Source organism: Eucyclogobius newberryi, unplaced genomic scaffold, assembly GCF_026437365.1.
Source record: "Eucyclogobius newberryi isolate DKJ021-1_F unplaced genomic scaffold, fEucNew1.0.hap1 SCAF_5, whole genome shotgun sequence".
NCBI classification, from domain to species: domain Eukaryota; kingdom Metazoa; phylum Chordata; class Actinopteri; order Gobiiformes; family Gobiidae; genus Eucyclogobius; species Eucyclogobius newberryi.
The window spans coordinates 35548490-35662834 of record NW_027316167.1 but is presented as its reverse complement, the minus strand read 5'-3'; the positions used below and the strand labels follow the sequence as shown (position 1 = coordinate 35662834).

The 114345-nt window shown below is 41.7% G+C and overlaps 4 protein-coding genes and 1 long non-coding RNA gene across 8 annotated transcripts; 4 read left to right on the top strand and 1 right to left on the bottom strand.

Moving 5' to 3' along the window:
• The first annotated feature begins 2867 nt into the window (after window positions 1-2867).
• On the top strand, window positions 2868-19333 carry jph3a (junctophilin 3a). The gene is made up of 9 exons (XM_072465305.1): window positions 2868-3879; window positions 9393-9596; window positions 9975-10201; window positions 11360-11691; window positions 13501-13625; window positions 14326-14528; window positions 15261-15857; window positions 17328-17612; window positions 18813-19333. The coding sequence occupies exons 1-9, from the start codon at window positions 3498-3500 to the stop codon at window positions 18891-18893; spliced, it is 2436 nt and encodes an 811-aa protein (XP_072321406.1). The 5' UTR covers window positions 2868-3497; the 3' UTR covers window positions 18894-19333.
• Window positions 19334-27282: 7949 nt separating this feature from the next.
• Window positions 27283-35200, top strand: LOC140381275 (uncharacterized). The gene is made up of 2 exons (XM_072465310.1): window positions 27283-27600; window positions 29669-35200. Exon 2 carries the CDS (start codon window positions 29740-29742, stop codon window positions 31450-31452), a length of 1713 nt encoding a protein of 570 aa, XP_072321411.1. The 5' UTR covers window positions 27283-27600; window positions 29669-29739; the 3' UTR covers window positions 31453-35200.
• A 1048-nt stretch (window positions 35201-36248) lies between these two features.
• Window positions 36249-52884, top strand: LOC140381282 (casein kinase II subunit alpha'-like). Of its 2 annotated transcripts, none has more exons than XM_072465318.1 (13): window positions 36249-36449; window positions 41189-41448; window positions 42346-42457; window positions 42685-42786; window positions 43193-43243; window positions 43352-43411; window positions 46760-46843; window positions 46929-47039; window positions 47223-47324; window positions 47746-47846; window positions 47914-48062; window positions 48696-48780; window positions 50154-52884. In XM_072465318.1, the coding sequence occupies exons 2-12, from the start codon at window positions 41342-41344 to the stop codon at window positions 48764-48766; spliced, it is 1050 nt and encodes a 349-aa protein (XP_072321419.1). In that variant the 5' UTR covers window positions 36249-36449; window positions 41189-41341; the 3' UTR covers window positions 48767-48780; window positions 50154-52884. The 2 variants fall into 2 exon arrangements, with proteins under 2 accessions (XP_072321419.1, XP_072321418.1); XM_072465317.1 differs by having other exon boundaries at window positions 36249-36513.
• Window positions 52885-71807: 18923 nt separating this feature from the next.
• LOC140381270 (uncharacterized) lies at window positions 71808-93864 on the bottom strand. Of its 3 annotated transcripts, XM_072465304.1 has the most exons (8): window positions 93715-93864; window positions 88283-90432; window positions 87024-87167; window positions 86898-86921; window positions 86412-86520; window positions 85338-85643; window positions 82031-82128; window positions 71808-75478 (listed from the first exon to the last, which is right to left on the bottom strand). In XM_072465304.1, the coding sequence occupies exons 2-8, from the start codon at window positions 90344-90346 to the stop codon at window positions 75317-75319; spliced, it is 2907 nt and encodes a 968-aa protein (XP_072321405.1). In that variant the 5' UTR covers window positions 90347-90432; window positions 93715-93864; the 3' UTR covers window positions 71808-75316. The 3 variants fall into 3 exon arrangements, with proteins under 3 accessions (XP_072321405.1, XP_072321403.1, XP_072321404.1); XM_072465302.1 differs by lacking the exon at window positions 86898-86921 and having other exon boundaries at window positions 86412-86544; XM_072465303.1 differs by lacking the exons at window positions 86898-86921; window positions 93715-93864 and adding an exon at window positions 90563-90612 and having other exon boundaries at window positions 86412-86544.
• Window positions 93865-99125: 5261 nt separating this feature from the next.
• On the top strand, window positions 99126-100510 carry LOC140381287 (uncharacterized). The gene is made up of 3 exons (XR_011931238.1): window positions 99126-99176; window positions 99888-100027; window positions 100337-100510. It is a non-coding gene; the product is annotated as an uncharacterized lncRNA (long non-coding RNA).
• The last annotated feature ends 13835 nt before the right edge of the window (window positions 100511-114345 follow it).

Sequence of the window (114345 nt, the reverse complement as noted above, 5' to 3'; positions counted from 1 at the left end):
TTTCTTAACTATTATGTTAAGGGTGTTGCACAACCCTTATTATCAATTATATAGTTAAGATAGACTACGAAACGTGAAAAAAGCATGTTATGGCACCTTTAAAAAGGTGTCGTTTTCATCACTCCTGGTGGTGTGGATTTGGCGCCCTCTGGTGGTAGACTCCGTGAATGACCCGAGTGGAGTTTGGCCCTGAGCTTGATTGTTCTGCATCATTCCACGTTTTGTGTCTGTGCCTCTTCAGAACAGTTAAAAAACATCGGGGGCGTTTGAGAACGATACAAAAACATGTTTACAACACAAAATACTCAATACTGTACAGTTTTATGGACAGGTGTTGAAAATTTGCATATTTTGCTATAACACTTAAAACATTGCATCTATTTCATCCAATACTATGTCCATATTAAATTAAAAAAGGTTTCTACACACTTTAATTAGACTAAAACTAATAATTACACAGCCATTAATGTATGAACTGGTACTTACTGGATGATATTTTTATTCAGATTAATTACGTTTTTAAATAAATTAAATCAGTTTAATTATTGAAAACGTGTTCGACTGGATTTCAGAATACAGAAACATACAATGCCAGCAGAGGGCACTGATGCTGCACTGAGCAGTTGATACAATGATGATACTAAAAAACGATAGCTGCAGACGTTTATGGAGTAGCCCTGGACAATGATCAGAAAAGTACATACTGTTGCTTTAAACGAATGACTCAGAAACACGTGCGTAAATCATCTCTGAATTTGTTTTGATAGAATTTTGTGTATTACTGACGTCGTACACCATACTGTTTCTCAAACTGTGTTATGCGGATTCCTCTACGGTGCAAATGTTTTTTCTCGTTTGGGTTTGTTAAAATGATTGTGTCATTCCGTTTTAAAGCTCTTCAAGCCAACTACGTGTTTATAAAAGTAAGTGTTTTACCTTAACTTAAATATAAAACACACACACTTGATAAAAGTACAGAGAATGATTTAGTAAACAGGTAACTTCAGTTTGTGCTGTTATTTGAACATTATTTATTACAGTTATTGTATGTTAGCATTAGATTATAGACAAACACATTTATTTTTATAAAAATAGATGTCTCCAGGTGAAATATTTACATGGTACATACATGCTGCTGTCATTATCGTCTGGAACTCACTCTCCGCTTTGTCTTCATTCATCATTGATTTATTTGAGCAAGACTTGGCCAATTCACCATTAAAAACAGATCAGGAAGTGAAGCTCTGCATTTTTAAAGCAATTTGAACCAGCTGGTTTCGTGTTTAGTGTCTTCCGTTTTAGAACAGCATGGAGTTACTTGCTGTATTTTCAAAAAATGTTTTCAAGAAAATCTCCACTATGATAATTATTTACCACGTGCTTATCTCGCCAAACACAGTCATGATTATAAAAACGTGAGGAGTCATAAGTCGTTATATGCACGTTAAGACCCCGTTTTAGTCTCCTTTATTACTCTGTTTTAAATATATTTTATTGTGTAAGTTTGTCACCTCCGGAGGCCGCGGTCCCTTTAAGAGCGCAGCGGGAGGGAGGCTGCTCTCGGACCGCTCCTCGCAGCCACATCCTCGGCCTCTTCTCCCCCTGAGCTCAGCCTCGGAGACGCGACCACCGGGCCGAAAAACGACACCCAAACCACGGCCGCGTACCTCGGCTTCACCTCCGCGTCTCTGGCCCCGCGTTTTCGTCCGTTTTCAACGCGGATATTTTGCACCTTAACGAGGACTGGGACCTTTCTCACCCAAGAAGCTCGGGTTCTTGGTTCTTTTTCCGGGTTTTTCCTCACAAAAACGGGATGTTTTTCAAGTAGTTCTGGCTTTATTATTGCACGTCGTTGAGTGTTTGTGTGTCGAAAGTGCTCTGAAAATACGCAGTTGTTTATTTTAATGTTGTTTCCAGTCACAGGCCCGAGTTAGCATTTAGCATTTAGCATTTAGCATCGGGACAAAATTCATGCCCAAGGCCTTGCTCCCTAAGTTACCAAACAGCACGAAAACGAAGGAAAATCAACTCGAAACGCACTTTAACTGCACTTTAAACGGCTATTTGCGTGCCACATTTTGATATTCAACGTTAGTTGAGGTAAATAAAAGCAAGTGCATTTTTTTTTAGTGATCACATAATCTATATTAGTTCATTTACTCAAGAATTACATCTCATTCGGAGCGTTTGAAGCACTTATTGTATAGGACAGTGTAATAAAAAAAATATTTATTTTTTGGCAGAAGATTGAATTGAAATGTGATTTATTGTGATAAATTTGGCGAATTGTGCTTGGGGGGGCAAAAATGGGATTCTGTTCAGAGTTCATATTGTAAACGACTCCAGAAGCTTTAATAGTTGAGCAAAGTCAAATGTATAAATTTATGTACTTTGTGGAGGTTTAAACTACATTTGCATTAGATATTTCAATTTTCAATGTGATTGGCCATCACATAATTGTTTCCTTTCAACTGTGTAATTTTAAGTTATATTTAATTTTCCTTTTGAGTCTCAACACATTCTATATTTAGATTTCTGATCATGTCACGGCATTTACAGCAACTTTAGCACACGATTAAACTTGTATTATACATTTATTTAAACATTTAAAGAAATATTTTATCAAGTTGTCCCTGCTATAGTGAATTTATTGAATATTTAGGTCATTACTAGATGGACCGCTCAACTTTAGCCACATACTAAAGCACTTTTTCCCATTGCTATAGATTTTAGAAATATTTATCAATTCATCAGTTGAGTTTTGATTATTTTCTATTAACTGATTTTTGCCAAATTAAGTCAGGATACAAAATTATGTACTTTTTTTGTTCATGACTATTTCATTTTACTCTTAGTTTGGTTCTTTATTCAAATTTCACTCAAAGTAGAATTTAAATTTATTTTCCATAAAAGGCTCCGCAACATTAAAAAAAAACATATTTTGGGGTATAAAAGGGTGAGATCCAAGAGTTTTTACGTTGATTGAGGGTATCTTGTCTTTTCTAAATCTTTCTCTAGAGGTCTGATTGGATATTTGTTTTGAGTTTTTAAACTTTTAGCCAAAGTCTCTTCCACGTCACAATCTCAAACCCAAACTCTTCCTCACTACATTTTTGTTCTTTTTCCGGCAAAAAGTGAATGTCCTTAAACTTTATTTTGACTACAGCAAACTTCTCCACTCAGATTGCTTTCTTTTAAAGGTTTTCACAAACATTCTTGGAAAAAAATTTGAAGGTTTAAATTGAAATTTGATTTTTTTTTTTAAGTTTTCTTCCACATTTCATTTTAAAACTTGTATCACTATATGAACTTTCCGTTCCATGTTCTTCTTTTTTTGAGGAAAACGTTGCTCTTGAACTCTCGCTTCCCCAAAGGACTTCTGTTTTGTCTGAAATTTTAACACTTCTATTGGACTTTTAACAACTGTGCTATTTCTCCACGTCGCCCGGAGACTTGCGCACTTCCCCAGCCCCTCGTGCGCGCTCTCGTGTTTATGCATGTCCAGTGGAGGCAGGTTTGACTTCGACGATGGGGGGTGGTACTGCGGGGGGTGGGACCAGGGTAAGGCCCACGGCAGGGGCGTGTGCACGGGACCGCAGACCCAGGGCGAGTACGCCGGGGCCTGGAGCCACGGGTTCGAGCTGCTTGGTGTCTACAGCTGGCCGTCCGGAGGCTCTTACAAGGGCACGTGGGCGCAAGGCAAAAGGCATGGCGTTGGGGTGGAGACCAAAGCCTGCTGGGAGTACCGTGGGGAGTGGACCCAGGGGCTGAAGGGCCGCTACGGGCAGCTGGAGAGCACCACAAGCGGGGCCAGGTACGAGGGCACGTGGAGCAACGGGCTACAGGACGGATACGGCACCGAGACCTACTCCGACGGAGGTAATCTTAGACCGCATCATAGACCAGGGTTGAGTGTAAACGTTAAATCAGGCGGTGTTGAAAACGTCTTTAAGCCTTATAGACGTATGTTTTTAAAAATGTTTAATTACCAGACAAATTTGAAAAGTCTACAACATAACTTTTTTAATTTTTCTGAACGTCTTCATAGCATTTTTTACTATAAACAAACTTGCTGTTTAAAATGTTGCATATTTCGTCTACATAACTTTCACAATATCTAAATTTCTGTATAAAACACACCAACGCTGTCCATCGGTTTCGGAATGATGAAAACATTGGGCCGTTGCAATAGAGATTGACAATTGAGAAACATTGTATTTTGGGTTGGGGCTAACCCTGAAACCCATGACTAGGGTGAACTAAACCCCTTTGAGGATTTGCAGTTGTGGTGATGGTGTGAGTCAGTGCTTTCTGTTTAATTCTGCTTAGCAAAACGGTTTCCTATTTATCGACGCATGGCACTCGCCTTGTCAAGACCCAAAATATGATATTTGCAGGTCATAATGCATCTAACATTATCCAAAGCCAATACATTACATACAGAGAGGTTAAAACGCAGCGTAGAGGCTTTGCAGAGAAGTCAAATGAGGCTGAACTGTTCTGTTTACTCTAGCTTTAGCCACGTCTCACATACACATACTTCATCATTCAGGGTTAGATTTAAAAGTTTAACAATATGTTTAAAAGTAGCAAAAACTTTTACAAGCAAAATTGGTTTTAATTCAATTGATGGTTAAAAATATAAGGTATTTTTTATTGGGCAGTTTTTATCACATTGACTTTATTTTATCATTCTGAAAGTTAGATTTTGCACAGTCTCTAATTATGAATAATTGCTAAATCGTGATGTTTTTGTCACAATAATCAAAATAATAACTAACACTAAAGATTGACATTGTGATGTCCCTAAATACAAAATGAATGTCATAATAAACCCCATGTTCTATGTTTCAGATCATATTTGTTTTATTTAAATATGTCTGAATTAAAGTATTTTGACTGTTTGTTATCATTATTTACTTTTTTATTTACCGGTATGTTTGAAAAACTGCCCAAAATTACAGTTGTCTTTGTTCATGTTCACATTTTTAAATTTGCCTTTTATTTATTAAATATTATTTCTGTTCCATTTTATAATGTGTTTTTATAATTTTGTCAATGTTTTTCTGCATGTCTATGATTTTAAATTGTCTGTTTTTTAAATAAAGTTTATTTTTAAGTTCAATTCTTTTTTGTCATCATTTAAATGTTTTATGTTTTACTACAATAAGTCACGTTATCCCGTCGCAATACTGACCTAACCTAATACTGATGTGCAATTCTGTCGTATGGGCAATTGCTGTTGGAATTCATGTGCAATTCATGTGCAATTACTGTGAAATTCATGTGCAATCTATGTGCTGTCGTGACACATTCATGTGCAATTACTGTCGTGATCACATGCAATGGTATTTATTTATTTGTCTATGGGAGTTTTTATTTATTTATAGAAGATCTTCTACTGAAAGTGTTTTTCATACTTCCTATAAGTGATCTGTTCTTCTGTATCTACCTCTGTATCTACCTGCGTTGCACCAATGAAATTTCCCCATGTGGGACAATAAAGGAATATCTTATCTTATCTTATCTTATCTTAATAAATTAGACTTGTTGGAGACTAGATGCATTCATCTGTGCATTTTATGAGATTGAAATCAGATAAAAGTTAATAATTATGTTGTTTTTTTTAAATGATGAATTTGCTAATTTGTTGCGTTGAAGAAATGCCAAACTGTGACACCAAATTGGGCCAAACTGTTAACCAACTTTTACTTTGCTGATATCTGATTTTTAATTTTTTCTTTTACATTTAGCCCTCTAAATAACAAAGTACTTGACAGATTGTTTTTTTTTTACATTTTACTTGTTTCTTAAAGTCGTCAAGGTTTTCTGGTCCCTCTGAAATGAAATGAAATTTGTCTTTGCTCTTGAAGTTTTAAAATGCTTTTGCAAATATTCAAAAATCAAAACTTAACGTCTCTTGATTAAATACGAAAAAATACGTCCGTCCTAAATGTCACGTAACACAATTTTTGTCAAATGACTGGGTTTGGACCTGTTATAGACCTGGTTATGTCCTGTTCTAGTCCTGGTCAGGTCTTGTTATAGATCTGGTTTAGACCTGATTTAGATCTAGTTTGGACCTGTTATAGTCCTGGTTTGGTCCTGTTATAGTCCTGGTCTGGTCCTGTTATAGATCTGGTTTAGACCGGGTTTGGACCTGTTATAGACCTGGTTTGGACCTGTTTTGGACCTGTTATAGTCCTGGTTAGGTCCTTTTATAGTCCAGGTCTGGTCCTGTTATAGATCTGGTTTAGACCGGGTTTGGACCTGTTATAGACCTGGTTCGGACCTGGTTTGGTCCTGTTATTGTCCTGGTCAGGTCCTGTTATAGACCTGGTTTAGACTTGGTCTGGACCTGTTATAGTCCTGGTTATGTCCTGTTATAGACCTGGTCTGGCCCTGTTATAGACCTGGTTTAGTCCTGTTACTGACCTGGTCACGTCCTGTTATAGATCTGGTGAAGACCTGATTTAGACCTGGTTTGGACCTGTTATAGACCTGGTTTGGTTCTGGTTTGATCCTGTTATAGTCCTGGTTTGGTCCTGTTATAGACCTGGTTTGGACCTGTTTTAGACCTGGTTTGGTTCTGTTATAGACCTGGATTGGAGCTGGTTTGGTCCTGTTATAGACCTGGTTTGGACCTGTTTTAGACCTGGTTTGGTTCTGTTATAGACCTGGATTGGAGCTGGTTTGGTCCTGTTATAGACCTGGTTTGGACTTGGTTTGGACCTGGTTTGGTCCTGTTATAGATCTGTTATAGTCCTGGTTTGGACCTGGTTTGGTCCTGTTATAAATCTGTTATAGTCCTGGTTAAGTCCTGTTCTAGTCCTGGTCAGGTCCTATTATAGATCTGGTTTAGACCGTATTTAGACCAGGTTTGGACCTGTTATAGACCTGGTTTGGACCTGGTATAGCCCTGGTTTGGACCTGTTATAGTCCTGGTTAGGACCTGTTCTAGTCCAGGTCAGGTCCTGTTAAAGACCTGGTTTTGATTTGGTTAGGACCTGGTTTGGACCTGTTCTAGTCCTGGTTATTTCCTGTTATAGACCTGGTTTGGTCTTGTTATAGTCCTGGTTAGGTCCATTTATAGCCTGGGTTTGGTTCTGTTATAGATCTGGTTAAGACCTGGTTCGGACCTGGTTTGGAACTGTTATAGTCCTGGTTTGGTCTTGTTGTAGACCTGGTTTAGACCTGGTTTGGTCCTGTATAGACCTGGATTGGACCTTGTTTGGACATGGTTTGGTCCTGTTATAGTCCTGGTCTAGGCCTGTTATAGACCTGGTTTGGACCTGTTTTAGACCTGATGTGGACCTGTTATAGACCTAGTTTGGTTCTGGTTTGGTCCTGATATATTCCTGGTTTGGTCCTGTTATATTCCCTGGTTTGGACCTGTTTTAGACCTGGTTTGGACCTGGTTTGGTCCTGTTATAGACCTGGATTGGACCTGGTTTGGACCTGGTTTGGACCTGGTTTGGTCCTGTTATAGACCTGGATTGGACCTGGTTTGGTCCTGTTATAGACCTGGTTTGGACCTGGTTTGGACTTGGTTTGGACCTGGGTTGGTCCTGTTATAGACCTGTTATAGTCCTGGTTAAGTCCTGTTCTAGTCCTGGTCAGGTCCTGTTATAGACCTGGTTCAGACCTGGTTAAGATTTGGTAAGGACCTGGTTTGGACCTGTTATAGACCTGGTTAGGTCCTGTTATACACCTGTTAAAGTCCTGGTTAGGTCCTTTTATTGTCCAGGTTTGGTTCTGTTATAGATCTGGTTAAGACCTGGTTCGGACCTGGTTTGGAACTGTTATAGTCCTGGTTTGGTCTTGTTATAGACCTGGTTTAGACCTGGTTTGGTCCTGGTTAGGTCCTGTTATATTCCTGGTTTGGAACTGTTTTAGACCTGGTTTGGTCCTGTTATAGATCTTGATTGGACCTGGTTTGGACCTGGTTTGTTCCTGTTTTTGTACCGTCCATTAGAACATTAGTTGCCTCGAGGGGCGATAGAAAAACATATTAAGCAATGTTCATAGGGACTTGGCAATGTTCCAGCATCCCGTGTCCTTAGATTTAATGTCCCATGGTCCCCTGTCCTTAGACCCTCCTTCTTGGCCAGGAAAAACTACAAAACCTCCTTGGGAAAAAGTACAAACCTGGAGGAGTTCCACAGTGAAGGAGAGATTAGACTCTCTCAGACAGACAGGCGGACAGTGGAGCTTGACCCACTCAGGAGGAGAACCAGTTCTTTGAGGCAGATGAAGAACCGTCAAAATGGAGTAGAGACCATTTCTCCAGGGAGTTGAGAAGCATCTAGTTCCACAAGTCATCGGTGTGCCTGTCCCTCTCCCGGCGGGGAGTGGGAGAAGAAGAAAAGGCAATGAACAGATTGCAAGTGAAATTAAATATTAAATATTATTTGATAGAATAAGTAGTCAGAAGCAGAGGACAGTGCTCAAGCTGCCATACTTCCCTCAGCATACTTGCTCCTAGGGCAGCGTAGCTGGGAAACTAGGTTTTTATTTCTGTTCCTAACTGGCCTGACCATAAGCGATTTCAAAGAGGAACGTTTTAAGCCTGGTCTTAAATGAAGAGACTGTGTCGGCCTCTTTAACACAAACAGGAGCTAATTCCATAATACAGTAGTTTGGTAGCTAAACGCTCAACCTCTTACTGTACTTTTAGAGACACTTGGGACCACCAGAAGGCCAGCATTTTGAGAGCTGTCTGAATTATATGGTACTATGGCATCTTTGAGGTCGGATGGCGCCATGTAATTTATGACTTTGTCAGGAGTAGGATTTTAAATTTGATTCCAAACTCGACAGGAGCCAGTGAAGAGACTCAAGCACCGGCTTAATGTGCTCTGTCTTTTAGTTCCTTTTAGTAATCTTGCTGCTGCATTTTGAACTAGTTGAAAGCTTTTTTTGGAGCTTTTAGGACACTCTCGCAGCGTAGACCTGTTATAGTCCTGGTTAAGTCCTGTCTAGTCCTGGGCTGGTCCTGTTATAGACCTAGTTTGGACATGGTTTAGACCTGGTCTGGACCTGGTTTAGATCTGTTATTGTCCTGGTTAGGTCTTGTTATAGACCTGGTTTGGCCCTGTTGTAGACCTGGTTGGTCCTGTTATAGTCCAGGTTTGTTCTTGTTATATTCCTGGTTTGGACCTGTTATAGACCTGGCTGGTTTGGACCTGGTTAGGTGCTGTTATTGACCTGGTTTGGACCTGATTTAGACCTATTTGGTACTGTTATAGACCTGGTTTTGACATAGTTTGGACCTGGTTTGGTCTTGGTTTGTACATGGTTTTGTCCTGGTTTGATCCTGTTATAGACCTGGTGTAGATCTGGAGGTACTCATCAGGTCTTCAATTGTGTGATCCCTCATGTTCCTCCCACAGGCACGTACCAGGGCCAGTGGCTGGGCGGGATGCGCCACGGGTATGGCGTGCGTCAGAGCGTGCCGTACGGGATGGCAGCGCTGATCCTGTTCCCGCTCAGGACTTCCATAAACTCCCTGAGGTCGGACCACAGCGGCCCAGGGCCCCTGCAGCCGGAGGAAGGGCCCGTTGTTCCCGGAGACGCCTCATCTGCAGCAGTGTCAGGTTTGTCACGACTAAAAGTGAACAAAGTGAACATCAGAATCAGAAAAGATTTACTGCCATTGCTAATGCTAATGAACAGAATAACAAACATAGGAACATGCTTTGGTGATTCGGTGCAACATAAAACAATGAACAATGTTAAAACACTCTACTGGTATATAAAGTCAAAGATACATAAGATAAGATAACCTTTATTTGTCCCACAATGGGGAAAATCCAGAGTTGCAACACAGAGGTACAGAAGTATAAAAAAAACTCTTAATAAAAATAATAATAACACTCTTTTTTACAGCTGTTATACATCAGAGCTGCTTTACACACATAATAAAGAAACTCAGCAGACTCAAATTAAAGTTGTTTGTTCCATTCCTGTCCCAGGCCTGAGTCCGGTGGGCCGCGGCGGCTTCGCACTGACCGCTCCGAGCGAAGCCGAGCGGCGCAAGCGTAAAGGGCGCCTGCGTCAGTCGATCCTGAGTGGGCTGAAGCTGCGGCGCTCTGAGTCCAAGTCGTCGTTGGCGTCCCAGCTCAGCAAACAGAGCTCGTACTGCAGTGAGACGGGGATGAGCACCGTGAGCTCTGACCTGCAATCCAACCACAGCCAGCAGGTGAGCATAAGCCCCGCCCCCCTGAGAGCACAAGCCCAGTCCGCTGCAGGTGAGACACGCCCACAGTCACAGGTGTGTAGCAGAGGTTCTTACATTCACTCCTTACACGTTTAGCACGCTTACTTCAGAGTAACATTTGAACTCTTACACTTTACTTTCAGAGAGGATTTGTGTTTGTGTTTATTCTTTGGAAGCACCATAATCTGTGCATTATTTAATGTTTCATATTGACTGAAATGATAAATCCTTACTTTTTACCTCAGAATTGTTGGTCATTACAGGTAAATACTATTCACTCTTCACTACTTTTTACCCTAGTTTTGTTATTTTAAAGTCTTTTCTTGCTTGAAGTCCCTGTGACACATTAAACGGCACTTTTCAGTAAAACAAAGGGAACATGATTATATTTAAGATTTTACCAAATGTTTTGCTTGTTTTTAATAATAATAATAATAATAATAATAATAATAACTTTTATTTATATAGCGCTTTTCAGTGACCCAAAGACGCTGACCATAATAAAAAAGGGGGGGGTATTTACAGACAGGGGGGACAACACGTACAGAACACATTAATATACAGATAAAATGAACAAGACAGAAGAAGTAGAGAGAAAAAGATGGGGATGTAACAGGGGGTAGAAGTGTAGGCAATGGGGTAGAGGAGGCTAGGGGTAGCCATTTTCACTATTTTGGTGATGTTTACAGTACAAATATGACACAGAAGTAACTCTACTACTGTTACTTAACAAGCAGATTGTAAACAAGAGCCAAAGTCCATTTAAATCACACAAAAGTTATGATTTGACAAATAATCACACCTGACGACACCTTTATTTGTCGTTTAGTGCTTACTTTGACAAAGATCTAAAAGTCAGTGTGAAGCCGTTCAAACCCCTGATATTCTGTGAGACCATTTTTTGGACCAATTTTGTGTATAATAATAAGGCAAAGTACAAAACCTAAATCACTTCTTGTGGAAACACTTTGTCTCCGATCTGCTTTTCTTGCTTTGTGACATACGTTGGCTTGAACCGATGATGAGCACTTTCTTTGACACAGTGTTATGAAAAAAGGTGATGATATTTGTGTTTTCTATGTCCTGATATGTTAAAAAAGCGACTTGTCAAACATGCCCCTGTCCTCCTACCCCTCTCAGGGCGCTCCGATTGACGCCACGGTCACAGAGATGTACGCGGGCGAGTGGCGGACGGACCAGAGGACAGGCCTGGGCATCGGCAGGCGCTCGGACGGACTCACCTATTCCGGAGAGTGGCTTGGCAACAAGCGCCATGGCTACGGCTGCACCACGTTCCCCGACGGCACCAAAGAGGAGGGCAAGTACAAGCAGAACATCCTGGTCAGCGGCAAACGCAAGAACCTGATCCCACTGAGGGCCAGCAAGATCCGGGAGAAGGTGGACCGGTCGGTGGAGGCGGCGGAGAAGGCCTCGGACGTGGCCAAGCAGAAGGCCGAAATCGCACTGTCCAGGTGAGAAACAAGGGGACAAGTTATTCATCGCCATGGTAACCTATAGTCAGGCTTGGAAGGTAACAAATTACAAATACTGTACTCACATTACTGTAATAGGCCCTTTTCACGTTAGGTCTATTTCACAATAGGTCTATTTCATGATAGTCCCTTTTCACGATAGTCCCTTTTCACGATAGTCCCTTTTCATGATAGTCCCTTTTCACGATAGTCCCTTTTCATGATAGTCCCTTTTCACGATAGTCCCTTTTCACGATAGTCCCTTTTCACAATAGTCCCTTTTCACGATAGTCCCTTTTCACGATAGTCCCTTTTCACGATAGTCCCTTTTCATGATAGTCCCTTTTCACGATAGTCCCTTTTCACGATAGTCCCTTTTCATGATAGTCCCTTTTCACAATAGTCCCTTTTCACGATAGTCCCTTTTCATGATAGTCCCTTTTCATGATAGTCCCTTTTTACGATAGTCCCTTTACACGATAGGCCCTTTTCACGATAGTCCCTTTTCATGATAGTCCCTTTTCACGATAGTCCCTTTTCATGATAGTCCCTTTTCACGATAGTCCCTTTTCATGATAGTCCCTTTTCATGATAGTCCCTTTTCACAATAGTCCCTTTTCACGATAGTCCCTTTTCACGATAATCCCTTTTCACGATAGTCCCTTTTCATGATAGTCCCTTTTCACGATAGTCCCTTTTCACAATAGTCCCTTTTCACAATAGTCCCTTTTCACGATAGTCCCTTTTCACGATAGTCCCTTTTCATGATAGTCCCTTTTCATGATAGTCCCTTTTTACGATAGTCCCTTTACACGATAGGCCCTTTTCACGATAGTCCCTTTTCATGATAGTCCCTTTTCACGATAGTCCCTTTTCATGATAGTCCCTTTTCACAATAGTCCCTTTTCACGATAGTCCCTTTTCACGATAATCCCTTTTCACGATAGTCCCTTTTCATGATAGTCCCTTTTCACAATAGTCCCTTTTCACGATAGTCCCTTTTCATGATAGTCCCTTTTCACAATAGTCCCTTTTCATGATAGTCCCTTTTCATGATAGTCCCTTTTTACGATAGTCCCTTTTTACGATAGTCCCTTTTCACGATAGTCCCTTTTCATGATAGTCCCTTTTCACGATAGTCCCTTTTCACGATAGGCCCTTTTCATGATAGTCCCTTTTCACAATAGTCCCTTTTCATGATAGTCCCTTTACACGATAGGCCCTTTTCAAGATAGGCCCTTTTCATGATAGTCCTTTTTTACGATAGTCCCTTTACACGATAGTCCCGTTACACGATAGGCCCTTTTCAAGATAGGCCCTTTTCATGATAGTCCTTTTTTACGATAGTCCCTTTACACGATAGGCCCTTTACACGATAGGCCCTTTTCAAGATAGGCCCTTTTCATGATAGTCCCTTTTCACGATAGGCCCTTTTCAAGATAGGTCTTCCTCAGAACAGGCCTTTTTCACAGGACACTACACAAGATTAACTCAAACTTTTAGGAATCAATCCAAATACAACTTTTACTAAACTGAGGAAACACTGTTGTGATGAGGCTAAAAGCTCAAAAAAGTTGATTTAGCACAAAATGTCTCCTTTAATAATTTGAAAACATGTTGAAATAGTTTTAAGGAAAGTAATGTGTTATTGATAACAGGGATTGGAACTGAAAAGAATGGGTCGGTGCATCGCAAGACTTTAACAAGGATCCATCTGTCCTTGGTCAGGGGTCGGGGCCACCTTTGCTGGGGCGTTTTGTCTGTTGAACATTCAGGTTTATTTGGCTTTTTGGTGGCTGTTGTGTCCAGGATGAGCCATGCACGCGGTAAAGCTGAATCTGCCGAGACCGTGGCACAGAAGGCGCTGGAGGAAAGTCGTTTGGCGCGAATCACCGCCAAAGAGCTGTCGCCGTCTTTCCACATCTACGAGAACGGTCAGTGTTCGGCAGGAACTCAAATCATTAAGTTGTGTTGTTTCACGCTCTTCAAATCCACTCCATCACTGCTACATGCTGCCTCGATCTAATATTTTGTTTATTGCAACTTGTAAGAAAGAGTCAGGAGAGTTCAAGGGTTTCAGAAGTAAAGATGTGACAAGACGGTCCTTCGTCAAATCTAAATGTTTTAACTTTTGACTGGAGAAAGGTCTTCAAAATCCTTCAAATCATGTGCCTGAAACCCATGAATATGACTCTTCGGGTGAGGTCTAATGTAAAATGATAGGCCACATTTTGCTCTGAAAAAGCTCTTCGAAAATGGTGTTGATTGGGCAGAAAAGTCCTGCTTGTGACTTATGAGCGATTTAGATTTAAGGCACAGCAGGTGGATAGGAAATCATGTTTTCATATAAAAACACAGAATTTCATGTGTAAAAAGGGCCAAAATGACATACATTTTGGGCGTTACAAAAATAAATTGATCTGAATTGATTTTGGGACAAATAAATCTGAAAAATGATTGATGATGGATGATGTGAGGGTAGGAGCTACTTTAAGGCTTGATCTTTATGTCTTTGTGAGAGAAAAATGTCCCAGAGAAATTAATGGATGAAGTAGATTCAATGGAAAAATAAAGCATGTTTAGGAGCAGACAGGACTCGTACTGTGAGCTGTAACAGCGTCTATGATTCTCCAGGTCTTGAGAGCGAGCGGCCCAAACACACGGACGGACCCGAGCCATCGTCGGGCAGCGAGAGCCCCCTGTGCACGCCCGACACCACGCCCTCCGCTCTCACGCCAGACTTCAGCCCCATCGCGCCCGCCTCGCCCCCCAAACAGCGCTCACGAAAGACCTGCTTCCACCGCCAGAGCGCCCTGGACGACCAGGCCGAGATCCAGGTACGCCGGCCCAGCGGGAGGGCCCACAGCTCTGGATTTCTGCAACAACCTGCATTTTGCATTGTGTTTTGTTTTATCCATAAACTAGGCCTCTTTTTAAAGACATTAGGTTGTGCCAAAACATGTGAACTAGGCAAATACATCTCAAAACCTACTATGTTAAAAAAGAACCCTGGTTAATGGATATACAATACAGTGTTTCTGTGTACATTTGCATGTCGTCCTTTCCTTTTGTCTGTATAGGTTTCCTTTGGGTGCTCTGGTTTCCTCTACCTGTTTCATGCTCTTCTCCTATTGGTCAGTCGCTGTCATGTTGGCAGGTAATGACTGACTGGACAGAGGGAGGAGCCAGTGAGAGACATTAGATCTTATTGAGAGCGTGCGTTTGTTTTATGTAATTATTATTGCCAAACCTGTGTCTGGGGTGACACTGGGAGAAGTGGGTGCTCTGTGCTTCATAAGACTCCACTCACGCATTTGAGCCATACAAGCTCGAAAGCGGCGAAAGAGAGGATGAATGAGCAGATCCTGCATCTCATGTAGGTCTTAAGAGATGCATTTGGATTCAGTGGTGAAATTGCAGGTGCTTCTGAAGAGAACAGGGATTGTGATAAATTATGTTTTACAAAAAGTATTTCTTATGAATTCATTGCCATATCGCCTCCCTCTTACTTGTGTTTAAAGACAAATAAAACGCTGCACAATTCCTTACGTGTGACCTTTGACCTTCAGGTGCTGGTGGAGGGGCGAGGCCTGGAACTGCAGAGGGGTGGGGCTAACCACACCTGGGCTGAGGACAGGTACAGCAGCCGCTCGACCACACCCTCTCTGCTGGAGGAGACGGAGGGCCAGATAAATGGCCATGAACCCGTGGTGGTGGTGGCCAATCACAAACCGCGAGACAAAACCCCATTGACCAATCACAAGCCTCGAGACACAAACTCCCACTTTAAAACCTGGGAGCACTCATTGTCCAATCAGAAGCCCTCAAAGCACGGCTCTTCCAATCACAAGACGCGGGAGTACTCGTCATCAAATCACAAAACATGGGATCACTCGTCGGCCAATCACAGCTACAAGCCCCAGCTGCACGTCCTGGCCAATCACAAAGGCCCGGACCACACGCCGTCCAATCACAAAGCGGCAGAGCATGTTTCGTCCAACCACCACAAGCCCCAGGACTATGCCTCGACCAATCACAGCGTAAAGGAGCACGCGACTGGCTACGGGAACCACAAACAGCACAACCACAGGCCGAGTGCAGGCCACGCCCACCACTGGAGCCCCGCCCACTCGCAGCAGACGGACGAACGCTCCGGCGACTACAAGGTGATTAACGCGCAGAAATACATCGTGTTGTGGTTTGGTTCATTGTCTCGTTTATTAGCAAGTTTATCATTTTGTATCAACGTATACTATCTTTAGTAAAGCTCGTTCATTTGAGTCGATACTAAAACAAATGACAAACAGGAAAAAATGTGACTTCTCCTGAACAGTTTTTCGAATGATCTTGAGCTTCGCCAGATCTAGTTTAAGACGACGTGGAAACAAAAAGAAAGTATTTGTGTTGAAAAATTTGTAGCGATCAAGCGTATTCTTAGTACCGGAATCAAATTTGACAATGTTAGTATCATGGCGGCATTAGTGCGTTCTGATAATCTCAAAATTACTCGAAAACAGTTCAGGAAAGGTCCAGTTTTGCTCTGTTAACATGATTTTTCTTTTATAATCGACACTTGAGATGAGTATCCAGTTTTGTAACTAGTGTAAGTATCAATTTGTATCTGCTTTTCTAAATTGTATAGCTACAATGCCAAGACAACAAGGATCGTTTTCTTTATTTTAGTGTTTAACATGTTTCAGGAATGTCACTGGTGTTTCTCACTCCTTCAAACCACAATGTTTATTCATATTTAAAGAAAACATATTATATGAAACCAATTTCTTTGAGTTTTTATCTGTGTTTCCTCATCATCATCTTACAAAAAGCTGTATTTTGATTGATTTGTGTCAGTTATCCTGCATCGTCCTGCATTCGAGGCTTGAGCGCTCCGACTGTGCCTGTTTTCACCTACCTCCTATCCCCATCCACGGCTCTGTGCTTATCTGCGATTGTCGAAAGAATTAAGGTTTCCTGTTGAAGGACGAGCTTCTAAAAAGTTTTAAACCAATTTTTGCAGTTTACAATGAACAATAAGGCTGTGGAAATCAGTGTATAATATTCCATATTCAGCCTCTTGATTTTCATTTGGACAGTTTGAAGAATGCATTAAGGCATGAATACATTTTTCAAAATGTAACAAAACAAACAGGACACGACCAGAGAGAACAAAATAAGTAATATGAAAAATAAATAGAGAAGGAATCCAAAGAAAGGAAAATGAAGGCACACCAAGCAGTCCAATGTCGGTCAAATTTGTTTTAATACAATTGAAAAAGGATATTCAAAGTTGCAATAATATTGAAATTGCTGTACTTAGCAACAATATGGTAATTATTTTCTTTTAAAATTTTCTTTTCTTTTCAAAATGTTTTTAAAGATTAAACATAACACAAAATAATACAACAGAACTAGACCTGAGAGGAGAACATTAAATAAATAAACCTCAACCAAACAGCAAAGGAACAAAATCAAGGCATATTGAATAAAAACAATGGTCCCAATTTGCCCAAGTCCGAAAGTCATTTCATGGTGATCTTTTTCGATACAACTATTTGCATGTTTCAGTTTATAAGCAAATACTGAAATCTCATAAAGTGTGTTTTTAAGTGTTAATGTGTAAACCTGCCGCTCCTCAGGACCATTACACGGTGGACATGCGTCTCTCCGACTCGCACTCGCCCTGCCCCAGCCGCCCGAGGCCGAGGCTGCGCCCGGTCCGAGAGGGCTCTGTGGACTCTGTGCAGAGACTGGACCGCCTGGCTCTGGAGGCGGAACCTGAGGACAGAGGGGCATGGGCGGCGGAGGGGGAGGGGACAGAGCCGTGGCCAATGAACAGAGACCTGACTCTGTCAACGCCGCTACGGTCGCCGCCCATAATTGACCTGGAGCCGGAGCCGGAGAGCAGCCTCAAGACGCACTCAGTCAGTGTCTGTTTTACTTATATGTTTCAAGGAAGTTCAGATCTACACATGAAGGAGCTGTTGAAGTTTCACCACTTTGTCAACTTTATTTGTAACACTTTATAATACATACACATGAGTCTGCCTTAACCAAGCATGAACAAAGACCTAATTCATAATGAACATTTAGTTTACTAAGCACAATTCAGGCTTTGTAACTTCTAAGGGTTAGGAATTAGGGTTTTAGAGGATTAGTTAAGTGATTATTAATAAAGAATTTGTTCACTGTGAATTAAGTCTTTGTTCATACTTTATTAAGGCGGGGTCAAGCTTAGTTATTATGAAGTATTACTGAACTAATCTACGTATGGGTACAAATAAAGTTATCCTTGTACTTTGAACGTTGAACCAGGCTCGGCTCGTGGCATAACAATCTAAGCAAAATGTTTAGGGCCATAACCGTTACGGGTCAACATGTTCCTGTTCAAACCCCCCTTTACTCCTAATTCTAATTGTATAAAGAAAAAATGTAAATTCTGATGAATGGGGTGTACTCCATACCAAAGCACTTTTTCTCCTCAGTCCACTGCTGATTTCTTGTCTTTATCTAATTATACTCCTTGGTTATGTCCTTTTGGTTAAACAGTGTTCCTCCATTGAGATTTGTGTCCAGTCGTGTAATTTGACAGTTCTGCCTGTATCGAGTTATTCCAGCCTGCGTTTAACTACAAAACATATTGGCTTATTTTCTTGTATAAATCAATCTTGACAGCGTCACTTGGGCTTATACAATACCACAAATTTATAAACAAAGTGCATGTTTTGACAGGCTAAGTGTTTATGTCGAGTTTTGGGGTTAGACAATCATTAATAAAAGAGCAAATGTGGACAAAAACAAAAGTAGTTGTCAAAATCTGCTACCACTGATTACTGCACCCTATTAGGTTTTTTTTTTTTTTTAAAGGTGGGAGATTTCCCAGTCAGAATGAACGTAACATAAATAAACTCAATGAGCATTTACAAAGTTTCTAAATATCAATAAGAGCTCAAATCAACCGGGGATTTAGGGCCCAAAACAGAACCTTGCGGAACACCCCAATGAATTATCTGCAAACAGGAATCAACTCCATTAAAATTAACATATTAGATCCTGTCCTGTTAAATAATGTTCTGAACAACAATGACATTTTATCCAACCTAACTTGTCCCTCTTTTCCGCAGGGCTCCAGCTCCTTCCTGGTCGTCATGGTGATTTTACTCAATATTGGAGTAGCCATTCTTTTCATTCACTTCTTTATTTAGACCTCTACAGGTAACACCTATAGACTTTTACAGTAAAAATGCGGTAACAACTCCTCCTCGTCCTGGTGCAAAAGGGACAGAGTTTCTGCCCAGACATAGACCAGGACCAGGACAAGGGCCGAGACCCGGACTCTTGAGAGGAGCGGTCTGCAGAGGGGCGCGAGCATGAAGTATCCAAAAAAACTGAGATGGTTCGACCGTTTGTTTGTACACCTTTAAAGAAGACACACGTCGCACCAGCTTCGCACCTGAAACGGGTCTGAGGTCTGGACTCGCCACAGAGAACGTCCATCTTCAACCAAGGCAGTCGTTAATTATTAAGGCTTTCAAACTGTTAATCAACCAAGAAGGTCTCGGCCTCGCATCTCAGACCGCTGTCCTTGTTTCTGGGTAGATTTCCTTTAGTTTCCCAACTCAAAACGCCTAAAACGTGAACTATAATTATCGAGCCAAAAGAAATCCATAATGTGAAACTGGGAATAAAATTTTTAATAATGAACTTGTGAAAAATAATGAATTTCCAAAAGTTGACATTCAAAATCTGTCTTTTTCTGATTTTTCTTGTTTCAAGTCATATTCAACAACCTTTTAGCCTGTTGTTAGGGAAGGCGTTGGACTTGGTCTGGACTGGAAAAAAATATCTGAAAGTGGAAACAAATAATAATTTGAAAGTAAAATAAAACCAAGAGCTTCAGGGTTTCAGCATGAAAAAATTAGGACCATTGCCTAATTAATAAGGAAAAGAGTTGCAATAAACAGGAAGCTGAAGCCCGTGAATAAACACATTGGGCGTTTCCCAGTTCCCGGGATCCTCTGCTTCTGAAGTGACGTTCCAAGAGCCAGGATTCAATTTCTTATGTTTTTTGTTGACATATTAGTTTAGGACAGTTTTAGTTTAGGACTTTTAACACCACCAAAGATTATATTACCACCAGGTCTAAACCGAGACTAAACACGGTCGAAAACGAGGTGGACGTGGGGGATGAGGGGACAAAAATATGAGTAGATCTGTCTCTAAATTATAAAAAAAATCCACATAAGGTCCTCCGCAAAGTTTATCCTTTACTACAGCAAGCCTATAGTTGTATAAGCTTTTATTATAATTCAGATAGGAGGAGCTGAATCTGGGAATTGAGAAACACCCGTTGTTTCCTAGTAGCCTATTTTGCTGTGTAAATAGTGCGGTTTCGGTCCAGTTTGGGTCAGATTGATGGTGAGAACATGGTAATCCAAGCGCCTTTCTTAAAGTCTATACGACAGGTTAAACTTCACTAAAATGTGGTGAACTCAATGATATTTCAGATTCTAAAACTAAACATTTTGCCCATTTGTCCACAGTTTGACATTTTTTGTAAAGTTTATAATTGTACTTTCTGGTTGGACATGAGCACAAATATGACATATGTTGAGAGCAACCTAGACCTAGCAACCAGACTGTAAACAAGAGCCAAAATCCATATAAATGACACAACAGTTATGTTTTGGCACACAATAATACCATAAAACACCTTTATTTTGTCAAACAATGGTTTAAACTGTCAGAAAAGTCTGTCAGTTAAGTGTAAACTGCCAAGGACATGTTGCACACTGATGACATCACAGAGGGATTCAGCTCTACTTCCTGTCATTTTAAACGTTTCAAATATTCTTCCACACACTGCAACTTTAACGGAAGTAAAATTGTGATAAAAACAGACGAATCTGTCATTGGACTTTAACCTTATTTCTTTCAAAAACCACACAGCTTTAACATTACTATAAGAAACAGTAAACATCGCAGGCTAATTTAAAAAGGTGTATTTTCGGGTGGGACTTGAAAAGGTAATACGTTTGGTATTTTTCATTCGACTACAGCTCCAAAAATATTATACAAAACGCAAACTGCTCTAACAAACCACACAATCGTACAAAGTCTCGCACTGCCTTTGTTTAGGATGGACTGAAAGATTGTAGTTTTGCAGAGAGCTGGTGCCGTTTGATGTAAACATGCCGACCTGAGCATGGCACACTGTATTTCTGCCTTTTTTGCGTTTGGGGCCCGATCTTGTCTTTCCGATTATATTGATTATTATTAACTATGCGCTATATTCAGAACTATGCTGCAAGAGTAGATCCATTTAAAGGGCTCTTTCCTCTCTCTCTCTCTCTCTCTCTTTCTCGCTGTCTCGCTCTCTCTCTGTCTGTTTCGTCATTGGGTTTTCGCAGCGGCCATTTTGCATGAGGCTGTTTCAAAACCTGAATCCCTTTAACATTTTCACACTTATTGACGCAATTATCCGTTTGGAACTTTGCTGTGAAAGTTACTCCAGGGTTTGACACACCTTAATCCAAAATTGTAATATTCAAGTAAAATTTATGATTCCACCAGACGAATCCTTCAGTATTAGCTCAAGGACATAGTTTAAAGTTAAGATTTGGATTTATTGAAATTCAGGCGAGTCACTGAAGGTGAAAAGGGAAAAAAATTAAAATCCTATATTTGGAATGATCAATTTGAAACGTTTCTTGTAGTTTACTGACATAGGTATTTTTTTAATTATTTAATTATTATTATTAGAGCCAGGGGGGGGGGTGCGGTGGGCGTCGCCGTCGCCAACGCAGCTGATGCAGAAAAGTTGGAAAAGCTTTTTTGCGGCGCAGCAAATGATCAAGAGATTTGGCCCTAGTAACGTGCTACGCACTACCCGGCAGAAGGAAACAAAACAAACCCGCATGAGGTTTTGGCCAATCACAGAAGACGTGATTCTCACTGAGACAAAAGCGCGTGTTCTGCTTCTGTCATTCTGACATGTCTAATGTCTAAATGCAGGCAATTGACAATTACAGGTTTTGACAAGAAACATTAGTTTCTCACTCTCTCATCCTCTTGAGACTATCTCAATGTGGTCATCGCACAGTTTGGGTTGAATGGGATGTGCCGTAGGGCCCCTAGGGCCCGTGACCATGTGGATTGAGTAAACAAACATGTGCGACAGGTGACATTATTTGGAGAGTTCTTAACTTCTAAATATAAACTTACCAAAGGATGTTCAGGGATGTTCACTAGAGGTGAGCAGGTCTATCAAGCTACTATCGTTTTATCAACGCCTTTAATATTTATGTGAAGCCAGACTTAAGTCTTTTGAGGGGGGGAGGGGGTCTAGAGAGAGATGAAAAAAATTAAGTCTTTTCAGCTTCAACCCATTCTGAGATGATCCCTAAGATGATGTTTGGTTTCCGAGTCCCACCAGATCAGATCTAAAACCGTACCAAGTCTAATTTAGGGCTAAACACAGTCGAAAACAAGGCTAAACCAGGTCTAAAATGAGGCTTAACCATGGAAACGGTCATTCTTAACAATGATTAACCAAAAAGGGGACAAACGCATGAATGAATTTGTCTCTAAATAAAACAAAGGGCCCCTCCACCAGCAGTACACGCACCACAGTTTGAGAAACACTGGTTCACGATTAAAGAATTTAAAGAGGAAATTTGTATTTAGTATTTGAGTGAAAATTCATATTTTATGTGTCAGATCAGATAAAAATGTCGCCTAATTATTTTTCAAATTTTTTGTACTTGGACATGAAACACTGAGCCTAAAACTGCCCCGAAGAAACACCAGGTAATCTTATAATACAGTCTAAATTGATTACAAAATAAATTTGGTTAGGATCAGTGCAAATCCATTTAAAAACACAAAAAGTTAATTATAAAACTCTGTCAAAAAAGTCAAACTCTGGAGGAACCGCAGCGTCACCATGTCACTATAATTCACTGTCTTTGTTTGGCATGAACACGAACAGACTGTGATAGAAATAATGGACCGACGGGCAGAACTCACATTTATTCAATTACATGTGTTTACAGCTGCTAAACAAAGAAATACATAGAAAAACTTGGCATTGAACCCCCAACCTTCTGGTAAAAATATGAATTCCATCACTGTAACCTCTAATTGATAGATTTATTATAATAGATTCAATAGACCCTTTAAAAGTTTATGAATTCAGAAAGGGAGCTAAAATGAAGTGGGAAATAATATATACTGAAATGTTGAGCCCACCATATTTTTTATATTTATATACAGATATATTACATACTTGATCACAAATTAAACTTTTGCGAAGCTCAAAGGCAATTGTCAGGCTAGAAAATTTGTGGGGAAAAAAACTGAACAAATCAACATTTCTACCCTGGAAAATCAAAACCGTTACTATTTAGATTTGATGTTAGTTCAAAATAACAATTGTGATATGTTTGAACATTCTGGTGATGACTTTTAAAGACACATTTTAAAGTGTTTATTAACCACTTTCAATTTGTTGCTTTTCAAAAATTGGATGGCCGTTTTGGCTTTGTTTAAACTGAAAACATTGTGCCTGTGGTTCCGTGTCAGTCCTGTCCTTTGGTCCATTATTACTACAGTCAATCGGTTTTTGGCAGTTTTTTGTTTTGTTTTTGTCACAATTAATTTGCGTTTCTTTCCTCTCGTTTTCCCTCTCTCTTCTCTCCTCGGCCCGGTGTACAGCCTGAGACTGTTAAACTCTATACTCCAACGTGTTTCTGTTCGAACGAATGCTGTGAGTGCCTCGTACCATATTTTTTTTTTATCTCAGTTTAAAAAAAAAACCTTTTAAGAATATAAACGGCCCACTGAGGGTTCAACGAAAGCCTGTTGCAAAACTGTAAAGAACATTTTAACAGTGTGACCGCCAGTAATTGCACTTAAAGATGTTGTTATGTGTCTCGTTATATTTTCAGTTTGAAGAAACAATGCATATTTACTTTGTCAACCACTTAAAGGTGCCCTATGTAATTTTTTTTGAGGGGTGTCCACCACAGTATGACATTAAACTGATCTTTCTAGCATTTATTCAATTACAATTAAAAATATACCTAAAAAAAACGAAAAACATGCATTCATACTACAACTTTAAGATAAAAAAACGACAAACCCCCCCAGTTTCAGTTATTTACAAAATCTGCATCAACCTTGCTAGTCGTTAGCCTAATAGTTTTTCATTATTTAAATCGCCAGGAACGGTTAAATTTATTTGGCAGTTGTATCTTAATCAAGTTTGCCAAAAAAAAGTTTCATAACCTTTATTTTTTCATGGAAACGCATTAAATATAATCCGTACCTGTGCAGCCATCTTGATTCTGATTCTAACGGGACCAAACGTAAACTGCTCAATTATCAGATCAGTTCTAAACTTTACTGTCAGCTGAGGTTCTAACTGTTATACAATAACAAATGACATTGTACAAAAGTACAGCTGCATTTTAAAACACAAATGTTGCTTTGTTGTAGCGAGTTATGCAGAAAATGCTAATACATGATTAGCATTGGTTATTTGCACAGGCCAAACATAATGACATCTTCTAACAACAAACATATGGCCTGTAAGTGACTGAAACTTTCCGTGTGAATTGAAATAGTGCCACACGGAATGGTAATTTAGTTTTTAAGAGATTTAAAGCTTTTAGTCCTTACATTGAACATGGTCTTTGCCAGTTAAAAGTCTGTATATAGTTTTAAAAAAGCTGTTTTTTGCAAACTTTTTTGTAATAAAGTAAAATCTGTTATGTCCCAGTACAGATAAACTGTAAAAGCATCTATTCAGGTGAAATTGAGACCACAGTGTTTTCCCTACATCTAATGATAAAGCGTTATATTAAACAAGAAGCAGGACAGTGCTAATGTTTGTTAACCCGGGATGGCAAATCTCACTCTGAGCTCAGACACCCGTGAAAAGAGCTTTTATACTCATCACAGTGAATATTTTGATGTTCAAAATGCATTAGTGAGCGACACATGGGGAGCTGCGAAGAGTTTAACATGGACTAGTTTTGGTTTTCACGTTTCAAAACAGTAAAAGGTACAGCGCCTTTAAATATGGCAGTTCATGGATGGTTCTCTGCACTGATCTCTTTGGTCAAGTTCAATTTTCACCAAAGCTGGGCTCATATTTAACTTAAAATGCAATTTGTCTGTAGTAAAAGACCAATCCTGAGATTTTTATAAGAGATGATTATCTTATCTTATCTTATCTTATCTTTGTGTAGAACCGCCTGGGCATATGCAGATTGAGTTTTGACACAAATTCAGCACTGACTCTAAATGGGACTTCATTTTGCACATTATAAGACTGTGAAAGTTCATCCACTTTCAGCTAATCGACTTTGATAACAGCAGTATATTTCTAACCTGATAAGAACGGCTTCACTTCTTCACACCTGCAGCTGGAGTCTATGCACCCCCTGCTGGTGTTTTTAATACTCAATAAAAGGTCTTGTTTTCCGTTATGTATACTGTATGTCAGCAATGGAAGATACTTCCAAAAGTGTATAACACCACATGATTTTGGAGAGATGCTAAATTAGTATTTGATTATATTATAATAAAACATATTTTATAGTTATAAACTTCCACTATCAAGCGATAGATCAGAATCAGGATCCTGTGCAATTAATTAACAATTCATTTAATGAATTGACGGTTACAATTACAATTAATTTGCCAATCCATAACAAAAACAGTGTCATAAAAAAAGGGTATAAATTGATATTTTTGCACCTTTGTCTTAAATTTTACTATTCATTCATGTTTTCGGCAATTTAAAAAACATTTACATGCACGTTTTAGATTTTTTTTATATTATCAGACTTATCTAACAAATATTTAGATTGTTTTATTGTGTGAATGTGTTATTTAAGGTGATACATCAGGAAATCAGGAAATACCAAAATGTAGGCGTCTGGAATGTACAAAAAAACGAAAACAAGTGACCAAATTAACATTGAATATTTTTTAGTGTTTTGGTAACTGTTACACTTAGAAGAAAGAACGTTTCGACTGATGCCTTTTCTAAATGAATATGTGGTTTTCTTGAAATGACTCTGAGGTCACACTGTTAATCTGCGCCTCTGGTTTTGTGCTCCGTTGTTCTGGACAAGAGCCCTGTGCAACTGTCCGCGGTGAAATGGCATGCACTGTTTGTCTCTAACAGGTTTCCACTAAAATACGTCACGTCTCTGGGGTTTCTGCGCATGTTCGTTTGGCCTCTTCAGTCTAAGACCCCACTTTAATGAATCCATGTGTGGCCACAATCACAACATCTCCTGAACCAGAGCACGGCATCGGTGGAGCTGTTTACTCAATGATCAAATGTATGAACTTGGACCAAACAAGGACACAAGAGTTAACAGAACTAAAGATTAAAGACATATTTAGGACTAAAGATGTTGAGCACAAGAAGAATGACTTTAAATCTAGGACTAAATATATAAACCAGAACTATGTAATGACTTCTAAAATAATCTAAATCTAAGCTCTAACATTAAGCCTCTCGATCCTGATGCCCTGCTCTGGACAGGCTGCCCCAGTGCACTCTGGGAGAGTGAGATCTTGTGGCTATGGTTCTGTGGCTCGAGGCTGATTGATACGAGTCTGTTTTGTACGGCACTGACGCTCCATGTTGTGACCATTGCATGCACAGCATGCTCTTTTTACTCTTTGGTTTATGAGGTTGTTTCCAACTTAATGTGGAGAAAATATCTACAGTTTCAAACTAAACTGTCTCTGTGTCATCTTTTTGTTTCTAAGTTTCAAATGAAAAAGGGTTGTTTAATAGCAACATATTACAATGTAAGCCAACACAACAGGGTGACTGCCGGGCTCGCTTTGGTGCACCGACCCCTGGGCTTTGTCAAACATCTTTAGAGAACGTCACTCTCTACTGATGTAAAATGAGATTTACATAGGAAACAGGAGTCATTTGGTCCAAATCAATCATTAAAAGTATCCAAATAATTTGGATACTGTTAATCAAGACGTTTCAACTTCCATCCAAAAGTAATTTGTGATCTGATGGAAATGGTTCAAGCAGCAGCATTTCCATCAGATTCAAACTGACGGGTGGAAGTTGAAACGTCTTCTTTAAAATACAGCGTCCAGATGACTCTTTTATATCATGAAGCTCTCTAAATGATTAAATAGAAAACCAGAACACAAATATTCTGAAAAAAATCATAATTTTAGGACATTCTGACATAATATATTGAGTTATACATCTCTTTCAATATTTTCAAAGTTTTGAAAAATGATAATTATTGGTGTATCCCACCTTGTTGCACAAACTGAACCACTATAACTACTACTGGCCCCTAAAGCTCCTCTGCCCTGGCCCCTATAGCTCCTCTGCCCTGGCTCCTATGCCCTGCCTCGTATAGTTATTCTGCCCTGGCCCCTATAGCTCCTCTGCCCTGGCCCCTATAGCTCCTCTGCCCTGGCCCCTATAGCTCCTCTGCCCTAGATCCGATACTTTGGCTACTGTCTCTTTTGGCCCCTCTCTGTCTCTAGTCACGCCCCTGACACAGATCCATCCGCAGGCCTATTCACACAGCGCCCCCTGTTGGCAGAAATGGGCCCTGTCGCTCCCCGCGTCCTGTTCTCAGACTCTTTGTGCTGATTTATTTCCTTCTGAACGACTGTCTTTGCCTTTGGTCCGGTTTTCCCTGCGGTGTCCCCGTGTTTCAGCCCGGGCCCGGAGCCTCCCCTCCCCCTGCAGCGGCTCTGCTGCGGTTTCCGGTGTCCGTGCTCCGGAGGATGGCGTCCGGCTCCAGCCGCATCCCCTGCACCACCACCGGCCCCGCCACAACCGAGCCCCGGAGAGACACCGAGAGCAGGCTGCTCACTGCGCGTTCAAGCGCCGATAAATCACCGGTAAGTCTCCCCGACCTTCGTGTTTCGCTCCCGGCTACGCGGCTCAGCGTTGCGGGGTTCAGGCGTCCCTCCTCCCGCTTAAGGTTTCACGACACCCCGCTCCCAGGCCGCGGCCGCCGCTTTTACACCGACAAACCTCTGCCGTCTGCGCAGGATAAATGCACGTTACATTTTGTTCACCGCGTTACTATCCCTGCATTCAGAGCGTTTCTGATTATTATGTTGTCCTTTTTTTTTACATTTACGACCTTCTGTTTGTTTAAAGTTAGCATCGGTAGCATTAGCCACAGAGCTAACGTCATTTTTGACGCTAAAATACATTTCTGCGCAAAAGGTGACTTTGTTGCATGTTTAAAGCAGTATTTAGCTTCTTGATGTTAGATACGATAGTGTCATTCGTGTACATTTACAAACGTTGTTAAAATGCGCATATGAAGTGATAAAAAGCATCAAAATGAACCGCTATTTAATTTGTCACCAGGAAATAGACCAACCCCCCTCGCCTCTTTTCCTATGGACACTCCGCTGCGTTTCACTGCGTAGCTCTAATAATCTTTTATAGTAATGACACAAACGTGGATAAATAATACATGTGTTTGTTTCGGCCTCCTGCTCATCAAGGCTTTAAACGGTTTAAACACTTATGTGATGCTGATGCTCCGCATCCCTACCAAATGAACAAACCAGATCACGGTTTCTGCCCCCTTTCCGCGTCTAAAAGGAACATTATTATTTAAGATAATTTATCTATTATCTGTTAACGATCGCTGTTGTTTTGTAAACGGATTTTGACGGATTTGGTGCTAAATGTCGCACATACATCCATTGTTTCACTAATCACCCTGTGTTTGCTTCATTATTCATGGGGCAGAGGGTCTGTTCGTGTCCGTTAATCGTTAACTGTTCTTGAGAATAAAAATGCGTGGCTCAAATCTACACACACATGAACTATATTTAGTCTGTTACACATATACAATGCTTAAAATCTATTGCATGAGTTAAAGTATTCATTTGTAACGAAAATATAAATACTAAAAATGTGATGTTAATTTAAGAATGATTATTGATTGAAATCTGTAGCATTAATGATCTTTCATATTCTCTATATGTTCCTCATTGTGGCATCAAAATAATCTGTCTCCATGGAAACAAACAAGTGAAACCAGCCAAGTTACAAGTGAGATCTGTGGATAGGTGACAATGCTCATTGTAAGAATCATGTTTATCAGGTTATTTTCAAAACGCCTGTACTTGAATAAATGCAAGTATGCTATACTGTGGAACATTTAAGGCAGAGCAATAACTGTTCGCAGAAACAAGCAGGTGATGAACCCCATAAACATTCATGGACACGAAATTCCCTATCTCTGTCCGTTGATACGACTCAAATCGGAGGTTCTTTCACATTCAAGTAAAATGGTGCCAATCCCCTGTTAAAGTATAAAACACATTTGTTTCATGATATGATGTCATTTATCTGCTCTTCTCACCAGTAACATGTAAAAGAGGATGTTTCTTGTTCTCACCAGACGTACACAACCGCAGAAACCTCAGTCAATTAGCCTTTAACTCAAATGTCAGTTTAAAATACCAAACTAAACACCACAAGACCAGGACTAAACTAGTGCTAACCCACAATTAAACCAGTAAACAAGATTTTTAAAAATATGTATATTGGGAAGATTGGTTGTGGGCCGGATTATATTGGAGGGTCTAATTTGGTCATCGGGCCTTATGTTGAATAGCCCTTCTTTACAACCTCAATAGTGACTTTCAACGTGGCATTGACCTCACCTAAATGTGGTTGATGGTCGGTACGAGCCCAAAACCTCTTGATTATTCATAATTTGGGATTTTTGTGGGCTAATGCTAACGGTTATAGGGAAAAAACTCAAGGGGGTGCTCCAGAGTCCCTCAAATCTTCCTGGTCAGATCAGTAGCATAAGCATTGAACTCTGCGTCTACTAATTTATATATCAGTGATGGGCCCCGACTAGAAAAGTTACTAAGTACACATTTTAGATTTGTATTTATTAAATTAAATTCATTTTATTTTTTGTTTTTGCAGCTCCCTCAGTGATTTCCCGCCTCTCCATCTGTCCCGATCTCTCTCTGTGTTGAACCCTTCAGAAGGTCAAAATGACGGAGGCATGGCAGCAGGGAGCCCCAACCGTGGTGCACACTCTTCCCCAGGGAGCGGAGAACGCTTTGGGCTGCACAGTCTACGGAGTGGTCCTTCAACCCGACAACTCCACCCTCCAACAGGTTCAGGCGCAGCAACCGCAAATGCAGGTCACCAAATGCAATGCGTGCGGCCAGGACATCTCCCACCTGGCGAACCCGCACGAGCATCAGTGTATGGTCACCCAGGATCGGTCGTTCCAGTGTACGCAGTGTATGAAGATATTCAGCCAAGCCACGGACCTCCTGGAGCATCAGTGCGTCCAGGTGGAACAGAAACCCTTCGTTTGCGGCGTGTGCAAAATGGGATTCTCCTTGTTGACGTCATTGGCGCAGCATCATAACTCGCACGGCAACGGGAACAATCCGATGAAGTGCTCCATCTGCGAGAAAACCTACCGCCCCGGATCCGGCAACGTGACGCCGACTTCCTCCGCCGCAAATCCGCAACAGCCATCCAGTGGCGAGGCTTCCGGCGGCGTGGCCTCTATCGACGAATCCTCTCCCCCCGCGTTTGAAGCCAACTCGCCGGATCGACCGTACAAGTGCTCCGTGTGCCACAAAGGTTTCCGGCACCTGTCCGAGTTGACGCGTCATGAGAGGGTGCACACCGGGGAGAAACCGTACAAGTGCGACCAGTGCGACAAAAGCTTCAGCCAGTCCTCGCATTTGGCGCATCACCAGAGAACGCACAGCTCGGAACGGCCGTACAAATGCGCTGTGTGCGAGAAGAGCTTCAAGCATCGCTCCCATCTCGTCCGCCACATGTACGCGCACTCCGGAGAGCACCTGTTCAAGTGCAACCTGTGCGAGATGCATTTCAAAGAGTCGTCTGAGCTCCTGCACCACCAGTGTCAGCCGGAAGGAGAGCGCCCGTTCAGCTGCGGGTCGTGCGGGAAAAGCTTTAAACGCCCGTCGGATTTGCGGCAACACGAGCGCACGCATTCGGAGGAGCGGCCGTTTCAGTGCGAGGAGTGCCAGATGAGCTTCAAGCAGCAGTACGCGCTGGTCCGCCATCGCCGCACGCACAAAAACCCGGCGGATCGACCGTTCAAATGCAACCTGTGCGACAAAGGGTTCCTCCAACCTTCCCATCTCCTCTACCACCAACAAGTCCACGGCATGGAGAGTCTGTTCAAGTGTGCGTCGTGTCAGAAATCCTTCAGCCAGTCGGGGGAGCTGTTGAGGCACAAATGCGGCGGCGAAGTTGAGAAACCGTACAAGTGCGACGTTTGCGGCAAAGGCTACAAGAAGAATTCAACTCTACAGCGCCACCAGAACTCGCACTGCACCGAGAAGCCGCTGAAGTGCTCTCTCTGCGACAAGCGCTTCGTCTCCTCCTCTGAGTTCGTCCAACACCGATGCGACCCGACGCGCGAAAAGCCCCTGAAATGCCCCGACTGTGAGAAGCGCTTCCGGTATTCGTCTGAGCTGCAGCGCCACCGCCGGGTCCACACCGGAGAAAAGCCGTTCAAGTGCGCCAGCTGCGATAAAAGTTTCAAACAGCGCGAGCATTTGGCCAAGCACCAGAGCGTCCACTCGAGGGAGACGCAGTTCAAGTGCGTGTGGTGCGGGGAAAGGTTTGTGGATCTGGCCGCGCTGCAGGAACACACGGTCCAGCACACCGGGGAGGGAGAGAACTTCCCTGGTGAAGAACAGTGCATCTCGTAATCACAAAATACGTAAAAAATAGCCTCTGCATTTAATGTTAGGGTTTAAGCAAGGACTGTAACTGTAATAGAGAAACATATTGTGCTCTTATCGTCCTTTGGGTTATGGTGAACAGAAATGGGCTACTTTATTAAGGAGTTTCCAAAATGAATTGAAATAAAATGGTTAGTAATACTATTACTACGTGCTCTGTGTCCTGGACTTGACAAGTAGAATTTAAAGTAAACCTTTAAATGTTAAAGTGAGGAACAAAACTTGAACAACTAAAAATTCACTATTATTTGAAATTAAGCATGACTTTCTGCTTATATCAATATCAATAATATTAAATAATGAATGAATGAATGAATTAATATAATATTAATTGTGACATAACATTTTAGGTTGTTGAAAACTTATTTTGAGCGTTTAGTTTAGGATTACTAAACATAAGTAACATTTGAACTGACCTGAAGGCATAAAAGGATAAATTAAAATGTTTATCTCCTTACAAAGGTGTAATGTTTTTGTCCTAAATGTGAATTATGATAAACCTTTGGCTCCTGTATTTGACTGAATATGTTTTAGTGCATCTCATGTCAGCCCTACAGTGAGCCGGTCAGTATGTTCTCTACCTAACGCCTAAAGCAGCTTTGTGTTTGCACAAACTACTCTAAAATGTAGTAGAAATATAATCATGGATACTGATGATTTTTCCATTGTAGCATCACAGTGAATATTTTTGTGTGAATTATTGACATTCCTTCCTAGTATGGACGGACAAAATCAAAATGTTCAACGTCTGTCTCGATTTCATGACAAAACTAGGAGCATCTGTCGTCAATTCTCCAAACTTTCAGCGCCTCTCTAAAACACCCAACTTAAACATCGGGTAATTTAACGGAACAAACCCCCATTTCTGTTCACCGTAGCAACCCTGAAAATGTGCTTAAGCTAAAATTGTGCCAGCCTCTTGCTCCTTTCTCTCCTCCCATGATGGTTAATTATTTGTGTTTTACACCATTTAAAGAAACCCAAATTTGGAAAAGACTTTAATAACAAATATTGACTTTAGTAACTGGGACCCATTCTAAAACATAAATGTACCCTACCATTTCTTTTTTGTGGATTTTTTGCATGTGAGAAAATATATTTTGTTCCCACGAAATGGCCAGAACTTTCCGGAAAACCTGAACTCTGGAGTTTATGTGCCTTTTTCAATGTCGTGTTTTGTTGTTTTTAAGTTCGTCTGCTCTTTATATATAATTCTTCGACCCTCCCGTTTTTTGCGAAGCGTTAAAAATGGCTGGCTTTTTCCAAATAGTATTCCTAGTTAGCGTCATACGTTTGTGCATGAATATTTATCACTCTTTAATCACTGTTGTAATATAGTTTTGTTATTTTAGAAAACCCTCCTGCGAAAAAGTAAAAATACCGTGTGGATTCGTGAACATTGTATAGCCTGTGTCCTATTAAAAAAAAAAAGTGTTGTTGCATCTTTGTATTGGCCGATTCTGTTGCCGCTAAATAACGGTTAATTTTCAAGGACGCAGGGGATTTTATCGCGCATAGATGCGTTTCGTATTTGCATTTGTGGAATTTCCAGTGGCACAAAATAATATCTGCAACGGATCGGTCTTTGGGGGAAAAAGTGGCTAAACTTTAATCTACGACGCAATTTAGATTACAGTTTTACACAGAATTAAGGCTTCTTCCGCTTATCTGGGGGGATCCTGAGGCGTTCCCAGGCCAGCCGAGAAACATAGTCCCTCCAGCGTGCCCTGGGGCTTCTTCCCGGTGGGACAGGGGTCAAAGAGTCATCCGGAACGGATGCCCGAGCCACCTTAGCTGGCTCCTTTCGATGTGGAGGAGCAGCGGCTCTACTCCGAGCTCCTTCCATGTGACTGAGCTCCTCACCCTATCTCTAAGGGAGCGCTCATTTCGACCCCTTGTATCCGCGATCTTGTCCTTTCGGTCATTACCCAAAGCTCATGACCATAGGTGAGGGTATGAACGTAGATTGACTGGTAAATCGAGAGCTTTGTCTTTCGACTCGGCTCACCACAAGAGTCCGATGCAGCAACCGCATCACTGCAGAAGGAACTCATGCACTTGGTGCAAGGATTCGGCACAGCCCAAACGAGCAACATGGGGCCGTCTTCCCGTGGACCCACCACCCGCAGGAGGATCCGTAAGGGGCCGGTGCAGATAGATCTGGGCGGCAGTCGACGGCAGGGGCCTCGATCTCCGGCGTAATCCCTTAAGTGTGATCCTGTTTTTAATTTTACAATAGCATACATTTTCCTCTGATTTGGTACATGCGCTCGATCCAATTCTGCAATTGCCCATTTGTTCGAAATTTTGACAGAATTAAACGCAAAATCTTAATTCGTTTCAGTCAATCCCGCCATAATTTCGTAGAAACTTGCTTCTTTTTAAACGTTCCTAATGTAAATATGACACGTTATGGCGTTATTCCACGTTTCTGTTGTATTTAAAGAAAAAAACTTTTAACTTCAGGGCGATTTTGTTGATTTCAAGTCGAGGTTTTGAGACTATGCGACTGGACGTGTGCAATAGAAGGTGCACCGTGTTTTATTGGACTACCGAACCTAGTCTGTTCTGTTTTATAGAGTTGTGCGGCAAATGCTTTCTGGTTATGTTCTCCAGTTTGTTTTTAAGAGTCTATCTTTCTTGTGCTTTTTAACCAGGCTATTTCCCCCCCATCAAAAACATATACCTGGAGATGCGTTTCGTTTCGGTCGCGCTCGAGTTTGCGTAATCCAGTATTTTCAGTCCATTTCCCTCCATAGCTCAAAAGACGAATCCAGAAGTGCTTCTCCGTGTTTTTAAAGTCTATGTACTTATAGCCTCGGACTTGAATGCGATCAAACTCGCTAAAACGGCATCCAATGTTTTGACTTTGAAGTTAGCCGCTGTCGTTTTTGCCTGATTTCAACATCTCGCTTTACTTCCTTGGCGAAACCAGCAGAGGGCAGCTTTTTCGTATCACGTACTTGTTTTACCTACATTTACAGTGTTTTCAAGCTGTAAAGTGTGAAATGCCAAGGCTTGCAGTTTCAGAAAACTGCTCAAAATGCCTGTACGATGCGTAATGTAGGACTATCACGTGTTTGTTTTTGTATTTTTTGAACAAATCGCTATGGAAACATCACCAGGTTTAGACCCTTCACAGATTCACGGTTAGCTGCGGTCACAATACGACTAGTTTGGGACAAAGTGGAAGTTAGGCAATTATCTTTTGTGTGTTGACTTTAAAAATTGCAAATGAACAAAACAAAAAGATAACCAAAGTTGATGTTAAAAAGGTAATTAATTGGAGAGCGAATTGAGAGGCTTTTTAGATTTTTATACCAAAACTAAAGTAATTCTTCAAAATAAAGAGCGAATATTAGCTTTTTTCCAACAAATGATTGCTTCGTTGTATTCGAAAACTGCTCAACTCGGTTCTGGTCTGTTGTCAGTTTCTTTTTACCCAAATTTGTACTAATTTCTCGCATTTGTCCCGAGCTTTGTCACGTTGAAACGGCTTTAGATTTAGCACCATTTATTTGACAAGCGGCTCTAAAGTTACTGCCCGATAAACATTCTGTGTATATGAACTTATCTACTCCCCGACACCTCTGCAGTATGTATTGAAATAAATGTTTTTGGAGTTTGAAAAAGGGACGGGAGAAGAACTGAAGGAAATTACTCTTGTTGATACTGTAAACATAAAATAAAACACCTTTAACTCCAGTGGATTATAGTTTTCTTTCCATTGTCGTGATGCTGGGGTTTCACAGTTTTATTGGGTTATTTTTTTATTCAAACTTTAATTTGCATTTAAAGTCTGTGGTGAAGCTTGTGGACCCAATCTGATGATTTTTTTAAGTCCAGCAGACATGATATTGAACATTGTGCCACTAACTGCCATTGGAAGTAGCTTTAAAAATTACATATTGTATTTAGACTCTGTGTTTTCAATTAAGAAAAATAGAGCCAGTAATTTCCATATGACAATCTACTACTATTTCAGATTTCAATGTTCAAAACGGCTAAAATTTGTCATTTTAGTTCTTAAATCATGAAGTGTATTAAAAAGGCATGGATTGACATATCTAAATTAATTTATCTTAAGTTAATTTGAAAGCCAAAAAATTTGAATTTATAATAATCACCAGAATGTAGTTTTAGATAGACGAAGATGGTATCAAAAAAGGAGTGTCTAAAAAAAAGTATTTCAATTCGGGGGTTTTGCTTGATTCAAATACCTCAAAAAAACAAAGTGGGAATCATTCAAACATTTTCTGTGCTTTTAAATGTAGAGTTTGTTTTCTTTGTTTAAAGGTCTCTTTAATGTGTGAATGTTTTAAAATGTGTGTGCTGTTATATTTTCACTTTGCCCAAAGTCACACTTTGAAAAAGAGGTCTCGAGCTCAGTGGGTTCTTATCTGGTAAATAAACGTTAATGAATAATAAATAAAATTTAAAATGTCAGTAATGACAACGACAATTTACGTTTAGTTTAAATGCACAAATGTGCAAGAAACAAGTTGCAATTTTGCGAGAACATTTTTTACATTTTTCATCTTAAATTTACAATTTGTTTTCTTAATTTTGTAGTTATTTGGTTGGGTCTGGTCTTTAAGGAATATACATGAAACGCATGGTGTAAACACGCCGGACACAGACAAGTAGCAAATGTATTAGATTGTCTGGCTCTCTGTTTTAATAATTAGAAGTAATGCAACAAAACCTTAAAATCTTAAATCACCTTAAATAAACTTTACGTCTTAAAGCGACGCATTTCCACTTCCGGGTGAAGTTTTCTGCAGAGACGAGCCCCCTCTGCCCACCCTTTAAAAAACACCACTAAATCACAACAAATATTGAAACTACACATTCAAAACTCTGATATTGTCCTGTGGAATTTAAGAATCGTTAATTATTCCATCCACACAACTGAACCGCTGCTTTTTTACCGCTTTTTTACCGCAGCTCGCCGTTTGTACGAGGTTAGCATTAGCTTGTTAGCATCGCCTCCGTCTCTGTTGCCTTCACCTCTGCGCTTCTTCACCGGTAATTAACGCTTTTCTTCCACCTATAAACGTTCATTTAACCTTAAAATTATGCCCGTGAAGCTAAACCATATGTTGCATGCACGTGTGTTTGTAAAATGGTCCCAGACGGTCACGATTCGGGGTAAAAGGAATGTTAGCTCGATGCTAACGCTGTCAAAATAGATGTTACATTTTGTTTGCAGCAGAAATGCACGGCTTAATTGCACTTATAACATACTACATTAACAGAATAGGACTCAGCTATGTCATTTTTATATTAAAATGCTTCTTTAATGTTTCGTTTTAACATTAAACAACACGTATTTGGTGCATAGTGAGAGAGGAAATGGCCCGATTAATGCAAAATTGTATTAGTGTGCCTTTTTTATTATACCTTTTGTGGAAAAGTACACATTTGATTTGGCTCATAACATGTCTAACACTTCTTAAGATCCAGGTTTGAAAGATGTTTCCTGCAATAACCCCAACAACAACTAACAAGGTGTCGTGAAGAGTCTTTGAATGGGCCAAATCAATACAATTAATTGGGACGAAATCTTGGTAAATCGGTGTCATGGTTGTGATTTATGGTGTTGATCTCCAGCCATATGATCCTGCTGTAATTGTGTGTTAACGCAGTGTAAACAGGATTGGAAAGGGTGACCGTGCCGCTTAATCTCAGTTTCTCTGTGGTTTGAGGGCTACACCCAACGTGAAGAATGCAGTGTTTACTTTCACACAGGCATTGATCTGGAGGTGTGCGAAAACCAGACTCAGATCACACAAACTCTGACACGGAATCACATCGTTAAAGTGGCAACACCACAACTTCTGCCATGCAAACGAGGCTGCGACTAACCATTGTTTTGCTGGTCGATTAGTCTAGCGATTATTCTATTGATTAGTTATTTAGAACGTGAAAGTTGTGGATCCTGGTGTAGCACTTTTATGGACAAGAGAGTGTTTTCATCAAATACACATCGTAATAATGTAATTCTCGTGGAATTGCAGCTCAAGTTGAGTCTTAAAACTACTTTTCTAAGCTCAAGTAGTGTTTTGGAACCTATGAAGACCAGTTAACAATAATTTGATACTAAATCAGTTGCTATTAATTGATTGACTTGATGCAATGAAGAAAGTCCTGCTTTTTACTCTCAGTAAATTAAAGCTGCAACGATTATTTTACTGATTGTGACACGTTGACTATAAAAACTAAATGTATCATATTTTGAGCATCATAATCTGGACTAAACAGACTCTAAACCACACACTTTTGTAACAAAGACAGTGGCATTATCAAATCAAAATGTCCAAAAAGAATAAACGATTTCTGATTTTCATGAATAATTAACTTTAATTGTAAATATTCTCAATTTTTAAGCCTTCAGTTGCCATAGTTGCCCCCTTTTTTGGTTAAAATTGTACTCAAAAGTCTAAATGTGCAATAGAAATAATCGTTTCTTCTGAAATAATAGTTATTACCATAAGTCGCACCAGCCAAAAAATAATAGAGCCAAGCCAAAAATAATAGAGAATAATAGAGAAGAAAAAAAGAAATATAAGTCGCACTGGTATAAGTCGTTGAGACCAAGAACATTTCATCTTGAAATGCAATTTAAAATAATAATTAGATTAGAGAACATGGTGAACATGTATATCAACGTATGCTAACATACCACCTTCAGCTACATGACGCACAGACAATGAACTGTCGTAAGTGTCTGGTATGTTAAAGTAACGTATTAACAGTTATTCAGATAACTATAGCATAAAGAACATGCTGACAAGTTTACCAGAGCATCAGTATTACTAATATTACTAATTCTTCTTCCTCTGTGTCACTTCTAAACAACTCTACAAACTCCGGAGGTAGAGGACGTGCCGATTCTTCTTCTGTATCACTTAGAGCCTAGAGCGCCCTCTTGTGGTTGTCTGTGAAAAATGATCAACATGTGAAATGCGGTTGCCAGTGTGAAAATAATGAACAAAATCATATAATGTGTTAATATCACCTATAAGTCGCTCCGGAGTATAAGTCACACCAGGCCAAAATATGAAAAGTGCGACTGATAGTCCGGAAAATACGGTAGTTGCATGTTGTGTCCGTCCAGTCCTTTCTTTGCACTGCCTCCATCGACATCTTACTATTCTTCTTTTTAATTACTGTAATGATTATTTTGTTTTTAGGGGCGGGCGATATTGACAAAAAATAATATTTTTTCATTATCCTAATAAGTCGGTGTAATCCCTCATTCATCCAGGCGTGTTCCATAGTAGGAAAAGCTTCAGTTGTAGTCATCTGGACTCAGTTTGAAAAATAGACGTTTCGACTCTCATCCAAGAGTCATTGTCAATTTGACAATGACTCTTGGATGAGAGTCGAAACGTCTATTTTTCAAACTGAGTCCAGATGACTACAACTGAAGCTTTTTCTATTATCCTAATAACAATATTCAGATTATGTTCCAACAACGCATGAGGAATGTTCCTATAATTTAAATGTGTTTTATTCATCAGTGCAAACGTCAACCTATATCCTGTTTTATTCTGCGTAAAACTGCTAACTGTTGTTTAGCTCTGTGCAAACGCATGTGAGTAGTTGGTTGTGTTTTTGTCAATTTGCATTTAAACGTGAACTTTTAACCAAATCCTTTTAGTAAAACACAAATGCAATTACAATTCTGGTCTGAAACATGGCAGTTATATATTTTTCCCAAACTGTGCTGACCTTATCACAATTATTGTTTTTGGAAATTACCTCAAAGATGAATGATCACGTATCTGAACCTCAACCAAGATATTAACACATTTTGGCACGATCCTGATCCAATGTAAAAATAGTATCTGATCGAGAATATGCTAAAAAAATTTAATTTGGGCTGCACTTAGGCATGTCGTGTTTATTCGGTTAATCGATAATCGTGATTATTCAGGTCACAATATAATTGTAAGAATCAAAAATATAATAATCTGTGCAATGTTTGAAGCAAGTTTGTTTTTGTTTTTTTGTTAAATCTATCGTTTAAAACATAACTTTAAAAAATGAAAGATCTGGTTGTTTATTTTTTCTTTCAGAAAGTTCAGTTTGAATGAAAGAAAATTAAAGATTTCACTGTTCTCAATAATCATTAAATAATTTTTTTATATCACAATCGCAACACATTTTATATAGTGACGTCCCTAGCTGAAACTAACAAGCATTTCGCTAATCAATTATTCTGGCAATTATTTTCTTATTTGCGAAACATTTGTAGATTTGAGGTTTTTTTTCTAAATTACACTTAAAGGCGTAATGGATGATTTTTTTGGCCCAAATCTGAGTCTCATTTCCTCGTGGCGTGGACTGCCGATTAGTCCTGCCACGTATCAATCATAAAACTCACCTACCGCTCACCTGCAGCCTCGTGTGGCTCGTCCCCATGAGAGCAGCACGTTTCCGTGTGTCTAAGCGCTTGGGTCTATCATAATATAGTTCCCTCAGTGTATGGGACAAAATTAGGACGGAGAAAGACTGTGCGAGCTGTCTCTGAAGAGACGGAAATCTACGGGAGACAGAGATGCGATGCGATCCGTCGGGCTAATATACAAACGCACGTCTGTGTTGTATCAGTCCGCACGGGGGAGTGCGCATGCGCACTTCCGCCTGAGTTCTCAAATCGCCGAAAAATCGTCCATAACGCCTTTAAAGCCAAAGTGATGCCGCTTGTCCTTTTTATACTGCAATTCCTGCTCTGTCTGAGTTATAAACCTCTTCAGAACCTGGCTTTGATATAGGTTTTGAAGTCTGTGCAAAGTCCAAAAATCGATCATTTGATTACTAAATAATTTCACTATTATCTCAATAATTGATTTAGTTATTTCAGCCCTAATTGAAAGATACGTTTTTGTCAGTATCGCCCTCTCCTGCTTCACACACTTCAGAGTCTCAAAGAGCTCCTGAGAAATGTTTGGGATTTGGGTTTATCAATTATCAGGAATATTCAGATCACAATGTAATCGCAAGGACTAAAAATCAATAATTGTGAGAATCGTGAGTTCTTTCTGTTTAATCCGCACACTGAAGAAGTCAAACTAGATGTAAATTGAGGATTTCACAGTGGGAATAGTCGTGAATAATCACAAAATCGGCAGGTTTCTTCTCACAATGACACTAAATGTGACATTGTGACAGCCGTACATGTGCTGCAGCTGGACCAGGGGTGTCCAAATGTGTACAGTCGAGGGCAGTTTTTAAACAAATTTCACTACAAAAAGAAAGTCAAGTTTAAATGACTTGAATTCTGGATATTAAGCTTAGTTTAAATACATGTGATTAGTTAAGATGTATTTACTTGATGTACATAGTTTATTTTATTTCTTTATAATATTCTGAAGCGAGTAAAAATCACATTTAGTCTTATTTAATTACAGTATTTGCCAATGGAGTAAGAATTTTGTATAATTAATTTTCGTATTTCTAGCTACATTTATCTTATTGACAGAAATGGTTACAATGTTTGCAGTGTTGGGCAGTTAGTAGGGCCAAGAAAATTGTGTCTGAGGGCTGCATTTGGCTCCTGGGCAATAGTTTAGACACCCTTGAGCTAGAAAAGTGAGCCCACAGAGGCCTTACTGTGTCGTACGGTATTATAAAGTCTTTATTTAAACTGGCAGGTGGTTCTACAGATGATCATTTGCAGTCGTGTGTCTCTCAGCTGGCGGCTCTGCTCTTGTCCCGGCCTGGACTCGTTCTGCTCTGGTCTGTGTCTCGTTTGGGGCTGCAGTGCTTCTCCTCCAGACCGCGCTGTGTCCCGGCACTGTACGAACCCCATGAGACCAGCGGGGGGCGCCACGCTCTAGAGCCAGCGATGCCCGGTCCCACTCCTGCCTCCAGCAAAGCACGGGTCTACACCGACGTCAATACCCACAAGAATCGCGAGTACTGGGACTACGACGCCTACACGCCCAACTGGAGGTAAGACCGGGACTAGACCGGGACTACGACACCTACATGCCCATCTGGAGGCAAGACTGAACCTAGACTGAACCTAGACTGAACCTAGACTGAACCTAGACCGGGACTAGCCCGGAACTAGCCCGGGACTAGCCCGGGACTAGGACACCTACATGCCCAACTGGAGGCAAGACCGAAACTAGACCGGGACTAGACCAGGACTACGACGCCTACTCTCCCAACAGTAGGTTAGACCGGGACTAAACCAGGACTCGACCAGGACTACGACGCCTACACACCCAACTGGAGGTTAGACCGGGACTAAACCAGGACTACGACGCCTACACACCCAACTGGAGGTTAGACCGGGACTAAACCAGGACTACGACGCCTACACACCCAACTGGAGGTTAGACCGGGACTAAACCAGGACTACGACGCCTACACACCCAACTGAAGGTTAGACCAGGGCTAGACCAGACCAGGGCTAGACCAGACCAGGGCTAGACCAGACCAGGGCTAGACCAGACCAGGGCTAGACCAGACCAGGGCTAGACCAGACCAGGGCTAGACCAGACCAGGGCTAGACCAGACCAGAGCTATACCAGAGCTATACCAGAGCTATACCAGAGCTATACCAGAGCTATACCAGAGCTATACCAGTGCCAGACCAGTGCCAGACCAGTGCCAGACCAGTGCCAGACCAGTGCCAGACCAGGGCCAGACCAGGGCCAGACCAGGGCCAGACCAGGGCCAGACCAGGGCCAGACCAGGGCCAGACCAGGGCCAGACCAGGGCCACAAATAATACTATGACTTCTCTGAGAATCCAAAGCTAAACCAGGACTTCCAAAACAAGAACGATGTATTTTTGTTGTGCAGCTGGTGGGTAAAAAGCCCTTTCTCTTTTCTCTTGCAGTAATCAGGACAACTACCAGCTGGTGCGGAAACTGGGCCGAGGGAAATATAGCGAAGTGTTCGAAGCCATAAATGTCACCAACAACGACAAAGTGGTCGTCAAAATACTCAAAGTGAGACCAACTGGCGACACGTCACTCTGAGCAGGGACAGGCCTCATTACACATTTAAAACATGCATCTTTAGTCATGTTATTTCCTCTTGAAAAGCACGCCACAGATGTTTTGTTTCTGAAATTCTTGCAGCGTTTAAACTCGTACCAAACACACACACACTCATTGTTTTTAGACCATTGCTCAAGTGTCGTTGGACATTTACGTTTTTTTCTTTTTTTCTTCAGCCGGTAAAAAAGAAGAAAATCAAAAGAGAAATCAAAATTTTGGAAAATCTAAAAGGAGGAACCAACATCATTCGCCTGGTGGACACGGTCAAAGATCCAGTGGTGAGTCAACGAGCCTGCGCTGCTTCGAACAGCCACCAGGGGCAGTCCTAACATCACAGTAACTGGTTATAGAAAGTGTCGAGGTGAAATCAAGCAGTCATACCAGACAGATTAGTTTAAATTCTATCATTGATAGTGGATTTATGGTACAGTGAAGGTAAAGAGTGCTGAAGTAGCCAGGAAATGAGAAGCGAAGAGATTCATGGATGCAGAGAAAATTACCTGGATGTAAATGTGCCATAGTTAGCAGATTAGAGCTAATTAGAGCATAGATAGTCCCTTTGTCAGTTGTAAAAGAGTTGTTCACAAACTCATTCTGTGAAGCTAGCTTGTTGTGAGAGCAGGGAAAGGCTCAGACGGAGCAGAGGAATTCATAATTTCGCTCTTAACCTTGTGTCTGTTTCAGTCCCGAACTCCAGCGCTTGTTTTTGAATTCATCAATAACACAGACTTTAAGGTACATCCGCCACTAAACGCATCGCCGTTATTCACCAGTCTTCCTGTCATTTTTCCTTTGTAAATCTGCCCGTGCGCCGCTGTAACGCTGCCCCCTTGTGGTCTGCAGGAGCTGTACCAGAAGCTGACAGACTATGACATTCGTTTCTACATGTATGAGCTGCTTAAGGTCAGTTCACCCTGTTATATTGTTGTGTCAGTTGTTTGTTCTTTCATTCCCAATTCTTGGAGTAATCCTGTGTTCAAAATACCGTGCTCTACTTGATGACGGGCTTAACTTGTAATCAAAAGTGCTCCTCCATAATTTTAAATGCACTTTCTCTAGACACATTCTGGTAATTTCAGCCAGTCTTTAGTTAGGTTGACGTGTCTCTTCAAGAGTTCACAGAGGCGGGACTCGAGATCTTCTCTTAAAGGACACTTTAACCCTGTTCTCAATTGTTCCCAATCACAAACACAGCTGGAGTCACATTTAGCTTCATTGACACTAGATTGATGAATCCTGGTTTGTCCTCTCCCTCCGAACCTCAAAAACAGTCTGTTCAGAATCCCCTCGATAACTGACGTTTTCTCCATCTGTAACGTAGCTCTGAGAATCTTCTGCTGTTTTTAACTCAAGAAATCATCTCCAGACTCGTTCTATGCCAGGGGTGTCCAAACTTTTTGCAAAGAGGGCCAGATTTGGCGAGGTGAAAGTGTGTGAGGGCCGACCATTCAGCCTGACATTCCTCACATGGAACACAAATAAATTTAAACAAATTTTACCAAGTCACTCATTTCATATTTGCCTTTTTTATTTATATTTTAAGAAGCTTAAACATTCTTAGGTTCATTTGAAACATGACATATTATTGGAACTTTTAAATTCAAAAACAGAAATAGCTTCTCTTATTCAGATGTGCAAACATTGACCAAGTCTCAGTGTATATATATTTGTAACTGTAGTTTTGACACAAAACAAAATGTATTCACTGAGATTTTAGAATGTAGTCGTCTCAGATGACAGAAGACTTTCCTGCACTAATGTGAAGGGTGATACTGAGATCTGGACTGCAGTACATAGGTCAGGTCAGGCTCAAAGGCAGTGGTTTTGATGCGCAAGATGTCACGCAGGTGAGAGTCAGTTAGTCGTGTCCTCACGCGGCTCTTGTTAAAGTTCATAACCGAAAAGGTCTGCTCACACAAATATGTCGAGCCGAACAAGCTCAGCATTTTCTTAGCAAATGTTCGAATCTCTTGGAACCTGCCTTCATCCAGCTGGCGGTAAAAGTCCGCAAGAGAGAGCTGTTGGTGTCGACTGCGGCACTCGGCGTCACACTGCAGCTCAATGAGCTCCAGTTGCAGGTGGTCAGGAGCAGTATCAGGGTCCACGGAGAAAGGAGAGGAAAACATCGTGATCTTCTTCTCAATAGCTGAAAAATCCCGAAAGCGATGTTGGAACTCCTCAGCCAGAGATGAGATGTCTGCTGCATACCTCCTTGTTTGTGCGTTGATATTGCTCTGTGGAAAGCTGGTCATGATTCCCTGCAGCGCCGGGAAGTGTGTGGCATTGGGCTGTGGTTGAGACAGGTGCCTTTGGAAAAGTTTCAGCTTGGTTCCAAAGGTTTGGATGTGTGAATACAGTTGGCTTATCACTGCATTTGGCCCCTGAAGGCTCGTGTTCAGCACGTTCAGGTGCTTTGTTGTGTCAACTAAAAAACCCAAATCAGCCAGCCAAACTGGGTCACTTAGTTCTGTGATTGATTGTCCCTTTTTTGCCATGAACTCTCCGATTTCCTGCCTAAGAGAGTAGAAGCGCTGCAGTGCAGAGCCCCGGCTGAGCCATCTCACGTCGTTGTGATAGACAACATCGCCATATTCAGCCTGGATGTCTATTAGAAACTGTTGAAACTGACGGTGGCACAGGGCTTTGGAGCGAATATAATTAATAGCCTTTATTACCGGTTTCATAACATGATCATATTTGAGATGTTTGGCACACAGAACTTCCTGGTGAATAATGCAATGAAGTTTTATAGCTTTACCTCCGTGTTCAACGACTTTTTCGCAGATACGGATTGATAATCCACTTCGTTCGCCAGCCATGGCAGGTGCGCTGTCCGTAATAACCCCAGAAACTTTATTCCACGGGAGTTTCATGTCATCTACGGCCGAGCAAACAGAAACGAATAAATCTGTTCCTCTTGTTTGGTTTTTAAGGCTCTGCTTTCGTCGCAAGCTAAGGAAAAAAAGTCAAACTCCTTTCCTCTGGCCCCCAACTGTCTCTTAATATCTGATGACACATCTTCAATTCTCCGTGCCACAGTGTTACGAGCCAGGCAAACATTGGCAAACTCTTGCTTCTTCTCAGGACAGAGTTTTTCTTCATCACGCAGTCTTTGATAAATTCACCCTCGGTAAAGGGTTTGCTGTGCTTAGCGATCAGCGTTGCCACCTCGTAGCTCGCCTTTGTGGCATTTTCATTTGACTCTCGGGCTCTTGTGAAAAATCGCTGCTGTAACGTTAAACCAGCTTCCAGTTGCTTAAATTTTTCGCTGCGTTCGTTCCCCGTTAGCTTGTCATACATGTCTGCATATTTCGTCTGATAGTGTCTCTTGACATTGTATTCCTTAAACACAGACAGTCTCTTGGCAGATTAGGCAGACACAGTTGTTTCGTATTTCAGTGAAAAAATAGTCCAATTTCCACTTGTCCTGGAAGAGCCGACGCTCAGTGTCAACTTTCCTTTTTTTATTTGCAGTCGCCATCTCTGAAATTGTCCGGAAGGATCACACAGGTGTCACGCAGCCAGAGTTCAACCGAGTGCTGCTGCCCCCTAGTGGATACAAATAAAATAGCTTTTGTAGGTGTGCATTTTATGCGCTGGTCAACAGTGGTGGCGGGGCGGGCCACATATTATAGATTTTATGACAGAGGCTGCGGGCCTGATGAAAATTGACCACGGTCCGCAATTGGCCCGCGGGCCGGACTTTGGACATGCCTGTTCTATGTGTTTCTCCATCTAATCACAATCAGGACAACTCTGCGCTTTGACCAGGAAGTGAGCGGCCTGAAATGCCTAAAATTATGGATCTGTTCATCTTTAATGGTGTGTAATTCCCTCTGTAGCCAGTTGATGGTGCCAAAACTCAGCTAGTCTCGCAGGAAATCTCAGAGATCCAAATGTAATTTTGTCATAAAAAAATTAATGTTTTGTTTTAGTTGTTGTTATAAGCCGTTTCTTTTTAGTTCTAAAACATGAAAGGCAAGACTAAAGATTCTCAAGAGCATGTTTTAAGGCGGAAAACAACACAACAACATAATGCATAATATTTGTTCTTTTAATTGTTCTGTCAATCCTCATGTCTGTGGGGTCAGTTCTGTTAGGATTATTTGTTTTGTCACAGCACCAAAACCTCAAATAATAAGAATCTGACATGTTGGAATTGTACGATTGTCTTGTGGCCGGTGGCCGGTCGGTCTTGGGTGTCCAAAACATAGCTGCATAAATGTTACACTTGTGTCGTCTGTGTCTCAGGCCCTGGATTACTGTCACAGTATGGGCATCATGCATCGAGATGTGAAGCCGCACAATGTCATGATTGACCACCAACTCAGGAAGGTAAAGCCCCTGGTCCTCTGTTTAACTTCTGTTTTTCACTCTACACCTCTCTGTTCTCTGACCTCTGTCCTCTGACTGTCCTCAGCTGCGTCTCATTGACTGGGGTTTGGCCGAGTTCTATCATCCTGCTCAAGAGTACAACGTCAGAGTCGCCTCGCGCTATTTCAAAGGCCCCGAGCTGCTCGTTGACTATCAGGTACAAATGTCACCTTTGCCTTTTCTCAGATAATGAAAAATCTGAATTTTGAATAGAGCTTCAAAACGTCGGTTTCAAGCTCCACATCTACAACACGGGAATTAAATATCTCATGAAATGGTTACAAACAAACGCTGTAAATGTAACTGTTTGTGTGTGTGTGTACCTGGTGTTGTGTCGCAGATGTACGACTACAGCCTGGACATGTGGAGTCTGGGCTGCATGTTGGCCAGTATGATTTTTCTGAAGGAGCCATTTTTCCACGGACAAGACAACTACGACCAGGTACCAAATACGTTGCAGGGTTGTCATTTCTACGGTGTACATGTAAGAAATGTAATACAGAGCCATCATTGGTGGCTCTGTATTACAGAGATTCTAGAATGTGATGATGTTGAGATTCTAGAATGTGATGATGTTGTATGACCAGATGGGGGCAGAAGAGACCGCTTTCCTTATTGAACATTCCTATGAACTATCTGGCAGGAAAATCCACAAATGTTGAACCTGATCATTTCGATTATTATTTAAACTTAACATTAAATTTAGCTGTTGTGATGTCATCTGAAACCTGACAATACCTAAGATTTGCAGATTAAAAAAAAAGGCCAGTTGTAGTTATATTCTATAATGTCAATGACAAATAATAACAACAATAACAAGTTTAGGGCTTTAAGGTGTATATTTTTGTCCCTTCTGTGTGTAGTTGGTGCGTATCGCTAAAGTCTTGGGCACAGACGAGCTCTTTGGATATCTGCACAAATACCACATCGAGCTGGACACGCGCTTCAAGGACCTGCTCGGACAGTGAGTAAAAGACAAACGAAGAGCAGGTCACTTCGATCTGACCAAACTGATGTACTTCCTCTTCCAGGCAGTCGCGTAAACGCTGGGAGCAGTTTGTGCAGCCGGAGAACCAGCACCTGGTGAGCCCCGAGGCCCTGGACCTGCTCGACAAACTGCTGCGATACGACCATCAGACCAGACTGAGCGCAGCAGAGGCCATGCAGCACCCGTACTTCTGTAAGCGCCTGAACGCACCGCAGAGACACAGCACCTGAACACAACGCACCACACAAACTGAACGCACACAGGGAAAGCACCTGAACGCCACACAATATAGACTCGTTTCCACAGCTTTTCAGTGGAGCAGATCAGTGCGGTCCAAAAGTATTTCCACTTGTCTTAAATGAACTGCACTGGGTCTGAAGTGTCACTAAGCAACCCACAGGAGATACAAGCTTCCTGCGCAGCCTTGTTCTCCACATCTTCACAGTGAGATGATTGTGCTCAAAGCATTAGATTTCTAGTGCATCCAACACTTTACAAACATGGCTTAATGAGGGCTTAAAGCCCTCTTTAAGCCCTCATTGCTTAAAGAGGGCTTTAAAAAAAAGGAGCAATTACGAAACGCCCTTTTGTGAATCACTGAGATCAGACTTATATTCTCTCAATAAATAAACTCTACATCGTACCTGAATTATACTTAATGATGAGTTATGTTTGGGTGACGTCAGCGAGTCTTCAACCTGAACCTAACCTGAGACAAACCAGTCAACGCCACAAAGGGCACCGAAGAAGAACACAAACACCTAAACACAGCATTTACACCGCAGTGACATGTTCGAGTGCTGATTAAAAGCCTGTCTTTTCCAGTTCCTGTCGTGAAGGAACAGACCAACGCCAACTCAGACGGATCCAAGGCAGTGAACTCCAACGCCACATGATACTTACTCAACAGGTAAAGGTTTTAGAGTAAGCCCAGCCCTGCAGAGGACCAGCTGTGGCACACAGAGAGACGGGACAAGGTTTTGTGCGAAAAGATTGCTCAATTATGTGGAGAACAAGCTTTTTTCCTGTCATTTTTTGCTACCGATCTTACCACCATTAGGTTTCTTTACTTTACACATTCATCACTTTACCTGCAACAAATGTCTGAAACCTTCTTTACAAAAATCAAATTGTGTATAATAGGAAGGTGGTAATATATGTATTTATTTATTTTTAAAATGTGTCTTGTCCCTTTTTAATGTGTCCAGAACCACATTTTAGGCTCAGGACGATATTGAAATGTTGGGGGGGAAAGTAATATGATTATTATACGAATATTATAGAATTGTACTTGATCTAGAAAAGAACCTCATACATTTTTTTTTGTCTTTTCTTCACAATCCGAGGTTTTGATGGTGATTTTTATCGTCAACAATCACATTTACACAAAATGTACCACGAACCGTTTACTGTATGCCATTTTTATTGCAATAACCAATAATATTGTTTATTGTACCATCCCCTCAACATTAAAAAAAAACCCATAGCTGTAGATAATGTCATTAATACAGATGATCAGGTTTTCCGTTTGGATATATCTTTGTAACATCGGAAATTAATTGAAAAATATGTTAGAAAATGTAAAATGTGTACGACAGGTTTTTGTGATTTTCTATTTTTGACTTTAATTTGGTGGGATAAAACCTGTTGTAAATATAAATGATAGTTTTACATCAGTCGAGTGTCAGTTTTTGAATCAAAGTGTAATAATCACAGGAAAAAAGGAAAAAGTGGAGCGCAATTTAAAAAAAAACGAAAAACTAATTCTGACCCTTTCAACATGAATTCAACATAATTAAATGTGTTCTTGTATATTTTTATCTGTCAAATAATAATTTCTGTGACATTAGTGGAGTTTTGGCCCAGTGTTGCAATCAGGAAGTAAAATAGTCTTGAGCTGGCTAGATCACCGTCACTCTCAAAGCTAATGCTAGCGTTTATTAAAACATAAAATATAAAATCAACAACTGGCTGAAATTTTAAAGTTAAGACTTAATGTTTTAGTGTGTAAGTAATGGTAGAATAATCCAGTTATTGGTGTTTTTTTTTCAAGCCTTGAAATTAGCATTTGCGTTGGCATGGATACCAGAGCGACTTTGCAAAAATCTTAGAGTGACCGGGATGATAAACTGGCATAGCATTTTTAGTTAAATCATAATTATCTTGTGTTTTAAATGAGTCCCACCTTTCATAAGCACTTTAATCAGTGAATGTGAATCACTTTAAATACATCATAATTCATCATAATTTAACTAACTTAAGTCTGTTGTCTGTTTTGTCCAGGATGAATCTTTGTTACCTCAGCTTGTGATGTTTCTGATGGCCTCGCTTCCACTCGGCGGCCATAAACGGGGCAGGACTGTACCCCAAATACCCCCAAATATACCCTTAAAGTACCCCGAACCCTCTTTTAAGTCCTCTCCTAGACCCTGAGCCCAGTCTGAAAACACGCCCAGTCCCTTCACTTTATCTATCCAAATATTTATAGCTCACTACACTGTACAAACTTCCTTATTTTAGGCAATAATCTTATTCCAATGTACATTTGTTATTAACTAATGCAATGAACTGCGTGTAACAGTTGTACTCTTTATGTATGAGATAGTTATTACATATTTATATAGGAAAAGCAGATTTATTATTGCAAAGGTTTACAGATTGTTTACATGTACAAAAGTGTCAAAAAAGTCAGAGCGACTTGAAATTCAGGGCAAAAAACATTGTTGAAATTTAGTTTGATTCCGATGGTTCAGTTGCAACGCAAGCTCTGACCTCCAGGGGGCAGCACGTCATTTACTGAAGAGAAGGCAGAGAGTAACCCCGTAGAGAGTTACCCCACTTTGTAGTTGAACAGTTTGAGTTCAATTGTGTTTTCGGTTAGATTAGCAATTTATTTATTTTAAAGGTGCAGAATGTCAAGTTTTTTTGGTCGCTTTGTTTGGAATGTTCCGCAGTGTGGCATTGAACTCGAGGTCCACGGTGACGAGCAGGCGATGCTACCAGGTCAAGTTACAGGTCGATATACAAAAATGTTATGTAGCTTTTCACGAGGACTGTGGTCGGCTGAAGACACGTCCTGCCGATCGATTGGTTGACTAGAAAGGGGCGTGGCAAAAACCTCTATAAACGACCCAAACTGCACTCAAACTACTACTGCAGCATTGGTTTTCTTATAAAACTATTGCCGCAGAAAAAAGTACCACCAAACGTATTTATGTATGAAGACAGATTTGATGAATTATGAGTTTAATCTGCTTTTTACATATAAACAACCCCCAAAACACAATTTTGTTTAAAGCTGTTTTACTCCATACCTTCTTATTTTTGCCCTTTCCTTATCATTTAGATAAAGGCTCGTCTAAAACTCGATCGACCGATTAATTGTCTGAAGAACTAAAAGCCCTACTTTTCACGTCAACTTTGTGACTCATAAAATGACAACGTTACAGAAATGTGTGGCCTGGTCCACAAACGATTTATAATGACAACTGTAGAAATAATTGTATCTTGATGATCGTTCTCTGGACTAAACGGACTCAAACCCTTTTAACAACAGCCTCATAATTACACAGAAAATGTGTGATTTCCCTTAATAATTCCCTTTACTTGTAAATATTCTCCATCTAGAAGCCTTCAGTTGCCTTATTTCAGTCTGTATTTGGTCAATAATGTATTTGAAAAGTCTTAACGTACAATAGAAATAATCGTTTGACTAATTGAAATAGATAATCTCTAAATAGTCGTCTGTAAAAAGAGAAAAAAACTTTGCTCTAAAGTTTAGCTCTACTTTACACACAGACAAAACACAAAAGTGAGAATTTCATTGTTTAAACTAAGAAATTCTCACTTTTGTGTGTTGTCTGTGTAAAGTCAAGATCTGTGGAGCGGCGAGCAGCTCTCTGTAGACTGCCTGTTTTAATAAAAACATATGTTTAATGTCACATGTGGAACATTCCAGGCAGCGCAAAAACATCTACATGAAGACGCTCGACCAGAAACGTCCCATAGTGCACCTTTAAATGAGGCTTGAAGCTTTAACATTTGAGACTGAACCATGAACTGCACAGGGAGTCAAACCCACAACCTTTTTACAAACGAGTCGTCGGTTTAGAGCAGTTAAAGTGGCACAGGGACATTTATGTAGGTTACACTGTCAGATTTATTCACCAAGAATAAAAGTATAGTTTTAAATACCTCAACGATAATTTTGTCGTTATATTAGTGACGTTAATTGAAGACTGGTTATAATTTAGACGTTGAACATTTAGAGGGACTGGGCAGTGCTTTCAGACGCCTCACTGAGCAGAGCTGCACCTTGGACGAGAAACGAGCTCAAATCCAGGCAATTCGGCACAAAAAAGGAAAAGTCTGCTGAAAATGTTTTGTGCCACCGTTTTCCAATTCAATATTTCTGTTAACCAAACATAAAGCTTTAAAGTAAATAAAGCTTATTTTAAATAATTAAATGATGTAACAATGCATTCATATATTGATTTTATTGTAGTGGCAGACATTCATTTAAACGGCAAGTTAAAATAGTTTGAGTCAAGATTTAATAACATTTTGATTGATCAAGAAAAATAAGTAATTTTTTCACTCTGAACATGAAAAAAACATGTTTAATATTGTTCTCCAAAGTTTAAAAAAAAGTCAAATTTGTGAAGTGTTACCTATTAATTTGATTATTCATTTTAATCTGCCATAAAAAGCTTTATTTGTGCATTTATTTGCAAGAAAAACTATTGTTTTCATGCCTGGATGATATTAGTTAACACAATGTGGATGTGTTCAAAAGTATACTCTCGATAAAAAATAATGGAATTTTAGGCCAACCCTCAAGTTTATAGTTAGTAGATGTATTAGTTCCGCATTATTGTGATGAGATTAAAGTGACGTCGTGCAGCCCTGCTCAGCCCCTGTGAGAGAAAGAAGAGTTTGTTTATGGAGCGACGGCTGAACTCGGATCAGCTCAGAGACCAGATATATCAGAATAAATGTTTTTATTTAAACACAATCTTTTCTTGTGGGTTTTCATTTCAGTTCAGAGTTTCTTTATTCATAACAGGGTTGGACAGAGCATCCAGGCGCTCACATCTGAGCTGACATATCTGACCCACAGAAGGAGCTGTAAACTGAGGAACCGCATGATAGCTGCAGGAGGCAGAGGAGACACCTGCTCCTCCTGCTTCCCTCCTGCCCCAGCTGCACGGAAGCATGGGTCAAATGCAGAGGACAGATTTCCTCCAATAAAGAGGACAATAAAGTGGACCTCAGCACGACGCTCTGTCCATCTACGTGGGTCAGGTTTTCTCCCTCTGTCGGGGTAGAAGTCTGTGGTGTTGTAGTCGTGACGCGTTTAGTGAGTGTCAGTGGTGGGCCGTCAGGACCAGCAAGGCCTTCTCTGCTGGCCTAAAAATAATAAGAATATGATTTAAAAATATATATATTTTCCCAAAAATATTTATTAAATTCCCCAGAGTAAGAGTTATACTCTTCATTTCATGGCTTTCCTCTTGGTTGCACTGCTTCCAGCCCCAGGTTGAGATTTGGAGGTCTGGTCTTTATGTTAGATTTTTATCCAATCATATTCAGCCATCATGTGTTGCCAGGGGTCTAAATTCTGTCCTCAGGCCTTCAGAATCAACAGTGAGGGTGCTTGTAGTTTAAGGTGAAAGTTTTGTGAAGTTTCACTAATTGGTTGATTAGTGTCAACCAATCAGCTTTAGAGTTGGCTATTTTACACCTTCTAGCTGCAGTAACTATATTTGGTGGTTATTAATGGTTATTGTAAATATATTTTGTATCCAATAGCATTTTAAGCATTTTTCAAAAACAGACAATAAAAAACCAAGTAAAAAACAATATGAACATTCAGTACAAGATCTAATATCAGAAGAGCCAATCATCCAGACAACCATGGAGTAATGGCCTGCCCTTTTTGGGGCCAATCAGGTATCGTTTACTCTAAATAAAGTTTAGTATTTAATTATTTCCATACCTAATAGGCAGTTTACCATGTTTTGCTTACAGATTGGTCCAGAATTTCAAAGAATCTCTGGAATCGGTCTTGAGGCAGCTTTTATTGGAGAGTTGGACAAGCACACACTCAATAGTTTAGATTTGTACAAATTGAAACATGTTTTCATTGTATTGTTTGTAAGTTCACATTTCAGTCTTTGTTAATTCTTCTGGTCGTGTTTAAACAGAATCTTAGTAAAACATAAATTTCAATTCTATCGTCTGACTCACTACACTGTACAAACTTCCTTATTTTAGGCAATAATCTTATTCCAATGTACATTTGTTATTAACTAATGCAATGAACTGCGTGTAACAGTTGTACTCTTTATATAAGAGTACTAGAAAAGCAGATTTATGTCATGGAATTAGACATACACCGATGCTATTCCGTAACACATCGAGAACACAATTCAACCTAGAATATGAAACGACACAGAAACATCAGACATTTGTGTGGCATGCATGGGAGAAAACGCGGGGACTGTGTCAGCCAAGCCGTTGTAAGGAGCCTGGCTGACCCTCCTGCGTCTCACCCCGTTTTTTCCCATGCTGGTTGGTTTTATTAGATATTCTGGAAAAGGCGGGTCACATTTCTCGTTGGTCAGCCTCACATCAAGGCACTTGGTATTTTTCCGTAGAGATCAAGCCTTGGGTAAACATTACCCAGACTCCTCTGGGTTATCACCCCCCCTAGGGTAAACATCCTTTGGCCCATCTTTACGACCCCTTCACAAACAAATGCAGTTTGTCACACACCCGTTCTTCTCTTAGACTAATGATGCAGATAAAATATCACTATTATGCAGATAAAATACATCACAGAAATATAATCATATATTCACATTTTATCACATTTCCCTCCTGTTTATCAAAGCATTAGTCTACTGTATCATATGCCAAACACATTATTCTTTTCAGTTTTCAACATGTCTTTCATATTGGTGTTAAAATGACACTTTTACACACAAAAAGTTTATGCACATTTCTCAACATTGAACACACTTCTTTTCTCTCGGCCCACAACATTTCTACAGCATTACTGTCCTAAATTTTGAGTCAGATTGGTCAATCTCTGTAATTTGACGAACAGACAATTTATCTTGTCTATAATTTGGTGCGGTGTGATGGGAAATATAGAAGTACAAGCGGAAAGCCCTTAAACCCGCTGCTCTCTGGTCAGTCAGTTTGACTCGTCAGGGACCTCTCTGGACACCCCAATAACATCAAATACGTAGTATCAGGTGCTACTGGGACCAGACTGTCCACTAACCTCTCGACCTTGACCCTGCGGTATGGTTCTGGGTGATGCTGGTCTTTGTTATGACCATGGCTGGCCACAAAAGGGATACATAGGCACAACGTCCCACAAGTGTCCCCACATCACCATACGTCCTCTCTTGGTTCCTTAAGAGACCTCCTCCCGCTGCTCGCTTCGGTCACACCTATGACACATATGAACTGGTACATTTCCCATCTCAATTCATAATCTCATTAACATTACATGTAGTTATGTTGTAGCAGATAAAAAAACTCTCTTAGTTAGTGCAAACAACAGTGGCTGTATAATATGCCATTGTGTTTCTTCAGCTTCTGTCATGTCAATTATACATTGTACATTATTACACATCATGCATTTCACAACCTTTCATGTTGATCACTTATTTTCTTCCCTCTATATTCCATTAACCGGTATACACAGTTGTGTATGTTGATCGATTGTCCTGATTGTCCCGATTGTCCCGTGCATAATACAGGTGTTCAGCACCCATATTATCGTCATCGCTGCGATGATGATAACTGTTGATTCTTTCCACAGAGTATGGTACTCTGCGCACCGTAGCCTCTGGCTCTCGTTCATCGTAGCAAAGTATCGTACTCTACCGTAGACTCTGGACAAAACTCATACAAACGAAGTCCTGCGTCTGCGATGTTATGGATCTGCCGCTGTGTTGTCCAGACATTTCTCTCACTTTCCCATGAGAGCACCCATGTTCTCGTCCCTCCAATGGTCGGTGTGAGGACGACACGGTGTGGCTCCGTCCACTTTGCTCGTCCACCTGGCTCGTCTCTGTAAACACCACATCTCCAACACGTTCTCTGTGGTGATAAACAAAGTCTTTTCGACAGTTCAGTGTATTTCAAACAGTTTTCTTGTTTACATTTTTTTTTTTTGTAATTATTGATTCGGAATGTTTGTTTACACGTACATATCCCTCCTTTTTGAGATATGGCTTTGCCCATTTCTCAAACTACTATATTTAAACAAAATTAAATAATCCAGATAGTTTACAACGTTCACTAATCCAAGATGTAATCAAGGAAGAGATGGAATTGCGTCTGTCACTCCACTCCGCAATGTCACCTCTTGACCTTTCACAGTTCAGCGGTCACATCCCTGGCTGAGCCCCCCCTTCCACGGCGCTGGGCCCCCACCCTGTGTGTCTGTAATCCGACACTGCCTCTGCGATCTGTAACTTGTAAATCTGTTTTACCACCATTTGTTTCAAACTCCAAATGTTTAAAAATCTAAATGTTTCAAACTCTAAAAGTTTCAAACTCTAAATGTCTCAAACTCTAAATGTCTCAAACTCTAAATGTTTGGTGTCCACGTGTGCGCGCGTATGTATGTATGTATGTATGTATGTATTCAAATACATCAAACAATAATAATTATCTCAATAATTCCCCCGTTGAGCTGGCCATAAGGGTCAGTTCACAACTTAGAATTCTTCACATAATTAATAATTTCACATCTCCTCTGTTGGTGTGGCCTGAATAAAATCACCCATCTAATGTAATATGTGCTAATCTTCTATATGTGCTTCAGGTGAGTTTCAAACTCAATCTCTCACACCTGCTCATGTGGTGCTTTACAAACATTGTGTATTAGTTTGTTCTAACAAGTCTATATGTGTATAACAATCAAAATGATTCTAAACCTTCCCCTGGTTATAGTTTTCACTATCTTCAGGTAATCTGCGGGTCTCGTAAAATTTATTCTACTCCCCCCAGGCCCTTCCTGTAGTCTAACCCCTCTTGGCTCCGACCTGAGTCCTATAATGTTTAAGTCCTGTTATCACTGGTTTTCATAACTTCTATAACGTCTAAATTTAGATGATATTGTCTTATTTAAATCTATTCAATTCTTGATTGAATCTCCACAATCCTTCAGGTAATTCCTTTAGAATGTCAAATTATTTCGCTGTTAATGTTAACTCTTCTCCTTATTACCCATCACGTCAACCCTCCCCCTGAGGTGGTGTTGCTCTTAATTGTCACTGTGATACGTAAAGATAACGACATCTGCTCCATCCTGAGTCCTCTCCAGATTATTTGCCAGTCAATAGCCCCTGTTATCTCTGGCTATCTTTTATGACTTGGTGTCCTGTTGTCTTTAGTTAATAAACACATGTATGTCCCATGTCCCCCCACTTCTGCGTCAATTGCCCTAGTTAATGACCCATTCATGTCTTTCCTGGGAGGGCATTGGACGTCACTATTTAACTTATTCCCTCACTTACGTCTACATGCATTACGAGGTTTCCTCATGATAATACAAATAAATAAGTTACTGATATAACTTTTACTATCACTTTACTTACTACTCATTCTACTCCTATGTCCAAAAACATCAGTAGTCACCCATTTACCCATATTATCACTTCCCAGGCCTGTGCCTGTATTTGATCCTAAATTTAAAACCACTTCTGTCTTTTCGTCCTGTACTTTCATCTAGTCATGCATTATGGTTACATAATAAGTCCAAAAGATAATTTTGTCAAGTCCAAAAATAAAACAAAACAAAACGTGGCTTTGTTTGGTGCACACAAAAAACACGATACCGTAAAAACACAACTTTTGTCTTCTATGTCGGGGACAGGAAGTGTCCTGTCTGTGATCACATTCCCCAAAATATTGGCCATCTATAAAAATCTGAATTCATCTTCATCTCTTATCAAGTTTAATAAAATCTTTATAATTGACTGTTGTCAATCAAACAAAACCCTTAAATTTGTTCTACAGAGCTCTCAAATACTAATATTTAAAACCAGCTGAGTTTAGTTTTACTTATTTCATCAGTTCAGAGCGTCCTCTGAACTGCTTTCCCCCCATTCTCCTGCCTTGTTGACCCCCCTTATCTCCCCCTCTCTGCCACGTCATCTGAGCACGCTGGAAGTCTCCCTCCAAAATCCTCTTATGACTTTTCCTTTGTCTTTTTACAGTTTGGGGTGATAATTTTGGCATTATTTGGTCTCGGTCGTCTGAGAGAAATGCTACTTGCTTTACAGTCACGGTTAATGTCAAGCTTCTAGAGAAAATTCCATATTAGATTCCTCCGGACATAAACGTGGTGTTTAAGATTCACCCGTGACTGCAAATTTTAGATCTCTCAGAATAACGCCTTGTGACCCTTGTATGATTAATTGTGATTCTCACACTCGTTAGTGAATCACTATTAATCCTCATTCACACATTCACACTTCTCTCTTACTTACTTCGCTCGTGCACAGCGCTTACATTCACACATATTTCCTCAGTAATATTAAACTGGGTATTTCCTCAGTAATACCTAAACTGGGTATTTCCTCAGTAATACCTAACTGCCTTGCTTATGTGAGAAACTTATCTCGTCCATAAGCCTACAATATTTTTCCAGTAAATATCAAACTAATGCATAAAACGTTTTATGGCTAACTCTTTTTCACACACAAAGTTTTTGTCTGACCTTCTTTGTCGCCTGTGTTCTCCTGCTGCTTCGAAACGACGCGCTCTCCTCGCGGAGACTGAGGTGCGATGGGCGGCCACGGGAAAAGTGGACTTCTTTCAGCTGTGCACAGACTTCACCGATTCACCCGTCAATCTCCGCGAAGGGGCTGCTTGTCGTCCGGCTCGAAGGACCAGAAAATGTCATGGAATTAGACATACACCGATGCTATTCCGTAACACATCGAGAACACAATTCAACCTAGAATATGAAACGACACAGAAACATCAGACATTTGTGTGGCATGCATGGGAGAAAACGCGGGGACTGTGTCAGCCAGGCCGTTGTAAGGAGCCTGGCTGACCCTCCTGCGTCTCACCCCCGCGTCTCACCCCGTTTTTTCCCATGCTGGTTGGTTTTATTAGATATTCTGGAAAAGGCGGGTCACATTTCTCATTGGTCAGCCTCACATCAAGGCACTTGGTATTTTTCCGTAGAGATCAAGCCTTGGGTAAACATTACCCAGACTCCTCTGGGTTATCACCCCCCCTAGGGTAAACATCCTTTGGCCCATCTTTACGACCCCTTCACAAACAAATGCAGTTTGTCACACACCCGTTCTTCTCTTAGACTAATGATACAGATGAAATATCACTATTATGCAGATAAAATACATCACAGAAATATAATCATATATTCACATTTTATCACAATTTATTATTGCAAAGGTTAACAGATTGTTTACATGTACAAAAGTGTCAAAAAAGTGTAATTCATTTTCAGTTTTTATTTTTTTTCCACGGTAGAAAAGTAAAGAGAGGTTGTACTCCGAGGCCTCGTTGAGTACATGAGGGAGAGACAGGAGGTCTTCATTTCAGAACAGGTACCATTTCCAATGTATTCGTTAGTAGAGATGTAAGATGAACACATTTTTCAGACCCTTTTTAATTCAGCCAAATTTCAAGTACCAACCAAGGGCTGATGGAAGTTAACTTTGCCGCAGATCCACACCTTTTCCAGTTAACAACACAGCTCTCTAAATCCTTTCCCCTTTGGTTAACTTTGCTTAGTTTGTGTGTAAGTACCTATGCCAGAATCCTTAAAGAGGTGCTTCAGTACATGGGAGACTGGAATGTTAAAAAAGTACCAGGAGCTGAAAAAGGTTCCAACAGTGGGAATTGGCGAAGAGTTTCTGGTGCACCTAATAGGCAGCAGAAGAGCAGGACAGAAACAGTCCTGTGAGGAGCAGATTAGACCAGTCTAAGTTCTAGTTCTGCTTTATAGAAATCACATATGCAGAATTTCATTGATGCAATTGTTTTGTCTTTTTAAAAAAAAAAAAAATGTATCCGACTATATAACAAGATTATCTTGTTATATATTGTTGGGTTCATTGCAGCGTTTCACTCAGCTTGTGCACTCTCTCCCGTGCCATCTGACTGTGACATCTTTGCAGAATACTCAGTCTTGGTACACCAGGTATATAATGCAGGACAGGAGACTCGTGTGTCGTTTTTATCGGTAGCCGCACTGTTCACTGTTCCGGTCCCGTGAGTGAAGTGAACAGGAGGTTCCGCCTTTATTAATTGAACAGAGCGTATCCCTACGCCGAACAAATAGTGCTTACATGTAGTGGAACACATCGCTCTCTAACACCCCCACTCGATGGTGCCACTCACATTTCAATAAGCATTAGTTACCAAACATATAATCACAAAACTTTTCAATTTTGACCCTTGTGGCAGATTTTGTGAACACATCTGCGACCATGTTCTCAGTAGGACAGTACACAAGGAGTATTTTACCCTGCAACACATTAGACCTGATAAAGTGGTATTTAATGTCTACATGTTTGCTCCGCTGGCGGTTTACAGGGTTCTTCGCAAGACGTATAGTCCCTTGGTTGTCCTCAAAGACCTTTGTTGTTGGTTCAAAGTTAGGGTCCATGTCCCTCAAAAGTTGTGTGAGGTAAAGTGCTTCTTGAATAGCGGCGGCTAGCGCCACATATTCTGCTTCACGCGTTGACAGTGCAACAGTTTGCTGTTTCTTTGTTTTCCACGAAACAATCGCACCGTTCTGGCTTAGACTGTAGCAGTAGCCTGTAATGCTCTTTCTGTCCTCTGGGTCGTTGGCCCAGTCTGCATCAGAATATCCCATTAGTTGAAGTTTAGTGTCACATTTGTGGTAACACAACTTATAGTCCTTTGTCCCTTGTAGGTACCTGTACACATGCTTTAAAGCTGTCATGTGTTTCTCTCTGGGATCTGACAGATATTGTGACAATCTGCTCACTATCCAACTCACATCAGGCCTAGTACAAGTCATGATATAGATGAGGCTGCCCAACATACCCCTGTATTTTCTTTGATCAGTTTGATCCCCGTCTGGAGTCAAATCACACTTTATTTCACTAGGAGTTGCTCTGGATTTGCAATCAGACATTCCAAATCTTTCCAAAATTTTGGCAATGTATCTGGTCTGGTTCATTGTGATAGAACCCTCTTTTTGTGTGAAATCAATCCCTAAGAAATGAGTAAGTTGTCCGAGGTCTTTCATTTTAAATGTACTTTTTAGTTCCTCTTTGACCTCCTTTAAACACTTTTCATTGGTTGCAGCCACAACAATATCATCAACCCATACTAACAAAATTACATTTTCATTTTCAGATAGTTTTGTGTAAATACAGTGGTCTGCCTGACTTTGCACAAAGTTCTTCTCAAGCAAGAAATTGTGAAGCATAATGTTCCAATTTCTGCCCGACTGTTTAAGCCCATAGATTGATTTATGCAATTTACACACCAGTTGTGCACCATTTTTTGGTTTAGCCTGAAAACCTTCTGGTTGTTCCATGTATATTTCGCAGTCAATAGGTGCATGCAAGTAAGCTGCTTTAACGTCCATTTGATGTAATTTCAAATCATGCTGTGCTGCCAGCTGCATCAGCGCACGTAAGGAAGTCAAATTAGCAGTCGGTGAGAATGTCTCAGAATAGTCCAGTCCCTCCACCTGACTGAATCCTTCTGCCACATACCTGGCCTTGTATGTTTCATTTCCCCGGTCATCTTCTTTGAGAGCATAAACCCACCTTCCCCCCACTGTCTGTCTACCCTCTGGTAACGGTACAAGTGAGAAGGTGTCATTTTCTTTAAATGTCTCCATTTCATCTCTCATTGCCTTTTTCCAGTTGTCAGCCATTGGTGATGCCAGAGCCTCTTTAAAGGTTTGTGGCAGCCCAACTGTAGCTCTGTAACAGTAGTCGATAGTTAACTCACTGCTCTGCACTGTACATTCATAGTCATCCAAATACTTTGGTTTCTTTCTAATTCTACCTGTAAGTGGAGTCTGTGTATCAGTCTTTGCGTCACTGTCTGGGTTAGAAACCTGCTCGTTGTTTGTTTCTTCCCATTCAGTCTGTGGTAGAGTCACTTCAGTTGGTGCCGTTACCCACTCAATGTAGTGGTCCTCTGCTTGGTCCATGTCAGTCTGTGTCTGCCTCTCAGTCACTTCTTTTGTTATGAAGTGGACCAATCTGTGTTTTTGAACTTTGTTCGTCTCTGGAAAATAAATCAGATAAGCTGGTGAATGACGGTCAAAACTCACAAAAATTCCCTTTTTGCCTTTTGAATCTAGCTTTTTCCTGTTTTGTTCATACACCACACAATCTGAACCAAACTTTTTCATTTTTGACAAATCTGGTCTTTTGTCAGTGAAAAGGTAATAAGGTGTCTCTCCTGTTCTCTTACAGTAACACCTGTTTCTTATGATGGCTGCAGTTCTAGCCGCATAGGGCCATAGCTCTTTTGGTAGTCCTGACTATCAACATGCAGCGCACCATTTCAAACAGTGTACGCCAGTTCCGTTCTGCAGTCCCATTCTGATGGGGAGAGTAGGGTGCTGACCTCTCATGCTTAATAGTATTGTCCAACAGTAGTGACTGATACTCCTCAGCAACAAACTCTGTCCCATTGTCGGATCTCAGGCGTTTCACTTTACCGTAAGGTGCTGTGTCGGCCAAGAACTGTTTTGTAGCTTCTACTGCCTTGTTTTTGTTTTTAAGGAAATACACATAGATTGCACCAGAAAAAATCATCAGTGAAAGTGATCGCATATTTGTACCCTTCAGGTGACTCTGGGCTAATAGGCCCACCAAGGTCTGTATGTATGAGCTCTAAAGGGGCTTTGGCTCTTACATCTGCCTCTCTGTTTCTGCTCTGGATGAATTTTCCCTGAAGACATGTTTCACACTGATTTGGTTTGCACTTTCCATCTTTGATTTTCATGCCATCTACAACCGTTTCAAGTTTTACTATGTCACCATAGTTGCAATGACCCATTATCTCATGCCAAGTTTTCAGATCAAAACATGCATTACAAGAATCATTACAGCTCTCTTCCACAACGTCCAAATAGTATAGTCTGTCTTTTACCTTCATGTCACATGTGGTACCATCAGGGAGGATCATTTTGTTATTGTTCATCTCAAAGTTGAACTTAGCTCCTTTTGAAGCTGCTGCCTCCACAGAAAGAATGTTCTGTGGGTATCCAGGGATCAAAAGGGCGTTGGTAAGCTTGACACTGACCACTCCGCCTCTGCTGTCAGCAAGTTTGATCTGGGCGTCGCCTTTCTTCAGCACGCTGCCAGTGATCCGCGATCCATCTGCCAGCTGCATGACGTGGTTCTTTGGCCAGAACGTCTCGTTGAATCTGGTGAAAGCTCCTTCGTTGGTGATGATGTGGGCAGAGGCACCGCTGTCCACAAGTAGTCCCTCCGGCTGGGCGTTGTGAGGTTGCCATTCCGTCGCCTTGAGTAAGAAGGTTTCCTCCTCTGTTCTCTGGTTGTCTCTAGCGCGAGAACTGTACTGCCCAGTGTCTTTTATGGCGGCCATCTTGCTGTTGTTTGGTGTAGTAGGAGCCCTGAAGTCACGTTGTTGTTGTTGTTGTTGTTGTTGTTTTATGGCGGTTGGCATCCAAGTGTTGCATTACCGCCAGACTTTATTCCTCAGACTTTGTCGTAGTCCTCAGACTCTGTCGTAGTCCGTAAAAGTACTCCTTCCATTGCTTTGGTGTTACAAAGCCCATGAGGTCATGATATGTCTTTGCGGCTTTATTCCAGTTGTGCTTTCTTCTCTTTGTATCTACAGTCTCTTGCTTTGTGCCCAACTTTATCACAAATAAAGCATTCCCCTTTGAAGTATTTCTTCTCCTTGTAGTCTTTAAACTTTGGTTTGACAGCTCTGTAGTTTGCGGTCATTACCTCGTCGGCCCGTGGTCTGCTGCGGTAGCGTAGCGAGCACTCGAAGCTCCTCAGCCTGGCTTTGAACTCGTTGAAGGTTAAAACTTCTCTTGTCTGAGTGACATGCACAGAAAATGGAGTGTATTCGTCTGTGAGTCCTTTTAACACCATAGATACCAAGAGTGCATCACTGAGGGTCTCTTTAGCTCTGTTTAGTGCGGCCACTATCTTCTCAACACGTGCTAGATAGTCCGCTAGCTCTTCCCCACTAGCCATTAGCACATTGGTTAGCTCCGTGTAAAGCCCCACGATCCGCGGCTTTTCTTCAGACTCAAAATGGCGCCTCAGTATTTCCAAACTTTTTTTTCCATCGTCTGGCGCCTCATATAGGATTAGCAAAAGTGTCTTATCATCCAAACATCCACACATTTCTGCATATGCTAGTTCATTTTTCCTACCGGCCTCCACCGCCTCTTGTGGGTTAGCCGCTGCAGCTTCCTGACCTCCGAGGATAGCGTCTTTTAGGCCAATTGTTTTCAAGTACGCTAAAAATCTTGCCTCCCAGATGTGATAGCGGGCTTCGTCTCCGTCGAACCTCGGCGGCAGTCCGTGTCCGTGCATTGCTGTACCTGGGGTTTGCCTGGGCCCATAACCTGTTGGGTTCATTGACGGCACTGGAGCGCACAGCAGTCGCTCAGTGCGGCTCGCAAAGTGGAGCCACGGAACACACAAGCTCAAAGGAGGAGATGAAGAGGGAGGGGGAGGGAGGGAAAGAGAGAAGAGGAGACAGGTAGTTCCAGAGCGTAATCTTACTTCTTCTTCACAATTCTGTTTGTTGTTGGCGTTAGCCAAAGGAAAGTGACTTTCTCAAAGTTGCAAGCCCCTCCCCCGAGCGTTACCATGGAGATCATCTCACTAATAAATTACATAATGCTTAAAAGAGCTACAATGAGGGTCCAATAACCATACATTTATATTATTTAATCCATTTGTGGCCATTTTATTTTTTTATTAATATTTAAGAGTGGGGAAGTTAATTGTTATTAAAAAAAAAAATTGGCACCGGACAGCATGAAGCCAAATAAATTACACATCAATAAAACACACACTTTGCTTCTCTAACATATCTGGGGTGCGAAGTATATACGCTCACCGTATTGTAGGATATGCAGATGTCCTCCCCCTGTTGCCATGTTGACAGGAATGCGGGCTAGGTGTTATTAGTGTGGAGTTTTACGGCCCTCAAAAGAAAGAGGAAGTGATAGCGACAATAGACGCTCTGAACTTTGAAAATAACTTTTCATCAAATGTTTTAGTGGTTTTAATAGACAATCATCAGATTGCAAAAATGTGTCCACCAGATGAGTTTACATGTACATATTGTGTAGTCATGTTTTACATGTCATTTTAATTGTTTCATAACTTGTTTTGTGGACAATTTTACCTTTTGTGTAACTCTTGTGGCCTGAAGCCAGATCTCGTCTCCTTATCAGCTCTGACCCCAGCGTGCATGCTGATTGGCTGAAGCCACGGCGGCAAAACCCCGCGGGGAAAGACAAAAGGAAAGAGCAGAGAGTTACAGACCAGTACCATTTGAGCTCCAGAGCGAGTTCCATCCGAGTTTCCTTCGAAGCTCGACCCTGCATTCAGGGTCCCCCCAGCAGGTCCATGACACCGGGCCTCGGGAGCAGGCCTCGGGCCTAGTTAGCATGAGCGATGCAACGCTACGGGACAAAGACTTTTCCAAGAGAAGCTAATGTTCCCTCCCGGAACTAAGAAACCTGTGCCCGTTTTTAAAAATGTTATTGATGCTGCATCACGCAAAATCAAGCAAGGACCTTTTGCAACTTTTTCAAGTCCACAGCCTTTTAGACCAGCCACATCTGTGGAGCAGCACGACGGCCTTTTCATTCGGGAACGCCTCAGAGCCAAGGAGAACGCCTCAGAGCCAAGGAGAACGCCTCAGAGCCAAGGAGAACGCCTCAGAGCCAAGGAGAACGCCTCAGAGCCAAGGAGAACGCAGATCGCAGAGTTGACCCAGTCCTTCTTTGGCCAGACAACGTCAGAGCCGAGCTCCAGAGCAGGCCCTTGGACCCCATGCAGGCCCTGGGACCCCACGCAGGCCCTGGGACCCCAAGCAGGCCCTTGGACCCCAAGCAGGCCCTTGGACCCCACGCAGGCCCGTCTCCTCAGGATCAGAGCTTCTGGTTCCGTTCGTATGAATGCACTTCACAGGCTGGCTGATAATATCATCTTAGACTTAACTCTAACACACACCAAGATAGAACTAGAGCCATCATGTCTAGTGTTTTCCATCTGTTATTGACTAATTTGCATATTCCTAATTCATATTTATCTGTTTAATTATTTGGTCATTAAATCTTCATAACCCACATTTGGTAAAGTGTTCATTCATTTCCAGAAAAGGGGTCAATGTCACGGTTACGTTCTCAAACCTTTAGATCAATGAGCAAATTAATTTCTAATTAATCTAGATATCTGATTATAGAGTTGTTAAAATTGCAGATTATCCGGCTGGTGCCCCATTCTACTCTTAAAAATACGATTCAAACTTACCCACACTTAGGCAGTGTATCATGTTTGAATTCTTGAACAATTCTTTAATCAATATCAAACCTGAATGCCCCCCCTCTTTCACAAGTGGGTGGACATTCATAACCTTACAGTACTTGTACTAGTATGTTACCCTACAATATTTATAGTCGCAGCGGAGAGTAGGGGGGCGTGAAGTGTTTTTTTCTTCCTAGGGGGGAAGAAGATTTATTTTCTGACTTATCAGAAAATAATTGAGAAGCACTGCTATAGCCTAATTATGGTTAAACAAAAATAAAAGCCTGTTTAATACTGACAATAAAAATAATACTAAATTATACAATCATTTAGATCTATAGTGAAGGGGTTTAGCGTCTTGTGCCCTTCTGCGTGTTTATGCATCGGAGAGAGATGACCAGGAGAAACGACTGTTCCAAGTAGAAAGGTTTATTGTCCTTATACAGAGGTTTCTAGAAATGTGCGACACAGATATCTGGGTCTTGCCTAGATCAGCGGAGCACACCAGACGTGTGTCTTACGAGCTGAAGCCAAGAGCAAGACAAAACTTAAAAGACTATGCAGTGTTATTCATGGTGAAGGAGGCGTGGTTTCTCTCCGAAACGGCGGGAAGGATGAGTCATGAACTGGTTGCAATCCCAGTCCCGGATCTGGCCCGTATATGGAGTTGTTCCGCCGTCCACGGTGAACCAACCTGCACAGATATGACAAGGAGAGAAGGCCTCCCCCGCGCCTCCCTCCGCGTGGGACAGTGTAGTACCGAGCTGTGGATCAAGGCCGTGTGTGTGTGCCTTCAGTGTGTATGTATATGAGTGTGTGTGTGTGTGTGTGTGTGTGTGAGAGTGAGTGAGAGTGTGTGTGTGTGTGTGAGTGAGAGTGTGTGTGTGTGTAAGTGTGTGTGTGTGTTTAAGTGTGTGTGTGTTAGTGTAAGTGTGTGTGTGTTGGTGTGTTAGTGTGTGTGTGTGTGTGTGTGTGTGAGAGAGAGTGTGTGTGTGTGAGTGAGAGTGTGTGTGTGTGTAAGTGTGTGTGTGTGTTTAAGTGTGTGTGTGTTAGTGTAAGTGTGTGTGTGTTGGTGTGTTAGTGTGTGTGTGTGTGTGTGTGTGTGTGTGAGAGAGTGTGTGTGTGAGTGTGTGTGTGTTTAAGTGTGTGTGTGTGTTTAAGTGTGTGTGTGTGTGTGTTTAAGTGTGTGTGTGTTAGTGTAAGTGTGTGTGTGTTGGTGTGTTAGTGTGTGCGTGCCTTCAATAGGTAGATCGTTGGGCTTTGGCGAATATAGCACGTGAGCCAAAAATGTGTGGGCACCCCTGGTCTAAATCCTTTGCTTCCAAAGCTTTCAGTAAGGTAAGCAAGAAATGTTCATTAAAAATAAAGCTTTTGTCATTTCATGCCACATTTGTGGGAAGATAACCAAAACTTTGCTCAGAAAGAAGAACTTCCACTCTCGTAATATATATTTTTATTTGCTTTTAACAACATACAGATTTAGGATTGAATGCTTAGAAAAAAAAATTCAGCTACCTGCTATCCTGCTCACATCTCTGTACTCTTTTTGTCCTCAAATGTTCAAAAATGTTATTACCGTTACATGGAAGTGATATAAACACAGAGGCAGGCCAGCAATTGAGAATATGATATGCAATTTAGAACATATTATTCTTCCTTGAAAGAGTTGTCGTTAAACAACTTTGTCGCCATCTACAGGACAATAACTTAAGTTTTTCAGTCAGGGTTCAGAGCCCATCACGGCGCTGAAACTGCACTAGTTAAAGTCACAAATGATTTGTTATTAGCTGCTGAAAATGTACTGGTCTCCATCTTGGTTCTGTTGGACCTCAGCGCAGCGTTTGACACCATCAACCACAACATTCTGATGCAGAGGTTAGAATGTGGGTGTCAGAGGGACAGCCCTCAGCTGCTTTAAATCCTATTTTTTGTTTTTGATCCAAGATGGCAGCGCAGACGGCCGCCTTGGTGTTTTGGTGCACTTTGATTTTTCCGTTTTTGTTTGTGTCAGCGTACTTTTTTAGCATCTGCTGCAGAATTAGTCCTTCTTTTGGCCAAAAAAGTGAGACACTGCAGATGAGGAAAACAGGCAGGGGCCCATAGAACTTAGGTAACACGGCGCACATACCTGGAATTTTCTTCATTAACAGGACTCTTCAACAAAATGGATGAACTGTCACTGCTGATGAGATAAAACAGAAACTTTTCTTCATCTCCTGTTTTGTGCTTCATGGATACATGGCTTAGCGAGTTGGTCCCGGACTGCGCCGTACAGCTGGAGGGCTTCCAGTTGCTCTGAGCTGACCAACAACGAGATATTTCTGGGGGGAAAACACGTGATGGAGGAGTATGTTTCTACAACAATACCTGGTCTTCAGATGTGACTGTGATCTCCAAACACTGCTCTCCTGCTCTGGAATAACTTTTTAATTTACTGCAGACCATTCTACTCTTCACGTGAGTTCGCCCCATTCATTCTGTCCGCTGTTTACATTCCGCCAAGCGGGAATGTGCAGGAGGCAGAGCACACACTCACGGACCAGTTTTTGAGAGTGGAGCAGACCTTCCCGGGCTCCTTGTGTATTATCCTGGGTGATTTTAACAAGGGGAATCTCATCCATGAACTACCAAAGTACGGATAGTTTATTAAATTCCCTGTTACACAACCCTCAGAAACCAAAACCTACAGGTGGATCACTGACATCCTGATGAATCGGCGGCAGAACTTGAGTCTGGGGAATAATGTCTCAGACACTCGGACTATCAGCACAGGAGCGCCACAGGGCTGTGTACTTTCTCCTCTGCTCTTCTCCCTGATCACAAACTGCTGCGACTCTGTAAAGCTGATCGAGTTTGCTGATGATACCACCCTCATCGGGCTCATCTCGGACGGGGATGAGTCAGCCTTCAGGAGAGAGGTGGACCTGCTGGTGTCCTGGTGCAGCGGTAACAACCTGGAGCTCAATGCCAAGACAGTGGAGATGATTGCGGACCACAGCCCCCCCTCACTATGACTGACTCCACCACCACCACCACAGTAGACTCCTTCCACTTACCCGGCACCACCATCACCCAGGACCTCAAGTGGGAGCCCACTATCAGCTCCCTCATCAAGAAGGTCCTGCGGCAGCTGAGGAACGCCAAGCTGCCAGCGCAAATGGTTGTGCTGTTTTACATGGCCATCATTGAGTTCATCCTCACCTCCTCCATCACCGTGTGGTACGCTGGAGCCACAGCCAGAGACAAACAAGAGACTTCAGCGCATTGTGCGCTCTGCTGAGAAGGTGATCGGCTGCAGACTTTCGTACTGGTCGTGTTCCACGACCAGTACGAAAGCCAAACCATCGGTCGGATTCTCCTCTCCAGTACCCGGGAATAGACCTTACCGGGGAGGCTGAGGAGTGTGATCCCTCTGTAATTGGAACACACCCCCTTCTTGAACAGAGGAACCACCATCCCGGTCTGCCAGTCCAGAGGTACTGTCCCCGACCTGTACACGATGTTGCAGAGACGTATCAGCCAAGACAGTTGTACAGCAGCTAGACACTATAGGTACTCAGGACGGACCACATCCACCCCCAGAGCCCTGCCAACAACCTCAGTGACTTCAGCTTGGGTGATCGACGAGTCTTCCGTCTCGGCGCATCGGCTTTCTCAGGAGTCCCACAAGCCAAAGAGGCATCCCTTAATTCCTGTGTCCACCACCGGGTTGGGGGTTGCCACCGTGACAGGCACCTTCGATCTTGCGACCTCATTGACAATGGAGGTTGAGAACATGGCCCACTCGGACTCAATGTGCTCGGTCTCTCCCGGGATTTGGGAAAAGCTCTCTCAGAGGTGTGAGTTGAAGACCTTGCTGACAGAGGTCTCCACAAGAAGTTCCCAACCAACCCTCACAATGTGCTTGGGCCCGCCTGTCCGCTGTCCTCCTCCGCCAGCGGATCCAACTCACCACCAGGTGGCGATCGGTTGACAGCTCTGCCCCTCTCTTCACCCGAGTGTCAAAAACACGCGGCCGAAGGTTGGATGACATGACAACAAAGTCGATCATTGACCTCCGGCCTGTGTCCAGGTGCCTCATGCACTGATGGACTCTTGTACCTTGAACATGGGGTTTGTTATGGACAATCCGATCCTAGCACAGAAGTCCAATAACAGAACGCCGCTCGGGTTCAGATCAGGGAAGCCGTTTTTCTCCTGGTGTCACTGTGGCGTTTAAGTCCCCCCAGTAGAACGCAGTCCCTTCCGGACTCTAATAAGGCTGGGTACTCAGCACTGCTGTTCTGCTGTTTGTGTTATGTGACATGTAGGCTATGCATTTTTAAATAATATTTTCAATATTTCAAGTTTAGGGCTGGATTCCCCTGGTCCGCACCAGTTCTAAAGCCTCGTACAAACCGCTGCGGACGAGTCGCGCCCGACGCAGAATTTGAGCGCGTGTACATTAGAAAGACAAACGCACCGGACGCATGTCCGTAAAATACACTCAGCAGCAGACGTGCGTCCGAGTCGTCCTGCACATGCGCAGTGGAGGAGTTGTGCTGTGCTGCTTTTCTCGTGGTGTAAATGGATTTTAATGTTGAACCATGGCTTTGGTTTATTAACTTTACAAAGTCAGCGGCTATAGGCGCCAGCCGAGACAACCCGCCGGGGGCCCACGTGAGCAGGTCCCGACGGGGGCCGTAGCTGGGGAGATCCGTGAGAAGGGCCCGGCGCGCGTCTTTATTCCCAGTTTTAGGAATCTACAAACTTTTCTGGTTCTTTTCAACGCCCTGGTAGTGGCAATAAGCTTTAGTTTTGTGATAACGTACACAATGTATTTATTTTTATTTAACTGGTCAAGTGTTTGTTTGCACAACTAATGTTATGGCGCTTTAGTGTCAGTTAAGTTCTAAGAATTTACAAACTGTACTGAAGTGTTTTCTGGTTTAGGGACATTTGGTACTAGACTGGTTATGCTGCTCCTAAAATGTGTTTTGAGTGTCTAATGTTTAATGAGATTACAATGTTTCTGACGTTACCTCTGAAGTGGCCTGTTGATGTTTAATGATTGTGGCTCAGGATTTTGTGGCAAGTGAATACTTAATATTTTATTTAACTGCTACTGAATAAAAATGCTGATGCACTTTACACTTCTTTTGAATTCATTTTGAATTTTGCACGTAAAAATGTGATTAATCGCGATGAATCAGGGAAATAATGCGATTAATCGCGATACAAATTTTAATCGTTGCCCAGCCCTAGTAAAGTTACTTATTTGCTTTGAATCAACATAAAATAATACATCTACAGCCATTGTACAGCACTTTATGGATCTTAAAAAACATTGTTTAATTCCAATGCATTTCTATTTATTACAAGCAGAGACAAAAAAACACTGAAGTCAAGAGACTTTTTCAAAGCGGAAGTTTTTAATAAATAAAATGGATGGTTATAGTTTCCTGAAAATAAAACAAGCAACATTCAATTGGCTTTTTACAAACACAAAGGCAAATTCTGAGGTGAAGAAACATTTGCAAACCTGAAATTTATTTCAAAACAAACTGTTCTTTCTCCTTTTTCAATTGGTTTCTTTTTTTCCTTACCCTCTTCTTTTCCCTTCATCATTTTCAAACTACAAACCCAGGGCCACATCAGAACACTGTCTCTATCTACTGTAGTTTAAGATGAATAAAATGGCTTGGCATATTAAAAAGGGGCACTCTGTAACTCTTCCAGTCACCACTGAATCTTGGTTTGCCTCCAGGTTTTCTCCAGCTCTTTTGTTTCACTGACATTTTTCTATCTTCGCGTTCCATTTTTCTGAGGCTATTAAAGTTCTCAAGTCAAGCGTGAATGCATTTTCCTGTAACTTGTGGTTGTGGCTCAAAGCTGCATCTGGGAAGATATTGTTCCTGTTTTTGTTTTCACGTAGATATGTCCAATAAATAGACCCTTTAAAACCCCCTTTCATCAGATTGTAAACATTTCAAAATGGAGGTAGAAGTAAAATAACATTGGAATTTAGAAAAGAAAATAAGCAACAATTTTGAATTACCAAGTTTGAATTGTCAGTAAATTTGCTTTTCTATAAGAAAAGATGGAAAAATACAATTGTCTAGCCTGGAAATTATATTTAAACTTCACAAAAGTATAATTTGTGGTACAGTATGTAATATATTGATAACTTGAAACTATAATGGATTTAATAAACAAATAATGCAATAAATAATTACTTAATTAATGAGTTGAATGTGTTTAAAGCAGTTCTGACGTTACTAGAGTCTGAAGCTTTTACTTTTATAAAAAATACCTGGATTTTTAACATTTTGTGTGATTCTGAGGTTAATCCCAGTTTCTCAAATTAAAATCACATTATTTTCCACTGAAAATTTTGCTCAATTTCAGAATTTAGAATGTTATTGTTTAAATAGTAGAAAAAGCTTCAGTTGTAGTCATCTGGACTCAGTTTGCAAAAATATTATTTTTGCAAACTGAGTCCAGATGACTACAACTGAAGCTTTTTCTACTATGGAACACGCCTGGACGAATGAGGGATTACACCGACGTTATTGTTTAAACTTTTAAAAAGGCTCAATAATTACAGAGATATTAACCACAAACAGGAAAATATATATCAGCATTTGAATCAAAACTACATTTTAAACTACGGCCATTTAAAGCTGTGCATGACATGACCTCTGATTTTTTTTCATAAGAATGTAACTCCCCCTTCCCAGACACTTCCTCTAGGCCTTGCCCTCCCTCACCGATTCCTTCCTGTTCAAAAACTTCTGAAACAACATGAACAACTACTTTTCTCACATGTTCTTTTCTGTTCGATAAAAAGGCATATAAGGCGTAAATAAAACAAATAAAGCTACGACAAAAACATTCAAAGATTCAACAACAAAATCAGTGCAAAAACTCAAGTGTCAAATGTCCAATAGTGATAAGAAAAGGAGAACTAAGCAGGTTTAAAAAGACTGGTTTGAGCCCAGTTTAATCCTTGTTTTGTCCTGGTCTGAGCCCGATTTAGTCCCAGTTTAAGGCCAGTTTGGCCCAGTGTAGTCCCAATGTAGATAAGATAATGTGTGAATAAGTGTGAATAAATAATCTACATCTTTGAGTATATTTTTTACTTGCTGTTTTTTTCTTACTTCAAATGAAGCATTTTCAAATGTGTCTTAAAATAACATTAAAACAATAAGTAGTTTCTAACTTTGAATGAGAAAAAAATGCTGCTGCACTTGAAATAATATCAAAACTTATTTGTTCTGTTCTATTCTAGAAAGTCAAAACATAATCTAATCAAGTTTGAGATGGGCCTCAACATATTTTGTATATTTGAAAGTTTCAAATCTGAAAATAAAAATCAAATTCCAATGTCAACCCATTGATGAAAAGGTAAATGCCCAAATACCTTTATTCAAAACGTGCTTAACTCTCCTGAACAGTGTGTCTAACCCTAACATTGGCTTGTGTTGTTGCATGTGAAGAGTGTGGTTTAACTCTGAGGTACATGCAGGTCCGTTAGCCTCACAAGGTTCAAGTGTTTCTTCAATAAATACTGGTAAATGCAGAGTAAATATACGAAAAGTTAATAGTCCTTAAGAGCAGAAGTTACAGACATCTTCAGTCATTGTGGTGGAGCTCATTTGGCGCCACTTTCGGTTTGACAAATTGTACCAGAACGACAACAACTGGCCACTTTTTATGTTCGGCTGTTACTGATCAGATCAAAATAGGGATGGGACGATTCCGCTTTGTCACAATTCAACCCTTAAATCCAAATATGGTCACTTGTTTCTCTTTTTACCCTGTTCTCACATTGTTCCTCATCACAAACACGGCTGGAGTACATTCAGATTCATTCAGTTTGATGAATCCTGGTTAGAAAGTCGTCTCCCTCCGAGCCTCAAAAACTTCTGAATCTCCTCGATAACTCACGTTTTCTCCATCTGTGACGTAGCTCTGAGAATCTTTTGCTGTTTTTAACTCCAGAAATCATCTCCAGACTCGTTCTGTTCTGTCTAATCACGATCAGGACAACTGCATGGCTACCAAGCATCTCCAAGCGGGTTGTTTTTTATTAACCTGTGTAATTCTCTCTGTAGCCTGTAGATGGCAAAAAACTGTTAGTCCTGGGAGAAACGGCAGAGATACAGATGTAAATTGTGTTTATTTATCATTTTGTTTAGGTTTTTTTGTTGTAAAACCTGAGATGCCAAACTAAAGTCAGTCAAGAGCATGTTTAACAGCTGATAACAATATAAATAATGCATAATATTTGCCCTATTTTAGTCGTTCCTGGATCAATTTGCGTAAAATAAAAAGTGCCCGAAAGATGTCAGAATAAGTCTGTGTTTACTTCCTCTGTCTGTGAAAGGTCGGCAGGTTTAACCCTTAAACTGCACCAAAATGACAGCAAAATGAGTCATGGAGTGACACGTGAGAATCAAACCCAACACACAAGATCAAACGATTCAATACCATCTCCAGAATCGTCCCATCCCTAACACAATAAGTCAAAGATGTGGTAAATCAAAGCGTGAAAGGACTAAAAACTATAATTTTAAAATACAAAGTCAACAAAAGTATTTGAAAGATATATTAAAATGACGATTTCTTTCATTTTTTGTGCCTAAAATGGTGGCCAGTTATTGTGGTCGTTTGCGGACAGCACTGTCATAATGTCTCCTTATTTGTTTGTGTGAATATAAACAGCAGACACGATTAACCAAACACACGTCCTGCCCTTCTCCACGTCTCTCTGGCCTCCTCCACGTCTCCGTGGCCTCCTCCACATCTTCTTGCCCTCCTCCAGATCTCCCTGCCCTCCACCACATCTCCCTGCCCTCCACATCTTCTTGCCCTCCTCCATGTCTGGCTCTTTCCCTCTGCGTTTCGTGTTCGTAAAGGTTTGTACCGACACACTCAGGGCAGCAGTCTCTCCAGCTCGCCGTCGCTCAGCTCGTTCACGGACACGATGTGGTCCAGCTGGGACAGATACTTGTCCGTGTCCACCATGAAGTGAGGGATTCTGGTGCGAGAGAGAACGGCCAAAGAGCGCAACCTCTCCACGTCCTCGAACGATACCTGCAGAACACGCGAGTCGAAATACGTCAGACACATCCGGGGAAAACGTAACGAGGCAACTGAACGAGTCGCTACGGCCAAATAACAACTGTAAAGTCTAACGCTCTGCTTAATATGGAATTTGTACTTGACGTTAACAATGTAGAATAAGACTCCACGGGAACAATGTACATTTACTTCTCTGCAATAATGTCATAAACTGATATTTACAATGAGAAAACTAAACACTACAGTGCAAGGATGACTATTTTACACCGTACTTGTGCATTTGGAATCAAAAATCAGAAATGATTTACCTTAATTACCACTAGAGGGCCCCATTGTTGTTGTTGTTGTTGTTGTTGTTGTTGTTTTATGGCGGTTGGCATCCGAGTGTTGCATTACCGCCAGACTTTATTCCTCAGACGTTTCGTAGTCCTCAGACTCTGTCGTAGTCCGTAAAAGCACTCCTCCCATTGCTTTGGCGTTACAAAGCCCATGAGGTCATGATGTGTTTTTGTGACTAGAATAGTTGTTGTGTCAGAGACCAACCGGCTTTATTCCAGGGAGACTCTTCTTCACCTTCCTCGCCCTCTTTGACGTTCGGTGCTTTGGAAGTACAAAGCCCATGAGGTCATGGGACATCTTTGTTGTTTTACAAAGCCCATGAGGTCATGGGACGTCTTTGTCGTTTTATCCTTTAGAAGTCCTTCTTCCATCACTTTGGCGTTTCTAGGCCCATGAAGTCCAAGCGCGTTAGAACATCCTCTTGCTCCTCATCCTCGGCTCAGTCTCCAACACCCCCCACCTCTATAAACGTTTACCCAGCCCTGTGCTACATAAGTAAGCAACCACAGCCTGACACAAACCCTGTGACTGGATCGCCAGAACGTTCCGCAGATTGAACTCCCGCCCATTATTCCGAAACCACAAGGCCAACCCGGCCCTTTCCCTATCATAAGCCTCACAGCAAATCAGCACATGCTCGACAGTCTCTGGCACCCGACAGTGACCACACAGACCGGTCGGATGTTTGCTTATCCTACTCAGTGACCAATTGAGTCCAGTATGGCCAATCCTCATGCGGGCGAAGGCCCTTTCCTCCCACGCGTTCCTGCCCATAGACCCGCAAGGACCCACACTACCCTGTATGTGATAGAGATGCCGTCCAGTAACACAGTGGCTCCAAAATTCCTGCCAAAGGCCGACCACATGACTCTTGATAACGGGCTTGATTTCAGACTTGCCCAACTCAACCGCCACATCAATTGATGGCCGCCGAAGGGAACGTTTAGCCAGTGCATCAGCCATTTCGTTACCATCCACCCCCACATGCGCAGGGACCCAAATGAAGGAAACCCTCACATCCTTCCTGGACAGGGAGAGCATCAGACAGAAGATGCCATTCAACACATCCTGTCTGCAATCCGATTTCCCAGATTTAATGCTTTGCAATGCAGAAAGGCTGTCAGAGGCCACCACAATGCCGCAACACTGCAAAGCAGATTCCGCCCATTCCAACGCCAACCGTATCGCTATAAGTTCTGACGTGAAAACAGAAAGGCGATCTGTCAACCTCTTCTTGACCGCTAGCCCCAGGTCAGGCACAAAATAAGCGGCGCCAGTACGCCCACTCTCAGGATCCCTAGACCCGTCGGTATAAATAAACACATCACCTGAGTGCTTATCGATGAGCGCTTGAACGGCAAACTGCGGTGCCCTCCCAGCGACTCCTCTAAGCTTGCCATGCAAGCTAACATCAACAGGAGCCGGGACAAACTTCCACGGAGCTATAGCAGACAAAGCCACCGACGGGCTCACACGCAGATCACCAACCCCCGCAAGCCGCGCCTTCGCATTTCCTACCTGGCTGAAAACCATACCGCCAGCCTCACTCTGCCCCCCATCAACCCTGAGAAAGTCCCTCACCGGGTGAGAGCTCGTATGACCTTGCACATTCACCCAGTAAGCCAACAGAAGTTCTAGCCTCCGGAGCCGTAACGGCAATTCCCCCAACTCAACCTGCAGCGCCGAGACAGGGGAGGTCCTAAAAGCCCTACAGCAGATGCGCAAGGCCTGGGCTTGCTCCACATCAAGCTTCTTTAAGTTAGTCTCAGCCGCAGACATGTAGGCTATACAGCCATAATCAATAGCCGCCCTCATGACGGCCCGATAAATACCCAGGAGCGACCTTCTGCTGGCCCCCCAGTCCTGGCCGGATAGACAACGAAGCAAGTTATTCACCCTTTTGCATTTACCACTGACCTCATCAATGTGCCGACGCCAACTAAGCCTCTCGTCAAAGGTGACCCCCAAGAACCTCACCTCCCTGACCTGTTCGAGCACCTGCCCATGCAGTCGAAGGGAGACGTCCCTATGCCCATTGAAGAAACAGATCACTTGAGACTTCCGTACGGACAGTTTAAACCCCCACTTCAGGGTCCACTGCTCCACCTGCTGTATTGCCCTTTGCAGTTTCGCCTCGTAAAACCGGAGATTCCTCCCTCTCACCCATAGAGCGCCATCGTCAGCATAAAGGCTCCTCCCAACAGACCCATCCACGTCGTCAAAGATGTCCTTAATCATAACATTGAACAAGATAGGGCTACACACACTCCCCTGCGGGATCCCATTCTCCACCCCATAGACCCCAGAGTAAGCAGCGCCCACTCTGGTTTGGATACGCCGGCCAGACAGAAAGCTCCGGACCCAGTTAAACAGTTTACCCTTCACACCACACTTCCGCAGCTTAATGAGGAGCCCATCCTTCCAAACCATATCGTACGCCTTCTCCACATCAAAGAGCACCGCAATAACCTTTTCTTTCTGAGCCCTGGCCAGCTGGATATCAGATTCCAAACACAACACGGAATCCATGGTGTTCCTGCCCCTACGGAAACCACTCTGGTGCGCGGGAAGCAAACCCTGACTCTCCAAGAAGTAATCCAACCGCTCGGTAACCATGCGCTCCATCGTTTTCCCGAGCTGCGACGTCAAGGCAATCGGCCTATAACTTGAAGGGTCAGACGCTGGCCTACCCGGCTTCAGAACCGGCACCACCGTAGACTGTTTCCACGCAGATGGAACACAACCTGAATCCCAAACACGGTTGAAAAGACCCAGGACTAGCCCAAGCGTGTCATCAGTCAAATGAGAGAGCATGTCATAGCACACCTCATCTTTACCCGGGGCTGTCTGTTTCGCCTTAGAAAGTGCTCTCCTTAGCTCAAACAAACTAAACGGAAGGTCAAGGTCATCTTGAGTCGAAGGCTGGTGCCCAATCAGCTCAGAATTCTGGGCCAAAGTACTCTCCCTGTAGTGCCTTTCCGCAGGTGAGAGATTGTCAGAGCTGTGCACCGACACAAAGGTGCTGGCCAACAGTTCAGCTTTGTCAACGTCGCTGACTGCTTCAACACCATTCAGTATTAGGACCGGGGTCCCATGACGGCGCTCAACCCCATGCATCCGCTTAATCATCCCCCAAACATCCCCGAGACGCGTTTCTCTCCCAATTTTGGAACTATACCGCCTCCAATAGGCACTCTTGGCCGTTCTCACAGTTTTCCGCACAACAGCGCGGGCCCTCTTGTAGTCAATGAGGGCACCCTCAGTGTGGGCAACCCTTAGCCGGCGAAACGCCGCATTTCTCGCCCTAACAGCATGACCACATGCTTCAGTCCACCACGGCACCCGCTTCCTATGTCCACTACCACCACTCTTAGGAATCGTGCCTACCGCTGACTGCGTGATGAGCGAGACAATTGCACTATTGAGATCATCCACCTGAGTCAATCCTCCTTCCTGCAGAACCCTAGAACCATCATCAGCTTTCCTCAGGAAAGCCCCCCAGTTCGCCCTTGCCAACTGCCACCTCTGGATCCTCGTCCCCCTGACCACACAGCTCCCAAAGCCAATCACGGTGCGGACTAGATAGTGATCGCTACCAAAAGAAAGATTACCAAGAACCTCCCAACTACAAACACCAGCTAACTCCTTGGACACAAGTGTAAGATCTATTGCACTTTCCGCACCGGTCCCCATATCATAGCGGGTCCCACCCCCATCATTCAGACAAACCAACTCCCTTTGATTGATAAAACCCTCTACCACCTGCCCATACCTATCGGTACCACTACCGCCCCACAAAGCGCTATGCGCATTAAAATCCCCACACCACACGGCCTTTCCCCGAACATCCTTACCGATACTATGTAAGGACTCTAACGTTAACTCACCACACGGATTATAAAGGTTAACCACAGTAACAGCTTCACCACCCAGCCAGACCCTTACCACCAGAGCCTCCGGCGCTTTACTCACACTGACAACAACGTAATTTAGGTCATCTCGGACAAACACAGCCACACCTCCGCCTCTACCCTGCTCCCTATCATTCCTAACACACACATACCCTTGTATCCCAAAACCCCACCTAGGTCGTAACCAAGTCTCCTGCACGCACATAACGTGAGGCTTGTTCAACAAGGTAGAGACAAAATGCTTAAATTCCTGGCCATTAGCACGAAGACTACGCGCATTCCATTGCAAGACAACCACCGCCATTATGAGCCCCCGGAACCTGACGGCGCATCGGGAGCCCCCCCACTCCCACTGCCAGAATGGGGCAGGGCGCCCTCCCGCAGCGCATCCTCTATCTCCGTCCACTCGGGGCCCCCAGCTCCAAAGTACTTCCCTGCAGCCTTAGCGATGATCTTAGTCTTTTCGGATCTCTTCTTGGTTTGCCCAGTACAGTTAATCACTTCCACTATAAAGAGGAAGAAATCTTTCCTCTTCACAACCAGTACATCCTCCGCACCCACAGGGCCTCTGCCCGTGGAAGCCACACTCACAGGCATCCCAGTGGGGACCTCCCCCTGGCCGCGGGCAACGCTGCCCCCTCCCCTGTCGCCTAGGACACCAGCAGCACTGGCAGCCCCCACTGCATCCACCGTCACCTGACTACCAGACACCTTCTTGACCGCATCCGCGTAGGATATGCCTTGAGAGGCTCTAACTTTTTGCACCTCAGCAGCCCTCTTGCTGAACACGCATCCCCCGTAGGCAGAGCTATGCTCTCGCCCACAGTTACAGCACTTGAGTTTTGCTCCTTCGTCACACTTCCCATACTCGTGGTCTCCTGCACATTTACCACACTTCTGCTTCCCTCTACAGACCGCTGCAATACGCCCAAAGCGCTGGCACTTGAAGCAACGCAGGGGCGGCAGAACATATGGGCGTACGCCATAGCGCATGTACCCAACGCACACCACACGAGGCAGGATCCCACCTTCAAATCTAATCATTATCGACAGGCTGTCACACCTTACCCCATCCCGGGTCATCTTCAACCGCCTAGCATCCACCACCTTAGCTCCAGTCAAATTCTCCTTTATGTCATCCACAGATGTCGTCGTAGGGACGCCTACTATAACTCCCCTGACCGTGCCTCTTACAGCATCAGACACAAGAATGTCCTTCCCCCCCAGACACTTAGCTTCAATCGCCTTCCTTTGCTGAGCCACGTCCTTGCACACGACCAGCAGCGAGCCATCCCTAAGGACACTCGCATGCTTGACCACTCCCACAGCTACAGTCAGGCTCCTTGTCAACGCCATCGGATCCCACCCCTTAAAGGACGCATTATCCTGCGCGAGCTTTATGAACACCTTACACTCTGAACTCACATCCCCGACATCTGCAACCCCCCCGCCCTGCTCCTCACTGAGAGAGCCCTCCATAGACGAGCAAGAAGACGCCCTACGCTGCACAGGATCAGTGGCTCCAGGGGAGTCCTCCCCGCTGTTCATATCGTCACCGACCAGGTCACGCTTCCTCTTCTTCTTCCCCGTCAAACGGACCGAGGCGTTCCTCTATGTTGCCGTAATATCCAAACTGTTGTCGTTGTTGTTTTTTATGGCAGTTGGCATCCAAGTGCACGAGAGGGCCCCATTGTCCAGGATATTTCAACTTTTAAATATATATATATATATTTTTTTAACTATTTATTTAAAATTGTATTATAAACAGACAAACATTTACCTCTGGGATCTCAGCAAAAAAAAAGTGCATACATAACACATCTATACACACACATTTATACTGATAACTATTCTTGAGAGTTTGGGCTTTACAGAAATACATTAAATTGAATTGAATATGTAATAAAATAATATCATAAAAAATAAAGTAGTAATCAAAAGTAAATAAATAAATCAAATAAGAGTAATAATCAAAAAAAGATATACATATACATACATATCTACATACAATCTAAATCATGGCAACCCTCACAGTACAGTCTCTAATATTTCAGGAGGCAGAATATGTTCCAAGATTATAATGGTAAATATGTATTGTTAATAAAATAATATTACCGGTATATTGAAAACTGATCATTTCTATTAAAATATGCTGTGATTCAATTTGCGTTTTTCTTTTCATTTGTACACTCACTTTGTGTTTTGTATTATTTGTGTTCCGTTTTATCTATTTGTTTATCAAATTGGGAAAAAAATATTAATAAAAAAGAAAACAAATGAAGGTGATTAAAGTTAAAACAGCTCTAAGTCGTACCTTTCCCAGAGCCGTGAGCAACTGGAAGTCGATGGACCGTCGATGTCGCAGAATCCTCAGAATCCCGTCCAAATAAACCTGGTCTTTACTGAAGCAGCCTGGAAAGTGCAGAGTTCACAGCGTTATTTAACATGTTCATCTGTATTGCTCCTATTTTTGGTTCAGTCTGTTCTGATTGGTGTTGGAAAGTAACTGAATGCCCAGGAAATACACCTTTGTTGTGTTTCCTCACTATAATATAATGTAACTCAATGCAAAAGTAGTCTAAGTATTCAGAAACAGTTCTCGGATTTAACCAAGTAAAAGAATAAATTATAAAAGACACTGTTTCATTTTGCATTATTTACAATCTGTACATTTTGAGTACACATTGAGACCAAGTTGATTTAAATTGTATAAGTAAAATCTTAATTTATGCATGCTTTATTTGATTGTATATACTTGCTATTATTGCTTATTATATCCTATTATTATTATTATTATCATTTTTTTTTCATCATTTTCCGAAATTTCCCCATATTTCATTATTATTATTAGGCCCGAGCGCCACAAGCTGGCGAGAGGCCTATTAATCTCGTAAGGCCGTGCAAAGCACGGCTGCGAAAGTGCGCACGTAGTGCGCACGAAATCGAGCGCGAAGCGCTTGCCCACTTCCAAACACTCACTAACGCACTCCTTCACTCACGCACGCCCCGTGCATACTAATTAGTAGTAGGAAAATGGAACATTACCGTTGTAAACGGGCGAAGCCCGTGCAAAAGTGCGCACTAAACGAGCACTTTACATTGGGAGTAAAGCACTCATTTGCCCTAAGTACCTCACGAATACGTTCCCCATCTCTTGCATGTTCCGTGCATATAAGCATGTAATGCAAAAATTTAACATTATTACTGTATAGAGGGCCAAAAACACAAAGTGGGCGGAGCCCACTCAAAATTAACGAAAGTACCCGTCAGTGACCAGGGACCCACACCATGAGGTAGGAAAGCGCGAGCGCTTTCCGAAAATGTATAGTTTAAGATAGTTGAAAAATGGGAAACATTGTTTTCGCATCGGAATATTATTCATTCTTTCTTTCTTTCTTTCTTCTCGGGACCAACCCCCCTATTTTTCACCCAGTGAACATTGACGAAAAGTCACAAAAATTTGCACACCTCTAAAAATCTTACCTCTCTACATTCTGGCTATTTCCCTTTTCTAAAATAAAAAAAAATTGGCGCGTCAGCGCCCCCAAATGTACCAAAAATGCATTGAGATAGGAAATGACCCGAAAAAAATCTGATCGTAGGATCATGAAATTTGGCGCAGAGATAGATGGTGACAAGAGAAGTAAAAAATATTATCCCGGCAACGCCGTCCGCCCAACCAAATGTCGGCCATATTGGTTCAAAAATGGCTAAGCATGACTCGGGAGTTTTTCCAAACGTCGTACTTTTACGAACTCCTCCCAGGGCGTTGGCCCTAAAAAGCTGAAATTTGGTGAAAATGCTACTGAGGAGTGGGACATCAAAAGTTATTCAAATTACATTGATACCTCTCACGGTCTCTGAGCGGCGAAGCCGCAAACTTTAGCTAGAATTTCAGAAATCTCCCAAATTTAACATTTCTGCCGTTTGCGCAGATAAAGTCCGAATTGCGTCAAATTAGAATCAGTTGTTAAACTCTTTGCCCTAAACCTACTTGAAGTGAAATGAATTAATTTGGCGCCACAGCGCCCCCTACAGATTTTATATGGAGGTCAAATGTTTAGTTTTGCGAAATTATCTGAAATTTGACACAAAACTCAATTTTAGCATCCCCATCAAAAATGTCAATGAGACCCATGTCATAATTGTTACGGCTTTGCTGTAGCGATGACCGAAACCTCCCATGTTATTCCAATGTTTACACTTTAGACTTTCACAAACTCCTCCCAGGGCGTTAGCCCTATCAACGTGAAATTTGGTGAGACTCATCTTCAGGTGTGGACCATCAAAAGTTATCCACATTTTTATTCAAAGAGTCACGGTGTCTGTGCGGCAAAGCCGCACATTTTGCCAAGAATTCAAAATAAAATTGCTTTTTGATGGTAAAACAAAGGGGAGAAGATGTGACAGCGTCACAGATTCAGCAGTAGGCGTAATAAAAGGACAATTGGGGCGCGTTAGCGCCCCCTCCTCTTGCGGCGTGGCGGCCGTGTGGCGGCGGCGTGGCGAGGGCCGATCATTGCCGCTTGCGGCTATATTTATTAATTATTGTTGTATGTTGCACCTTGACGCCGAAACAAGTTTAAATGTTTGTTCACTGACGATGGCAATACAACTTTTTCTGATTCTGATTCAATAAAACACGTTATTACAGGTATCCGGTATTCTGTGAATAAAAATACATAGTAAAGTGTTCTTCCCAACACATTCTTTTGCCCAAACTTCTTAAATTTGTCATATTCTGTCATATTCTGAGGTCGATCCCAGTTTTTCCACGGAAATCACATATGTTTCACTTCAACTTTGGCTCGTTCATGTTGAAAGTTTTTGTTTCTAAACGATTTAAGTGCCCCCTACAGGTCGGATAACACTTTGAACTAAAATGCAGTTAAGATAAATATATTTAGATTTTTGTAAGAATTGTAAAAATGTTATCCCTGAATAGCACATTTTTTAAGTTTCACTTCCTGCTTTATTATTATTATTATTATTATTATTATTATTATTATTATTATTATTATTATTATTATTATTATTATTATTATTATTATTATTTATATATATATATATATATATATATATATATATATATATATATATATATATATATATATATATATATATATATATATATATATATATATATATATATATATATATATATATATATATATATATATATATATATATATATTTATATTTTTTCAAACTGAGTCCAGATGACTACAACTGAAGCTTTTTCTACTATGGAACACGCCTGGACGAATGAGGGATTACACCGACATATTCCTGCTTTATTATCATTTCACTTCCTGTTAGAAATTGAATACATCGCACTAGGAACTTACCCAGCAAACACTGGGCAAAACTAATTTAATGCCACAATTTTGAGTGACTTTATTTTGTTCAATTAATGTTTAAAGGGTCAAAAAATTGTTTCTTTGTGGAAATTATGCATAAACTGACTGGAAAGTGTGTCCCTAGTGTGATGTCACTTCATGTCATTTTCTACAGATTTTTGAACATTTTCTCCACAAATACCTAAAACGCTAAACTGTAAGTACAACAGGTATAAATACAGCACATAAAATCCTTTTCATTCAGATTAAATGTCCCCTCACCTGGTTGTGAGGTGTCACACTGCCCCCTCTTGGCTCGGAGGCAGTACTCCCAGCGCACGTCGGGGCTGCTCACAAACTTCTGGATGTGGTGGAAGAGTCGGCTGAAGCTCATGTTGGAGGCGTGGTGCACGGTGTAGTAGAGCAGAGCGGCTCTCCAGAGGAACGGCTGCTTCCGGAGCAGGACGCTGTGCAGAGACGCCAGGCCCTCCTCCGTTGGGTTCACGCCCTTCAGATCCAGTATCTTCCGGTGCTCTGCCGACGACCAGGGCTGCAGGCTGTTGTTCACGCCGCGCAGGTAATGTGTGCCTGAAATCAAGAGTGGGACTCAAAAAAAATACTAAAGAGAAGTTGAATGTTAACAAACTTGAATTTAATTTATTTACTTGTAGGGCTGTCATGATTTCAAATGTCAGTGAATGTCATTGTGAGAATAAACATCACGATTTAACAATTGTTTGCGGTTATTAACATCATTAACACTAAAATCCTTAAATGTCTTTCCTTCTTGTTTTCTTAACACATCACCGGTCCTCGATGCGAGACCTGATTTAAGATATAAATCTTACTGAACAATCAATTTGAAATAACCCGCAAGATATAAAAGCGTATCCTGGGTCTTCCCTGGGGCCTCTTCCCAGTGGGACATGTCCAAAACAACTACCCAGGGAGGCATCGGAACAGATTCCTGAGCCAACTCAGCTGGAAGAGCAGCGGCTCTACTCTGAGCCCCCCCTCCCCACCGATTGTATTTAGATTACATTATATTATATTTGGATTAATATTATATTGTACTTGTATTTGCATTTATATTTTATTTGTATTTTTATTATATTTATATACTGTGTAATATTTGAGCCAATAAAGGAAGTAAATAATTCTACGTGTTTTTCTTGCTCAAAAGCATCCTCTCTCGAGCTTGCCTCACCTCAGACCTGTAACACCAGGTCTCATGATAATTTAAAGCCATACAGTGGGACATCCAAGGTTAAAAACCTAACACTGCTGAAGAGATAGCAGGTGGTTTGCATAGACACGAGGTAGGTCTGTGTAGAGGCGAGGCGTGTATGTTTGTACCGATCTCATGTCGGAGCATCCCTTCCAGCCAGAACTGCCTCGCCCCCGACAGGTTTATGGTGAGAGTCGGACGACAGTTTTCTATCACCATAACGGCCTGAGAAAGAAGCTCATCAGAGAGACGAACCACCACCTGAAGAAGAGACGAGAATGAAGACTACAACATCTACAAAGAAAGAGAAAAGATCATCTGGGCGACGAACCACCACCTGAAGAGAAGAGAATGAAGACTACAACATCTACAGAGAAAGAGAGAAGCTCATCAGAGAGACGAACCACCACCTGAAGAAGAGAAAAGAAGAAAAACTAAAACATATACAAAGAAAGAGAAAAGCTCATCTGGGCGACGAACCACCACCCGAAGAAGAGACGAGAATGAAGACTACAACATATACAAAGAAAGAGAAAAGATCATCTGGGCGACGAACCACCACCTGAAGAAGAGAAAAGAAGAAAAACTAAAACATCTACAGAGAAAGAGAGGACCTCAGCTGAGAGACGAACCACCACCTGAAGAATAAATGGCCGACACAGAGGAAGAGAGACATTCCGCCGCCCTGAATCCTAACCCTTGAAGAGCACAGAGTGGTTGAGATGCCCAGGTGATCGTACCTCTCCCACGCAGCCCTCTTTCTGCAGGTACTTCCTCACTGCTGCCCACACCTGACTCTTTGGTAAAATGGCTCCTCCGGTCGCCTCTTCGAAGGTTTCGTACGAGCCGAATTTCCTCAGCACACACTCCATGATCGCCACGGCCTGAACACGCAACACACGTTTAAGCAACACGGCCCGACACTACAGGCCTAAGGATGTTTTATTATTTAGTTTAATCAGCTTCAAAGGCCGTTTTCTCTCACAAAGACGTAAAAATCAGAACCGACACACGCCAAACTTTACAATCTTGGACTCAGCAACATTTTGACAGAACGTACAGAAGATTTAAGATGTTGATATCTAATGCCAAGCCTGATTTATTTAAGTTTTAACTCAATTAGGCATTTTTACAAGCATTTTCATTAAAGTCCATATGAAGGTTCTCATGTCTTTCTAATTATGATTTAGCTTGTTAGGATAGCGCCAGTGGTCAATATTGATCATAATTTTACTTCTGTTTAAAATGACAGGAAGTAGAGCTGAATCCCTCTGTGATGTCATCAGTGTGCGACAGTTTACACTTAACTGACAGACTTTTCTGACAGTTTAAACCATCGTTTGACAAAATAAAGGCCTTGTATGGTATTATTGTGTCAAATCATAAATGTCATTTATATGGACATCTCGTTACTAGGTAACAGCTGTGGAATTACCTCTGACATATTTGTGCTCATGTCCAACCAGGAAGTACAATTACTTATTGAGGACAAACAGGCAAAATATTTAGTCAAATCTGAAATATAATTGTGTTCACATCGTTTAAGTGAAATGTGAAGTTAGTCGTATACTTTAAGATCTACTTTCCACAAATACTAAAGTTGATGCTAATTGCATTTCGTTGTCTTAGTACCTGTACTCTGTGCAATGACAATAATGTTCAATCTAATGTAATCTAAATCTAATCTAAAGACGATATCAAAAATCCCCTCTGTAAATTGTTTGATATTTAATATGTGGAAAAAAAATGGATCACAAAATTTAAACTCCATTTAATTTTTCAGATTTATGCATCCAAAAGAAGTGCAATTTTGGCAATTTTAAATGTCATAAAATGTCTTTATAAGAAAACATGACATAATAAAATAAATTCCTTACAATAATGCAAGTAAACAAAATGTCATATTTTTTCCATCTTCACCCGCAGTGTCTCACACTGGCATGAGGCATTTAATGTGAATCTCATTATTATGATTTATGGTCATTAATTCTGGACAAACCTGTTGTAAGAATAGATCCGACCCGTCTCTGTACTTCTCCAGCACCGCCGACAGCTCCGCCTCCTCGTACTCAAACTGCGGCTCATAAGTAAAACCTGAGTGGAAGAACTTTTCCTTCTCCTGCTGCAGGTTTGTGGGTCGCAGCGCCACCAGGAGGCAGCGGCGCGAACCGGAGGACGTTTTGGGGATGTGAGGCAGAGATGTGGCAGGGCGAATTGAACCTGGTCTGCTCCTTAACCCCGCGTTCACAGACATGGAGCTCTCACTGCGTCGGATGTACCCGGACTGCGTCAGGCCGGGACTGGCCTGGCTTCGGGTTGGCATCCAAGCTCCGCCGCGCCACGGAGGTCTCAAAGACGCACGCCGGTCCAAAGCAGAGACCAGGGAAGGTTCAGACAGTCTAGACAACTCCTTCAATGACTTTTTGGATGCAGTTTTGTTGATAGAAAGCGATTTCGAAATCGTTTTGGGTTTTGGTGGACTTGCACTATTGGTTTTGGGCAATGAAGTGCTGTCCTCGATCTTGTTTTGGGGTGTTACAGATAATTCACTTGGATTTTTGGCAGGACTTCTATCGAATGACGAACACTTTGAAATAGTCTTGGGCTTCGATGGAGCGACCACGTTGGCTTTGGCCATTGAGGATTCTGTGGCCATCTTGTACTGAGGCGTTGAAGACATGTCACCAGTTGATCTCAATGTCATTTTGTCCATCAATGGGGACTTCGTAATCGATTTCGGCTTTGAGGGAAGTGCCATTGTACTTTTGGGCACTGAAGCCTCGTCCTCCATCTTGATTTGGTGCATTCCTGATCCTGGCAACCCACCAATCGAGTATCTGAACAGCCTTTTGTCGCTTTTGTCACGTGAAGGCGATTTTGCGATGATTTTGGGTTTCGTTGGAGATTCTGTCATTCTTTTAGACGTTGAGTCGCAACCTTTCACCCTGTTATAGGATGTAGAAAGAGACGCACTGGTATTTCTAGTTGGCGTCTTTCCCATTTTCTCGACTGAAGGAGATTTGGAAGAGGACTTTGCTCGTGGTTCAGTTTGGATTTTAGCTCCTGAGGAAAGTGTGTCCATACTGCTCAGGGGTAAATCCAAATGATTAGGTTTTGGAACAGCTTCTTCAATCCTTTTACTACCTTCAATACAATTTTTATCCATCAACAATAATTTCAAGCCAAGGTTAGCTATTGAGTCTCCATTTTTTGTTACTTTGTGCACCAAAGAAGCAGAATCCATGTTATTCTTGGGCATCACTGGACACTCACTACTGTTTATAATGTCTACGTATTTAATTGGATTTTCATTTACGGAGTCCAATTGACCAGCAGGAGAACTAAATTCCATTTTGTTTAGTGGTGCTGCTTTTGTAGATCTGCTCATCACATTTTGGGGCAGTGAAGTTTGGGAAACCATATTGCTTTTGGGCATAGAATATAAAGTTGACTCAGCAAGTTGCTTTGGCAATCCATCCATGTTTTTGCAGTCTATGTTGCCCATAGTCTTGTATTCAATGATATTTGTTGGCGTCAGTGCCGTTTCAAGCCGATCGTGGCATGTTAAAACTACTCCCATCGTAGTCTTAGCCTCAGACGCATTATTTAAGTCACTTTGCGGCATTAACCTAGGTTCCATTTTTTCTCTATCCATTGAAGAAGTAGAAGCTTCCAAGTTGTTCATGGTCTTCGAAGGCAGCTCCAAAGCGCTTCTGTCCAACAAAGCAGACTTTTTAGCAATTGTAGGCGATAGATTATAGTCCTTGGATATGTCAGGTAAAAGCGTGGGAGACTTTCTGTCAATTTGGGGCATTGAAGGCAGCATGGCAGCATTTTTGGTGACTATACCAGATTGCAAAGTGGCTTCCATATTGTTACCGTCTGTGTGTCTTACGGAATTTGTCCCCATGGAATTAGAATTTAATGGGAAACTGTTCTGTGGTAGACATTGAACTGGTGATGGTTGCATTTTCATAGAATCTTCAGGCACAATAAAAGTCTCTAAATTTGAGTGGTTTAATACAGGCGCAGAGGGATATTGAGAAGCTGAGGGGGACGCCATCTTTGTATTGGGCGTCTTCTAAAAATACAGATCTTTCCTCTAGAAAGGCTCGATGGTGATTGGTGGGCAATCCAGAACCATTACCACTGTAAATAAAAAATCTTTAGTTAATTGAAGTTGAAGTGTAGAAAATTTTGCTTTAAGCTACAAATGACAATATTTTCAATACATGGCCAGATTTGAATGTTTCACAGCAAGGCATTAAACCTCATTTACCGGCAGACAAGGTTCCATTTGGAAACCGTTTTGGAAATCAAAGATGTTTTTGAGTTCCATCCGAACGTCATTTTCAATCTGATGGAAATGGTTTGAGCAGCATAATTCAGACTCTTCTGAGCTCTGATTGGTCCTGCCCCAAAGGGAGGAGCTATAACTGAAACTTGCCCTGGCTTTGTTAACAAGTCTAACCGTTTCTCTCTTACAATTGGGCCATTAGCATTTATTAGGTCTTAAGCATTTACTAAGCAGAATGTAAACATAAACTAGACGCTGTGCAATGGAAAGAAGCCATTGCGAGAGACTACATAATTGTTGTTGTTGCTTGTAATGACGGCTGGCAGCCAACTGCCAAGGTTGTTGTTGTTGTTTTATGGCGGTTGGTATCCAAGTGTTACATTACCGCCAGACTTATTGTTGTTGTTGTTGTTGTTGTTTTATGGCGGTTGGCATCCGAGTGTTGCATTACCGCCAGACTTTATTCCTCAGACGTTTCATTTCATGTATTGTAGGTGCATTTGTTGTTGTTGTTGTTGTTGTTGTTGTTGTTGTTGTTGTTGTTGTTTTATGGCGGTTGGCATCCAAGTGTTGCATTACCGCCAGACTTTATTCCTCAGACTTTGTCGTAGTCCTCAGACCATGCCTTGCCAGTACATGGTGCATTTGCCACCATGTACTGGCAAGGCCATATCCTGTACAGTTGCCGTGATGATGATGTCACGCCTTTGATGATGATGTCACCGCCAAACAAATACACATACAACTACAACTACAGTGGGTGGCGGTGATGTAACACTTGGATACCAACCGCCATAAAACACCATAGTAGGAGTAGGAGTAGTAGTAGTAGTAGTAGTAGTAGAAGTAGAAGTAGAAGTAGAAGTAGAAGTAGAAGTAGAAGTAGAAGTAGAAGTAGAAGTAGAAGAGGAAGAGGAAGAGGAAGAGGAAGAAGAGGAAGAGGAAGAAGAGGAAGAAGAAGAACCTTTGCAGTTAGCTGCCAGTCGCCATTAAAAGCAACAACAACACTAAGAGATAAGGAAAAATTGCAACTTTGACGACAGGTGCGACCTGTGATACGTGCCGAAAAAAGGGGTGGGTATAATAAGAGATGATAAAATATAAAATAAAAGATCTACAACAAATAATAGTGCATTACACAGTTACTGAATAGTTTGAGACGAAAAGTTTAAAACCGGTTAGATTAACTTGCAGGATGCGGGAGACGGGGCGGGGCTTTGGCTTCTATTCAGTCCGTGGCCGGTCTCCGATGAGGAAAAGAGCGAACACAGGATTGTTTGGTTTTGTAGTTTCCACAAATGTTTCCAATCATTGCGTTCACAAGTGCCATCACAGGCAACACAACATCGCTCTGTGACGAGTTCTTGCTGGTTTGCTCACGGCGACAAACCACACTTTTGGGTCGCTGCTCTGAACAGCTGCTCTGAACAGCTGCTCTGAACAGCTGCTCTGAACAGCTGCTCTGAACAGCTGCAAGTTCCACGAGTTGATCTGGCGCTGTACTCACGCCACGTTTGTGAAAGATGTTTGCTCATAAAACAATTATATCATTATATCCCACAAGTAAAGCGGGCCTATAACTTCACTGCTGAAACACCGGGCGTGCATATCGCCCCCGCCATGGCAGCCAGTCTGCACGCTGCCCAAATAGAGCATCTGCGCAGGTTGCTTCTGCAAACATGGATGCGCCGATAGGTAAATGATTTTTCCCCGCAGCTTTTGGATTCGCTCTCACAATTTCTCGAAACGTACGGCCAGTAAATATGCGATAAAATGTTTAAGGTCAGGTTTTCATTATTTTGAAATCCAGGTCGGTCGGGTGACCGGAAACACACCATTTTTTCTTCTTGTCATCATAAACCATCATAAATCACAAACCAATTGATAAACAATTGATGATACAATAGTGATATTGTGGGCTGCTCTGTCAATATATAAGGGTATTTATGGTATATTTTACAAACTTATATTGTAACAGTGCTTCAATTCAGTTTCTTGTATAGAGAAAATAAACTTGTTTATGTGATATATTCACAGTTTAGATCATTAAAATGGATGTATTTATGTTATTTATTTATGTTGGCACCGGTCATGGCTTAGCAACACAGAAACACTGGTTAAAATGTACATAGTTTTTTTTTAAACTAATGAAATATCGCAGAATATTGTGCAAAATATATGGATTCCCACATGTATGTATTGTGAAATCATGAGACGCGCTGTGATCCCAAGTCTTAATTAAAAGGAACACGACCTAACATGGACGTTTATCTTTATATAACACAGGCCCAGAGTTAAACATGGAGTCGGGGGTATAATATCAAATTGCTGCATTGTTCTGACACTGGTTTATGAAAGCGGATACGAGCGGCTCTTCTGTGGACGACGAAAACGGCAAGAGACAAGAGCAGTGAGCTGTGAATTCTGATTTGACTCTGCATTAGTTTATGACAGAAAATTACCTGTAAACAGCGATGGGAGTACTATATTCTGAATACTTTGAATACTTTTACTCTAAACTGCATTACATTATAGTGGACACGAGGTTTGAAACAGATTTATGTTCATTACACCGTTTGTCATGCATTAATTTATCACTTATTAGAGAAGGAAACTAATTATCAGACAAAAATTGTTTATTGTCATCGTGTCAAGTGAACAAACTTCAGCAGCGGCAAAAACCATGACTTTGAATAGTAGAACATTAAATTATAAACTATGACAAAATTAAAGCATACATAAGTGTTTGAATAAAAATAGACTTTGACCGAATATAAATTAAAATATACGATCAAGAAACAGAATAAAACATTAAACATTGGAATAACAAAAAAAAAGTATTCCTTACAATTTATCATTTATTTAATAATTTCCATAAAATCCCAAATAAAAAAAATACTCAATGAGATGACAAAAAATGCAATTCAATTCGAGTATAATCTACTTTATCACCTGCATGGAGATCTTAATCTTATTTTAGTCATTGATTAAATATAAAGTCCAGCCAATGCAATATAATAAACAATGGGTACTTTCTATTTATGAACTCCCTTGACTTCTCCTGGTTCTACGCGTTTAACGTTGAGATAAAGCTGTTGTTTCACGTTTTTACGCGGCATAAACGTGGCTCTTACCTCCGTGGAGCCACTGCAGACTTTGTCCCGGTGTTACAGCGCCACAGCGGGGCTCTGGAGCCGGTTTTTCCCCGCGGACAGAGCGCTGGGAGCGGGTAACGGGACAGCACGGGGGCCGCGGGGCCGGTGCAGGAAGCGGCGGAGCGGTGTTGGCAGAAATGACGCAGCACGCACGGGGAGGACGCACGGGCACGTCATTACGCACAGTGGGGCCGTGAGCACGTTTATTAAAGAGACAGGGACAATATCAATACGGGACAGAGAGAGACTGATGGGAAAGAGAGGACAGAGAGGACAGAGAGACTGAGAGGACAAAGAGAGGATCGAGAGGACAGAGAGACTGAGAGGACAGAGAGGAAAGAGAGACTGAGAGGACAGAGAGAGGATCGAGAGGACAGAGACTGAGAGGAGAGAGGACAGAGAGACTGAGAGAGACAGAGGACAGAGAGACTGAGAGACTGAGAGAGGATCGAGAGGACAGAAAGAGGACAGAGAGACTGAGAGGACAGAGAGGAAAGAGAGACTGAGAGGACAGAGAGGATCGAGAGGACAGAGAGACTGAGAGGACAGAGAGAGACAGAGGACAGAGAGAGGACAGAGAGAGACTGTGAGGACAAAATGGTACAGAGAGGACAGAGAGACTGAGGACAGAGAGAGAGACAAAGGATAGAAAGAGAATAGAGAGGACAGAGGGAGACTGAGAGGACAGAGAGCGATTGAGAGGACAAAGAGAGACAGAGAAAAGAGAGAGAATCAAGAGGACAGAGAAAGAGAGGGACTGTGAGGACAAAATGGTACAGAGAGGACAGAGAGAGACAAAGGAGACAGAGAGGACAGAGAATCGAGGACAGAGAGAGACAGAGGACAGAGAGACTGAGAGGACAGAGAGAGACTGAGAGGACAGAGAGAGACTGAGAGAGACTGAGAGGACGGATAGAGATAGACAGGACAGACAGGACAGAGAGAGACTGAGAAGACAGACAGAGACTGAGAGGACAGAGAGAGAGAGAGAGACAGGACAGAGGGGGCAGTGAGAGACAGAGAGGACAGAGAGAGAGAGACTGAGAGAGACTGAGAGAGACTGAGAGGACAGATAGAGATAGACAGGACAGAGAGAGACTGAGAGGACAGAGAAGACAGAGAGAGAGACTGAGAGGACAGAGAAGACAGAGAGAGACTGAGAGGACAGAGAAGACAGAGAGAGTGAGAGGAAAGTGAAGACAGAGAGAGAGAGAGAGGACAGAGAAAGAGACTGAGAGGACAGAGAAGACAGAGAGAGAGAGAGAGAGAGAGAGAGAGAGAGAGAGAGAGAGAGAGAGAGAGAGAGAGAGAGAGAGAGAGAGAGAGAGAGAGAGAGAGAGAGAGAGAGAGAGAGAGAGAGAGAGAGAGAGGGAGACCTGTGTCTACATCCGTCTCAGTTACATCCATACATTAGTTGTATAAAACCGTTTTTCACTTTTTTAACTCCAAAAAAGTGTTATTTTGACTTCCTGTGGTGTTTTTGTGTTTCATTCACAGGTGAAACAAGGTTTTTCTTTCCTTTGACCATTAGAGAATTGAGAAAATGAAAAAGAACCTCTCTTTGGTTTCCGTCTCTCTCTGTTTTTGCTTATTTTATATACTAAAGGTAAAAAATAAATTACATTTGTTTTTTTTAACATTGATTTACTTGAACACTAAAACAAAAACAAAATACTTTTTTACTTATGTTTTCTGTATTTTGCAACAAAAATCAAATAAAACCTCATGATGGGGTTTTCAGTACTTCATTCTGAAAAGTCCAAATACCCATGAATACACTGACCGTATAAGTAATGCAGTTCGAGAATACTTTTAAGGGAATAACAATTACAATGTCCAGTCATCAGAATCAGAAAACCATTTCCTAGTCATTTTCTCTAAATAAAGGAATAATAATGAATGACAACATTAAAGTATAAACTCTGATAAAGACATGCAAAAAGAAGGTATCAATTAAAAATAGATCATGTGCAGCGCTTTCGATTGTCTGGTCTTGGACTGTCTTATGGTCTTATGTCCTATGTCCTATGTCTTATGTCTTATGTCTTACTGGTATGTATTATCTCTTATGTCTTCTGTCTTTTGTCTTTTGTATTATGTCCTATGTCTTATGTCTTACCGGTATGTATTATCTCTTATGTCTTCTGTCTTTTGTCTTTTGTATTATGTCTTATGTCTTATGCCTTGTATTATGTCTTATGTCTTTCGTATTATGTCATATGCATTATCTCTTATGTATTTTGTATTATGTATTATGTCTTATGCATCATTTCTTATGTATTATCTATTATCTCTTATGTCTTATGTATTTTGTCTTTGGTTTCTCCCCCTGGTTTTGTCCACAACATATATATGACATATTGCACTTGTTTATTGTCCAGACAACCTGTTTATACTTGAATATGATCATTATATTTGAAGTATTCTCACATCCCTGTACTTCGCACCAACAGCCACTAGAGGGAGATTCACTGCTGCCCATGAACCGTAGAACTGCACCATGGATCTATTATAATCTGGATAGGGTATGGCTAGCCGCAGCATGTCGCAGACTACCCCAGTGGCCACTCCATTGGTACTGCATCGTGCGTCCAGAAAGCTTTTTTTCCCTAGAGCGCAATGTAACTAAAAACTGCTCGTGTTCGGCTGACAGGGCACGTAGAGCTTTCAAAAAGTCGGATATGGCGGCAATTCCTACTTATTTATGGGTCATTTACTTTTTCCAATTTTAAGATTCTTCAGTTGTCTTTAAAACGCATTTTAAGCTGTTAGCTTTGGCTACGCTCTAGCGCGCCGCTCTAGCCCGGCTCGTGACCGTCTAGACCAATCAGAGTCGAGTAGGTGACGTGAAGGGGCCGAGATGCCGTGGATGAGCCCAAATGCCTCGAATAAGCTACAGGCGAAAAACTATGATCCATGAGTTTAATAACTGAACAAATCATGGAACTAATGACCACCACGGACCTGAGGGCCGTGGACCTGCGACTCAGAAGTGATGTCTTGAAATGTTTCTGCCTGAAAAAGTAAATCACGTAATAAATGCTATGGAAATGGAATGTTTTGCCAGGTATAAACTAATGGATGTTACGTTTCGTGTCCATCAGTGTTGTTCTCTGTATTACACAGACAAGAAACCTAAATACGGACTTAATCATGACTTTAGCATGTTTTGCATGTAAATAAACATGTCATCTGAATACATTTGACATGTTGTAGAATATGATTAAAAATCCGTAATTTAAGAAATCAATTTTAGATCATACATTCCATGTACTTAATAAGGACCAGAATTATTTCCATTGACAGTGAAAAAGTTTACTAACTAGACAAACTTTATGGTTTTATATTTTATTTGCGATAAACCTCAAAACACTGAACAATAACTCTAAACTATTGAGCCACGACAATAAATAGATTCACTTTTTTCCGGTTCAAAATCCTTCAGTTTTCTTAAAACCAGTTGTTTAACCTGTTACCACCCACCTGTCCGCCGGCGAACATTTTCTATATCTCAAATATTCTCTTACATCATCACTTTTATTTCCGTGGTCAATACCAGCAAGCCATACATCATTTTAAAGCTTATTTTCTCAACAAAACGAATATGTCATTGATTTACATTGAATAATATGCCCCAAGAAGCAATTGCCAATAGTTTGTGAGAAAGTCTCAACTTTTACAAACGCATGTCCTACCTGTTTGCTGTTTATGACGGACGAAACGGCTTTAATTCTGTACATCCATGTGCTCAGTCTGTCCGTAAGGAACCATTGAAAAACAATATCCACTTGTATTTTTCCTGAAGTTATCCGATTTCAAGATATTGTCAAGTAAACAAACTTTTCTTCGTTTCTCGCGGGACGAGAATGCGCTTGTTCGGCGCATTTCTCCGTCCATAACAAATGACCTGTTTGACCTATAAAATAATGTTGGGTATCCTTCTTTTCTTCAGACTGTTTCCTACAGAATGAGACCATCCACGAATTTTTCTGTCCACGGGTTTGTTTGCTACAGCCTCCGCAAAAAAAAATGCGCCGCTTGCGACGCACATGTATTAGTCTGTTTACATCTAAACAGCGCCGCGTGCGAATGACGTAGCTCAGATTGATTGACAGATTATTCAAGCCAATGAAAATAGCTTTAAAAAGAGAGGCGGGACAATGGGGCTGATTGACACAGAATGTTCTGTATTCTCGTGCGTAAGGCTCCGGGAAGGCTGTAAAGAGACAGATTTCTCGGCAGGATTTTGCGCATAACGTTTTCTGATTTTATTAGCCTTTTGGACGTGCATATTGTTAGATATATGTATTATTATACCAATACAAAAATAAAATAAAAATAATATATATATATATATATATATTTTTTTAACCTCTATATGGGAAATTCATGGGTAAACTCATATTTACACATTTTCACATATTTTTTTTTTAGCAGTTATAATTGCTATTAGTGGCCTACAAAACATCAAAATGTATGTTTTATGATCATAGAGGTGCTAAAATTGTAATAAAACAGTTTGGCACAGTTGGCACATATTTGGATCACTTGTTCCGAATATACTTTTTGATACAAAAAGGTCAACAGCACCAAAATGCCTGTTCCTAGAGATCTGAAACTGTACACAGTTGTTGTCAACAAGATAAACATCATGTACAGTGAACAGCATATGCACACAATGAAGTATGTCATGCTCAGGACCATTACAAATTAACAATATTCAGGCGAGACTAAAAAAGGATGTTTTGTTTATGTTTGGGCCTCTGTAGTGCAAGTTCTGAAGCCCTAACAGTGTCCATGTGCACATCTGCAGAAACTAGAAGGCCTAAGCTTTCTAATGATGCATCACACTTGCATGTGGAACATAAGATCCTCTTTTAATAAGCAATGCCATTTGGGTATGTCCAACCATTGTGCACAGGGCGAAAATAGGTGGATGGTAACAGGTTAATATTTCACTTTATCTCACACTGTGCTCTGCGCTGCTCTAGTAACTCTCTCTGATTGGTCAGTACGATCACATGGTACGCTAACCGGACGCAGACCTACGTCACTTCTGGGCTGCGGTGTCCAAAGAGCTAAAGGCTAACTGGCGACCATGGATCTATTATAATATCTGGATAGGGTACGCCCCCTCTGCCTCTGGCTCCAAATTGAGTAGTGGCCACTTCGCAGAATGCAGCCTTTTGGTCGGACCATTTCAGGAGTTCGGCCTCTAAAATTACCAAACATGCTAAATTGTTTTTAGTCTAAAAATAAAATAGAAGGAAATTCACTCTTCAACTGTTTCTAAAAGACTTAAAAAATACATTTTTAACCTTCCGGTGAACGGTGTACGCGCACCGAGCGCGTACGTCACTCTCATGAACGAGCCTCGGGAGAACAAGTGACGGAAACTAAACACAAGCAGAAGAATGTGACCAGACGAGACCACGATACACGTAAGTTGTGTTTGTATGTCATTCCTCACGTTTCACACATCGTTCCATATGAAGTGTAAAACAACAATTACACAGTTAACACAAGTTAACACGAGCTAACGTAAGCTAAAGTTTAGCTACACAAAGATGCAATAACACGTCGTGATGGCTCGTGCTTCTGCAAATAAATAACTAATTATTTCTCTTACTAAATGTTCTATTAGACAAGAGGTTATGCACAGATCAAGGAAAACTAGAGAAAGAAGGGAAATAAAGTGATGTTTGTATTATGTGCTTTAAAACACAACCAATAATTCAAATATAACCTGCTGAAATGGGTCATATCTTACATATATAAATGTAAAGGTGTTTAAAAGTGACAGTGCTGTACTTACAGGGGCTGAGACCACATTTAAGGTTTTATTACATATTTCATAATGACGTGTGCTATGTTTAAACAAAGCACACGCTTGTTTTCTATAGGAATGTCATGGATTTACTTCCATGGAATATGTAGAGATTTAGCAAACATGTGAGTTATGTTCTAACTTCTAAGGTTTAAACTTATGCATAAATAAATTACTTTTGGTTCTAGATTTAAAAATTAATGTGAAAAGAGGAACTTTTGTGTTACAGAGCGAAATGTAACTCTGTCAATAACATATTCCAGCTTTTCTCTGTTAAATGTGCAGAATATATCAATGTTCTAATGAGTATCTTTCTCATCTTCAGAGTGCTGACCAGTGAGTTTAGTCTGTCTGTGCTGTCCAGAGCTCTACAGGTCACTGCAGGTCACTACAGGTCACTGCAGACCCAATCACTGCAGACACAGAGTCATCTCAAGTAAACTCCTGACGACTCCAAAGCAAAAGGTATTTTAATAATAACTTCTGCCTCGACTAAAAGTAAACTGTGTAGAATCAGTATTTTGAATTTATAAAATGTCTGTTTTGTTATGACCAAAAAAACTAAATGATAATTGTTCTTCAAAAGAGCCACTGATGTGTCACATGTGTCTGTGAAGCAGCTTCAGGACAAACATGTGAAGTGTATGTTATATGACTTGTATAATCTAAAACATATGAAGTGTATGTTATATGACTTGTATAATCTAATACATATGAAGTGTATGTTATGTGACTTGTATAATCTAAAGCTGTGACATGTTCTGTTTGTCTCAGTCATACGATGGAGCTGAACGGTGCAGTTACTGAAGTACAGAAGACTGCGTAGCCATGGAAACAAAGTCTTGTTAAATACTGAGATATTCAGTATTTAACACAATAATGTCACATTCATGTGCATATAACTGATGTAAAAAGAGTGTTTATTTTACCATTATTATTAATATTATTTTGTCTTACGCTGTTTTTATTTTATCTTTATTTCCCCCTCCATTCTTTATTAAGGTATGAGAGGTTCTGTCTAGAGGAGTTTTTGTTTATAAGAGTTCTTCTATTAAGATCGATCTATTAAGAGTGTTTTTTAAACTTCCTAAAAGTTTTCTGTCCTTTTCCTCTGGATCTACTGTGTTGCAACAACAAAATTTCCTCATGTGTGGACAATAAAGGAATATCTTATTTTATTCAGTTTGTTCCATTTGACTTATACAGGTTGTTTTATCATTGTTAATATTTTTATGTTGCACTGAATCACCAAAGCAAGTTCCACTGTTTGTGAATTCTGTTCTTTGACAATGGAATAAACCTTTTCTGATTATATTAATGATGATAATAATAATGAACATTACACAGACTCAAACTCCTTAATAAGGGATTCCCACATTGTTGCTTTAAAACTCATTGTAGCTTTAAAACTCAACTAAAACTGGCTAAAATCAATTTATCATTTGTAGTTATAATCAGATTTGCATTTATTGAACAAGTTCATTCATGTTCATTATTCTTATTAAATACGTTAATAAACAAATGTGTTTTGTATTTATTAAAGATTGACATGATACAAAAACGACACAAAAGGAAACTGAATATAATTAAATACTGCTTAACTCAATTATGTAACAGAATCGATGATTATATTTTATATTTCTTCTCATCTGATTAAAAAAAATGCATATTGGCCAAATTATATTATGTAAATAAATAACTGAAAAGTTAATAACAAAATAAATACCCAAACCAAAAACTACAGAAAATGATGAGGACGTTATTCCACCTCTAAATGTAATTCATTGTCATTAAACCAGACTTTTTTATCTTAACACTTCTTTATAATTCTCTTAAATATCAGAGCTTTACAACATGATACATGTATATTTATAGATGGATATAACAATCCATCATTATACGTTACGTAAACAGAATATTTCAAGCCGAATTATTCCAAAAGTCCGTGTTGACTTCTCAGTCTTTCACGCTGCTGTGACGTGCGCGCTCCCGACGCCAAAGCCTCACGGCGATGACGTCACAAAAGTGGGAGGAGATATACCACTGTTCAGGAAGTAATGCGGAACTAAAAAACTTTTTTGGAACCATGCGCCAATGAGCAGCTCCATAGGTTTCAATGGCGGCCATCTTGGCTTCCGGGGGCTTGCTGGCGACATGCGCTACTGAGCAGCTCTCATTGACTTGAATGAGCGGCCATCTTGGCTGCTGGGGGCTTGAACTGCACACGTCCCACTCCCTCCAGTTCCGGGTCAAGCTGGTTATTTGAATTTTATCTTTGCATCTTAATGATGTCTAAACTTATTCGCTTGTTTTCCTGTTTCATTTACAGACGTTTTAATTATTCTTGTCTTCCTCAATCTCCCTAAAAGCCGCGTCACGGATCAAATCTGTGGAGAGGCGCTCACTTGAGGTGCTTTGGATCAGATCTGTGGAGAGGCGCTCACTCGAGGTGCTTTGGATCAGATTTTACTCTTATTTTCATTTGAATCTTCCATGAGTTTGTTTCTTTGTATATTCTTGTGCATCTTGTGTTCTTTTATGTAGTTGTTTGCTCTCTGGTCGCTTTCTGTTCTGTGTTTTGTATGTTTAATATTTTTAAATATACATACTGTACATACACACATAAATAATAGGCTTTATGTGTTGTCCTTTTTCACACCGCGGTGAAGTTAGTTTAATGTTGGATGTTGGACATTTGCCTCCGCAACTAGAGCGTGAGCTTCCTCTGAGTGTGCCCCGCCTGCAGTAGCTCAACGCGGGGAGCTGCGCGCTGAAGTGCCGCTTGGTACGCCAGCTAGGGACCGTCTCTAAAGTACCGTTTGTTTAAAAATGTGTTGTAATGTGTGTATCAAACGTATTTATATTTAAAAAAAAAAAAACAATATTGAGCATGAATCCAAGTTGCTAATCCTAGATGTCATAGTCCTTTTGGGCTAAAAAATTAACCCTTTGTAGATTTTTAAAGAATATTTTTTGTCAAAAAACAAGGATTATTTTCAATAGCTCCTAAGTTAGCAAACCTAGATAGTAAATGCTAAGTGATTATAGTAGTTTGGGTCTCCAGGTACAACGCACACCTTTTACTTTTTCCAATTTATAGTAGTTTGAGTCTCCAGGTATCACGCACACCTTTTACTTTTTCAATTTAACCCTTTTTGAATTTTAAGGAATATTTTTCGCCAAAAATCAAGGATTCTTTTAGCAGTTAGCAAACACCGTAGAGTTGCTGAACTGACTGATAAACGGTCAAGGAAACGGCCTGTGCTACTAGACCCTAGACCACAGAATGTCAGCAGAGCTTTGAGGCCTTAAAAGCCAAGCTCACCACGGCTACTTTGCCTACGCTGACTTCTCCCTCCCATTCATTCTGGAGGTTGGTGCAAGTCATGCTGGATTGGGGGCAGTGCTCTCCCAGGAGCAGGAAGGGAAGGTGCGACCTCTTGCGTATGCCTGTCGAGGGCTGCGCCCGACTGAGCGCAACATGTCCAACTACGGCTCCATGAAGCTAGAGTTGTTGGCCCTTAAGTGGGCCCTGACTGAGAAATTCAGGGAGTACCTGCTAGGCCACGAATGCGTGGTCTATATGGACAACAATCCCCTGAGTCATCTCTCCTCATCCAAACTGGGAGCTGTTGAGCAGCGCTGGGCCGCCCAGTTGGCCTCTTTTGATTTTGAATTAAAATATCGTTCAGGTAAGTGTAACCAAAAGGCTGACGCTTTGTCTCGCCAGCCTGGCACTTCCTTACAGGAAGTGGCACCGGGAACTTGGGGCACATGTCTGCCTGGGCAGTTAAAACAAGCCCTACAAGGAGTGGTTACACAGGCAACACAGTCCCTTGTGACTTTTCTACCGCAAGTTGCCCCTGCTGACCTTCGCGAGCTTCAGCAGTCTGACCCCGCCATACAGGAGATCCTGATCTTTTGGCAACAAAATCGACAGCCCACTCATGAAGAGCAACGAGCCCTCTCTTCCACTGCCCTCTTAGTGCTGGCCCAGTGGGGCCAGTGGGGCCAGCACTAAGAGGGCAGCCCCTCTAACTCTACCGCCTGGTAGAGTTAGAGGGGCTGCTGTATCGGCAGGTGTTTCGTCCTGACGGTGGTGGGGCTGTGTAACAACTCCTTCTGCCTAAAGCCTTGGTCCAGAATGTCCTCACCCAGGTCCATCAGGAGCATGGACACCAAGGAATAGAGAGGACTCTGGCCTTACTGCGTTCCCGGTGCTATTGGCCAGGTATGTCACGGGAGGTAGCCCAATGGTGCCAGGCTTGTGAGAGATGTCAGCATGCAAAGGACAACCAATCGGTTCCTCACGCCTTTATGGGCCACTTACTGGCTTCACAGCCAAACGAGATCCTTGCAATCGACTTTACCCTGTTAGAGCAGATCTCCACAGGTCTGGAAAACGTGCTGGTCATGACTGACGTTTTCAGCAAATACACACTTGTAGTTCCAACCCGCAACCAGCACGCTTCCACTGTGGCGCAAGTCCTGGTCACAGAGTGGTTCGCAAAGTTCGGTGTGCCGGCACGCATACACTTGGAGGACGAAACTAACCAGGGACGAAACTTTGAGAGCACTCTCATCCAGCAGTTGCGTAAGCTGTATGAGATTACAAAGTCTCATACTACTCTGTACCACCCAGCAGGAAATGATAAGATAAGATAAGATATTCCTTTATTGTCCCACATGGGGAAATTTCATTGGTGCAACGCAGGTAGATACAGAGGTAGATGCAGAAGAACAGATCACTTATAGGAAGTCTGAAAAACACTTTCAGTCCAGCGCGTGTCCCTATCGTACAGTAAAATAGAAAAAATATACTAACTATATTTACAAAATATAGGAGATAAAGCACAATAAGTGTGAGAAAGAAGAGAGAGTGTTTACACCGGGCTGCCAGCTGTACCAGCGCCTAAATGGGCAGTGTGAGCTGCTTCACAATATGTTGCGTGCTCTTCCTGCATCCCGTAAGAGGGACTGGAGTGGTTGCTTACCCCAGGTGCTCTACGCATATAACACCACTCCCCACCAGTCCACGGGTGAGTCTCCATTCTTCCTGATGTTTGGGCAAGAACCACGTCTGCCTATTGATTTCTTGTTGGGTAGGGTGCAAGACCCGTGGGGGGAAGTGTGCATGAGTGGGTGAAAAGAGCACCAGACACGTCTTCAGGTGGCTTTCGACGGGGCAAGAGAAAGATTGCGTTTGGCGGCCTCACACAGAAAGGCAAATCATGACCAACGGGTCAGAGATGTGCCATTTAATGAAGGCCAGCTGGTGCTACTTCGCAATTACAGTGCTAGGGGTCGTCGGAAGACCCAAGACCTGTGGGGCCCTCAACCTATGTTGTCCTGCAAGCCCCAAGGGAAGATGGTGTGGTGTACACGGTGGCTCCTGTGGATTAACAAACCAACGTAAAAAGGGTCCACCGATCCCTGTTGAAGGCCCTGCTTTGCAGTGACTCCCCTGCCACTGTCCCTGGTGTGAATCCTCCGGATGCACCTGTAGCACCAATCGTAGAAGATGAACAGTCATTTGAGGATGATTTGTTTTTACAGCCGCCGGTGCGGCAACCAACAGTTGTGCCCCAAAACTCCTCCCACGTCCCATTACATGTGCCGAGTGCTCAAGAACCATTAGTTGCTCTCCCCACCGTGGTCACTGACCAGGCTCCGCCAGCAATTGACCCTGTGGCCAATCCTGGCTTCAGCGAGGCATCTGTACGCCGGTCCACTCGCACGACCGCTGGCCAACACCTAAAATCCCCACCGTATTCCAAGGTCCCTAGTTGAACAACCATCCGGCCAAGGTGCTCCTGTGTCATCCTCCAGGCTAACACAAGCATTTTTTAGGCCTTGGTGTTAAGTTAAGTCACACCAACACACAACAAGTCAAGTTGTGTTTCATCGTCGGGGCGACGATGCATTTCAGGGGGGTGGAATGTGGCAAGATGGGCTGTGGAGGCCTGTGCTGAGGGTACACTTACCTGCCGCTCCATGGCGCTCAGCTGGCAGACTATTTAAGCGCGCCCTCCTCATCCGCCTCTCGTTTCGCCCACACGCTCTTCCGGGCCTTGGTTGTTGGCCACTCCGTCCTCCATTCCAAGTAATGACAATCCCGTGGCTTCGATTCATTCATTTCACAAATTCATGAATCAAATTCTTCCGGTAGTGCCGCTGCAGTGCCACAGGCACCCATAATCCAGTCCGGGGCTCTGGCAAATCACCTCGCAGGTAATGAACACCCAATTCTCCTCAGTCATTCAGTTTCAACGCTCCTAAATCCCGGTTTGCCCCAGATACACCGGTCAAGTACACCCGTTTGGCTTTCAACGCCTTGTCCGTGACCATGCGCCGCAGATTGCGGCGAAGGCGCTGTTGTGCGGCAACAGCTGGCTAACGTTGCGTCCGCTGGTCCACTCAGTTTGGACGCAGCCTGTGGTGTGGAGCGATCCCATTGGCAGGTAAGGAAGTATCATGCGCTACTCCGTCAACCATGCCCGGTATGTGCCGTGAATTTATTTGATCAGTTTCGATTGAATGTAGTAATTCCACTGGTAATATTGCAGGTCTCCTGTGGTGGTCCGCAGCGGCTTGGGCACGCCCCCCTCTGCTGTTTTGTTCCTTCTTGGCTTCTTTTTTGTTGTTCCTGCTCTGTTTTGCTCCTGTATTGTGCCTATTTTGCCGTCCCGTTTTGTTCCTGTTTTGTTCTTATTTCGCCTACTATTATAATAACATGGGTTTGACTTTCTAGGTCAGCTGACTTAGGAGCTATTGAAAAGAAACCTTGATTTTTGACGAAAAATGTTCCTTAAAAATCTACAAAGGGGTAATTTGAAAAAGTAAAAGGTGTGCGTGATACCTGGAGACTCAAACTACTATAATCACTTAGCATTTACTATCTAGGTTTGCTAACTTAGGAGCTATTGAAAAGAATCCTTGATTTTTGACGAAAAATATTCCTTAAAAATCTACAAAGGGTTAAATTGAAAAAGTAAAAGGTGTGCGTTGTACCTTGAGACCACAACTACTATAATAACTTTGGTTTGACTTTCCAGGTTAGCTGACTTAGGAGCTATGGAAAAGAATCCTTGATTTTTGACGAAAAATATTCCTTAAAAATCTACAAAGGGTTAATTTGGAAAAAGTAAAAGGTGTGCGTGATACCTGGAGACTCAAACTACTATAATCACTTAGCATTTACTATCTAGGTTTGCTGATTTAGGAGCTATTGAAAAGAATCCTTGTTTTTTTACAAAAAGTATTCTTTAAATATCTACAAAGGGTTAACTTTTTAGCCCGAAAGGACTATGGCATTTAGGATTATAGGATTAGCAACTTGGATTCATGCTCAATGTTGTTGTTTTTTAATTTTTTTATAAATATGTTTGATATTTTTTAAGATAACAAACGGTACTTTAGAGACGGTCCCTAACTGGCGCATCAAGCGGCACTTCAGCGCGCAGCTCCCCGTGTTGAGCTACTGCAGGCGGGGCACACTCAGAGGAAGCTCTCGCTCTAGTTGCTGAGGTGAATATCCAACGTCCAACGTGAAACTAACTTCACCGCGGTCTTTTTCACATCACAAAATGTTGGGTTTGATGTTTTGACGTTTTGAGCCTCCACACATTAAACAAGGCTTAGAACATTAATGTTAGGTATGTATCACCATGACAGTTGGTCATTTTAGTTATGATTGCAGATTTTACAGAAACAAGTGGTTATTTGGGCCGCAGTTAGACCCTAAATAGAAGATAGTTCAGTCTGAAGCTCATCCAAAATATTTTTTCTTGTAAGAACCTGAACTAAACAAAACATGTTATTTTTGTCAGGGACTGGTGGAAGTACCGGTGATGACACTGACACTTATGATTGCAGTAGACTATAAATACAGAAGTAAAATACATGGGTCTAATGTGCATACAATGTAGGTTTTGTACATCATTTGGGTCACTGCTGGTTTAGTCATTAATTTTGCCCTTGGTTCTAGTCCATTATATTTACTACAATCCGGCCAATCACATTTTCCCACTCCCATGAACATCTGTCCTGGGTCAAGTCAGCCCATAAACGGCCCTTTCAGAGGTCATGTGTGCGCGTCTCCTTCCCAACGTCTCATTTACAACACATTTTATGGTATTCTCTCTGGAGCAGTGAAAAGAGTCCGACAAACAGTGAGCAGCTTCTCTAAGTTTAAATTTACTTTGTCGATTCCATGCAAACACACAATACGCAGCAAAATGTTCGAAACACTGTACAAAATGTCATACTGTGGAAAGTATCTCCGTAAAGAAATGTAATATAATTTGTCATTTCTATATTGCCATTGCACGGCACATGTTTGTTGAAGTCTGAATCTTATATAAATTTATTTAGGGGAAAAAAACACTTTCAGGCTGTTATGAATGAAAATGTTTTGCTTCCTCTAATTTCATTTCTACACTTTTCTTCATATTTATAATAAAGAAAACATGTGTTCGTCTTTTTATTCCTCTTTTATATTTACCACGTGACTTTTTTCATCAGGTCCTAACCCTTCAGACAAATGCAGTTCCCACCAAGAACCACTGAAGGGACTCACTGCTGTGGTTAGACTTTTTCTTCAGACTTTTTGAGACTGATTTTCTTAACTGGCTTTATTTGACCAGATCAGTGTCCTCAGGTTAGCCAGGTCAGCTACTTATGTTTTTGTCTTTCAGTCTCTGAATCACGCCCTCCTCGATGTTACACTCCCTTAAAGCAGTTGACATTGACCTTTCCACTATAAGCATGTTGTAACCTTAATACATCCATGGTTGTAGCTAGTTGAAGTAGCAGGCTGTTAGCTAGTGTTGGAGATTCTCCTTTGTCTCCAGGAGGAGGCCTCGCTTGACCTTTTATCACCCAGTCTCTTGTTCTCCTCTCTTCCTGATTAATTTGGTTCCTGTGGTGGCTGTTCTCAAATGATGACTGAACTCAGATATTTTTCTGTATTTAATAAAGTTCAATAATCCAGGTAGTTTACAAGATGCAATCAAGGGAGAGATGGAATTGCATCTGTCCTTAACCTCCGCAATCTCACCTCTGTCCTTTTACATTACAAAAGTCACATCCTATCCTTGGCCGAGCCTCCCAAGGGGCTGTGTCTGTAATCCGACACTTGCCGGACCTATCTGTTTTACAACCATTGTTTCAAGCCCTAAAAGTCGGACGTGTGCGTGTGTGTGGTGCAATACAAATACATCAAACAATATAATTATCTCAACACTAGCTAGAGTTTTAGTTTTAGCAAGACGAAAACATGACGCTGCTAGACTGATACACTTTAGGTTCTGGATTTAAAATACATTTACGTATAGCCTACATAGGGAACAAGTAAATGTTGTTTAAAATTATGTATTTGTTCCTTTATTTGTCCTTGCCGAGGTCCAAAGTGCAGTTCTGTGATAGTTGGTCCGGCTAATCTGGCTCAGAGTCTCTACGGCTATTCTGCCCTCGCTAAACGCCTGTCTAGTTCGGCAGATAGAGAACAGTCTTGACTTGAAATGAAGACACTTTGTAATGACTTTGGGCCATGTTTATTGCTCCATTGCTCCAAGTTCAATAAGTTTTTGTAAAACTGTAACATAAAGAGACAAAAACAACAATCAGTCTCTTAATACAGAAAATAAAAGACAGCAAGTCACATAAACACATGAGTACTAAAGTATAGCACAGGTTAGCAGTGCTTATGTGCTCAAAATTCACAACAGAGGTCCAAAGAATGACAATAGGAAATCGTTAGCATAGCTAGCATAGCAATGTGCGGAAAAAACATGCGCCCTCTAGTGGACGGAGTTACACACAGTCTTACTGGGACAGCACAACGGCGCTCAAGTGTTTCATTCGTCAAAACGATTTGGCTAAATCATTGGAACGATTTGGTTAATTTGTGGGGAAGTTTAAGCTAAATTGTGGGGAAGTTTTGGCTAAATTGTGGGAAGGAATACAATTTGGTGGGAACGAAAGTCATTTTACACCATGAATTAGAAACTTTCTGCAGCTCCCGCACCTAATGTCATCGGAAAAGCTTTTAGAACAGAAGATGATAAGAGCCATATTTTACAAGTACATTGTTATTTAGAAAAAAAATATTTAGGGAAGCAAAAATATGGAGGAAAGCAGTTTATACAAAGCACATTCAATTGTCCAGTGGTTTGAAGTTGACTCATAAATGTCTGGTTTCAGAGTATTGTTGTATCGTTGTGAAATTCCTCTGCAAACAATGGTCAGGAAATAAGGCAAAATAGAACAGTCGTCATTCTCAAAGTTGGTCCTTTATTCTTGGCTACTTTATTCTTTACTCATGCATAAGCAAAAACCTGACCGTCCCTGACAGAGTCTTCTGTCCCTGCCCTGATCTAACTCTAACTCCAACTTCCTCTCAACAAGGGAACATTTACCTCTTTAATAAAGGCAGGAAGAACAGAGTGTCACATGATCACATTTCAGTTGCCTTTGTGAAATGATTTCACAAAGGCCAAATAACGCTCTCAAGGGAAAAGATTAAATTTTCATACCAACAGGAAGGCCAGACGACCAAATTTGCATATAATTAGTCCACCCCCAGTGCTGTGAGGTATACAGGGTCACGGGAGCGAGGTGTGGGAGGAACAAACAGGAACCTGATCCTGCTCAGTGTCTCAGGTGTGAAGCCGGTGTTAGTTTGCTCTAATTCCAAGAAACCTTAATGATACTGCCATGTGCACAAAAGTCTAAAGACTCATTGTAATTAAACTGGCTGAGGCTTCAACAGTCAATGAGACGTTCTCCGTTTGTGTTAGTTTCATTTCTCGCTCGGTTTTCGCGACATTTTCGGCTTTAAAATATTTCTAGCGAATTCCAGTGATACAAGATTATTCCAAACAGTGCTGTTTTTAAAAAACAGTCGATGAGTCGGCGAGATATAAGACAAAAATAAATCATTTGACAAAATGCTGATATTTTTTTTTCAGTCGGCTATTTTTTTAGAGTCGGTCGGGTTACGGCAAACAGACATATTTTTTGCTCTGCCTAATAGTAAATTGTTTAACTCATCTTTTTAATCTCACAATATCCCATTACAATGGAAGCCTGCTTTTGTTCTCCCCCACAAAGGAGGCCAGAAAAATGATTTGAATTATTTCCTTCCCATCTCAAAATAATACTGCCATGCAAAACAATAGGAGCGTTCTATGCAAATATTCAGTTTTCAGCCCTCCTGTACGGTGAGGCCTGCTGGAGCAGCAGCATCACAGAGAGGGAGAGGAGGAAGCTGGACAAAGTCATCAAGAAGTCCAGCTCCGTCCTGGGCTGCGCTCTGGACTCAGTGCAGGAGGTGGGGGACAGGAGGGTCCTGGCTAAATTCACATCTATGCTGGTCCATGAGTCTCACCCCCTGCAGGACACGCTGTCCGCTCTGGAGAGCAGCTTCAGTGAGAGACTGATCCATCCTCGCTGTGTGAAGGAGAGGTTTCACAGGTCTTTCCTTCTGCTGCTGTCAGACTCTACAACTAACACTGCTAGCCCTGAACATGTGCAATACTGATGTAACCATGTGCAATACCATCATATTCATGTGCAATACTGAATCAACCATGTGCAATACCTGTAAATAAGAGTTTCTATTTTGTTGTTTATACGGTTTACTTACCTGCTAATAGTATTACCTAGTCTTGTGCTAGCTATTTTTACTTTATTTTATTTCATTTTATTCTATTATCATTATTTTATTATTATTATTATTATTATCTGATTTTTATCTTTATTTTGTATTTTTATTATCTATTTTATTTTATTTCCCCCCCCTCCATTCCCTATTAAGATAGGAGAGGAGTTTTGTTCATAAGAGTTTTTTGTTTTGTTCATAAGAGTTCTATTAAAAGTGTGTTTTGAAACAATCTATTATCTGTCCTTTCCTCCTGTTCTACTGCGTTGTAACAACGAAATGTCCCCTTAATTCATCTGTCATGCTCTTTGTCTCCATGGAATGTTCCATGACTTATCTTTATTTGTTTAGCCCATTGGTTTGACCGTGCAGTGTGAAATGGGGATGAGACAGGGGAAGGACATGCAGCAAATCATGAGACATGTACTTATGTACTCTCTGCTCCACACAGTGAGCGTAAGTGTTGTCATACACCTATACTGCAGTTTTGATGCTCAAAGAATCTCAAAGAAAGACTAAAGGTCAGACAAAAGGTCAGAGGACTCTTCCAGTGACGTAATCTCTGATATAAACCTGAGAACAGAAGAACAGCTGAATCTGTATTTCACTCCTGCACAAAGTCTGTAGGAATCTTTAAATAAAGCTCTAGCACTGGAAAATATCAGATTATTGGACATTTGGAAATATATTGCCATATATTTAGTGTCTCTACCGCTTGTTCCCGTTCGGGGTCGCGGGTGACTGGATCATAGTGACTTTGGGCTAACACGGACACACAGACAAACATTCACTCTCACATTCATTCACTAGGGCCAATTTAGAGTTGCCAATTTTGCCTAACACATGCATGTCTTTGGACGGTGGGAGGAAGCCGTAGAACCCAGAGAGAACTCACGGTTCTGAAGAAAGTGCAGTACAACAGTGAACAACAACATGCATTCATCCGCGGTGCAGGAACAATCACGTCTCTGAGGTCGAAAATTGCTCCACTTTCTGAAACTATTTTTTCCCCCTCGCTTTGATTATTTTTCATTCTGACAGAAAAGACCGGGGCGAGGACATTATCTATTCTGTTTTTTCACTGTCGCCCCTCAAGGCAACTGCTGCTTGTAACGCTCAATATCCCAACAGTAGTTGCCTCGAGGGGCAACAGTGAAAAAACAATGTTCATAGGGACTTGATAATTGACTGGAGGAATTGAACCATAAACCGGATCAATCCCACAGCTACACAAAACACTGACTTTTTACACTCAACTTTATAAACTGCACAGAATTAAAGAATGTTATGGTGCCACATGAACAATGAACACTGAACACTAAACACTGAGGTAAAAATGTGGTGCGACGAGAAAAATTAACACAGAACCCATAATGCTAGCTTCCTGAAACGGGTCCTTGTGTTTTTTGTGGCGAGAGTGTGGATCTGAGGCTGAACCTGTTTTCCTCATATCCCAGACAAACAGAGGGGGAGGGGGCAGGGTCTCATGGGCGGACCTAAGGGCCGGTACATCCCTCCCTCAGGTGAAAAGGCTCCGGCGGCAGGAGGCGCATGTTACCACACACAAGGAGCGCAAAGGAGCAGAGCTGGAGATGGGAGCGGCAATGGTAAGAAAAAAACAACTGCACCTCAGAAAATGTGTGAAAAAAAACACACTCTGTTCAAGTAATAGGAGATTATGAGAGACATTTGGCATGTTTGATGTTTGTACTGGACAAAAACTCACAGAAAAGATAGAACATTAGTTTTTAATTTTGTAAGCACATATTTATTACACATTTTACCAAAATGTATACTTTATACTTGTGTAGCTCAATTACAATTTTGTGGCTTCAAAATTATATATATTTTAATTATTTGGAATAGAAGAGCAAAACATGTAAACAAATGGTAAGAAATGGCTGCCGATTAGTCCTGCCACGTATCAATCATAAAACGCACCTACCGCTCACCTGCAGCCGCGTGCGGTTCCTCCTCACGTTTCCGCGTGCCTAAGCGCATGGATCTATCATAATATAGTTCCCTCAGTGTACGGGGCAAAATGAAGACGGAGAAAGACAGTTCGAGCTGACACAGAAGTGGACAGAAATCTACGGGAGACGAGCGATGCGATGCGCTCCGTTGCGCTAATAAACAAACGCACATGTGTGTTGTATCAGTCCGCACGGGGGAGTGCGCATGCGCACTTCCGCCTACGTTCTCAAATCGCCGAAAAATCGTCCATACCGCCTTTAAGCCCTGGTTAAGCCTTGGTTAAGCCCTGGTTAAGCCATGGTTAAGCCCTGGTTAAGCCATGGTTAAGCCCTGGTTAAGCCCTAGTTAAGTCCTAGTTTACATTTGACTTGTAAACAACACTCGGTTTACAGTGTATGTTGTTGGAAATACAGAGAGTTTTGGATTACAGAGAGTAACGATCTCTCCAAGACAAACGCTAAAACGCTGAAAGACTATGAGGTTTTAGTGGTTTTAATAGACACTAACATTGTCCTCACCAAAATGGCTCGAATCCGCTTAACAATGGGGAGAGGGGGGAGGGGGTCTAGAGAGAGATGAAAAAAATTAAGTCTTTTCAGCTTCAACCCATTTTGAGAAGATCCCTAAATCGCTCAACAGCTATCTCAAAATGTATGAATCTCAAAATGTTGATAAATTCATGTGCATAGCCACAACCTCTCTACTATTAGCCATCGCTAATAGCAGTTAACTTAGCTCCCAGCTAAGAACACAGCCTTTATCAGCTTTCAGCTAATAGCTTAGCGTTAGCTACCACCTACAAAGACAGGTAGTTCTGCTTAAATTTCTCCAAATAAATTGCCAAACAATGAGTCTCTTCAGCTGTGATATTTGAAGGCGGTGGTTTGGCACTCTTCAGGGTCGCTGTGACACGTAACCTCAGGTCTGCAGCCTCCGATTCAGTCATTTTGTTGTTTCTAATTGCAGTTTCAGTGGCTGTGATGTAGTCCTCTGTAGGGATGTGTTTAGAGGTGACAGAAAAGTTGAGACCTTTAGAGAGCGCCTCCTTTTCTGCCTGTGTCAGAACACGATCTGATAGGTTCTTAATCCAATTGTTTTTGCTGGTCGCTAATTTGTCTGTCTCAGTCCTAATGTCTAGCTCGACCTC

Excerpts from the sequence above, each read along its gene's own strand:
- jph3a (XM_072465305.1), top strand. The coding sequence starts at position 3,498 with ATGTCCAGTGGAGGCAGGTTTGACTTCGACGATGGGGGGTGGTACTGC. Across the intron at positions 3,880-9,392 it reads CGAGACCTACTCCGACGGAG|GCACGTACCAGGGCCAGTGG; the intron begins GTAATCTTAGAC and ends TTCCTCCCACAG. Across the intron at positions 17,613-18,812 it reads GCAGCCTCAAGACGCACTCA|GGCTCCAGCTCCTTCCTGGT; the intron begins GTCAGTGTCTGT and ends TCTTTTCCGCAG.
- LOC140381275 (XM_072465310.1), top strand. The coding sequence starts at position 29,740 with ATGACGGAGGCATGGCAGCAGGGAGCCCCAACCGTGGTGCACACTCTT.
- LOC140381282 (XM_072465318.1), top strand. The coding sequence starts at position 41,342 with ATGCCCGGTCCCACTCCTGCCTCCAGCAAAGCACGGGTCTACACCGAC. Across the intron at positions 41,449-42,345 it reads GCCTACACGCCCAACTGGAG|TAATCAGGACAACTACCAGC; the intron begins GTAAGACCGGGA and ends TTTCTCTTGCAG. Across the intron at positions 47,847-47,913 it reads TTCAAGGACCTGCTCGGACA|GCAGTCGCGTAAACGCTGGG; the intron begins GTGAGTAAAAGA and ends TTCCTCTTCCAG.
- LOC140381270 (XM_072465304.1), bottom strand. The coding sequence starts at position 90,346 with ATGGCGTCCCCCTCAGCTTCTCAATATCCCTCTGCGCCTGTATTAAAC. Across the intron at positions 86,521-86,897 it reads TGGTTCGTCTCTCAGCTGAG|CTTCTTTCTCAGGCCGTTAT; the intron begins GTCCTCTCTTTC and ends CTCTCTGATGAG. Across the intron at positions 82,129-85,337 it reads GTGTGACACCTCACAACCAG|GCTGCTTCAGTAAAGACCAG; the intron begins GTGAGGGGACAT and ends TGCACTTTCCAG.